At 38.9% G+C, this 144,179-nt stretch overlaps 4 protein-coding genes across 22 annotated transcripts; 2 read left to right on the forward strand and 2 right to left on the reverse strand.

The window, feature by feature from the left end:
• Positions 1–4,094: 4,094 nt before the first annotated feature.
• Positions 4,095–84,741, forward strand: LOC143851909 (uncharacterized). 18 transcript variants are annotated; one of them, XM_077361420.1, is made up of 14 exons: positions 4,095–4,825; positions 14,308–14,843; positions 17,960–18,052; positions 18,652–18,694; positions 18,792–19,553; positions 25,138–25,322; positions 25,721–25,787; positions 25,886–25,963; positions 42,878–42,918; positions 43,649–43,782; positions 66,551–67,034; positions 80,216–80,850; positions 81,013–81,194; positions 84,324–84,741. In XM_077361420.1, exons 1-4 carry the CDS (start codon positions 4,765–4,767, stop codon positions 18,664–18,666), a joined length of 705 nt encoding a protein of 234 aa, XP_077217535.1. In that variant the 5' UTR covers positions 4,095–4,764; the 3' UTR covers positions 18,667–18,694; positions 18,792–19,553; positions 25,138–25,322; positions 25,721–25,787; positions 25,886–25,963; positions 42,878–42,918; positions 43,649–43,782; positions 66,551–67,034; positions 80,216–80,850; positions 81,013–81,194; positions 84,324–84,741. The 18 variants fall into 18 exon arrangements, with proteins under 18 accessions (XP_077217535.1, XP_077217532.1, XP_077217533.1 ...); XM_077361415.1 differs by lacking the exons at positions 4,095–4,825; positions 66,551–67,034; positions 80,216–80,850; positions 81,013–81,194; positions 84,324–84,741 and adding exons at positions 6,780–13,717; positions 24,137–24,206; positions 47,523–50,416 and having other exon boundaries at positions 18,792–18,992; positions 19,494–19,553; XM_077361413.1 differs by lacking the exons at positions 4,095–4,825; positions 66,551–67,034; positions 80,216–80,850; positions 81,013–81,194; positions 84,324–84,741 and adding exons at positions 6,780–13,717; positions 47,523–50,416 and having other exon boundaries at positions 18,792–18,992; positions 19,494–19,559.
• Positions 29,513–30,648, reverse strand: LOC143849400 (uncharacterized). The gene is made up of 3 exons (XM_077358407.1): positions 30,012–30,648; positions 29,717–29,921; positions 29,513–29,621 (listed from the first exon to the last, which is right to left on the reverse strand). The coding sequence occupies exons 1-3, from the start codon at positions 30,646–30,648 to the stop codon at positions 29,513–29,515; spliced, it is 951 nt and encodes a 316-aa protein (XP_077214522.1).
• A 13,136-nt stretch (positions 84,742–97,877) lies between the features above and the next one.
• On the forward strand, positions 97,878–110,337 carry LOC143851908 (putative disease resistance protein RGA3). Of its 2 annotated transcripts, none has more exons than XM_077361401.1 (3): positions 97,878–102,338; positions 108,508–108,600; positions 110,307–110,337. In XM_077361401.1, exon 1 carries the CDS (start codon positions 98,515–98,517, stop codon positions 102,319–102,321), a length of 3,807 nt encoding a protein of 1,268 aa, XP_077217516.1. In that variant the 5' UTR covers positions 97,878–98,514; the 3' UTR covers positions 102,322–102,338; positions 108,508–108,600; positions 110,307–110,337. The 2 variants fall into 2 exon arrangements, with proteins under 2 accessions (XP_077217516.1, XP_077217515.1); XM_077361400.1 differs by lacking the exon at positions 110,307–110,337 and adding an exon at positions 102,972–103,014 and having other exon boundaries at positions 97,879–102,338.
• A 25,795-nt stretch (positions 110,338–136,132) lies between these two features.
• LOC143851564 (Tetratricopeptide repeat (TPR)-like superfamily protein) lies at positions 136,133–137,046 on the reverse strand. The gene has a single exon (XM_077361033.1). It carries the CDS (start codon positions 136,991–136,993, stop codon positions 136,361–136,363), a length of 633 nt encoding a protein of 210 aa, XP_077217148.1. The 5' UTR covers positions 136,994–137,046; the 3' UTR covers positions 136,133–136,360.
• Positions 137,047–144,179: the final 7,133 nt, after the last annotated feature.

Genomic DNA, 144,179 nt, shown 5'->3' on the forward strand with positions numbered 1-144,179 from the left:
AATATTTTTAGAATAAAATTACATTCTCGTAATTGGAAAACAATTGAAAGAAATTTGCAAATCAAGTCTTGCCACCATTTTGTGACCGAAATGCCTATGGCAGATTTTTTTTTTTTTTTTTACTCAAGTGCCCATGCTTTGGTGTGTTAGTCCATTCCAACAATAAGTCACAACAGAGAACTCCCAAAAATTTTCTAAAATAATAGAACAATTCTGGATTTTTCTTAACTTCCCAGGAAAGAGATTATAAATCAAAGCAATGGTCAGCAGAGAGCATCAAGGAACAAGAAAACCAAAAAGATCAACAAAACCAAGTGGAAAAACACACAAATTGGAACATTATATGATGAATTCAAGTCATAAACCAACAAACAGTTCAAGTTCCAACCAGGCTACGAATAACACAGAGGAACAAATCTAGAATTTGCTTTGATATCTAGCAATGTTAGACCATTGGAAAAATTAACAATTTACAAGCGTTACACTTTTAGAGAAAAAAATCAACCAATACAATGGAAAAACACAGTAGTAACATTCTCAAACATTTGGTGTGCGAATAATACGGTGGGGAGAAGATGGAAGACAGTCTGGTTGACTTCTTGAAGAAAAAAAATACAGGGAACAAAGAAACCTAGGTCGGATGGTCATCATCTTGAAATAATAAACAGAAAACATGTTAAAGAAAAGATTCACAGCGGAGAAAAATGTTTTAGATGAAGAACAAAAATTTTGGATTGGTCACGGAATCGTTCTAAGTGCTCTCACGGCTCCTCTCCGTTAGTCACTACCACTAGTTTTCTTAGATGAAGCCCTATGAACAATGGTTGATATTTGTTGAGACAGGAGAAGATTGAGAGGAATAGCTGAAGATTCGGTCTCAGCAATGATGGGCGTAGAAACGTGAAGAGAGTTGTGAGAGGAGAGAATGAACGTGCCGAGGAATCACTCCACATCCGTTGAAGCGAGAAAAAGTCGCTCCCAAAAATAATGCCAAAAAATAAGGACGATTTTTTTTTTGAATTGGATATTAAAGTAATTACAGAACGGCATTCTTTCCGATTTTTATTCCCAGGGAGCGAAAAATGCGAGAATTCATTCCCAAGAAACACGCCCTAAAGAATGCACCCTTATTTTCATTGTAGATGATCCTAAACTAACAAACCTCTTTCCTCTTTCATCCTCATCTTTCCTTCATCTCTTTTGTTGCAAGTTGAACGGTCGTCTCTCTCTTTATTTCTCACAAAGAATTAAACAACCATTTCTTCAGAGATTTAGTTCTAATTTCATCGCCATGATCAGTTCATGTGCCTTTTCTTTGCATTGATACTGATTCATCAGTTGACTGGATGATACGAAAAAAGAATATATGGTTTCTATTAAGAGAATAGTGTTCCTGCGCAGCTGCTCAAATAGCTTATCTGAGCAGCTGCTTCAAAAACTCATATAGCCCACATTTTTGGGGTGATCCAAAGCATTCATTTGAAAGGCCCTTCCGTGGATAGGGTGTGTACCAAAAACCAGCCCTATAGGATCATCCTAACCCAATCAAAGGTCGAGGGGGAAATGGACAGACACTATTTCTGACCATTTTTCCCCTCTACAAATAGCAGGGTTAGGATGATCCTAAAGGGCTCATTTTTGGTACACACCCTATCCATGGAAGGGCCTTCCAAATGAATGCTTTGGATCACCCCAAAAATGTGGAGCCACATGAGTTTTTGAAGCAGCTGCTCAGATAAGCTATCTGAGCAACTGCGCAGAAACACTTCTCTCTTCTATTAAAGGCTATTTTTGTCTTTGTAATATATATGCATCATATAAATATGAAATTGTGTGGAAGAAAACTCTAACTCTCTTTCACATCATTCTCCATTTCTTTTTATTTTCTCTAGAACTAACAGTTTCCTGGTAGCAGTTTAGTAATACATTTTTTTTTATCAGTAGTTTAGTAATACATTTGAAGCACTAAGAGGTTTACTTTTCATTATTTTCATCACGAGGAAACCCCCTTCGGGCTGCAGCTCAGTAGATTTTATAAAACTAGTTGTTCTTAATTTTCTATGTTGAATTAGAATCCCCAACATAAGAACCTCTAGAGTGTAAGATCTTCAACATTATTCACGATTTCAAGAACAATATCCAACAAAGAGGCATCATTCAAAAAATATATCCAACAAAGATATTATTAGTGATATCCTAACATCCGTGAGTGAAAGAAAGAGAAGAGAGAAGAGAGAAGAGAGAAGAGAGAAGAGAGAAGAGATGGGGAGGAAAGAGATGAGAGAGTTCAATGTCTTTCGCTCTCAAAACATGTATTATATATGTGTAACTAGGGTTCATGAACAGTGACTAAAACTGTTAAGTCTATGTCACTAACAATGTCTTGGGGCACTCTCCCTAACGGAAGAATAGTCTCGACCATAACCAAGAACTTTTAAGGTCTACAAGGGATCGGGAAACCATATCTCCTTGCTCCTTAGGATCTATGAATCCTTGAGCATGGTATTCCTACATTGCTACCTAGGGATGAATATGTGTCAAATAATACACACATCACACATATTCAATTAGATAATAGCTAATATATGTCATGGAATGAAACCTTTATAAATACTTAAATGACAATGTACTGGCTTTTTAAGGCACTAACTCTAACAACCGTGTACATTTATAGTAAGATTTCTGGGATACGATAGAGCTTTTGTTTGTTAGGATATGGTGGAGTCCCTCAGGTGGTGACAATATTGAGATTTGTCTCTTGCGAAATCTCCTATGAACTGGTGGAGTACATATTTTCTTGCCACCTTCGAATATTTCTCGATCTTGTGCCACGTGTAGCGATCTTGGATGATCGAATCCCACCTTCATCAGTCATCTTGATTGACCTGGAGATTATATTCAAGTGAGAATTTATTTCAATTCCACACATGTTTTTAAGGAGAGTTGCCTAAAGAAAAATTGTTGTATGCGAACCTGAGAAGTGAGATTTTTGGGCTACCACTTGAGAATTAAACTGGTTTTACCTTCTCCAACTCTGCTAGCTTAGATAACTGAGAAGATAACACTTCGTCACATAAGATGTAAAGAAGAGAGGGAATCCCCTTGTAAGAGTCATTTGCGTTTGGATAATTTTACCATGAGGGGTTCCTCGGGCGTGTTCGGTAACACTTCCCATTCTCTCTCGAAAAATCAAGGTGGAAATAGATTAATTAGAATCTTCGAAGTGGTTCCGACTCGCTCCAAAAAATTCCATTATTTTGTCAGCAGAAAAAAAGAAGAGAAAAGAAGGAAATCAACTCTGTGGACGGAATGAGATTGACAAGATTTTTTTTTGCCTTGCCAAACACGTCCTCAAGGAGCGTTTGGATGACTGGAATGAGGAATCAAAATTAGCATCATATTTTGATTCCTATCCAAATTCGCCCGAAAATGAAATGAAAAAATAGAATAAAAAATTTAATTAGAAAAAATTAAATACAAATTTCATTCCAATTGGGCCGGGTTGAGAGTATAACCTGTTGGGACAGGAAACAGATTCCAAGCATTCCCCAATTTAATTCCCCCTTAATGTCATTTTTGCCCCTTGGTTTTTTGTTCAGGTTTTTAAATCAAATGCCCGGCAGAATAGGAATGGGGTGCCAATTCCAACCTTGATTCCTGCAATCCAAACAAGGTCCTCATTAGATTCAAAGAAGTTTTTTGGAAGAAGTTTGGAAAGGAAAAATATTTCTAAAATTTCCTACTTTTGTACACGTGTAAAAATGATAAAATAAACCAACCCTATTCAATTTTCAGTTAGAGGGACCTTAATATCCCTCTAAATTAACCATAATCATCTAATTTCCTTCTAAATCATTGAAAGAAAAAATTTCCCATGAAAAAATTTCAGTTAAAAATGTTTTTCTTGGTACGGGACCATATCTAGGGATGATCACCCAATACCCCATAAGATGAACGGTTTGGATCACTTGCCCTTGTGCCTTTTCTCACACGTGCAATTTGAGGCTCCATCGAAACAAACAGGCGGGAGATTTTCACCCCTCTTCGCGCTTCTTAAACCCCCCCTCTCTGTTCCAACATCAAAACCCTAAAAATCCTCAATACTCCATGTTAGGGTTTCATCTCTACAAACCCTAATGGACATCCACAAAGGCTCATGGATTCTCGAATTCCTCCTTTGCCAACCAATCGAAGACTGGGGTACTCAACAGACTCATCTCAATTCTCCCCACTTGCAGACAAGATCTCCGTCTAAAGAAAACAATACTCTTGAGAAGAATCTGTACATCACTTTTGAAATGTTCAATCACAGAGAAAATTCTCGATTCCTTGGAATCAATTGAATGGATCGACCGTGGAATCGGAATTAGGGTTTCGGAATCGATGAAGGCTGCATACTGTGCGTTGGCAGTGGAATGCGCAGCCAAGTTTTTTCGGGAGAATTGTGTTAAATCTGTTGAGAGAATTTGGAAAATTAGGGTTTCTGAGATGGAGGGTTTTGATTTGGGTTCGGAATGGTTGAGGGAATCGAGGGATGAGATAATAGAGGCGATTGGGAATGAGAGTGTTCGTGATAATTTTTTGATGAAGGATACGCGAAAGGATGCTTTGGAATGTGTTTGGGTTTTTTTGGAGGAGGCTGTGGAAGAATTGGGTCCTTCTTTTTTGGAATTTGCAGCGGAAATGGTTTGTACTAAGGAGGAAAATGCTTGGATTTTGGATGGAAATGTTAGTTGAATTGAGTTAGGGGATGGTGTCTATGGCATGGAATTGGATCCCCCTATTGAGATGGAGAAGGAAACTGTGCTTGAACCAGCACAGATAGGTTGGTTGTCTGATGTTTAATTTTAGTTTTCTGAACTGGAATTGCTTTTTCTCAAGGATACTGATACTGGCAATATCATGTTTCAATAATTGCACAAAATCAGCTTGTCTTTTCTTCTTTAATTGGCTTCCAAAAGCTTTTTGGGAACTATAATAACCTTTTAAATCTGTTTAAACAATAAAATTCAATATGAATTAGTTCAATTATAAAAACAATTACTGTTTTCTAACTTGAAATTGCTTTTGCTAAATCATCTTGTTTAATTGTCATTCTGTGCTGGTTGGATATTCTTACTGTTACGTGCTTAATTGGTCGTAAGGCCGTAACACAAATAAGCAAAGGAAAAGACAAAAAAAGAGAGGGGGAGAGAGGTTGATTCGAGGCAACCGGACCTCCTAATGGTTCAATTCGAGAGGAACCATAACTCTCCTGAAAATAAGCTTCTGCTTTGGTTGCAAATTCTCTACATTTTCATTGAAATATAAGAACTTAAAATACTAGCACGAAAAGAATGCCAAATCATCAACTCATTTTCCCACTACCATGACACATAATAAAAACTAACACCCACAACCTTGACGTAAATAACTATCTAATAACTACTTTGTAACTAAAGCATATACACCATAACATTAATCGGTTACGAACTTGAATCAGTTCGCAACATAATTGATCTTCTTAGTGGGAAGATCAGGCTTCTGGACCCACTTCGAGTGAAGGTTGTTAACTTACCAACTTCTTCAAAAGCTAAAGCTGTTGGAGAAAGGCGTTATTTATCTTTTATACTTTAACACTCCCTCGCACGTGTGGCCCACTTGGCAAACTCACATGTGGTCCCACTTTGGGCCGACCATCGCATGTGGATTTTTACTCTCCGGGAGGTTTGAACTCGAGACCTTTGGCTCTGATACCATGTTAAATTTAGAGAAATTTCTATTATTCTTGGATTTCTTAGTTGCTTTACAAAGAGCCCTAATGTGTGTTTATATAAAACACCCGTAGGGATAAATATAGAAAGAGATCATGATAAGAAGGGAAAGAGATAAACCTAATCTAATTCACTTTCCTAATCTAACACAACTACTCAATATAGCCCAATCAGATCAAATATGAGGAGATTTGATCTTAATCTGATTTTATTCTCTAATATGCCTCCTCAAACGTTTATGGATTGAAAATCAATATATGTTTGATTACAATAGATATCCCCAAAACGAAATGTAAATTTTTTTGATGCACACTGCTATGATTGATGTCCGCCTGTTGTTGATATTGTTGAACATAGAATTGCTGCCTGTTGTTGAAGAACGTGTCGCATGAAAGATGAGCCACACAGAGCCTCAAAGAACGAAATTGGACTCAAGCCAGAATGGGAGAGTGTTTAGGCCGGTTTTGAATACCAATCCTTCTGGAAATTTGTCACAATGGACCAAAGGCTTGATGGGCAAGACATCATGGGTCGAATACCGATCCCCATGGAATTTGAAACTACCCTCGCAGGCATGAACCTCAAGGAATCGAGGCCCCTCAATTGAGTAGAGCGATCAAGATCAATTTCAAGCACGGACCTTGAAGAGGTACCTCGACTGAAATAAGAAATGGAGATTTGAAAATTAAAGATTTGGAAGAAAGGAGAAATGAGATGAGGAACAACAAACGACTAATGTATTGACGGCAACAACAAGACGAAACTTTGAAAAAGGCAAGAAAAAAATGTGCACATATCAAATATGAGGAGTGTTATCGAATTTGGGATGGGGTGCAAATATCAAATTTGGGGTTGTAAGATGAGATGGGCATAAGAAAACAATGGGCTTAAAAAAAGGAAAGGGAAGACACTTTGGGAAAAAATAGAAGCAAAGGGTGGTAATATCAAAACCTTTTTTTTTATGGGCAAGCTGGGGTTAGGCGGACCCCGTTTAGAATTCATTAAACAGAAGGAAAAAAGAATACAATTGGAGAAGGAGCCAACATCGGCCAACAAAAAAGAAAACACAATACAAGCAGGTTCCACCCAAGTTTAGTCCTTAAGCCTAACATATTTTTGACCATCTCTATCAGAGTTTATCTGATCTAAACGTTTTTGAGATAGCAGCAGTGGGGGAATGTATGCCCCCTTGCAAGGGCAAAGCCTCTTTGAGAGAGAGTCTGCAGGCGCATTTCCTTCTCACCATATATGCGAGATTCTCCATACCGAAAATCGAAGCAGACAGGATCTGATCTAATGTACAATTTGGCAGGATCTGATCTAATGTATAATTTGGGTTGCCTTCCATGGCGTACAGGCCTTTCTCTCTATGATTTGAACCGTCGGCAAAGAGTCCACTTCAATCCAAATTCGCTTAATTCCTATAGCCACTGCCGTCCTGAGGCCATGAAGAATAGATTGAAGCTCGAGCATGTTGATATCAACGCTTTCGAAGCTCGAGCATGTTGATATCAACGCTTTCATCGCATTCCACGATTTCTGAGTATACCATCATGACCATTCCTCTGTCATTTCGAAGTAATCCGCCAATGCTGGCTCCTTCCTCCTCCAGAGATGCATCACTGTCTAATTTGACCTCTTCTTTCTCAGGTTTCTCCCATGTGCAGTACCTTTCAGTATCTAATGATGGGAGGAATTTATGTTCAAAGTGTGTAGCAGCTTGGAAATTTGTTTCAGTCGGGTTATCTTGAAGAGGGAGGCCTTTAATGCGAACACGGATGTCGCTGATGATTTCCTTGAGGATCAGAGCTTTATGGCTGGACTTATTTTCGAAGATTCGCTGGTTTCTCTCTCTCAAACAGTATATGGTAGATTGGAAACCCAATTTTAGAGCCGTGGCCCTCTGCCCTCTTCCTTTAACGGATTCTCTAATCCAATTTTCTTCCTCCAGAATTGAATTTTTTGGTTTTCTTCTTGATCCTATTCGCCATAGAATCGACCTTCATATCCAGGCCGAGTACCCACATTTGAAAAACAAGTGATCGGTGCTTTCAGCAGCTGCTCCACATAGATTACAGGTTGTGTCGATACGGATGCCCAGATGAGCGAGCCTTTCTTTCGTATTCAGCCTTCCCTGGATAGCCTTCCAAGTAACAATGGCTTGACTGTGGCTGAACCCTTTGCACCAAATTGTTTTGCACCATTCAGGCTTCCCATGATGCTTTCTGATTTCTTCCCAAGCTGATTTGACTGTAAATTTTCCGCTTGGTTCCAGTTTCCATATTGGCAGGTTCTCTTGGCTTCCACTCCTCAGAATTTGACCCAGAATTATTTTTTCTTCCTTCAGGGACTCCTTAAACAAAACAGGGTTCCATACTCCTTGGCTTGTGACATTGTCCCTCATTTTCATTGTAGCAAGGGAGGAGTAGGTACTTCTTTTAGAAATGAGTGTAGTCAGCACCCCCTTCGGGTGCCACGACTGATTCCATAATTCGATGCTGCTTTCGTCCCCCACAAGATAACAAACATGCTGTTTTGCTATATCTCTGGATTTGAGGATGCTTCTCACTCCCCACGATGGCTTTGCTGGAACCGGGATGGTCCAAATGTTTTTGTGCTTTACATATTTTGCGTGGAACCAGGCCGTCCAAAGAGAATTCTTTATGCTAATGAGGTGCCAAAGGTTCTTAATCTGCATGCTCTTCTTTACCTCTGCCAGCCTTCCTAGACCAAGGCCTCCCTCTCATTTAGGCTTGCAAATGTCGCTCCATGCTATTGTGTGAATTTTTTTCTTCTCTTCTGTCCCCCCAGATGAAGTCTCCGAAAATCTTCTCAATGCTTTCCAAGATTCCAGAAGGCACATTGAAAGCAGCAGACTAGTATAACTGGTAAGTGCTTAAAACCGATTTCACCAGCTCCACTCTACCTGCCTGAGATAGGGATTTGCTAGCCCAGGATTGAATTCTCTTTCTGATTTTTCCAATCAGCAGCTGACAATCATCCTTCTTCATTCTCGAAGTGAAAAGAGGTAACCCCAGGTACTTAATTGGCAGCGTGCCTTCTTGCATACCCAAGGTCCTACTGATTTGCTCCTTTTTTCGACTGCTTGTTCCTGCAAAGAACACTTCACATTTAGATTTGTTAGCTTCAAGACCAGTTATATCAGTAAAATCTGTCAGACATTCCAACAGCCCCTTTGCTGCTGTCCTGGTTGCATTCGAGAAGATCATCAGATCGTCCACGAACATCAAGTGAGATACTGTGAGTTCGCCCTGAACGAAAGGAGTAGAAAAGGTGTGATTTTGTCTAGCTTTCTCCAGGAGCAGAGTTAGGATCTCCATGACTAAGGTGAATAGCAACGGAGAGAGCGGGTCCCCTTGCCTTACTCCATTGGAGGAGGTGAAGTAACCACGCAGAGAGCCATTAATCATGATGGCAAAAGAGGGCTTTGAGATGCACTCCGTGATCCAATTTACCCAGGTCTGGTTAAAACCTTGCCTAAGCATGAAACCTGCAATGGTTTGTCGGTTGACATTGTCAAATGCTTTCGCCAGATCAACTTTTAAACACATTACAGGTTTATGGTTGGGCCTATGAAAATTGTGTAATAAATCATGGGTCAGCAAGATATTTTCCTGAATTTGTCTCCCTCTAATGGAAGCTGATTGCGGAGCACTCACCAGCTTACCAATCACCCGTTTTTAACCTCGAAGCTAATATTTTTGTAATGGTTTTATAAATTACATTGCATAATGAAATATGCTTGAATTTGGAGGGGGAGGTGGAGTCTGGGCCTTTTGGGATCAAAGTGAAGAAGGTCAAATTCACCTCAGCCAGCAATTTTCCACTTTTGAAAATTTTTTGATTGCTGCAACAAAGTCATGTTTAGTAAGGTACCAGAAATGCTTGAAAAAACTTGCATTGAAGCCATCTGGCCGAGGGGTCTTTTCACCATCTGCTTTTAGAATTGCTTCCTCTATTTCCTCTGTGGATACAGGACGAGTTAGATGATCAGCTTCATCTGCGGTCAACTTGTGAAGAGGTTCTGGGGGATCCTTTACGCTCCTCTTGTTTGCATTCAGCAGGCCCCGAAAATAATCAATAAGGATGTTTTCAATTTCCTATGGCTCTGTAGTGAGAGCTCCTTCCTCCATTTTCATCGCGATGATCTGATTGGAACTTAATCTGGATTTTATTGCCGAGTGGAAATTTTTTGTGTTGGAGTCTCCCAACTGCAACCAGCTGACTGTTGATTTCTGCCTCGCTATATTTTCTTCCAGGATCCTTACTTTTAAGAATTCATTTATGAGGTTTGTCTCTTTGTCTTTCAGGCTGTTACAATTTGGATTAGCAACTATCTTCGTCTGGATTTCCTCAAGCTCTTTTTTGATAATAGGAGAAGTGATGTCGATTCGACCAAACATTTCCCTATTCCATATGGTTATATGCTTCTTTACTTCCTTCATCTTTTGAGTTAACCTGAACATGGGGTTGCCGTTTACCTCAATTCTCCATGCTTTCTCCACAACTGGGAACAGAGATAGGTCTTGCAACAAGGTATTTAGGAACTTGAAGGGCTTGGGCCCTAAACTTTTGAAGTCTCGCAGCTTGACAATAATTGGGCTATGATAAGAAATTCCTGGGTTTAAATATTCCGCATAGGATAATGAGTATTGGGTCAGCCATGCACCATTTATCAGAGCCCGATCTAGCTTAGCAAACATTTTTTTTCTGGTTAGAGCTCGATTATTCCAGGAATAAGGATTTCCAATCGATCGAAGATCATTTAGATTGCAGTTTTGGATGCATTCGTTGAATTCATCCATATCTTCGATTTTCGGCATTGCTCCTCCCTTTCTTTCGCTATGGTACCTTATTGCATTAAAGTCTCCTATGAGAATCCAAAGTTGGCTAATTGTACTTACAATTTGCTCCAGGTCTCTCCACAGAATTCTTCAATCAATGTTGTAGTTGTGGCCGTACACAGCCGTTTGAGTAAAGCTCTTATTCAACTGTATCATGTGAACTTCAGCATGTAAGAACTGGCTAGTTTCCATCTTCATTTGTAATTTACTCTACCCGGATCCCAAAGAATCCAAACTCTACCCTTGATAACGTTCTGATAATTTTCCCAATAGTTCCAGTCCTCTTGAATGTCATTGACAAATTCTCTAAGCTTATGGGCTCTAGCTTTCGTTTCCATGATGCAGCAACTGGGCAATTTATGCTTTCTGATCAAATCTCTGATTTCATCCCTCTTTGTTTTGGAGCACAATCCTCTGATGTTCCAAGACCCTATAATATTCATTGATTTGTGAGATTCAAGGTGATTTGGGCTCCTGAAGAGTCTGCACAACTGGTACTTGAGCTCGCCCCTTTAAACTTCGGATCAGTTATTGTTTCAACTGGCGCACAATTCCCAGGAGATTGATCTGAGCCATTTCCTGCGATGATCCTGATAATTTCCTTCGGCTTCCAATGATCCGTGCTTAATTTCTGTTCAACCGAGGTATGGCCTTTCGTTTGGATCTCAGTTCTACTTTCCTGGACATTTCTGATGGATAGGGCTAAGCCAGGGGACCAATCTTTTCTCAGATTAGCAAATGCTGAGGGGGGTTCATGGTCTGAGAGTGCTTCACTTTCTTCTTCCGACGGCCTTTGCTCCTCTTCTTCTTTCTGATCTTTTGCCTCTTCATCTTCATTCAGAGTTTGTAACACATTGAAGTGGTTGTGAGTTATAATACTGGGATGCTGAACTGATTTTGAGGGTCTTTCCACTTCAGTGGATTTTCTTTTTCTTACTTGAAAGTTTTCCCCTGTGTCTGTAATTTTTTGAACTTGGTTTTCCAAATTTCTGCCTTTCTTTGTCTGTTTGGGCCTCCACTCCTGCTTTGAGGTAACAATTGGGATAGTTCTTTCAGTACCGAGGGGGCATACCTTTGCCGAATGACTAAAAGTATTGCATTTGTGGCATGAATTGGGTTTCCAATCATATTTGACAGGTTCAAAAGTAATTTCAGAGGAAATTCCAATTTGGATGGTGTTTGGGAGGTTTGTGCCAGCTTCAATTTTCCACACAAATACGAGCAAAGCTCAATCGCGAAGATTCAGCTGTTTGGCTGTCCATGTAGAGGGGTTTTCCGAATCCGTTAGCAATTTTGCTAAGGATTCTGTTCGTCCAGAATTTTAGATGAAGATTTGGCAATTTAATCCAGATTGGGATATGCTTCAGGTTTGCCTTTTCCACCAAAACATCTTTGGACCATTTTCTTAGAATAAGAGGTCTACCACCATAGTTGTGGGCCAGGGTTTCCAGCACTTGAGAGCAGTCTTCTGAGTTTGTAAATTTGAATAGGAAGAACCCATTACTCATGGCGATGAGCTGTACATCCCCTTTCCACTTCCATTTTCTGGCTAGATGATCTCTCAGAGCCAGAAAATAAGGTCTTCGCCTAGAGGAGTCACTCCTGATTGATGCTGTCCCAATAACTCTTCCCAACGCAGGGAGGTGGGGGAAATCCGATTCAGCCACTGCCTTTTGTGAAGCGTTCAGAATTTCTCTGGTCTCGTTTGGGCCCTCCACAGTGCTTTCCAAGCCTTGACTTTCAAAATTTGAAATTAGCGGTTCTGTTTGGGCGTGGGGTTCAAGAGATGGTTAGCATTATCCATCGGATCTAGGCCTAGGCTCTAGGCTTTCCTTTAATGGACTGTGCCGGAGGATTTGGGGAATATTTCCACAAATAGCAAATTTTCCTTCTCCTTCCTCTTCCTTCGTTTCCCGCCCATGGTTGGCCTCTTCAGGAAATATATACTGGTTCAGCTTGGGGGCTGAGGGTGGGGCGAAATCGGCATGGTAGTCCACTTCTTCAAGCAGCTTTGTTCTCTGATTTTTAGGATTTTTCTCCTTCTTCTTCTCTTTGCCATGGCTTTGATTACCTATGTTTCTAGGCGATGCACCTCTGGTTTATCAAAAATTTTATGGACCCTTGTGCCTCTTTTGAAATGTGTGGTGGGGTCGAAACCTTGTGTAACTTCTTCTTCCTCGTATCTTCCTTCTCTGAGAGCTGCTATGTTTTTATAGATATCCTTTTCTCTATCTGATATCCAGAGGGGGGCTTGAAGGGCTTGGGCCCTTGAGCTTTTTGGGGGACCTGAAGGGCTTGGGCCCTCAGATTTTTTTCGAGATCATTATCTAGAAATGAAAGATCCTCATCTGGCCAGTATCCATGGCCTGCTTGGATAGCATCTCCAAATCCCAGAGGGGAGTCCTTACCTGGGTCTGAATGTTCAGAAAAACTTTTTTCAGGAGAGTTATGAGCAAAAAGAAGGTCGTCGAAACCATATTCTGCTTCAAGTTCTTTCACAGCTTGGGGGATGCCTGGATCAGGGGGTTTCTCCATGAGCAACCCGAGCAGAGGACCAGCTATAAGAGGGTTATTGCAAAAGAACTTCTTAGCATAGAAACATTAACCTAGGGGTGAGTAGTTTGCAAAGGACAAAAGGAAAGAGTGTTGGAATGAAATGGGATATGGGAACCAAAGAATCCATGGCCCATAACATCACTGAAGTTGGGAATACAAATATCTGGGCAGTTGAAACCATAGGCCGTGCTTTTGATTACATTGCAATCATCATGACTCATGACATGCATAGCTTGACTTTCATGCCTTTCTTTTTTTTAATGAAATAAAAGGAAGAGTAAGAACCCATCTTTTATTTCTTCTTCAAACTAGAGGCAGCAAATCGGGGAGGAGATTGCTGTGATACTTGGGCGGGTGACAACGGCGAGATTGAACAGATAAGAGATGGTGAAATATGTTTGTGTTTATAAGTCTAGAGAGAGAGGAGAAACCAGAGGCTGTGCAGATGTTGGGAAAAAAGGGCAGTAGAAGCACCGGGAGAGTTGGTGGCTGGGCGGACGGCAAAATCGCTGTCCGCCAGAGAGCGGAAGTGCTTGTTTTGTGGTTAGTGACATATCAATGGCTCTGATACCATGATAACTTACCAACTTCTCCAAAAGCTTAAGTTGTTGGAGAGAGGTGTTATTTATCTTTTATACTTTAACAAAGGTTCTATGCACAGAAACACAGTTTTGAGTTTGGAATTATTCATTAATTCGAAAAAGACTGCTTGGATGTTATTTATAAATAGAGAACCTAATTGACCACTTCCTCTAGGACTTCTTTCCAAGAAAATATAGATAACTCTTATCTCTAAGACTCCTATCCATACCAAACAACTAGGCAAAGAATTCCACAAGCTATTTAAAGTATAAATTAATTTATTCTACCCTAAGTGGGACCGTCTAGGGATACAACAGTTCTCTGTTTTTGTTATGTTTTTGTCCTGACAAGTTTTCTTATCAGTCTTCATTTTGAAATAAAAAGTTAAGCAATTGCATGATTGTAACTTATGCGTGTGACTACGGTAATTTTATATTCTTCATGTTTTGTTTCATTGTTTTGGTGCTAATATACTATCCTTGTTTGTTATTTTATCTTTCTGAATTCCACAATCAATCTGAGAAAGTTTTCTTTTGACATACATTGCCCAGATAAATGTAAAGGGACTTCACAGCCTAGAGAGAAAGATGTACCCATTAAAGAAATAACTTCTGCAGAGGAAAGAGAGAAGCCTAGAGAGAAAGATGTACCCATTCAAGACATAAATTCTACTGAGGAAAGAGAGATTGCAATGCCAAAAGAAGTACGCACTTCTCACGTTGTGAATCTGGGTAGCTGTGTAATAGGGAATAAATATGATGGCCTGTCTACACCCAATGTAAATAAAGTACGAGAGGACCTTAAATCCAGCTGTATAAATCTGCAAACAGTTGTGAAAGATCCTCCCCCAGATTCTCTGAAAATGGCTGAAAGAATATTAGTAAATATGCCAATTGAACAAATAAATCAGGAAGGTCCTGAAGACAATCATAATCTGGTAGATGTAGATTTGTGTAATTCTTCTATTGATAAGGGTGTTGAAGCTACTCATGTCGGGGAAACTAATACGGCAAACCAGAATGACAGACAGGATGGAGCATCGTGGCCTGGATTTATGGTTCGGAATAGGACTGCCCATACTTATGAGGTAATGATTGAATTGTCCTTTGTTGTGTTATTCTTCATTTCTTTTATGTTTACATTGTTTATAAGCATATCGAGTAGATAATGCTGTTTTGTAAATGTCATTTAAATATACAAGGGACTTGAAATTTATATTCCTGCTGATCATAAATTTTTTTGTTGGAATATGGCCTTCTTCTCCGGCCTTCATCTATAATGGACAGTATACATAAGGGGAAAACATGGATTTCCATGCCCATCTCCCCATGCCATTTAGAAACTTTGAAGCCATTTATCTATCTATATCCATCTCTATACCAATTATAAGTAGAACGTTGGGGTTGCCATGAACAATTCCTATTTTTAATACCAAATGTAAATAAAATAAATGAAAATCTAGGCTGTTTTGTAAATCTCTCTATCCAGCCCCTAGGATATTTAAAACCCTAGAAATGTAAATCTCTCTCTATTAATCATCTATGCTGTTTAAAATTCTAAAAATGTAAGTCTATCTCCGTTAGGTCCTTACCCATTCAAAAGATTCAAAACCATATAAATGTAAATCTCTCTCTATTAAGCTTGTCAAAGCATAACTGCCCTTCTCCAACAGCTTAAGCTTTTGGAGAATTCGGTAAGTTTCTAACATGGTATCAGAGCCAAAAGTCTCGAGTTCAAACCTCCCCGAGGTCAAAAGAAAAAAAATCCACATGCAATGGTCGGCCCAAGGTGGGACCACATGTGCCACGTGTTTGCCAAGTGGACCACACTTGAGGGGGAGTGTTAAAGTATAAAAGATTAAATACTGCCCTTCTCCAACAGCGTAAGCTTTTGGAGAAGTCGGTAAGTTTCTAACAAAGCCTTTAGGCTATTTTAATCTTTGCGTATTAGATATATAATATGTTATTTAAGCCTTATAACTGTAAATTTATATATTAATAATAAATACCTTGCACTTATAAACAATACTATGATGTGATTTAAATACATGCACATAAAAAGAAAAAGAAAGAAAGGTGGCTCTAGTCCCCATTCATGTCACATGTATGCCATCTGATTTGTTGATATGATGGGTAACTTTGATCCAACCCATTGAAGTTCGTCCCACGTGATTGAATGATCCTAGAATCTTGATCAATAAGGTGTCTTTAGGAACTTTCCATGAAAAGCTACGTCATTGATATTTTGTATGGAGTTATCTTACAAATGGGATATTCCTGAGGCATTGGGCTATGACCATGTACACTAACTCAAGGGGACCACACATGTGTCATGTGAGACCCAAGACAGGAGTATTTACACCCACGACCCCCAACCCAAAAAAAAAACATTAATCATTAGCGCATATATTTTGCATGAATATTTAATGGACTTTGTGTGGCTCCTAAGGTTATTTAAAACCTTATAAATGTAAAATTTCCTTTAAATATTAAATATATACTTATATATAAAGCTGAATGTGGTACGCTGTGGTTGTGCCACGTGGCACCCCTCTGCAAACCACATCTTTTCCTTTTTTTTAACCCTCTTTTTTTTTTTAACGCAAAAAACCCAAACCATTGTGGCTATTCGACAACGTCACATTTTTTTTAAATTTTTCAAAAAGGGTGTGGCTTTTCAGAAACGTTTTATAACTTAAAACGCTAATCCTATTCTAACGGTTCTCCAACTCTCCCTCCGACTTGCTTTCCGTTTAAGGTACGAGAGCCCCCTCCTCCTTTTTATTTGGTAAAAAAACATTTAAGTAGCATTTTTCAAAAGAATGAAGAAATTTATCCTGAAAATTGGGTTTTTTGTGTTGAGAACAGATTTGGGTTTGTAACAAAAACCTAAATTTTTTACACGAAAAAAATTAAATAATCACTAACCCCTTTGTGGTTGAATCCCTCTTTGTTAGAGTGTTCGAGTGCTTGAAAATATCTCTTTATCGCCTCATTTAATTTGGAGAAATTCTAATAATCTTTGATATCCAAGCGCCGCTGCACTACGGGTCTCTGATATCGTTTTCTGCAAGTGAAGAAGACGAGAGAGTAAAAGCAAATTAAATTAAAATAACAATATCTTGGAAAATGACAAGGAAAGAAATTCGTTCTTATCCCCTCATATCATGTTCTTTTTCCCAATATAAGGCACATCAATCTAAACCTGGCAAAAAGTACAAAAGTTTTTTTTGGTTTTTTTTTTCCGTAATTGTCATATTTTTTTAATTTTCTTTGTATGTTTTTTGGTAATTGTCATATTTTAATACATTCTATTGGTATTTTTTTTTGGTAATTTTTCTACTTTGCTTCCTTTTGTCATTAATTTTTCATTTAAAACTTAGTACCCGCATGATTATTATAAATTGCTTTTATCTATTGCTAGCCACCTTTGCCCAAATCGTACTTCTGCAGCAAAGGATGGGCGACAAGCCGAAAAGTACATTCGGCGAAAGTGGCTAGCGAATCCCTATTTAAAAAAAAAATCTTAAAAAAAGTATTATAATATTATTTAAACCCAAGTTTTAAAATTTTATATATAAACTTTAAAATTTATAAAATTAAAAAGGGATCCTTTTGATTTAATAGTTTTAAATATATTTATAAAAGGAATTTATAAATTAAGGATTTTACATATTTATAAATTAAGGAAATAAATATTTATAAATTAAGGATTTTACATATTCATTTGGAAGGTTGCTATGAGAGTAAAACGGGGAGACGTGGGATATTTATGGTTTCACTGGATGCAATGAAATCATTAATGCTCTGTTTGGTTGCTGGGTTTTTTTTGTTCCCAGGATTTATGTGGGTAAAGTTTTAGTGGTCACATCAGCTTTTTCTTGCTGACATCAGCAAAATCTTGTCTTGAAAAGGGTGTTCTCTCTTTCTCTCTCTACCCTCTCTCTCCACTCATCATAATATCTTTCTCTAATTAATGCTTCTCCCCTCTTTTTTCTCCTACCTTTACCCACATAAATCCCAGGAAAAAAAAAAACCCGGCATCCAAACAGAGCATAAGGAAACTGAGAGTAAATAAGGAGACGTAGGATATTTTAGGGATCATGGAAATGGTTGACGAAATTGGAATTCTTTTCACTGATGCAATGAAATTGAAATTGGAATTCTATTTGACCAATTCTGTATTCTAATGGTGGAATTACAGTGCGTTTATTCTGGACTTGCGAATTGGAAATTTGCTTGGGCAATGGAACCAGTGTATATGATTGCATATGAGATTAGGGTTATTGCAAAAAAGGTATGAATCTCAATCTTGGTCTTTATATCTACACATCTGCATTTGGTTTAATCCCTCTCTTCATTTGGATCTTTTCTCTTTTTTGTCTTTTTCTTATTCCTTTAGGGGTTTTATTTCCATAATTCCATTTCATTGGTTAAATAAGCCCCTTTAAGTTGTTCTTTATTTCCTTCTATATAAAGTCCTTGCTATCTGAATGAAAACCAATTTTGTATGCAAAGTGATTACCATACAGTCAAGATTGTTCACTATATATCAGTCATGCTAATCTTTATTACCATGAAATTATTTTTTATTGTAGAAGAGATTTTATTTCCTTTAAGTTTGTGATCTTCTTCATATTTCCTCTAGCTGTAATATTTACACACATATATGTTGATATTTCTTTACCTGACATTTGTATGTAGCAATGTTTCGATTGCTTGATTTATTAATTTTAATAGTAGCGATTACCGTGAATTACAGATATGTTGATTATTTGATTCAGTTTTTGTTGGCTGCCTGGTGGGAAAAACACATGTTTCATTTTGTTTGGGGTTCTTCTCTTTCTTTTTAAGTGGGACAGAACTAATACTATTTTCGTCGATTCCCATTGAAAGGTGATGCTGAAATGATTAGACACATGAGCAAGACCATATTCAAGTAAGTAGTTATGACTTGGGAGTGATTTTCGGATTGGCCTTATTATAATTTGTGATTAGCAGCACATCAATTTTGTTTAACTGTTGATGTTTTATAGGTCACACCAAAGATCTTACCCATTAATGTTTGCTGAGATCGATCAATGCAGCGTATAGTGCATGAAGCGTGGTACCTGAAAAATTTATGCAAGAGAGACAAAAAATGTAAGCCGGGAGTTGCAACTAGATGGGTCAATTGAGTGGATGGATGATGAAGATATCAACCAAATACCTACCCTGCACATCGGAACTTCTCATAAGTTGAGTCTCCTTGGTATTCCTTTTCACATGTAAATTTTTTTCCATGTTCATTGAATGTCTAAATGAACAATCCATCTATGGCTTTAATTTTTTTGCGTGTGAAAAACCACATAGATATGTGGCTAAATCAATACCATATTCAAGTTACTTTCAGTTATGCCATGGGTGAGAAGGTACAGATAACACACAATACTACAGTTGATTGTTTGAGAATGAAATTGTGTTGTTAGCATTGGAAACTTATGGACTAAATGTTCCATTTACATTTCTGGGTTATTTTGTCATGTTAAACATCACATTTTCTCCATTGTTTCAATTTGAGACGACAAACCTGATTTGCAAATCACCAAATCCTTAAGTATATTTTGCTATTTATTTCTGAGGTTTAAATTTGCCTGTCCTTCATCTCCATACATCTCTGGATTTAAGCTTCTTATTCCATTTCTATATCTGTATTTTTTTCATGTTAAATGAAATTTATTGAATTCCTTATTTGGCAGGGAGGTAAGAGGTGGTTGAGGTGGCTAGCAAAATGGGAATAAATGAGACTAAGGCTTCAAGTGAGGGTGTAGTTCATTTCTCTTTAGTTTGTGAATTTAAAAACAGGGCAAATACAGACTTTCATTTCATATGTAGTTTCTATTGCTAATCACATCACCATAGACAAAAAAAAAATACCACAGATGCAATATTTACTTATGTATAAACTGTGAAAGTTAATGATTATTTCCTACTATGTCAGCCACTTTGTTTGTTTAAGAGCAGTACTGCTAAAATATATAACTCAACACAACTGAATAGTAGAACGAGGATAACCTGGGTAAATAATTCACTGGGTAAATAATTCACTGATTGTTGTAGGAGATCAAATTAGTAAGCTTATGTAGTTGGTAAGCTGTCAACATAACATGTCCATGATACCATTCCAAAAAATAAATAAAAAATAAAATAAAAAAACATGTCCATGGGTGGAAGAGATTTGTTTGAATGCCGATATTATCAATATCATTGTGTAGGGTATGCTCAGGAATCCCTCTTAGTTAAGTCGGCCCGTCATGGTCAAATCCCAATCTTTGGGAAGAGGCCTTTGTGAGAAATAAATTTGTAATCATCAATCTTTTTTAACCAGTTCTTGTAGAAAATCAGCATGATAATAGATCAAGCTGCATCAATATTATTTCCAGCCTTTGGGATTGGAGTTATACTCATTATAGGGACAAATAAATCTCATAGAACCTACTCAAATGTAAGAACTGTATTCACTATTTTCTCACATTTCCAAATTGCATATTTTGTTATGATTGTATTTTTTTTAAGAAGGTTTTAAATCACACTTTTTTTGCTGTCCCATGGATCGCACGGGTTGGCCCACTAGTATATTATAAAATAAAATATCTTTATAGCTACTAAATATCTTATACATGCAAATTCCTATAAAGCTATTAAGTGCCGTATATCTGTAAATTCCTTTATCTATTAAATTACTAATTTTTTGAAGCTCCAACTCTGTTTTACATGATAAAAAACTACTCGGTCGCGCCAATTGAGTACTTGACCGGGTTGTGCCGAGTCGACTAGGATTTTCTTCAACCGTGTTCTGACCACATCCGTGTTTTGAAACACTGCCTAAAACGGCCAAAGTTGGGACCCATGCCATTCATCTTGCGATCAAACATGGTTTGGGAATCCAGAGTGTGATAAATAAGGAAACAACAAGTGGAGAAGGAAACGGTGAACTCAAGTTGAACCCAAAGCAAAGTTCAAATCCGAGACCTGGAGTGAAATGGATTAGTTCATAGTTGAACGAAACCTGAAATAAGCAAAAGGTAAATAAAAAATCGATGCAACTTAGTATGCGAGGACATTGATATTGACACACCATCGTGGGTGCTAGAGCCGTCGACTGCACCAGCTAGGAAGGGTCTGCCAAAAGGGAAATGGGTCAGCCAAATGGCATAGTTCGAGAGGTGGAAGGCAAACAATGGAGAATCAATTTGACCCGGTGAACATCAGGGTTGCCACACCGGTATTCTAGGGTCGATTGAGGCTCATTCCAGAACTGGGCTGAGTCAACGAGTCAGTTTCCAGCAAGATATCACATTCTTTCGCTTTTAATGTCCATTTGTCTGTAGAATGGTCAAAGCCTAGATTTTTATCACCCACAGCAAGATGATGGCGATCATCATTGCTTCTGACCAAAGGAGAGAGGCGTGGATCTACAAAGCACCAATAACCTTTTACTTGATTTGGCACCTCTCTCCAAACCCTAATAACATTACATGGTTTTGACCTTCCGGCTGTATGATTGATCACAGATCTACGGTGTAGATCATCTTGAGAGTAGAACGCATAGGAAACCCTATTTGCTTTGTTCGCATTAGACTTTCCAGTTGTTGGATGTATGAGTGTTCTACAGTGGAGACCACTTGGTGAATAAAAAAACCCAACAATGTGCTGAACATTTTGCAACCGGCGGATTACCTATCTTGAGCGATGGAAACCCAACAACCGCCACGACAACGTCTTCCTCCTCTAGTGTAATATTCCTCTTTAAGGAACCCCTATACTTTCCAGCCTCCAACACCGTTGGATGTATCGGTGTTTACGGTGGAGGGGGAACCAAAAAACCCAACAAGGTCCTATCTTGAGCGATGGATTCATTCTCCACTGTATTCAAAATTTGAATAAGCCTAAGCCGCCACGACGTCATCTTCCTCCTCTAGTATAATGTTCTTTAAGGAATCCTTAGACCTTCCAGCTGTTGGATGTATCGGTGTTCTATGTTGGAGACTACTTCGTGAACCAAAAAACCCAACAAGGTGCTGGACATTTTGCAACCGACGGATTACCTATCTTGAGCGATGTGTTCATATTCTCCATAGATTCAAAATTTGAATAAACATAGGCTGCCACGACCTCATCTTCCTCCTCTACAGTAATGTTCCTCTGTAAGGAATCCCCGGCCTTCCCCATCAGTCTGGGCTCTTGGGTATAGTGGTTAAGATATTTACAATTGGTGTAAGAGCAAAACCACGTCGACGGTACATGTGATTGTGGTAGTGAACCCGATGCAGTGAATCTGTGGCAGCATGCCCTTCACAGAGAGTCATGTGGTAGTGACCCGCTTGGCAGTGTGCCCACCGAGTACTTTGGACTCTGGGCGTGGGGGTATTGTGTAATGCTCCTCTTTAAGGAATCCCTGGTCTTCCCCATTAGTCCAAGCTTTTGGGCGTAATGGTTGAGATCTGCTATGGATTGCTCAAACCGCATCATCGTCATCGCAAGAGATACCCTCGATCATTCCTGCCTGCAGCAGTGACCATGCAAACAGATTTTTTATCGGGGTAGACTTGGCTACGCTGGCCCTTAGTCTTCATTTCTCACCGTCACTGGAAACCATTGCTCACCGACCCTCATTTTCACCTCATAGTGCAAGGATTGCCATTCTCGCATTTGGATCAACACTCTCGGGCTATCCAATCTACAACCCTCAATGGAGTCCTTGTCGATCTCTCTCACTTGACCGAATGGATCCAATGGCAGTAAAGGTCTCAACTACCCAAGCGTGTAATGGAATGACTTAGTACTAGCTAAGCTTGCTGGGTGCCAAGGGTAGAGGCTGTCCAGTACACCTCCCATGGGTCCACCAATTCGAGAGGTGTGTGTTTCAGATTTTTCTTTGGCTACCTCAAATAGGTAGGTGCCTGGTCCTACGAGTTTAGTTTTCAGGCCAAATGCGATTCCTCATTTTCTTCTAGCCCATTCCTTCAAAATTTCCATCTCCATTTATATCCATGTAATTCTTTATTCAAGTAGTGCTTCAGAAGTCTTCATTTCATCTCTACCATTTTTATCATTATTATCTTCGGTTCCTCATTTTTCATTGACATGGTGACAATGCTGCCTCTATTCTTTTTGATCTGCTACCTGGCTGCTCTAAACTGATAGGTAACATGAGAGAAACGAACACAAAATTGTGAAGTTGCAGGAGTGGTATTCGAACCATAGTTTCAAAACTCCCCCACGTCATCATGGACTCCCCTGAGTCAACTCCCTTCTCCCCTGTCCGCGTTCCACAATTTTCATTACAAAGTCAATAAAAACTCCTTTGACTCTCCCTGGTCATGACTATGTTGTTCCGAGTTGACTGAGATTTTCTTCGGATGTGTTTTGACCCACATCCGCATTTTGAAACACTGATTCGAACCACAGTAATGAGTAGGGGTAAGCATTAAAGGAAGAGAGAAGCTTTCAAAAGATATGGCTTACAACCCGTGTATGACAGATTTCAAAAAAGTTGGAAGGCCTGCCTCTTTTACTAAGATAGGGGTTCCATATTGATCAATTCCTTATCTGTAGCTACTCACTAATCTTCACGTTCTCTTTGATTTTGCCTTGCGAATCTGATGTCCTAATTTGTACTATCATTTCTCTGTCCTTTCTATACTCGATTTTTTAGCAGATTTTTACATTTGCTTCTTGAGAAGTAGTTTGGGAATATGCATCTTGAATAGAACCAGCCCCTGCTCCATTCTCCTTAATCCTAGTTTTTAATTGTTCTCATTTGATATTTTGTCTTTACCTTGTTCCTGATTTCTTTCTCTTTTTCAGTCATCTTTCTAGCCCCGAACTTCAAGCACTCTCTCAAAAACCTCAATATTGGACCAAATCACGTCTCTGCAGCTGATTCAATCCATAAAAAAACCTTAGGTGTACTCCATAAGATCAGTTAAGCTTGGAACTTATGCTTAACAACACTCCAAGGTAGTGGCCACTTCCTCAACAGATCACTACCATGGACTTACCTTTCCTTTTCACCCATCGTCCTTTGATCCAGTCTTGGTGTAGATTTTGCATTGCATCAATCCCTCTCTATTAGAGAGAATTCGACTTCGAGCTCGGAGAGATGTACTGAAGAAATTCTTCCGTAAAGTTAAATAGTCAAAGGGAATGATGTGCAGATTCCCTTGTTAATTATGTCGGTTTCGTAGCCGAGGCCCATGTGAGTTTCCTTTGGCCTTCTTGGTGTTGCTATTTTTGTTTTGCTTTATTAATATATTTCACTTGTTCAAAAAAAAAAAAAAGTAGATGCGGTCTTGATTTTTATGACTTTTATATCTAAGATGAATACTTTTTTGCTTAGGAGTTTCCTCAAACAGTGGTACTGCCTTTTCAGCTGGATCAAGATTCATGTGAGCATTAGCAATATCACAGTAATAACCAAGCCTCTGTTTTGCATTTTATCAAACAATTGATGTACACATGTGCTGCCATATAGCCTTTGTTTTATGATTACTATTTAGTTACGACGGTGTTCCTCCTTTTTCTTGTAGCTTATAAAGAAACCTAGATCCTCCCCATCATTCTTGTAGACATCAAATCCTTGTAGAATTTTGGTTGGTGCATCTCCTCATTTGGATATTCATCATAATCAGACTCATAAAAAATATCTGACAAGGCTGTCATTTTCAGAAATGTCGATTTCTTCTTTTTCGCAATCCTCCTTTCTCCCCCTTTATCTCTACTATATTTTGTTTCTAAGGAATATGTTGTTTTGATGCCTTGCTCCCTCTGTTTGCACTCTCCTTACCATAAAAAGTCGGTTGTAAACTTTTCATTCTTGATGATACCACTCCATGTATCTTGAATGACATAAAAATATATAGTAAATTTGTGGATTAGCCGAGCTTTGCTCAATGTTATTCTCCCATTGGAAGAGAACTTTTTTCCCATGATGCTAGTGTTCCCCACACACAAACACTAAGATGACAAATTGGAAGTGGGAGAGTGAGGGGAAAACAATGGGGTGCCAGTGTATTTTTTATTTTTATTTTTCTATGACGTGGCTTAGAGTCACACCTTAGTAAATAGGTTGAGAAGAACCATGTGAGAAAGATTACATAATACTTGTTGAAAACTTGAAATTGATGTGTCAATGAGATATCATTATATGAAAAGCCATAATATAATGTTCTTGAATTCTCTTCTTTTATTTTTCGTAATTCCTATTCATCATCGGGATAAAATAACATTGGTTGATGTTTAACACATTTGTTCTATTCCAACTTTTGCACATTTGAAATCTCAAGTTTCTTATGTCACACATTTTTTGTTAATCGAGTTGGTAGTTTTTTCTCCATGCAGTGGGATGAAGATTCGATTGAGTCCTCGTCAAAAAATTCACCAAATCGTTCGAGGGAAATTTGTTTGCCTAGCCCAAAGAACAACGCAATATCTCCTTTGAATAAGCGAGGTGGGACGAGATATAGGAGAAAAAATAAGAGGTGGAGTTTACAGGAAGAAGAGGCTTTATGAGATGCTGTGCAAAAGTAGGTAGTTGTTTGGGCTAGGAAAATAGTATCCGAAAATTCCTGTTTATTTTCTATTATTCTTTAATAATTATTGTTAATTGTAGTTTTTGTGTCCATTATAAAGTCATGTTGTAAGTTTACTATCCCTACCTTGACATGATTGTGTCTATTATTAGAATCTAATATATAAAAAGAGGGGTTGGGCCTCTAGCTCACTAGGTAAGGCTTTGTTCTTTGACTTTGAGGTCGGTGGTTCAATCCCAGCTTACCTACCAAAAAAAAGAAAAAAATTTGATTGTGTCTATATGTTCAATTATCTCAAGTTCTCTATCTATTTCTTTGTCTTCTCATTTTCCTGAATAGATTGATGGGGGTTAACCTTTGTACGCACTCATGTTATCTTTTTTCCTGTGAAGGCATGGCACGGGAAGATGGGCATTCATTTTGAATCGCTATACTGAAAACTTCGAGGGGAGAACACCGGTAATTATGATGTCATTGCTCATTTAAAATGAAATCTCTTATGCTGTTTTGTATTCTCGATGGAGGTGGGTTTGATAATGAAAGCTCACATTGCACAGATTGATTTGAAGGACAAGTGGCGAAATATGGTGCATTAGCTTATTTGATATGCATTGTGTGGTCCTTCAACTTATCAGGTACATTGTCTATTTGTCGTATTTATTTGTGCATTTTCGCTTTTCGTATGCTGGCTGTCTGCTAAAGTCCTATTATTGTTGAAAACGATATTATAAGTATTTTTGGAATTGGCCAAACTTCTTATTATCTTTTGAAATCTTTTGCTCTATAAATGCTCAGTTCCTTATATTTGATTGGTTAACATGCAATCCCTTAAATGCGTCTGTAATTAAGGAAGTTACCAAGACATCACTTTCTTAGTTTTACGCAAATCTCTGAGGTTAATCTATTAATCTTGCTTTGGTTCTCTAACCTGTGGTTGCGTCTTTGTGTGTTGATGCAATTGTTAGCCCCTTAAAGAAGAAGCATTGACATCTCTTTCTTTTCCTTTTTATTTGCGAGGTTAATCTATTACTCTTGCTTTGGTTCTCTAACCTTTGGTTGCGTCTTTGTGTGTTGATGGAATTGTTAGCCCCTTGAAGAAGAAGCATTGACATCTCTCTCTTTTCCTTTTTGTTCTTAAGGGGGTGGTGGTGGGGGTGGAGGTGTTTCTTTTAGTTCTGTGGGTTTTGGATTTTTCATCATGTTTCTGACTTTTCGATTGTAATGACTTAAGATTGTAGGGACCACCCACTTAAGTCAACACCTTATAACTTAAGTGATCTTTTAAGTTATATGTGATGGCGACCATCATTTTAAATAGTTTACATTATGTTAGTCACTTAAGAAGGATCGTAGGGTTCCCATTCGAAAAAAAAGGAAAGATTGTAGGGTAGGTTCAAGGGTTACTTGAGTATTAGAAGGGGTTTTGTGTTGTAAACTGAACAATTTTTACAGTATTGAAATTTGTGAATGAGCTTTTTCTGCAGTCTGCACTAAGATGGCACACAAACAGTAGCAACACCACTCTTGGTGATTTCAATCTCTCTCTCTCTCTCTCTCTCTCTCTCTCTCTCTCTCTCTCTCTCTCTCTCTATTGCCTTCCAAAGCTTGAACTTCCCCCTAAAGGGAAAGAGCTCCCGATTCGCTCAGACAAACCTACTCGAAAGAGTAGTTCTGACTTAGCTTTGCTCAAGAGACACTTTTCTTCGAGCCATAAATATTCATTTTTTCCTTCTAGTTGGATCGTCCTTTATGCCTGCCCGGATCCAAAAGTTTGTGATCTAAAAGGATGGGGTGAATTTGAGGATTGGGAGGTGAATTAGAGGATTGGTTAGTGAGAGGACTTGATCTAAAGGCCGGAGGAATTACGATGAGTTTACTGATTTTTCGGGAAGATTCATGCCAAAGCCTTACCGTGATTAGGAATCAATCACAGAGAGTTATTTTTAATGGAAATCAATGACAGAAGAAAGAAATGTCCTCTTTGTGAAACTGAAATTGAAAGAGCTGTGCTTCAGTTTTGGAAGAGGGTTGAAGAGCAATGTATCAGACAAGTGAGGCCTAAGATTCGCACGTGGGAACATATGAAGGCCCAAGATGAGGAAGCAATTTCTCCTTGCTGATTTCTGATTACATATTATGATGTATCAACATTTTCATAGTTTAATTCAACGTGAAATGAGCATAGAAGTATAGACATCGGAGTTCAACAACCTGTCCATAAGGGTAGGTCATCAAGAAAGTGACAAACAACTCGATGCAAGTTATTTATCCCCACTCAAGCTGTTGACTCGGGATGAGATGATAGTTAAGTGGCTGACTAACCTTGAAGATGCACATCAATATGCTCTTTGGGTAGAAGAAAGAGTGATCCATCATGGCCCTAGGTTTAATACGATCGGACAAAAGCCTACACCTGCAAACACAATGAGTTATAGTGTTGTTGGGGTGTCAAGGATTGACTAAACAGCTACTAGAAGCGATCATGCATCTCCTTTATCAAATTGAATGAGTCCCAGGACTGTTGAAGGGGTTGACCGGACTGTTACATTAAAGGAACGAGCGCTCATTGGGTCGATGATTCGATGTTTCTCTTGTGGGGAATTAGGACATGCATCCTATTCTTACCCATAAGAGTGTTGACTTACTAACGGTGACAGCGAAGAAGAGGATCAAATATGGCCTATTTATGACTGGTATCAAGACAAAGATGAGGAAATCAACATCATGGCTGTTCGGAACTAGAATTTGTTGGTTCTTGAGGAAGTCCTTGCAATTGTACCACACTATCACAAACGCTCAATCCAAGAACATCCTCGCTAATGAACTAGGTACCGCTAGCAAAATCCTCGACAGGTCTCCTTACTTTGAACGTCTATGGAATGTTATGAAGCGATGTGTGAATTGTTGAAGTATAAAAGATTAAATAACGCCATCTACAACAGCTTAAGCTTTTGGAGTAATTGGTTGTTTCACATGGTATCAAAGCAATTGCTCTGGGTTCAAAACTTCTTGACATTAAGAAATCTACATGTAATGGCCAACCCAAAATAGGGGCCACATGCGCCATGTGTAAGCCAACCCTTGAAAAGACGGGGCCACACGGAGGGGGAGTGTTAAAGTATAAAAGATTAAATAACGCCATCTACAACAGCTTAAGCTTTTGAGTAATTGGTTGTTTCACATGAATGATGATATGCTCCAATCACAAACCGATACACTTCGAAGGAACACCATCTCTAGATCCTCCATGCTATAGTAGTGATCTCTATGATGGTGACCAATGGAAACCTCTTTCCTCTCAACACTCGGTCACAAACTCTCTAACATCTCTCGATTTACCTCTTTGATGTAGTGGGCGAAGGCGTCAGCCTTAGTGATGCACTTCCCAGTATAGAGCACATGTGTACGATCTAGGAGGTGTGGAAGGAGATGGACACGAATGGTCTCAAAAGAATGAACCAAATTATGTAAACTCGTTCTATTGGTGATGGTCCTCTCTAGCTAAGCATTTCAGCAAATGCTCCAAGCCATAATTGATCACTTATATCTGTCCATATGCTCGAGAGTAGTATGTACGGCTGAAATAAAGTATAATCCTATTTTACTCCATAAAATATGCGCTCTGTGGACAATCAGATGATCTATGACCCCATTCATTACAGTTGGAACCATAGTTGTAAATTCCGTTTCGGTCGCCATTTCGTTTTGGCCACTGACATGAAATTTCGGTGGGATTTCGGTCATTTCGGTGCATTTCGGTCGAAACTTTTCGTTTACACAAAAAATATATTAAAAAATATGAGAAAAATCCAAAAAAATAAAAAATCAATAGAAAAAGATGAAAAACTAATAAATAGTCCAAAATATGTGTCCCAAAAGGCATATTCATTACTTAAACACATAAAGTCTTGCACAAGTCCAACTGATAGTCTGATACATAGAAAAACATTAAAAAAAAAGATACATGAAAGTGAAACATAGACAATAGCTAGTAGCAACAACTCTCAGTCATCATAACCCGGATGATCATACTCAATGTCTTCTTCGTCGTCGTCGTCGCCGCCGTCATCACCACCTAGACCACCAGTAGGGACATCTTCTTCAAGAGGCATGAGAAAGTCGTCGTCGTCGTCCCCGGCTCAAACCACAGCAGTAGGTGCTTCAAAATTTTCCCACCCAATGTCTTATGGCGTGAATATGACATCTTCTTCTTCTGCAACCCAATCCATCATGATATCCAGATGGTCTATGCTCAAAGGGTCACTAGTGGTAGATGATTTCCTCAACAAGTCCCTGAAAAGGAAAACATTAAGTTTAATGTCAAAGGTTAAACTTAAAAGCTTAAAGTGATGAGGTGAGAGTTGAAAATATTATATTACGTTGTATACCTTTCTCGAAACTTAAGATTGTAATGGACAAACACCAAGTCATCTAATCTCTGGTGCTCCAACCTATTTCTCTTTGCAGAGTGAATGTGTTCGAAGGTGCTCCAATTCCTTTCACACCCAGTCGCACTGCAGGTCTGACTGAGGATTCTGATTGCAAAGGTCTGTAATTCTTCCACATCACCTCCGAATTGATTCCACCATGCAACTGTAAAGTAACAAATAGTAAAGCATTATTTGTTGAGAAACTGAAAGTTAAAATGAATTATACTTAATTAAACAAACAACTCAAATATACCTGGTCCCAACTTCGTTCGGTTGCGGATTGCAAGCTTCATTCCAAACATACCCTTAGCCTCTCGATAATCCTCAATCTGATTGGTGATGAGGTCTTGTGTAGCTTCATCAGGTACCAGTCGAGTGATGCATGCCAACAAGCCTCTGGTTACTTCACTGTGCCTAGAGAAGGTAGGAGTGAAAAAGAGAGCAGGGTTAAGAAAATATCCTGCTGCATGGAGGGGACTGTGGAGTTGCCTATCCCATCTTTGGTCAATGATCCTCCAGATGGGCATGTAATCTGATTTTCTCTTCAACCTCTCCTTGATGTTCTCTTTGGCCTTATCCATGGCCTCATATAGATAACCCATCGCCGGTTTGTCCTGCCGATCTACCAAACGCAGCACTCTCACTAAAGGCTCGCTGATGTTTAGAATGAACTTGCATTGGTCCCAAAAAGATTTATCCAACACAGTACTAACCACCCCTTCACTCAGTGGGTGTTGGACAAACCTACTAGTACTATACTCATCAGACACAAACATCTGCTGAAGTGCTTTCCGATTCAACACCAGACTTTGTATGCTAATGAAATTTGTAGCAAATCTGGTTGCAGCAGGGCGGCACAATTCCTTCCCACATGTGAACTTCTTCCTCATCAAATTCAAGAGGCTTCCATGGTTGTAGATGAACTTTGTAATCGTCCGAGCCCTCTCAATTGTGGCTACTATGTGAGGAAATACAGTCGGTTTGCACAGATGCTCCAAGATGAGATCTAAGCAATGAGCTGCACACAGAGTCCAGAAGAATGTACCAAACGCAGCTTCTAGTCTTTTCCCAGCAGCTTTGTAACTTGGCTCACTGTCAGTTACAAATTGCACCACATATTCCGGATTCACCTCTCCGGCAATCTTTTCAAAGATATTGTATAATTCATCGGCATTCTTCACTATGCCAGATGCATCAACAGATTTGAGGAATATGACTCTTTTAGGGCAGTACACCAAAAAGTTGATTAGGGAACGTTGTTTGATGTCTGTCCATCCATCTGCCATAATGCTACAGCCAGTGTATCTCCATGACATCTTAATCTCCTCCAAGTAGTTGTTTACCTCATCCACTGTATTCTTCAAAATGGAACCCCTTAAAGCATGATAAGTAGGTGCCTTATAACCCGAACCCACGGCATTCACAGCATCAAACATAGGTTGCCAGAAAGGTGAATTGGCAATGTTGAAAGGGAGATTGGCATCGTAGCAAAGCATGCCAACCGCCATGTCTGCTCTATCCATTGTTTCTTTGGTAGCCAAAGCACTTTTAATGCTTGGCTGGGCTCCAGGGGTTGTTCGTGGTGCAAAGAAATTCCTGATCCCTCCTGTGATTCCCTTCTTCTTCCTTTTTGTCCCACTCGGTTCTACAAGAACTTCCTTACCTCTTCGTTGAGGCAATTGTGTGCCAATGTCTTCTTCATCCTGCTCTTCTTCTTCGTTTGGTGTGCCATAAAAACCTCCAACCTCTGCTCTGGATAGGCTCATCCTACCCCTTTCTTTTCTCTTTGCATCTAAAACTTGCTTCATTCGATATTTTACATCTTCAGTCACTTTTTTGCATGATGTTACTTCACCAGGAACAGCCACTAAATGTTCTTTCAAGCGGGTTATACCTCCACCCGATATGACTTTGCCACAGAATATGCAAGTTACTTTATTTTTTTGACCCGGAACCAATGTACCGTAAGCCCATGCCGGGTCATCCGATCTAGCGGGTGCCGAACCAATAGAGGATGCTCCTGCAGAAGGTCCCGAGCCCGACCCACTCATTCTGAAATGAAGTAGAAGAAGGGGAAAAATGAATTAGAAGAAAGAAAATTGAAACAAATTACAAAAAAATGAAGTAGAAGGGGACAAATGAAGTAAGAAATAAAAGAAAGGAAATTGAAAGAAATAAAGAGAACCTTGAGGTTGAACTTGATTTGAAGAGAACAAGATAATATTAGCCTTCCCTCACTTGAAATTTGTAGTGTAACTTGTACGCTTTCACTTGAAATTTGTAGTGTAACTTGTAATTTGCAAGCCTTAGGAAATAGTTCTTGTAGTTGTAAGTTGAAGGTAGGCCTTCCCTTTGCTCCAAAATAGACTTGGATTGAGTTGAAGAAGAGTGTAGACTTGTAGAAAATTTATTAGAATAGATAGTGTAAGTGAAAGTAGAAAAGAGAAGGAGAATCACTTATGTGAAGGTGGAGGAGAAGAAGGAAGGGGAAATGCTATTTATAGAGTTTTTTATTGTTTGTGCAAGTAAAAATGACTAGAATACCCTTCCCAACAGCTATAAACGGTCACATTTGGAGGCTAAACTGGTCAAAAACCCAAAAGAGCCGTTACAGGGGCATTGATGTAATTTCTGCAAAAAACAGTCAAACTAGCCGTTATAGCCAATTTCGGATGAAATTCAAAATTTCGTCCATTTCGGACGAAATCTGAAATTTCGGTCAATTTCAAACGAAATGACCGAAATTTCGGACGAAACGAAAGTTTGAAGATTTCGTTTCGTTTTCGGAACGAAAACGAAATGTTTCGTCCATTTCGGACGAAACGAAACGAAATTTATAAGTATGGTTGGAACATTTGAAGGTAGTAGTACTATGTAGTTTGGGTCGTAGACGGCCATGACCCATGTTCTTCTCACCCACATGTGGGCTCTTAGCAATGTTATTAGGAGGAAAAGTGGAGTTCAAATGACTAGCCACACAATCCCTAATAACTGATGTAACACCCGAAACCTTGATAATTTTTTTTAATAAAAACTTTGTTAGTGGCAACCCGAAAGTTATGAAAATTGTATGTCTATACTAACCCTAGTTGATATATTATTCAAAGAGAGACTTAAGGGGTATTTTTGGCACATGGTAAAAGTTAGCGGAGAATGAAACTTTCTTTTTTTAAGACCTATAATTTTGGCTGTATCCCCCAAACTCCAAAAAAATTGCCATATCCCATTTCCCAAAAAAATTGCCGCCCACTCCAAGTTTTGAGTGGGTATGGCAATTGCTTTCTCCTCCCATTCTCGTCCCATAAAGTGGGCCCATTTGAGCGGGGGCTAATATTTAGGATTCTTAGAAAGAAAAGAAATATACTAACCCATTTGGGTAGGGAGTAATATTTAGGATTCTTAGAAAGAAAAGAAATATACTAACCCAAAGGATTTTGTAGAATCACTAGTAAATAAGAATACACACGTAAAAACATGGGAAGTTAGAATTTAAAGCAATAAAATAATAATTAAGGAGGGAGATAAGTAAAGCTACAAAAAATTAGGGAAATTCTAATTTTTCAATCGTGCGCAACTCCCAAAAAGGGAGGCGTGCGCACGACTTACCTCCTTTCCCCCCTTCTTTTGGGCGTCATCTAGTGGGCCCCATTGGATGAAATAAATCTTTATTTTACTTCTATATATATTAAAAAAGGGAAGATTGCTTAGAGGCCAAGCAAAAGTAAAGAAGCAAGTGAGAGAAAAGATCAGCCCACAACATAGGATGATCCAAACCGCCCCTTTCATGGGCCACAATGTAAATAGCTGTGCCCCAAAAATCATTTCCATAGGATGATTCTGACCCTCTGATCTAAAGAGGGAATCACATTATGGAAACTTCTATAGATCGGTTAGTTGGGATCATCCGATGGAAATGATTTTTGGGGCATAGCCTGTTTATGTTGCGGCCAATCAAATGGGCGATCCATCAAATGGGCGGTTCGGATCATCCTATGGCGTGGGCTTTACAGTCCATTTTGAAAAATATGGAGTGAATTCATCCTAGAAGGGGGTGAATTTATGACTGCCCATTTAATATTACGGTTAATATCAACGGCTCAACATTCCTTGGGTTTTTAGTTATTTCAATGAAGTTCTGGGGTAATTTTTGGAGAAGATAATATTAATATAGTGGGCTGACAATTGTGGACCCCTCCAGAAAATCGTGTTCACCTATCAAAGTTAGCGGCTCAAACGCCGTGAATTGCGGACTGCAAGAAGTTAGTTTGAAGATGGCATTTTGCAGTTACTTTGTACACACTGTTCGAACACCATGGATCTTGTGATCAACGGTGGTCAAAGTAGGGGTGCAATTCGGGTCGGGTTCAACCCGAAAAAAAAAAAAAAAAAGTTGGGTCGGGTTGAGTTTGGGCCAGGGTGGGGGTCGGGTTGAGTTTTCCCAACCCGGGTTGAGCTCGGATCGGGTTTAGGTTGAGGTTTTCGGCAACCCGAGCTGAGTTCAGCCGACATTTTTTATGAATTTTTTTTCTAAGCTTAAATATTCGGATTCGGTTGAACTCGGGGTGGGTCGGGTCGGGTCGGGTCGGGTCGGGTTCGGGTTGGAAAAAAGGGTTCCTCGGGTTGGGTTGAACCTTGTCGGGTAGGAAATCAGGTCGGGTCGGGTTCAGGTTGGAAAAAAGGATTCTTGGGGTCGGGTCGGGTCGGGTTGGCCTCAGCCAGACGCAACCCGACCTGTGTTGCACCCTTAGATCAGAGAAACAGAATTTTCTTGTGTTCTTTTCGACAGGAACCTTATAGTTTGGAGGAGTTTATGAGAACTACGTGAAATTCTGAAATTTTTCTTCATGCATTCCCATTGGTGGATGTGGTGGGACCCATCTCTTGGGTTTAGATGTACTCTTATGAGTACATGAAGATTGAGGAAAAACCTTACCCATCGTGGGCAGTGGTGTTTTGTATTTAATAATATAGTAAACCCGATAGGGTGATTACAAATGGAATTTACAGATTAATTACAACAGATAATTAAATATAACATACTATCCTTTCCAACTATTGTTGGTTGAGGATGGGTGATGTGTATACGGATAACCCTCACAGGAGTGGTGAATCCGGAGAATCCTCACAAGAGTGGTATCTTATCATCTCTTATCATCCCCCGCGAGGTTATCGGGACCTCTAGAAGCGGGCACGAGAAGCTTGGAACGTAGCCAATGAAAACGTTGATTTGGCAGTCCCTTAGTGAATATGTCAGCCAGTTGGTGCTCTGTAGGAGTATAACGAACAATGAGAGAGCCATCAGTAACACTATCCCGTACGAAATGATAGTCAATGTCGATGTGCTTTGTCCGAGTGTGAAGCATTGGATTGATAGTGAGATGCGTGGCACTGTATTATCACAAAGAAGTAAGGAAAGTGACGAAGGTGGCACTCCAAGATCACGTAGGAGATATTTCAACCAAGTTATTTCAGTCGAACAAACTGCAAGAGCAGGGTATTCAGCCTCTGTACTTGAGCGAAAAACTGTTGGTTGTTTCTTGGAGCACCAAGATACCAAATGCGGAACAAGAAATATACAACAACCAGTCGTGGATCGGCGATCATCTCGATTACCTGCCCAATCGGCATCAGAGTATGCTCGTATACGAAGATCGGAAGAACGAGGAAGGCATATCCCATAGCCAAGTGTTCCTTTTAAGTAACGAAGAATTCGCTTAACTGCTATCAAGTGAGTAGTGGTAGGTGCATGCATAAATTGACAGGCTTGATTTACAGCATAGGTAATATCAGGCCTTGTAAGAGTTAGATATTGTAGTGCCCCAACAATACTACGATAAAGTGTAACTTCAGAAATAGAAGTACCATCATGAGCTGAAAGCTTGGAACCAGAAGAGACAGGCGTGGAGATAGGTTTTGAACCAAGCATGGATGCACGATTAAGCAGATCAAGTGTGTACTTGGTCTGAGTCATGATTAGTTGAGATGGAGAGCGTTGAACCTCAACTCCAAGGAAGAAATGCAAAGGACCGAGATCCTTCATATCAAAGTGATGATGAAGGCATCTGAGAAAGTTTGATACCCAGAGGACGAGCCGGTGACGATGATGTCATCCACATAGAGGAGAAGGATAATAATTCCATGAGATGAGTGATGCACAAACATAGAGCAATCAGCTTTACTTTGGGTAAATCCTTGTCAAAACAGTGCTATGGTAATGGTAAAGCGGTGAAATCAGGCTCGTGGAGCCTGTTTGAGGCCATATAAGGCTCGTTGAAGTCGACAGACATGATTAGGTCGAGATGGGTCGGTGAATCCAGGTGGTTGTTTCATATATACAACTTCATTAAGATATCCATGCAGGAACTCATTTTGATGTCCAATTGACGAATAGACCAACCGTGATTAACAGCCAATGCAAGGACGGTGCGGATAGTAGTGGGCTTGACGACGGGACTAAAAGTTTCACCATAGTCGACCCCAGCTTGCTGATTGAACCCTTTTGCAACAAGCCTGGCTTTATGGTGTTCAATGGACCTATCAGACCTACGCTTGAGACGAAAAACCCATTTGCATCCGACCACAAGATGGATGATTCAGTACAAGTGCCCATGTATTGTTCTTGCAGAGTGCATTGTGTTCATCTATCATTGCAGCACGCCATTGGGTTAGTTTGACAGCTTGAGTATAACAAGTTGGTTCTAAGGTAGCAGCGAGAGCCATGTAACATGAAGGAATGGGATGACGAGTTGCCATTAAGACCTTAGGACGCCTGGTTCCATCTTGAAGCCTAGTCACCATATGGTGCCGTCTTAGTGGAGTCGAAGGGGGTAGGGGAGTGGAGGGTACTGGGTCTAATGTGGTCGAGATAGTGGGCTCCATGGGAGTGTCAGGTTGTTGTGGATCTGGTTCAGAACTAATTTCAGGTTGAGTAACCATAGGTAGAGAATCTGATTCTTGAGTAGCTACTTCTGGAGAAGTGTTTGAATTGTTTAGTTGAGAAGAATTAGGGACATGAATTGATATGGAAGGTGATGATGAAGGTACATGATGTTCAAGATATATCCATTGTTGGATATCAGTAGATGAGGTCGGCATCACAGGGCCAGATTGCATTCCTGCAAAGGGAAATAAAGTCTCATCAAAAACTACGTGACGAGAAACATATGTTCCACCAGTGGATGGATCCAAGCATTTGTAGCCCTTGTGGTGTTCAGCATAGCCAATGAATACACATGGCTTAGTTCTAGTCTCAAGTTTATTGTCATTGAATGGCCGTAAATGTGGAAAGCATCTACTACCAAAAGCCTTCAAAAGTGAATAGTTAAGAGGCTTTCCATACATGATTTCATATGGGGATTTCTTTCCCAAGATAGGAGAAGGTAGGCGATTTATCAAATACACACTTGTTTGAAAGGCATCCAACCAAAGGATTTCTTTATCCCAGCCTGATCCAACAGGGCTATGCTATTTCAGTGATATGTCTATGTTTGCGTTCTGCAACACCATTTTGTTCTGGTGTTGCAGGGAATGAAAAACGTTGATAAATACCACAATGATCTAAGTAAGCAGAGAAGGACCCAGTAAATTCAACACCATGGTCTGCTTGAAATGCTTTAATAGTTCTTCCAAAATAGTTTTCAACCAAACGTTTAAAAGAGACAAAAGCATCCAAAGCATCATTTTTCTTAGTAAGAGGCATGATCCAACTAAACCTTGAATAATCATCAACAATTAAGAAATAATAACGATGTCCAAGACGTGATAAAGTAGGGGATGGACCCCACAAATCAGAATGCAACAAATCTAATGGTCCATTAGAAAAGGATTCAGAAGCACTAAATGAAAGCCGTCTACTCTTCCCAGTTTGACAACTAGGGCAAATATTTATTTGCTTCCTAAAACCAGAAATATAAATGCTACCATTTTTAATGAGAGATCCCATGACACCATTATTCGGATGACCAAGTCTCAGGTGCCAAACCTCACGTGATGCTGTTGGTGTAGTTACTCCCGTAGCCAATCCTGAAATCTGTGCTCGATCTTCGTGCAGTGGTACGATCAGATATAGCCCATTTTTACTTGTTCCTTCGAGCAAGATTCTCCCAGTCTTCCGGTCCTTCACATAGAATCCATTTCCATAAAAGATGAAGAAGCAATCATTATCTTGAGTATATTGTCCAACTGATAATAAATTTTTGCAAAGTTGAGGGACATGTAGAACATTTTTAAGATGAAGATGACCAGACTTAGTGTTGAGAGAGAGATTACCAGTTTCATTGATTGGGAGATTCATACCCTTACCAACAAATACTTGATCATTCCCATTAAACTTCATGCGATTGGTGAGGCCAGAGTTCTCCATTGTCATGTGATTTGAAGCTCTTGTATCAGGATACCAAATTTCATCAAGAGGCGAGTTCATGTGGAGACCAGCAAATGAGTGTGCCATATCACCTGGTTGGTAACGTTTCCAACAGGTTGTTGCTTCATGCCCTTGTAGGCCACAGATTTGGCAAGGGATATTGGTTGAGAGTTTTGTATCCATAGAAGGAGATCCACGATATATGTTACGATTTCGGTCATTCCTGTTGTCACTTCCAAATCTATTGTTAAAGTGGAATTTTTGTCAGTTATCACCATTAGTATTGGAACAACCAAAATTTTGGTTGCCTCTTTTTGGATTAAATTTGCCAAGACCCTTGCAGAGAGAAAGGCAGTGCGCTCAATATGTTGGTTGGCATGATATTCTTCAAGACGACATTCTTGAGCATATAGCATTTCAATTAATTTCAAAAAAGAGGGTAAACCATCTGACCTGGTGAATAGAGAAGTGGAAAATGATTCATAGTCGCCCGGAAGACCGTGAAGAGTGCAAGATACAAGTTCTTTTTGAGGCATTGGACTTTGTACTGCAGCTAGTTGATCAGAGATTCCTTTGATTTGGTTTACGTATTCCGCAATGGAGCTACTCCCCTTTTTGATATTTTGGAGCTTTGTTCGCAGTTGATCAATTCGAGCTTCGGATTGAGACGCATACATCTGTGCGAGAGAATTCCAAACTTCTTGTGAAGTGGTGAGATCACCCACTTGAGCCAGCATTGGCTCTGTCATTGTTGCAAAAAGCCAACTTATAAGAAGCTGATCTGTGAGTACCCAATCATCATAATCTGGATTATCGACCGTGGTAACGGTGGATGTTTTCTCATCCGTAACTTCTAGAAATGGCGGAGGTGCCGGATAAGAACCATCTTACTTATTTGTAGAGCTTCTGTGATTTGAGTATGGGTATCATTTGATGGTGCCATAATAGGTAATTTTCTGAAGTGAGTTTGATGGAAACAAGGTGGGAAAGAAGTTGGAAATTAGGAAGAGAGTAGCTGGATTTAGAACTGGAGGAGGTGGTGTCAATCGATTTGACATGGTGAAGAAGAAAGAGGACTTTGGAGAGAGATTTGGCAAATGAACTAGAGGAGGTTTGACCAAAAGGAGGAAGGATTGAGTCTACTGGAGCAGAAAGGAGGAAGGATTGAGGCTATCGGGGCAAATCCCATAGGCTTTGATACCATGAAGATTGAGAAAAAACCTTACCCATCGTGGGCAGTGGTGTTTTGTATTTAATAATAGAGTAAACCCAATAGGGTGATTACAAATGGAATTTACAGATTAATTACAACAGATAATTAAATATAACATATTTATCCTTTCCAACTATTGTTCGTTAAGGATGGGTGATGTGTATACGGATAACCCTCACAGGAGTGGTGAATCTGGAGAATCCTCACAAGAGTGGTATATATCTTATCATTTCTTATCAGTACTAAACCTTTTATTCATAATTAGGGATTTGCTAGGCCATTTCATGACTGACTTTTGCATGAGAGAACAGCTACCTCAGCTGAATTAAATGAATAAGACAAAATCTCCTGAAAAGAGAGCCCCTGTGGCTATTCTCTCATGCAAAAGTCAGCCGCGAAATGGCTTTTCCGCCGAATTGCCTAGCAAATACCTCATAATTATTTAAGGTTAATGATATATGCACCCTTTTTATGATAATATTTTTCACTTTTTTAATTACTTTTCTGAATGGGTGTTATTTGCTTTTTGACCATTGTGAGAGCATTTAGCTGCTTATTAAAAAAAGTTAAAAATTTAAAGAAGAATGCTATTTGGCGCATGCATCATTTCCTCATTTAAAACGAAAACCCAAAAGGTAATCTATCTATATCTAATAGAATAAAGAGAAAGGGAGGTTTACTGTTGACCGCATACGTGGCAGCCCTCCCCTTCCTCCACAATCCGACTTGGCAGCCACCTGAGCATTCCACAGACCAATAAAGAGGAAGGGAGGTTTACTGTTCACTGCATATGTGGCAGCCCTCCCCGTCCTCCACAATCCGAGTTGGCAGCCACCTCCGCATTCCACAGACCCTGATTTTTTTGCAATTATTTCTATCCGACCTGATTTTCCTCCATATCCTTAAAAAAGGGAACGCTCTCTCTTCTAAAATCTCTTCAATATTTATTCAATCCCATCCGTTTAAAAGAAAGCGATTAATTCTATCCTACCTGATTTTCCTCCATATCCTTGAAAAAGGGAACGGTTACGATCTCTTCTTAAATCTCTTCAGATGATGAACTTCTAACCGTTTTGCTGATGTGGACAGACCCACCTTCCGCCAACGTGGCAATCAATCCTACGTGTCACCGTAATACTAAAGATCTCTCGATATGCTAGGTTGGATGGAGAGTTAGTATACGAAAGGCATCGCGGAAAACTCTGCAAACAGTTGCAACCCTTTGCTTCCCGCACTAACAAGGCGTCTCTTCCCACGCGCAGGAAAATGGCCATTTGCCATCCATAAAAAGCCCAATTTCCCAATCGATTCATTTTCAATTATGTCTTTTTATTAAAGGAAACGTTACTCATGTCATTACTCAATATGAAACTCCTCTGTCCTTTCCGTTTATCACATCTTCAACAATGCTTAGTCTAGAATGTCATTTTCCCTTTTTCTCATCGCGTCCTGTGACGTTTTCACCCCCTAACCGTCTTGATATTCATACCCAAACCCCTTTGACCGCCATGGAGATCAACATTTAACCCCGCTCTCTCTCTCTCTCTCTCTGAACAGAGCAGAAGAGAACGAGAATATATGAGTCATTACGCATCTTTCCTGTAGCTCCGTCCATACTGTGCCCAGCGTAGTTTCACGTATGGCAGCTCTATTCATGGAGGGCGTATCTAGAGGTTGGTTCTGTATCTCTGACGCCTCGGATAGAGTCATGATCACCCTATTCTGGTTATTTTTTTATTTGGGTACTGGTCAATTCTATTTTGAATTTTTGGAATTTGGACCGATAGACACAGCCTTCATGTTCTCATTTTCTTTTATGAGGAACAATCAATGGAATTTATGCTGGTAACTATTAACATGTTCCGAGTTGTGTTTTTTGTGATTTTCTGTTCCGAGTTACATGTATTACTCTGAACATGTTGCAGAGAAACAGAGTCTTCCTCAAAAGGCAGAGAGTTGCAAAACAAAAAATTCCAAATTACAGGACAAGATTTCGATTATAATCAATTAGAATTAGAATACCTTGCTTAGAAAGGTTAATTGAATATTTTAATCCTAATCAACAAGAATACCATGCTTTGAAAGGTTAATTTTTATGGGTACCACTTTGCTTCGTGGGAGGAAAATCACAGGTTTGAGTTTCTCTCATTTGTTTGGGTGCACTACATGCCCCTTATTTTATTTTATTTGTTTTTCTGCATTGATTTGAATCTATCATCATGTCATGATTTTTGTTGCATATGGGTGCATAATTTGGCATTTATCCATGCAAGTAAACACAGCTATCTATGTTTCCTGTTGGCCATGAGTTCTTTCTTCATGTTGTGTGGGTGGTGGTCGGTATGAGTTTTGAGGGAGGAGGATTTGAGCTTTGGCTCTTTCCATGTTATTGAGAGAAATAGAGTTTTTATTTGCTCTTAGATGTCTTCATCACCGAATGTTGTTAATACTTAGAAGTAGTACATCAAGATGGCACTGAAGGTTGATGCCCATAAAATTTTTAATGTGGTGGAACTGACTATGCTAATGTTTTCTGGCCCATGTTGTTGAGTATAATCTGACCATTCACATTCTCTGTCCCAACTGCATTAAATTCCTTCATGTATCTTTTGAATAGTTCATCATTTTTGCATCCACTTCAGTACCTGTGTTTTGTATGCAACCTGATAATGTGCAATAGCTATTGTTCAGTACCTATGTTGGATGCCACCTTTGATAGGGTTTCAAGGTGGTGCCCGATACATTACCTTCTTCAGAGTTAAGATGGTACATTTTAAAGCATATTTTCTTTGTCGCTCTGTGCATCGCACAGGGTGTCCCACTAGTATATAATAAAGAGGAAGGGAGGTTTACTGTTCACCGCTGAGGTGGCAGCCCTCCCCTTCCTCCCTCACGCCTTCGTGGAGATTTATTTCCTACGTGTCATAGAGAATTAAATATTCTAAAAACAAACAAATTCCAATATGCATAAAACTCTTTCCTGTTATTTGCAAGTCTTTTCGTTATCTACATGTTGCCACATTCCGATTAATTGCTAAAATATATACGCATTGAAAACGACAGACTCCTAAACGGTTAGGTTTCCCATCCTATAAAAAAGCCTAATACCCCTCCTCTATATTCGCTTTTTATTTTTATCCAACCCAATCATCTCTCTCTCACCTCTTCCTTAAACGATTTGGTTTCCAATCCAAATAAAAGTCCTAATATCCCTCCTCTACGTTAATTTGCTATAAATAATATTTTAAAAAACGATAGAAATTGCAAGAATCACTTTGGTATGTTGAAAAGTCGGAATTCCAAAAGTGGAAACCAACGATGATGGTGAGTGCATACATTCTAGCATGATATATATGCTATGCAATCTCTGAAATCCACAGCCTTTGATTTAATATCTTTCTTTAGATTTTTCTTCTGGTAACCCTCTTGGGTTTTGATTTTTCTTTACTATTTAGTGTTTCATTTTCCCCCTTTCCAAACACCACTATAGTTTTATTCCCCAAATCTCTTTCTTAAAGATACCCTTTCTTTGTTTCTTTTGCAGGATTTGTTGCTGCACGTCATGAGTTAGATAAAAGGAAAAAGGTAAGATTTTTATTATTTATTCAAACTTTCAGCCAAAAAGTTATCTCCATTTAATTTTTTTAATCGCTGAGCTTTGTTAGTTTCTTTGATGCATGAACAACCCAACTTCCAATTTTGTGAGAAATTTTATTTTTTAATTTAAGTTTTTGCAAAAAATCCAACACCAACTTTTTATGGATTTTGGGGTTTTGTTGTCCTTTAAGTAATTATAAATTGAAGGTCCTGTTTGGATTGCAAGGTGAACATTTTTTATGGATTTTTTTATGATTCTTTTCCTTTCCATGATTTAGAGGATTAACTTAAAGTGATGGTATTATAAATTGAAGGTCCCTTATGAATAGGATTGTTTGAATTTGTGTCTTTTTATATGAAAAAACGTACCAAATTTTACTAATATTTTCCTCTCCAAACTTTTGCAGAAATTGCCCCCATTCAAACATAGCCTTGATAGAGTTATTCATGCCTTCTTAGGTATCGACACCAAAACCAAGATGAATGCGGGCTAACCATCAATGGCTTTGTTTTGGGATTAGTACTTACCTGTTATTTTGTAGTCTGTGTATTTGCCTAGCACTGTAGTGCCACCACGAGTGATGAACAAATGGAAAATGGCCATTATGGTGAAATTGGGTCTTCTATTTTGGAATGATACCACATTGCCATTTATTTATTGGATAAAATGAAATGCTATAATTCTTTTTTTTAAGAAAAAATTATAATTCTATGGCAGATGAGCACATAATTTCTTTTGCAAGTTTATTTCCTTCCGATTGTGGATATCAGCTGGATTATGAAGATGATTTCGGCCAATGGGGAGGGATTTCAAAGCAAATAGTCTTTTTTAGTTATTCATTTTGCCATGGGGTAAGTATTTTAGTTTCTATCATGTTGAATAGATTTATATATTATTTTTGTCTCCTATATTTTGAACTTTTTTTGGCCATTTTCTTATATTATTATTTTCTTCTACTCTATGTTTTGTATTTGGGTATGGTTATGTGTTTCTTATAAATTTGATTTAGTTGTTGTGTTCAGAATGATGAGATTGTGTAAAGGAAAATCAAATATCATAGGCCATGAAAGCGTCCTAAAATCATGCCATTTAAGGAGATATTGTACTCTGCTTAGATTTGACTTTACTTTTGATGAACTTACTATTTTCTTTAGATGTACATACTTTATCAAATCCTTAAAAAGCACGATCTTAGCTAAGATCTAGGATTGTGGAATTGAAGTGGGATTAAAACCTAGGATTGTTATGCCATTGTTTATCCTAGCTTGGCACTTTACAATATTATATGGATCAATCCCATCGAGTTTTATCGCATTGAACCAAGTAAAATGCAGAGTTATTGTTAATGTATCTCTCAAGATGCATTATTATATGGATCTTACTATACAAGCAGTTTAGTGTAGAATGCGAGTGACTTTGCTTACGTGTCAACCCCCTATTTCGTCTCACCCTGAGAGAAAAAACCTCCGCCCGGTATTTTATAGATTTTCTATCAATATTTTCTATCTCTCTTTCTCTCTCTATATTTCCATCTTACCTAGAGAGAGATAACCTCCGCCCAATATTTTCGAGATTTTCTCTCTATATTTTATTTCTCTTTCTCTCTTGATCCAGCGTTGCAAATCGTTTTTCTCCCCAAAAAAAGTTTATAATAGAAACAAATCTTCTTTACCTATATTTATTGCTATTAAATCTCTTTGTACATTGAACGTTTCCATGTTTCACTCTTCTTGTTAATTAACCTCTCTCTTGAGAAATTTTGGTATTCCCACACCCCATTTAAATAATTTTACAGGTCAGATTTTGATATCCCCACACCCCATTTTTAGAGTTTTTATACGGTGTGTAAGCTTCCATTGTATTCTCCAAAAAGTACTCTACATCACACCATAGGATGATCCAAACCTTCCATTTCATGGGCTACGATGTAAAAAGGTTGTGCTCTAAAATCATTTCCACAAGACGATCCTAGCCTTATGATATATCTAGGAACTGCATGTTATAGAAAATTGGAAACGTCTATAGATCGGAAGGTTAGGCCCTGTTTGTTTTGGTTTTTCGGAACCGATTGTATTTCCAACACTGATTATTGGATTCCAAATTACGTTCAATTTTGACCCCATTAATCAGTTTTGGTCTCTCAATCGTTCTCAAATCAAAACAAAGGGGCCTAATTGTAATTCGAGTAAAATAATCACTTTTGGGCTCAAATTCTATCCTCAAAAGCTAAATCAAACAACTGTGTCTAAAATACCATGGAAATTTCAGGACTGCTTCTCTCTCTAAATCATGCGCCTAAAATTTATTCAATTGTGGACCCAGTGCTTCTATACACTATGCCCGAGTATGTGCGGATATCAACACAATAGTTATCCAAATATATGATTTTAGTTATCTGATCTCCTTTGCAAGTAAATATTATATTGCTTTTGCAATTTTTTAAGAAGTATAGTGGGACAACATGGTGGCCCAACAGAGGAACGGTTTGGATCATCCTTGTGGGCTCCACTCATTTCTATATAGGGAAAATGACCAAATAGAAGGGGTTTCTTCTGACTATGACATTTCAAGAGGGCTGTTTTCTAAATCACCAATGAAGAGTGCATATGACTAAAATGCCCTTGACTCTCTCTCTCTCTCTCTCTCTCTCTCTCTCTCTCTCTCTCTCTCTCTTTCCCCCTATCAAATCACCTATTTGAAATTATTACATTTAGGGGAAAACAAATCCCAAAACCCACCTTTTTCCCTCTTCTTCTTCTTCCTTCCACCTACCAACAAAACATACGTATGAAAAACCCAAAAACCTCCATTTTTGAAACCCAAAAACCTCCATTGTTAGATGCCAAAAGCTCCATTCTATTGCTAAAAACCTCATTTTTAGATGTGAAAGCCTTCCTAACCCTTCATTGCATTGCACAACGGCTCCATTTTCAACAAATATTGGAAAAAAACGTTATTGGATTTGGAAATCTTAAAAATCTTCACTAGAAACCACCATGCCATTGCAGAAAGCTTCCATTGAATGGAAAGGTGTGTATTTTTACCCCTCTCCCTTCTCTTTCCATTATAAGGCATGTTTATAAACTTGAATGAAAGTTTTTCATGTTAAACTACTGTCTTCCATTGCAGAAAGCCTTCAATCACTATTTAATCTTATTTAAATTACTTTAAACACTTTATAATCATTGTTATTTTACTGTAATCCACTAATTTCTTAAGTTAAACCAGTATTTCACTACCATAAACCAGTACTCAAGTGGGTGTTTATAAGTGGTTTATATAGGTTCTTTGGGTAAGATTCCTCCGTAGTGGTTTATAATCGTAAGTAGTGGTTTATTAAGGGTTACCAGTGGTTTAGAGTGTTTATAATTGTGTTTATAAATGATTTATACAGGGTAAGAAGTAGTTTATAGTGTTTATAAGTGCTTTATATAGGCTTATCAGTGGTTTAGAGTGTTTACAAGTGGTTTATATAGGGTAAACAGTGGTTTATATAAGCCTATCAGTGGTTTAGACTGTTTATAAGTGGTTTATGTAGGCTTATCAGTGGTTTAGAGTGTTTATACATGGTTTATACAGGGTAAGAAGTAGTTTATACTGTTTATAAGTGGTTTATATAGGTTTATCAGTGGTTTAGAGTTTTTACAACTGGTTTATATAAGGTAAACAGTGGTTTATATAGGCCTATCAGTGGTTTAGACTGTTTATAAGTAGTTTATGTAGGCTTATCAGTGGTTTAGAGTGTTTATACATGGTTTATACAGGGTAAGAAGTAGTTTATAGTGTTTATAAGTGGTTTATATAGGTTTATCAGTGGTTTAGAGTTTTTACAACTGGTTTATATAAGGTAAACAGTGGTTTATATAAGCCTATCAGTGGTTTAGACTGTTTATAAATGGTTTATGTAGGCATATCAGTGGTTTAGAGTGTTTATACATGGTTTATACAGGGTAAGAAGTAGTTTATACTGTTTATAAGTGGTTTATATAGGTTTATCAGTGGTTTAGAGTTTTTACAACTGGTTTATATAGGGTAAACAGTGGTTTATATAAGCCTATCAGTGGTTTAGACTGTTTATAAGTGGTTTATGTAGGCTTATCAGTGGTTTAGATTGTTTATACATGGTTTATTCAGGGTAAGAAGTGGTTTATATAGACTTACCAGTTGTTTTAGAGTGGCTTATCAGTGGTTTATAGTGTTTATAAGTGGTTTATATAACCCTATCAGTGGTTTAGAGTGTTTATAAGTAGTTTATATAGAGTTAGCAGTGGTTTTAGAGTGTTTATAAGTTGTTTATTTAGGATAACCATTGGTTTAGAGTGTTTATAAGTGGTTTATATTGGCTTAACAGTGGTTTATATTGGCTTAACAGTGGTTTATAGTATTTCTAAGTGCTTTATATGGGGTAAGCAGTGGTTCATATTTCCTTGTCATGACTTAGTAGGTCTTAGTAGTGGTTTATGTTGTTTTATGGAGACTTAGCAATGGTTGAAGTTGTGCATAATTCAAAAATGGGTGCTTTACTTGTTAATTGGAATGGTTTTTTTTTTTAATTGGTTATTTTGACAATGGTTTAATTTTGTGTAAACAGGAGAACAGTAGAACGAAGAGCTTCTTTTATCTTACATGTCGACGGCTTTGTAAAGGATGCGGTATCATTTGAATACGTCGGAGGGAAGAAGTTGCCATTAATTGTGGGTTAGAAAATAAAATTTAGAGAATTTGACACTCTAATTCACAGGAAAATTGGGACTAATCGAAGTAATGTTTCTTTATCCATCAAGTGTCGATATATTTTAGACCCATATCAGATCATCTTACATGATATTCGAGATGATAACGACCTTGATCTGGTGATGATGCTTTTTGATAGTACGATTATTAATTCTCTGAGCTTGTATGTAACTAAAGAGTACAATTTTGGAGGAAACAATTCTCCTCACCCTACGGATGTCGGTCTGCTGTCTCGGTGTGGAGATCCTCCTGATGAAGGAAGATGTGGTGATGGATATACGAGTGATAGGTAAAATAGTTGATTGTTTACAATCCATTTGTGAAATTGCCTTCCCTTTATTGTTACTCACCTTTGCGCAGATGTCACGCCAACTTAAGTGAAGTTTATGAAGATCATATTTCTTACCAGAATGTTGGTGTCGCAACGATCCCTACCTCATTTGCAGACGCTTCGAGGCGAAAATTAATTCTGTCCCTGCATCACCGAGTCCATCGGTCGTTGCTCGAGAAGGAAAAAAAAGAAGAAATAGCAGTAGTCATAACATACATCGGTAAATTATAGTAGAGAGCAATTGTTGAGTGCTATTCATATTCCTTCCTTTCATTTATGAATCAATTATTTTATCTCTAATTGCTACCCGATGTGCAGCTACGAAGTGGACTTGAATCAGGATTTTGATGATCCCAATTTTAATGAGACCGACACCACTGAGACCGAGTTTGAGACAACCCATCCAAGCCAATACGATGAGGAGTTGTCTAGGAATTTTGGAGGTGATGTTCATGCTAATGAATTGATTAGACCGAACGATGGCAGTAATAACGATGATGATGACTTTGGTGATGATGAAGAGGACTTCAGTGACGGTGAGGACATGGGTGATGAGCAGGATGAACCTACTAATTATCTAGGCAATGCTTTGGGAAATACGTATGAAGGCAGCCGATGGAAGCAGATGAAATGGTTGTAGGGGCTGATGAAGTAAATGAGATTGTGCGACTTCAGGAGTTCACGGTTGGGGCAATGTTCCCAAATCTTAAAGTCTTTGAAAAGAAAGTCAGAGACTATGCAATCTAGCATCATTTTGTGTTTGTCCCACAGGAGAAAAATCCCACAAAGTATGGCGTTAGATGCAAGGAGCGTCGTTGCCCGTGGCGTATCACAGGGACCACTTACACAGATTATGTTAAGGTAAAAACATTTATCCCCCAGCACACATGCTCAGGCACAGTGAAAGGGAACGATCATCCCATGGCCACTGCAAAATGGGCTGCTGAAAATTGTGTAGCGTTATTCCCCCGACCAGAAGACGTGAAGGCTACTTTGATAAGAGAGTACATCAAGGTCCAGTGGGGTATAACATTGTCCTATCGAAAAGCCCACATGACGAAGGAGCTTATACACGAAATTAAGTGCGGAAATGCCGAGGCGTCTTACCGCATCCTGCCTGCGTATACTGAGGAGTTGGTAAGAAGAAATCCTGGCACAATAATACGGTTGTGCCGATCCCGAGAGTTACGGCCAAGAGGGGATGATACTTTCGCCCGTTTATTTTGGTCATTTAGCCCTAGCATACGTGCATTCAACCGAACAGTTAGGCCCCTCGCCCTAATTGATGGGACCCATTTGCGGGGGAAGTACAGGGGGACTCTACTAGCCGCAACTGGGATAGACGGCAACGGTGGGTTATTCCTGCTAGCATTTGCAGTAGTCGAGGCTGAGACGTATGAAAGCTGGGTATGGTTTCTGCATTTGTTCCGTCATAATTTCATTTCAGCGGGCCGAGATGTCATCACGATTGGGTCGGACCGGATGAAGGGGTTGCCTAGAGCCGTAGCTGAAGCTTTGCCCAGGTCACACCATAGCTATTACATCCATCACCTCAATGCCAACTTCCATTCAACCTTTAAAAATGAAAAGCTCTGGAAACTCTTTATGACAGCTGCATATTCCCTAAGGGAGGGTGCTTTTAAGGATGCGATGGAGAGTATTAAAAGTCAGAGTAAAAGAGCACACCAATGGATATCGGACATTCCTAAAGAAAATTGGGCGAGCGCGTATTTTGAAGGATGCAGATATAACGTGTTGACAACTAACGCAGCTGAGTGCTTCAATGCCGTTTTAAAGGGAGCAAGGGAGTTGCCAATTGCAGCACTTTTAGAAAACACAAGATGAAAAGTTTGTGACTTCTTTCAGTTCCGTCAGAAGACATGTAGCAAATGGACGACTCGTTTGACACCCAAAGCGGAATCCTGGTTGGCGGAAGCATGTAAAGAAGCAAGTGCCTATACGCCGTGGCAGTGTAGTTGGACCGAATTTCAAGTAACGTCCAGGTACCACGTTGACCAGGTGGACTTAGCTAAGCAAACATGTACGTGTCGTATGTTCCAAACGATGGGAATTTCGTGCGGGCATGCGATAGCAGCCATGGGACTAAACCACCAAGATCCATACAGTTACTGCCAGGATTGGTATCTGGCCGATGCATATCGGAAGACTTATGACGGAGTAGTTTATCCCACGTTAGATCGATCGCAATGGCCAGATCCTTCCCATACTTTGCCGTTGGTATTGCCGCCAAAAGTAAGACGACAGCCAGGGCGACCGAAAAAAGTCAGAGTGGAGAGAGGACTAGAAAGAGGAGTGCACATAAGTGCGGTACCTGCGGGCAACTTAGACATAATAAGAGATCGTGCAAGAATCCTCCCATCGTAAATCGTCAGGAAAACGAGGCTCCAATCGGGCCTTCCGCACCAATGGAGAACAGGTATGATCAATCTAACATGTTTTTTTTACTAGTCCTCGATACAACCCGTGCTGGCGTTAATCGATTCGTGCAAATTTTATTGCAGTCCTGGTCTATCCTGCCTGCCTCCGTTTTTTCTATAAGTATGAATTGCAGGCCCGGCATTTTTTGGAATACATAAACATTTTTTGGAATAATTGTTTTGGAATAATTGTATGTTTTTTTGGAGTACATGTATGTTTTCTGTAATGGGGTGCTATAATTAATGAGAAATTTTTTTTTTACAAAGCAAAGGAGTACGTAGAATTGTCAAAACCTGAAAGCGACTGATCATAGAATCTACCTATCAGGTGCTTGGCCAACATACGAACTACATTATCCAAATTATCATCCAAGAAGATAAGCTTAATACATCATATGTCAGTATATATAAAGCGTCTGAGCAAAAAAGTATCCATCATCATCAGAGAACTAAAGCCATCTACTGCTCTGGAGGTGGTGGTGGAGGATATGAGGAACTGGCAGGCTGCTGATCCCACTGACCACCGGAGAGGTACTGGTAATAGGTGGTCCACTGTTCATCAATCTGTGTAGTAAGTGTCTGAAAGCGACTAGCCATCTCCGTGTCAACGTGAGTAGTGAGCGCGTGGAAGCGACTGGCCATCTCCGTGTCAACGTGAGTAGTGAGCGTTTCGAAGCGACTGGTCATCTCCCTATCAACGAGAGTAGTGAGCTTCTCAAACTGAGAAGCCATGGATAGCTGAAGGGCCTCCTGCATAGCGGTGAAATCCTGAGATGCCCGTGGTGCCACAGGTGCCTCAGTATCCTGATCCGCCTCTTCTTCTTCATCTTCTTCTTCTTCTTCTTCCTCTCCTTCTTCTTCTCCTTCTTCGTCTTCTTCTCCAGCTGCAACTTCAACTACTTCTTTGTTTAGAGCCATGCGCCGGAAAGACTTATCATCAAATGGAGCGGTAGGAATGATGGTCGCCTCACTATCCAGAGCAATGCCAAAGTTGCGGAAGATACACGTAAGGAGCATGCCATATGGCAAGGAGGCTCTGGACCGCTTAAGTGTTTGGAACATAAAACGGAAGATGATATAGGGTAGGCAAACCTTGCGACGCTCAAGAATACAATAGATGAGGTAGGCCTCTAAGGGCCTTAGAGCATCGGTCATGCCCCCGCGAGGGGTGAAGTTGCTGAACATGAAGTTGTGAAGCATCTTAGCTTCAGGAATGAGATGGGAGGCTTTCACTATCATGTTGGATCTATAACTCCGGGTAATCCGACCATACACAGTGTCGTGATCAAGATCATTAAGTGAATGGATCCCATTTCCAGGCCAAAAGTAATGCTCAAAACCATCGGGACTAATCTCAAGCATCTCAGCAAGTTCATGATAATTGAGTCGAATCGTTGTTTTCTTGACGCGAGACTCAATTTCGAAGTACGAAGGACTGATTGTGAGATTGGCATAGAAAAGACGTACCAATCTAGGATAGATAAGCTCATCAAGATGAAGAAATTGTGTCCATCCAAGAGCGTCAAACCGAGCTTGAAGGTCGAAGTGTTTGAGGACGTCGGGCTCTATGAAGCGTCCGGTGCGGACACCACGATTAGCCATTTTCGGCCATACCTTCTTCGCTTGTGCAGAGGAGAAGTAGGAATTTGGAATAAGCTCCAGTTCGGGAGCCGGAGCCGTAGCTTTCTTAGACCGCTTCCTCGATGGTCCTTCATCGTCCTGGCGTTGGGTAGAACCTCTGATTTGGACATTTTTGGTTCGAGGCATCTTGAGAACAGTTAGGGAATAAGAGAAGTTGTAATGGAGGGTAAAACGGAAGATGGGAAACCTTAGATTTCTGAAAATGGAGAAAATGAAAGAAAATGGAAGAGAAATTGATTATAATGGAAGAGATGACGAAGAAAATGAGGAATGTGGAAGAAAAATAAGAGAAAATGGAAGGAGAAGGAGTGTGAATGGAAGAAAATTGACAAAAGGAGGAGGAAATGGAGGAATAGGAAGAGAAATTGGGGGTTTTAGTAGGGATGACGCATTTTATGGGTTTTTGGGTAAAAAACAGGGTTGTGGAGGATGAAGATGATGAATTAGGGTTAGATTTGAAGGGATTGTAAGGGAGAATGGTTAATGGAGTTAGGGTTTGGAAACGGTTTTCAGAGAGAACAGAAAACGAAGGAAAATTAGAAGAGGGAAATGAAAAAAAATGCACGTTCGAGGGTTTAAAAGCGGTTACATAAGTGTCGGAATTCTGAGACTGTCTCGGAATTCCGAATTTTTTTTTAAAAACCATCAGAGTCGCTGCGGAATTCCGAGACATAATTCTCGGAGTTCCGACCACATAGGTTTTACATTTTCAAAAAATTCGAAGTTTACTGCGGAATTCCGAGAATTTTTTCTCGGAATTCCGACCAGAATTGTGAAAAAACAAAACATTTTGATATAGTATCTGCGGAATTCCGAAAATAATTCTCGGAATTCCGACAAAATTTTTTTTTTCCTGCGGAATTCCGACTAAATCTCGGAGTTCCGACCAGTACTAAATTTTTTTTTTCCTAAGATAAATATCATATGTACCCTAATGTGCTATATTGGATTTGATTGACCGCCTCCATTATGTCCATTATTTTGGAGCCTTTTCCATCCATCCTATCCCCATGAAAACAAATAAATTGAATTTGTTTCGAATAGTGTATCTCACTGCAAGCAGCAGATGTGAACTCATGACCATGCGCAACAATCAAATCCTAATCCAACCAATTATTAGATGCCAAGGTCTTGAAAGTTACATTCGATTTGAACCTGCATTGGAGTTGGAAAATGGAAGAGAATGTCTGATCCTTACACAATGGTCAAATTTACACATTAGAATTTGGAACTGAAGAAATGGAATAAGTGGTCTGACAATCACCATAATACATTACAATTTACAGACATTACAATTTCGAAATGATATGTCTCGAGAGCGTCGACCCACCATAAGCACTCGGCCTCACAATCAGCATAACAATCACTGCCTTCTAAAAGTGGAACATAAGGTGCCTGACCCTTCAATGGTTCCCTCCGTAACAATCACCTGCAACACCACCACCACAGCCCCTACAAGTTGACAATCATGCCACACCGGCCATCTAAAAAATCCTCCAGTAGTTGTCTTCTCATGACCATGATCTCTGCCTGACTGAACTTTGGCGGCACATCACGTGTCAGGCAATCCATCTCCTTCAGCACAAACAACCCACAATCATTGCTGCAAAAGAAGAAGACATCATTGACCAAGCTCGTGGAGCGCAAATAAGAGGCACAATGAATTTAAGTTTTCTAACCCCTGATTCTAATGAAATTTAGTACATGTTTCTCTGTATGGGCCTCTTGTCAAGTTCTTCCAGTAGAAACTTACTTACGTCCACCTTCCACTTTTCTAAGTATAGCCCCTCCAGGTATCGAACCTATGAAACAATCACTACAGGGTAACAGTTTTATATACTTACAAATTTAACGAAGGAAGGTGAGACTCGAACTCACCAATGGTCGAACCTCTGTCCAGTACTTAACATCTTTCAAGGAGTTGTAGATGTAGAACTTTTCGTCCACCATATCAAGGACCAGAAGAATCCAATGCTGAGGGACATGCACCGGGAAGAGGACTCTTTTTAGGCTATCCGGCAAGCATTGATTCAAGCGGCAAACGTACTTCTCAACGGAGTCGTGGCCGGCGTAGCCCTTGTCAGTTATACAATCCTACAGAAGCAATACGAGCAAAGTGATTCGTGACCAAAACACATTCAAAGCTTCCTAAAAAATTATAAAATGAAAGTTTGGGAATGAAAAATGATTTATTCTTATGTAGAGGTAGGTGCTGATGGAAACACAGGCTCTTTCTCCAGGTTTTCTATTCCGTTCATCCCGGACGTTCAGATACTCGGCGTATACGTTCATAAGCTACGTAAGATAACATATAGATATTAGAGACGAATATCACTACTGAAAGAAGTCAGTATTAGAAAAAATAACCAAAACACTTACCGGAGAAGTTAACCACGCTACGGGGTCGTTAAGAATAACTAAGTCTTCGGCACACATGTACTCGTTGTTGATCTGTATGACTCGGTGGCTGCAAAACTCCGGATTGTTTAGCATTTACAAAGGGTAGATAACTATATTACAGAAGAGCTTCAATCCAATTTACCTTTTGGGAAGTGCAAGAAGCGGTCCGAGCAACCGATGGTTTTGCAGCTCTGTCACCGTCTGTTTATTGTTCGTCTTCTTACGCCCAATACCTCTATACGGCGAACTAGTGTATTGAGAGGCTTTCTTCCTTCTTAAACCCAGCTTCACTACTCTCTCAATACTCCAAACTTTCGGACCCATAGGTTTTACTGGAGTGTCGTGGATGGAAATTACTACCGGCTCTATTCCCTCCCGTCGGTCTTGGCTTCCAAACACGACCGACTGCTGGTCGTCCCCTCCATCCGGACCTTCACCTTCAACCACCTCCGGTGTATCCTGGCTGGGAATGATGACCAACTGTCGGTCATCCCCTCCTTTCATCACCTCCCCCCCTCCTTCATCTCCATCCTGGCCTTCGGCCTCCTGGTCCCCTTCAGCCTCCTGCTCCCCTTCAGCCTCCTGGTCCCCTTCAGCCAGCTTCCTCTCCAACTCAGCTACTTCATCTTCCAACTCAGCTACTTGATCTTCAAGTTGTCTTAACCTCCCCACTATGAAATTTAATTCAGCCCTGCTTATAGGCTTCTCTTCTCCATCCACTTTATTCTTTTCCTTATCAGTTTCTTTTTTTGTCCATCTTCTTCTCTTAACAGCTACGTTGCTCTGAAAAATGTAAATGTGAAGTTAATAACATATGAAATATATAGTTATTGAAAATGAACTATAAAGACCGTACCAGTAGACTCAGAGACGCTATCGTTTCTTCCTCTGAAATGTGAATGTCTTGGAGACGATCCTTGTCTCCAACACCTTTTCTCTTATAAACCTACGAAGATTAAAGGAAATTTAGATAACTTGAATACAATGACCCTATGTAAGCAAGAGAGTGATGTTCCTTACCACTGATATCGGAGTAGAACGTTTTGCGATCAAAACATTGTCGACATCTAAGACATCATCTTCTACGATGGACTGCCGCTGTCCCTCTTCTCGAGGAAGAAGAGGATCGTCGAGATTGTCTACATCATCTGCTACGATGGATAAGAGACTCTCTTCTTCAGGAATAGGTAGTAGGCACTTCAGAACCTGAAATCGAATAGTTCATTTCGGTTAGAATAAGTGAGACCTAGAGGAGTACAGAAGCTTTACGTCTCACCTCCTTCTTCTTTAGCTTCCTATCACGGATCAGGGTAATGAGGGTTGTCTGCTCCTTCATCCGTGTATCGATCCTCGCGGTCCACTTCAATAGGCGTGGACGCGCATCTGGAACTGAAGGTTCCCACAGGGTAGTATGCTCGAATAGCCACACCTGGAATGAAGACGTACGATGATTAGAGAACAAAAATTTAACTTACATATCGCTTATATGGTACATACTATATGAACTCTTTACCTGTAGCAGAATAGCACAACCGTTGATATATCCCATCCCCTTCTTCGAATATGAATCCAATGACTCTATGAGGAAGTCATAGACAGGGTATTCCCAACCAATTCTTCTGATGGTCTCTGCTTCTAAGTAGGGGAAAATGCAGGATTTCGTCTTGTGATCCGTGGAGTCGGCATGTGCAAAAAGCACAGAGCAGCAGAGGAGTAGCAAGACATGTCTGACTGTCGCCTGGATCGATAAAATCTCGTCCGACATGGACTCTGCCCTAATAACCTTCGCAATCTCAGCGAATCTTGCTGTTGGACTGCCAAACCTCCAACCTTCGACCTCTTCTGTCGAATGCCAGTCTATCCTTATTCTCTCCCCTATAAGGCTTAGACCTAATGCTAATGCTACATCCTTAACCTCAAAGGGGACTACGATGCCGCCTACTCTAAATGCCCTGGACTTGGGTATCTAGGATCGCACGAGGGTGGTCAAAATTGCCTTGTGCAATTTTACACCTTCTAGGTTAAGCAAGCCTCCAAATGGGCTTCTACTTAGGATATCAGTATGTACATTCCTCAGCTGCAGGGACTGGAAGAAGTTGTAAAACTTGGAGGGGCAGCATCTTGACGTAACATAAGACGGCCGGAAAATAAAGCATTATTAGATATATAGCACATTAGCAGAAATACAACACTTAAAAGAATAACAGGAGGCATTACCATGATTTCACGAGATGATTACTATATGCAAAAGATGAATATGAATCCAAATAATCAGATGTGGACCTGTTCAAACACAATGTGAGGAAACAAATTAACAAATATCCATTTAATTTCTTAGAAGCCTATTAGGGTGTTGAGCAAATCTCTAAGGAGAATTAAACCCCTAATTTATCTTAAACCACTATTAACATGAAAAATTAGGGGTTTAAACACCTAATTGCTCGCAAACTCAAACCCAATATAGCAGTGAAATGTCTATTCTATTTTTAATAGCCTAGTAGGGTGCTGACCAAATCACTACGGAGAATAAACCCCTAATTTATCAATTAAATCACTGTTAACATAAAAAAGTAAGGGTTTAAACAACTGATTTGTAACAAATTCAGCCCCTATAGAGCAATGACATGTCCATTCATTTTATTACAAGCCTATTAGGGTGTTGAGCAAATCACTATGGAGAATAAACGCGTAATTTCTCAATTAAACCACTAATTTCTCCTAAATTAGGTTTTTAAACCATCAATAGTTAGTTAAAACACCTTATTTATCAATTAAACGACTGATTTCTCACAAATTAGGTGTTTTAACAAATAATTTCTCAGAAATTAGGAGTATAAACCACCGATTTCTCAGAAATTAGGTGTTTAAACCACTGCTTTCTAACAAATTAGGGGATTATAACCATCAATAGTTACTTCAAATCCCTCATTTATCAATTAAATCACTGAGATTGGTTTAAACCACTGATTTTTCATAACCCTAACTGAGAAAACGACTAAATCACTGACTTATCAAAACCCTAAATGACAAAACCACATATAGACTGAGAGGGAGAGAGTGACAGTGAGAGAGATGGGTTACCAACCTGTGAGATTTGCCGCTCAGATTTACCTAGAGAGAGATAGAGAGAGGCCGAGAGATAGAGAGAGAGATAGAGAGAGCGAGAGAGAGAGAGAGAGAGACTTGCCGGAATTTTTCCGTCCGCCGGCGACGGTATTTGCAGCGACAGAGAGAGAGAGAGAGAGAGAGAGAGAGAGAGAGAGAGAGTAAACAGTGGTTTAAAGTAAAAAAAAATAAACAGAGTAAAAACAGAGAGAGAGAAAGAGAGTAAAACCATTTTTTTTTTTTACTAAGGGTATTTTTGTCACATACGCATCCAAACCAGTCAACATCACTTCTGTTTTGTGATTTAGAAAACACCCCTCTTGAAATGTCATACTCAGTATAAACCCCTTCGATTTGGTCATTTTCCCTTCTATATACTACGATCAAGGACACTGGTAATGTTTGTTAGGGGTGAATGGAAGATAAATTTTGCACAATGAATTACTGTAAGTGCTTGAGGTATTGCCTTCTCACTGTTCAATTTGCCGGTTCTTTTTTGTAAGAGTTTTTTTTAGCGAATCAAGATCCCCTATAAATAGGGTTTATCATTATAGCTTTCTTCTCTCATAGATATTCCTAGGGTTTCTCCGTTTTCCAAAGATTTCTTTCTAGGGTTTGCAGAGGACTCTTAAAATCTCAAAAAATGGCGGAATCGGATCCAAGTCAACCATCCGAAATGGTAATTCTCTTTTTATTTCATTTACATCATCGATTAATTATTGCTCTTCTCTTCGTTTTTCTTGTAAGAAGCTACAGTGTTATTATTATATTTCATGGAAATTTCTGAAATATTCCATGAAATTCTCTTTCATAGTACCAGATCAAGCGAGGTATAATCACCATCTTCCTTCTCCTTATTGATATATTGATGGAAAAAAATTGAGAGAAAAAAAAGCTTCTATTTTTATGAACTGGGTTTAGTTGTATATCCTTTAAATTTCTTTTCTGGACAGTCTTTAATGAGAGGAACAGAATTGGAAAAGGGATTTTCTAGGAAGGAGGGAAGACACAAAGCAAAGGAGAGGGTTTTTTCAAAGTGTTTTCATGGCTGCTGATTTGCTACATTTCTTTATTCGGGTAACCGCGCCGGTCAAATTGCCTCAGTCATTTGGGCTGCTCTGTCTGCATTTCTCTCCATTTTCAGGTTGCCCGTCTATTTATAAAAGGAAGTGAAACCCAGAACCACCCATTCACTCATGATTTTTATTTTTTTTCATTTTCTTTTAACACGCACCTCCGGGATGTACTTTTTGTTTAACATGCTTCTAAGAGAACCCCACGGCTAGATTAGTTTTTCTTTATTTTCTATTCATTTATTTTTTTCCCACCAATTTCCAGATAAGAAATGCCCCTACTTCAAATATAATTTTGAAGAACCCCTTTTTTCAGACAGTGGTTTAAGAAACCAGTTGGAGTTTTCTTGGATCATGGATGGCCTCAAAATGGGATTGCAGATACGTGGATTTGCAAATGCGATATTGCATTCACCATGGGACAATACATTCCTAGCTTGTTACATATATCATTCAATTTTGACTTATTTAAGGATTTTGTAAACATATCAGCTAATTGGTCCCCTGACCAAGTAAACACAGTGCAAATCTCTCTTTTCTGGATTCTTTGACGGATAAAATGACAATCCACTTCAATATGCTTGGTGCGCTCATGGAAGACTGGATTGTTGGCAATATATATTGCAGCTTTGTTGTCGCAATAAAGCTGCGAAGGAGAAGATGAAATGAAGCCAATTTCCGAAAGAAGTGAACGTAGCCAAATAAGTTCTGTGCTTGTCTGTGCCATTGCCCTGTATTCAGCCTCTACATTGGACTTAGCTATAACATCCTGCTTCTCACTCTTCCATGAAACAAGATTGCCACCTACAAATGTACAATACCCAGTGGTGGACCGTCTATCTGCTGGGGATCCAGCCCAATCTGAATCAGAGAAGCCTTCAACTTTCATATGGCCATGTCTTTTGAACATCAATCCCTTCCCTGGAGCCCCTTTCAAATACTTAAGAATCTGTGTCACCGCAGCCCAGTGAGAAGTACGTGGAGAGCTCATATACTGACTGACAACTCCAACAGCATATGAAATATCTGGCCGAGTAACCGTGAGATATATAAGTTTACCGACAAGCCTGCGATACCTGCCAGGATCCTCCAACAACTCTCCTTCTTCTGGAACGAGTTTCACATTAGGATCCATGGGTGTAGAAGCTGGTTTAACTCCAAGATTGCCTGTTTCTTTTAGCAAGTCCAAGACATACTTTCTCTGTGATAGGAACAAGCCTCTAGAGGAACGAGCAACCTCTATCCCCAAGAAATACCTGAGCTGACCCAAATCCTTAGTAGAGAATTCCTTTTGCAAGAAGGTTTTCAAACGTTGTATACCTTGTAAATTGCTCCCTGTGATGATTATGTCATCCACATAAACTATCAACAAAATACACCCAGCTGAAGAGTGATAACTGAAGACTGAGTCATCCACTGCGCATTGTTTCATGCCAAAGCGCATGACTGCCTCACTGAATCTCTCAAACCACGCACGCGGAGATTGTTTGAGGCCATATAGTGACTTGCGTAGGCGACACACGTAGGAGGAAGTCTCCCCCTGAGCAACAAACCCTGGTGGTTGCTCCATATACACCTCCTCAGTTAGGTCACCATGGAGGAAGGCATTCTTCACATCCAGCTGATGAAGGGGCCAGCTATGATTAACAGCAAGAGACAGGAGCACACGGATAGAGGGAATTTTTGCAACGGGACTGAATGTCTCAGTGTAGTCAACACCAAAAGTCTAAGTGTATCCTTTCGCGACTAACCGTGCTTTTAAGCGCTCGACAGTACCATCAGGGAGGTATTTGATGGAGAAAACCCACCGACAACCAACAGGACGGGCACCAGCGGGTAGGGAAACCAGATCCCATGTATCATTACTATGAAGAGCGCCCATTTCTAGGTTCATAGCATCACGCCAGCCAGGATGGTCAAGAGCCTCAGCCACTGACTGTGGTAAAGAGATAGAAGACAAGGAGGAAACAAAGCTCTGGAAGGTACTGGTGAGCTTATCATAAGAAACAAAATTCGAAATAGGATGTGCAGTGGAACGGGATCTCGTACGAGATGCAATAGTAGAAGCAGAAACAACAGAGGAAGGCGGAAGAGAAGGTACCTGAGAGCGGGAGAGAGGGATCATTGGCTCAGAAGATGTTTGTGCGAGAGGAGGTAGAAGAGACCTATCTGTAACTTGGCGCCGCTGATACTGCTGTGTAATTTTAGGTGGAGCTGGCTTCTCCAACGTGGCAGAAGAAGTAGAAGCTGCAGAAGCTGGCCGCACGGAAATAGGAGATGACGGAAGAGAAGCAGGTAGATCTGGTAAGGGAAGCGAGACCTCGGACTCGAGAGAAGGCGTGAAAGATGCCGCGCCATGTTGGAAGAATGTCTCAGACTCAAAGAACGTAACATCGGCTGAGACAAACCAGCGACGCAGACGAGGGCTATAGCAACGATAGCCTTTCTGCGTACGGGAATACCCCAGAAAGACACAACGCTCAGATCGGGGATCGGGTTTGTCACGGCCAGGTCCAAGTTGATGAACAAAACAAACGCATCCAAATACACGAGGTGTCAGAGGAAACTGTTCCTTACTAGGAGATAAAATCTCGAAAGAAGAGGCACCCTCTAAGACAGAGGAAGGAAGGCGATTTGCTAAGAAACTCGCCGTGAGAAGGGCATCACTCCAGTATGCCTTAAGAACACTCATCTGAAAAAGAAGAGTGCGACCTACTTCAAGCAAATAACGAAGTTTCCTCTCAGCAACACCATTCTGTTGAGAGGTGTACGCACATGAAGACTGATGTAAAATCCCATGTTAGGAGAGATAGGATTGAAAGCCATTAGTATCAGAAAAATATTCTCTAGCATTGTCAGTACGAAGACATTTAATATTGCAATTATATTGATTCTTAATTTTAGAATGAAATGTGCGAAAAGCAAAGAACACGTCGGATCGATTCTTAAGTAAATATAACCAGGTCATGCGTGAGAAGTCATCAATAAACACAATAAAATACCGAAAGCTAGTAGTAGACGCGACCCTAGAGGGTCCCCATACATCAGAATGGACTAATTCAAATGGACTAGACACTCGACTAATGATCCGGGACGGAAACGACACACGACGGTGCTTCCCGAGTTCACAGGACTCGCACTGAAAACTAGAAAAAGGTCCGGGAACCAGAGAAGTCTGCTGTAGCCGCTGAAGTGAAGGATGCCCCAGGCGACAATGCCACTGAAATGTATCCACAGAGCTATGTAAGACAGTAGGCGGCCGGCAGTCAAGACGATAGAGTCCATCTACCTCACGACCCGTTCCAATCGTCTTCCCAGTAGAGAGATCCTGAAATAAACAGTAAGATGGGAAAAATGAGACAGAACAGTGAAGAGATTTAGTAATTTGGCTAACTGAAAGTAAACTAAATGGTGATTTTGGTACACATAAAACAGAAGATAAGGTAAGAGCAGGATGAGGGGAGATATGACCAACACCAGTGATAGGTGTAGTGGACCCATTAGCAAGTGTGATAGACTGAGAGGGAGATGAGAAAGAGAGAAAATAATGAAGCTGAGAAGAGTTACCAGTCAGGTGATTGGATGCCCCAGAGTCCATGATCCATGATCCTGAGCTAGATAGAAGAGTAGTGGGTGAACTACCTGGCTGGGCGAAACCTGCAGTGGGAGGACGAGAACTGAGCCGCAGACGCTGGAACTCCTCATAATCGGCACGGGATAATGTATAGGTGGAATCAGCTGGTGCAGGAACAGAAGCAGAGGGAGCGCAATCTGAAACCGAAGCAGTAGTAGCACCCATGTGAGCCGAGCGTGCCTGAAAAAGCTCGGGATGCAGGGTATAGCAATGGTCAATATAATGTCCCTCGCGCTGACAGTGAGTGCAAAAAGAACGACCACGGCCACCACCAGAACGACCACCACCACGGCCACGGCCACGACCAGAGGAGGCTCCACCATGAGGCGGGCGAGTACTGCCATTGTAGGTCGTGAGAGCAGAACCATCAATAGGAACAGATATCAGTGGATCACCAGGAGAGCACTGCTGGACGTGGGAGTAAACCTCAGTAAGGGAAGGAATAGCGCCAGAACCGATAATCTGCTGACGAAGATGCATGTACTCTGGACCCAAACTATCAAGGTACTGCACAACACGGATCTGATCCCTCTGACGGGCAGCCTCTGTGAGATCTGTGGTAAGCGGCATGTAAACATCAAGCTGCTGACAGAGGCCAACGAATTGGCTGTAATGGGTGGCAAGAGGAAGATCACCACGGCGGAAACGCACCCACTCAGAATAGGTAGAGCAGATCCAACTAATGTTTGCCACGCCAGAGTAAAGAAGAGTAACCTGATCCCATATCCGTTTCGCAGTACGCAGAAGCATCAAGGGCCCAGAGACGTGAGGGGCCATACTCTGCCACAGAAGGGTGCAAACAAGAGCATCCTCCTGTTCCCATCGATCAAAGGTGGGATCTGTCGTAGGAGGAGGATCACGACGAATGACGTGGGCTTTCCCACGGGCAATAAGATACTTCTCGACAGCTGCTTTCCAAGTAACATAGTTTGCTCCATCCAACTTAACAGTAGTGATATGTGGGAATGATCCATCCACAGAGAGAGATGATGACGAAGAAGACGCCAAAGAGGTTGTCGGACGAACATCAGGAGCCACTCCTGTGGAAGGATTGTCAAGCACCTCCTCCATAACAACAAGCAAGAAAGAAACAGACAATCCAAACCAAGACGAATAACAGGAGATAACAGAATAGGTGGGGAAACTAGGATAGGCCAAGAGCTAGACGCGGCTCCAAGAATGACGGGCATCGACGAAGCTTGACAAGAGGGAAGCCATGAGACACAGGGGGGAGCCGCAAAAACAGACAAGAATCAAAGTAGGGTAAAAGATGAAGATCTAACACATAATAACAAGGAGAAAAGAGGGGTACGGTTTACCAAGGGATGAAAGGAAGAGGAGGAAAAATGATGTGGGTTGAAAAACTTGGGGTGTGAGGCTAACCAGCAAACCTAGGAATTGGGGGCTGGAAAAAAAAAAATTGGTGCGAGGCGAAACACAGCCCTGGAAACTTATTTCCAGGAAAGTGATTTTGTTGGAGGGGGGGTTTAGAAAATATTTTCTGGAAAATTTTGGGGGGGTGCAAATCCTCGGTCCTCGAAAAAGTTTTCCAAGAGAGAATATTTTCCTGGAAAATTTTGAGGGGGTGCAAATCATTCGGAAAAACTTTTCCAAGCTGGGGAGAAAATATTTTCCTGGGGGGGGGGTAAAATAATTTTTGCCCTGGGTAGAAAATGTGTGTGGGGTTGCTGCACGGGGGTACAGGAGCAACGTGGCGAGGGGGAGGGAGGGAGGGCCAGGTGCCTTCGGCTCGGAGAGAACGACGACGACTCAAGAGGAAAAAGATGGCGTGCCGGTCTGCCTCCGATGAAAGATCAGAAAACCCGAAGGCTCTGATACAATGTTAGACGAAAGTTTAGGCAGAGAAAAATAAATGAGTTAGGGTTATCTCCCCCTGACTCATATCTTTATACTAAAACATAAAGGAATGTACAAAGTCCTAAATGCCCTTAGGCAAGTTACATATTCCAACACATACCATTGAAACCACTGACTAGCTCACCCTCCAAGTGAAATGAAGCCAACAACACTCGTTGATCGTCAGCGATCTGATGATAACGGAAAAATTGTTCTACGCGGTAAATCCAACCAGTGGGGTCATCTCCATTGAATTTTGGAAAATCCAACTGAGTGTATCGTGGCTGGAATGAATTGGAAAAATTATCAGATCTGCCATAGCCTCTCCCTAGATTTCCTCCTTGCCCTGCATCATGATTACTAGTCCGTTGTTCTTCATTTACTATATTTATAGTTGATGCTAAATGATCATATTTAGCATTTACAGCCGCCAATGATTATCGGATCTCTTCCATAGTTTCTTCTATTTGATCAATCCTTTCATCATTTTTCCTCATCATTTTGCAAGATCGTAACTGGTTTGATACCAGATGATAGGATCCAAATAGAGTTAAATAGAAAATAAACAAAAAGAGATGAGTTCGTCCGTTTCGAGGGGGACGATGCCTCCTTACAAAAGCTTTGTTGAGAAAAACCAGTCTGTCTTCTCCTTCCTTCTATTGAAACTTATAAACATGATCCCACAAACTACAACTGCCAAACTTAACAACAAATTACAATACGACAACACATACGACACCTAACCTGCTAATAATTGTAAAAGAACAGAACACACATTTTACATAACTGAAAATACATGTGACCCTATCATTTATGCTCTTGTTTTGATAGATTTGAGGTTTTTATAGGGGGTTTTGGTTTTTTCTTTCTTCCCGAGGAAAAATCTACATTGGTTATTTGTTTTTTTTTCTTGGATGTGGAAAATTTTGGCTCGTGATCGAGCGGTTGCCGATTTATTAGTAATCTCTGTTATTGATGCTATTGGTCTACGAATAAGTGTTTTTATGAGCTTAAGTTTCGATATGTATGATTTTCTAGGGTTTCACGTCTACAGTTTCGATGGATTTTGGCTTTATTTGTTCCCTCTTTCTTTCATCAGAAGATTTGGGTTTTTTTTTTTTTTTTTGGGCATTTTTGGATTTTTAGATTATGAAATTGTTGGATTTTTATATATAATGCATGTGATGTTAGTATAGATTTTGTGAACTCATTGATATTCGTCTTGGAAATATAATGGTAACTGACTTTTCTATGCTTAGGCCAAAACTCTCATTGACTGCACTGCTACTTTTATTACATTATCTTAGGCCCTGCTTGTATTGCAAGAAAAACATTTCTGATGGAAAACATATTTTTGGGAAATTTGTTTCGATCCACAATCTAGAGGGAAATGATATGATTATGGTTAATGTGGATGGATATTACCATAAACTATTTGTCACTCTAATGAAAATTTGAATAGAGCTGGTTTCAATTATCTTTTCGTGTGTAAGAAAAGTGGTAAATTTCAGAAATATTTTTCCTTCCCAAACTTGTCCACAAAATTATTGCCATCCAAACAGGGCCTTAGCTTACTTATCATATGCTTTATTACATTCATCTAGATTTCCTTGCATCAATAAGTTCTAGGCTACAAAGCATTTTCGGACTAGTGGAATTTGATCTTGTTTCATCTGGATCTCTATGCAATGGTTGTGATGTTAGTAGAAATTATAATTATAGTATTTTCAGACCTTTGTAAACCTATTGGTGTAGTTAGTAAAGGTCATGAATTCACTGATCTTCATCTTGGGAAATGTTCTGATAGCTTAGTTTCTAGACTATGTTCTTGATTTTTTTTTTCATTCTTTAGTTCAAAAGTTGATTGATTTTATGTAATGTTTTGTTGAGTTCAATTAGATATTCATTGTAATAATAAGTATCATATTCAAGAGTCTTTGCATTCATGTAATGACGAGAAGCGTGGAAAAATAGTAATTTCTTAGAAATATTGCAATTCCTTAACATTCATTTTATTTGTACTGGATTTTTCATATTGAGATGATAATTTACATTGCCTGGTGTGTACATTCTATTATTAGCTTGTTAGATCTGGACCACATTTTTTACCTTCTTGCAGTATGGTTTCCTTTTGGAGAATTTACACAAAGGTCATATTATTTGAACTTTCTGAAAGATGCCTCTGTCTTTGAAACTTTTAGGTCATATTTATATAAGCCTTTCACGTTTTTCTTAATCACTGTCTTGGTCTTTCTGTTCCATTGATTTTCTGGAACTAATGTGTTCTGCTTTTAGTCAAAACATTCGTTAATACTCTTACTTTTGGTAGACATCCATATTTTCTTTAGTTATGTATTTTGTTGTTGTTTGGTAACACATATCGTTTTTTGTTAAATATGTTATCAGCTAACTGATGCTTCTCACTAATATTAAGAAGAGGAGGAGGAGGTGGAGGAGGAGAGGTTAGTCACCAATTGCTAAATTTTGAGGAAGGTGAGGTGAGGTTATTCAACATCCCCTTTGGAGGTGGCTAATCTGTAAGCGTACTGGGTAGTAGCTTTCCTTGAAAGGGACTTGAGTCCTTTCCAGGAAAGCTACTGCCACCACGCTTACAGGCCTCTATATCATAGGGTGTGATAATCTGAAATCCTTTCCCAAGGGGATGTTGAAGAACCTTACCCCCTCAACAGGTTGGCCATTGGTGACTGTCCTTAACTACTTTCCTTGCCGGAGGATGGGCTACCCACAATGCTTCAACGATTAAGTATTTGTGGATGTGTGGAAGTAGAGAAACAATGCAGAAAGGAAGGAGGCCAATATTGGCCTAGTATCTCACGCATCCCGAAATATGGGTAACTCACTCGAGGTTTTGTAGACTACACTAGTGAAGGTACACGGATATCTCTCATCTTGGCTTTTATTAATTATATGAATGATTTTCGCTCCATTATTTATCTTAAAGAAGACAAAGTGAAATTATGCTTTGGTTGCATCATATGAGATTTTTTTTTTAGCCTTATGGGGCCTTGTCCCTAGCTGGAATGTTTATTGTATTTCTGTCTATTCTCCTTTTTCAATAAGTTTCAACTAATCCTAAAAAAAAGGAATAAATATCTTTGCGTACATTACTGAGAATTTGATCAATGTATGGATGTAGGATCTATCCACAATTAACTTTAACAAAGTCAAACCAGCTCTCATGGATTTTTATCGGCCTTAATACTCATTGGTTGTTCCTTGTCATGATTTCTTGGTATCTTTCATATTTAATTGATCTTGTGGATGAAATTTTAGACATTCAACTAGTCAAATGTTCTTCCTTTTTATTTAGTACCGGCTTGCTTTAAATATTATTTGATTGATGATTTCATTTGCATTTAATTACATTCCCTATACTTATAATAAGATGAAGTTATGTCTAAAGGTTTCCCTTTTACATTTACATAAACTTATGTTAGAACTTAGCATCAAAACTCCGTTAATTTTCCATCTTGCATGCACCCATATCTCTCTCACGTACATATTGAGCTTTTGTTTTGCTAAATAAGCAAGAATTAAACGAACACACAAACACACACACACACACACACACACACACACACACACACACACACAGACTCCTTTTCTTTCTAGATAAGTAAGAACTAAACGCCAACACATGTTGACTTAAAATACTTATTTTATTCTTTCTTAGTTGCAACTTTTTACTGCCCTCAGATTTCTCCATTTTATTTCGAAGTCCCATCTACTCTTTTGGTTTAGGCCTACCAAATAAACAATGATCCCTACCTTTTACATACGCTTACACTTTGCCATCCTTTTTGGAGACCTTTATCCATTCATTGAGGTTATTCAAAAATTTAGGTACTTAGGACCAAATGTGATTGCATTATGCAAAACTGTTTCCAGAAGAAGTTAACCTTTTATCTCTTCTTAGAAAGCATTTCCTGTTGGGATCCTATTTAAGAAATTATATTATGTTAGAAATTATATTTCACGTTTGGGCTACCTCAACGGTTGAAGCCCTAGGAAACCTTTTTCGCCGTGTCTTGGAGGTAAAAATGGAAGGAAGCCATAAACAATGTATGAGCTTTGTATCCGCTAAAATCCTCACTCCATGGGGGAAACTGCCCCCTTCCCTTGCTCCAATCCGGATCTTGGGCTAGTACTTCACAGTCAGAATCGAAGTTCAGAAATCACAGCCGGGTTCTGATGCTGCTCCTTTGGAGCCAGACCGTTGTTTGGAACCTTCCCCTTTACCGGTTAAGGATAATCTAATTTTGGATAGCCAGCCCTCGGCGACGATGCCAGGGCTTCCTTTCCGCCTCTGGACCTTCAGGGAAGGAGAGCTGTTCTCCTGGGGTCTGCTTCTCTGAATTCAAATTTCAAATTTCACTGCTCAACAGCAGTGTTTGGCAATATTCAGGAAGATCTCCCCCCGGTTCAATCCCTCTTGCGACTGATGGATGTTCCTTGGGATCATCAAATTTTCATCCTATTCAAGCCAGCCATATACCCACTGTTCTGGACCCCAGTGAGGAAGGGCTCAGACTGAAGGATCCTTATCAACCATCTGGGCATGTTAGGAGTGCTAGTTTGGCATGCTATCTGACCCGGAAGGAGAGTCTTGCGAAATTAAGGAAAGGCTTGGGTTAAGCTTAGGATTCCTGGGCCTCTTCTCTTCTGGGGTATCCTTTTCGTTAAAACCCAGACCTCGAAAATGGAAACCTAGCTTTGCATGGAGGCAAATATCTAAGGGGATGGATTCGGCCATCATAAGGGGAACCACCGAGGAAAGCCTACTTTGAAATCCATGGATGCACTCACTAAACCTCCTTCCGTAGGGCTGAAGAATAAAAAGACAAATGTGGCTGCGACCCTTGTGAATCCTGAAAGGTTTTCTCAAATCCCAAATGTAAGTGTTGCGTGCGGATAAAGTCTATTTGGGACCCCCCAAAATCTCGATGGTTGGTTTTGGGAGGGATCCGGAGAAGGTATATCTGCGCTGGTTTTGTACCCATCCATTGGCAGTATCGATGAGCTTTTAAGGCAGATGTCACTAAGGAATAATCATCTTTAATTTGAGGAAGGATAGGGGTATCCGTCTTTTGGGAGAAGCATTTAAAGAAGTTCAAAAATATTTCAGTAAGTAATGATCTCGCGAAAGTTTTCCTCATCATGGGAAGTCGAAAAGGTTTCCTCGATTTGGGCCGGACGCCAATGAGTAATTTGACGCCATTAATGTGCATTTATGGCAGGAAGAGTTTTCTGAATGCAAAGAGGAGCACGAATATGGACACCTGTCCCTTGGTCAGAGGTCCCTTAGTGGCGGTGATCTACATTTAAGGAATTATCGTCTTTTCGATTGAAAACATAGTGATAGGAAAACATTTGAGATAATCAATAAAAAAAATTGAACGATACTTTTTCACCCCAGTCCTCTTCCATGGCGGGACGGAAGAGGAAGCACCCTATGGAGTTACCAGAAATAGAGGAAACGTTAAAAAGGATTTAGGCAATGGTTTATTCTGAAGAAGTGGCTTCTAAAGTAGTGCCAACACTGAGAGAAATCATCAAAGACTTCTTGAAAAGGCAATGGAAGCTTTTCAAAGAAGCCGCTAATAGGAGTCCTGATTTATTCTTTACTGTGTCTGGGTCACGTAGCGTTAAGGAAACCCACTCTTCGATGCATAAGCATCCCTTCTTCATCAAGGTTTTGGAGGAGGAAAAATCGTCAAGGCAGTCAAGATGGGAAGAAGACAAGGAATCAGGAATCAAGAAACTGGAGGCGACGATCAATAAAAAAAGAGCCCCTGAGGCATTAGACCGAGTACTAAAGAGGCACCGGCTTCTAACCTTAATGAGGAGGTTTTTAGTGCTGCGATAGAAGGACTTTTGTCTGATCTAAAGAGATGCTCATCATAGGGAGAGCATTAAGAAATTTGGTAGTAGGTCCTGGCCTATGAGAAGAGGGATCATTTTGAGAATTTGAAAATGACCCAATAGTTTTCAAGATCTTTGGTGAAGATCGCAATGGTTTTAGTAGTATTTTTTGAAACTGCTTGGATATGGGAAGTTCTCTTCGTTGAAATTTTTGGGGAGTGATGAATTCAAATCTACTTTTGGTGGACATGGGAGACGGTTGGGGGGGGGGGGGGGGGGCAATCATTGGTTTTATAATTATCTTTTTGGTTTTTTTCGACCAGGATTAATCTAGGTTTTCATACATTGTAATACTTGGGGGACTACTGGTCCCCCATGCTTGTATTCTTCGTATGATCTTAATATACTTCTATCATCTTTCAAAAAAAAACATATTGTTTCTTTTCATATAAACTCGGTTGGTGTAGATGCTTGATAGTTGATTGTATGTGATTAATCTATTATTTTTTTAAATTCTTTCGTTCAATTTTTTCTTCCCATTTTGTGAAAAGACACTCCGCCTAAACTTCACACAGTAACATTGCTTCTCATCCTTTTTGGAAATATTAGTTCCAACTCATCCTCTTTCGAAATATTAATTCCATTTCATTCTCTAACTTTCCTATGTAGCTCTTTCCTGAAACTTCGAACAATTAATAAGAACCCACCTATCTAGTTGTCAAGATTTATTTATAATTAATGCAAACCAAAAGCAAGCACAACACAAACTGCATGATCGAACTAGAGGAAAATTCAACTTCTTGAAAGGATTTCAAAATATTAGTAATAGATGCAAGAATTGAAAATAGAAAATTCTAAAGTCATGAACTGCTTTTTTTAGCAATAAGAAAACAGTTTCTTTAAAGTGAGTACATATGAACTTTCCATTAAACCCTATCTATGAGATATGTAGAGTTCTTGCACTTGAAGCTTCTTCCAGAGTGTAAACCATATCTTTCTAATTCTAGACTAATAGTACTTTCTAAATCAACTCAAAAGCAACTCCTTTGTGCTCTAAATTGCTAAAACTTAAGTAACTAAAAGTAGTTTTTGCATAGAAAACTCAAAAGATAAAAAAAGCTATCATAAAACTACTAAATTTAGACTTCCTACTTCCAAAAAATAAATGGAGACTATTTCTCCTAATACAAGTTACTAATCTCATCCTAAGTACAATACTTTCCAATTGAGTAAATGTTCCAGTTTAGAAAGCAAACAGATTGTGTACATTTTAGTTCTGGTTCATACACTATCGACAACTTGAGGGATTTACGGAATTGGTTTATAAACTATTAGTAGTCTCTTTAACTCAAAAGGAGACCTTCTAACATGAAGCCCTACTCAAATGAACTCCCATTCCCCTTTTCGGAACCTTTTAAAGTGGAAAAGCTCAAAATTGTCAGTCTATAAACTTACTGATTTGAGCTTTAAAAAGTATAATCAAAATTAGTTGTAAAATGTCTTAAAAATTCAGCATACATCGAAGTAGATAGGAATGGTCTGAAATGGAAGTTTTGGTTCTTTGTTGTACTTGGGAGTCATTTCTGACATCAATAAGAGACTCTTTGGACCCCCATTTCCTACCGTACCTTTCTTCATCCTTGTATGCATGTTTAAATAATTCTTTGGGACTTTTGGGTTTTATGATTTGCATCACTAATTTTACATCCTGGCATACAGATATTTTCTTTTTTCTGCAACTTTTCTAATCTGGGGATGTTAAATATGCATTTGAGTATATTTGATTAAATATTTGTGCAATGTGCTAAGTTTCTGCAAACCTTTTTCATAGATTAATATACCTCACTAAAGTTCTTTTATTGTGACTAGATGACTCTCTTTACCTAGTCTTTCAATTTTTAAACTATGAAACTCATGTGTTAATTAACTACTTGCTTGAATATGCTCATAGATAATTCTTGCAGCATGTTATTGAAAAGTTTACTATCATATCCTCTGTTGGATATCGTAGTATATGTGCGCACCCTCTTTATGGGGGGTATTTATGTCTTCGCATGTATATGAGCTACATATATATAAATAAATATGTGCGTGAGGTAGAACTCTCTCATTCACGATTTCTCCCCAAAACCTTCTTCTCTTCTCTCTTTTACATGTTCGATGTAGCCGTAACATGGTATCAGAGCCAAAGGTCTCGAGTTCAAACCTCCCGGATAGCAAAAATCCACATGCAATGGTTGGCCCAAAGTGGGACCACATGTGCCACGTGTTTGCCAAGTGGGCCAAACACGTGCGGGGGAGTGTTAAAGTATAAAAGATAAATAACGCATTTCTCCAACAGCTTAAGCTATTGGAGAAGTTGGTAAGTTAACATCCTCTATTAGCACAACTGGATGAAAGGACTAGCACTTCTGTCACAAGAACTTTGTATTTGTAAAGATTTCTTAGAGAGAACAACTGGTTGGGTCTCTCTTGCCCATTTCTCTCCTCTTTCTCCAAAAAATGTCTCTGAAAGAAATTATTCCCCTCCTTTATTTTTAATCTCCTTTGTTAGTATTTCCTCAGATATAAAAAGAAAAGAAAATCTGAAATCCTTAACTATTAGACTTGAGGGTTCTCTTATCTTTCCAATATTCATCTTCTCTCTTCTTTATCATGAAAACATCCTCCTCTTTGTTCCCTTCTTCCCTCGCTGTCTTCCTTTTCTTTGATCCCTCGCCTAGTCATTATCAAATTCTCAAAAGAGATCCCTCACTTAGTCAGTATCAAATTCTCAAAAGAGATCCCTCGCCTAGTTAGTATCAAATTCTCATAATAACTTCCTAGCTTTGGAGAGATACATCCTCCCAAGACTCAGAGCTCACGGAGAGCTCATGGCATCCCTGGCCATCTTGTTGATCTTGCTTTACCTACTGCCGAATATAGTAAAAGGATCGAAAAGATAGTGGAGGATGGAGATTGTATTGAAGAAAAAGCTCCCTGTTTGGGAAAAAATCACAAATTTTGATTCTTGACATGCCAATGATCTACTCATTATTGCGTGGATTAATTCCAAACTCACAGCTTATTTCCTAGATCAACTATTATACATTTTATAATTCTAAGGATCTCTTGAATTTGCTTCATTATTCATATTCTTGAGAATTTGAATCTTGCATTATGCAGCTGAAAGTAGAATTAGATGATTTCAACAAAAGGGATCTCATTGATTCGAGAGTACTTGATGTGGATCAGCGATGAGAGCATGGAAATTACCAGATCAAGGGAGGTTGATTTCGAAAGTATTAGTAATTTGGTAGAAGCTTGCTAGGACTTGGATGAAATTTTGCTAGTATTTTCCGAGACTTTAACAAAAAGAAATCTACGCACTAATACTAGATATACGAAAGAAATTCAAATGGAAAACAGAAATAACAAGATAGTGAAGGGAAATAGTTTCTACCATTGAACTCAATGTAGAAGGACAAGTAGGAGAGTAGAGCCCTTACACTTTTCGGGACCCCTCCCTTCTTCTCATGACTATTTCCCCTCTATTTTCGTAGAAAAATGCAATGAGAAACCTAGAATTCCCGGTTACACTCTCAAAAATCCATCACTAAAAGTGCCTTGCATGTTGCCTCCCCCCTCCCCTATATATAGGAAGAGGAAGGGGCCTAGAAGCTTCTTGACCCTCCCTTCTTCTCATGACTATTTCCCCTCTATTTTCCTAGAAAAATGCAATGAGAAACCTAGAATTCCCAGCTACACTCTCAAAAATCCATCACTAAAAGTGCCTTGCATGTTGCCTCCCCCCTCCCCTATATATAGGAAGAGGAAGGGGCCTAGAAGCTTCTTGCAAGTGGTCCACTGATACTTGTCATTCGATGAAGCATGGAGTCATGACGTGGCTACAAGTGTTCTCTTGGTCTGGTCCCCACGAGACACTTGTCGAATGATCAGAGAATAAAGCCTTAGCCCATGACAAGTGTCCGGTCCCCAATTACCACCTGTCGCTTAGCTTGAATATTGTGCTAGTGACAAGGGTCATGCTCCCTACTTAGCTTCCACATGATTGATTGCCATGTATCCCTGGTCCCCACCTTTTCAATTACAACGACCTCTTCCATCCCCTTAGTTACAAATAAGCCTTCACTGCATACCCTTTCTACACCCTCAATTTACAACCATGCCAATACACATTATTTACATTTTTACCTCTAGCAGCCTTCATGCATTGTTACTTTAGCTTTCCGACCTTCGCAGTGTCGTGGGATTCTGAAAACTAATAATTTTATCCTCTCTTTTATGCCTCATCCAGGATGGGGTCTACATCTTTAGAGGGGGTTGAAGTCCACATCAAACTCCCCCCCTTAGAAAAGAGCTTGTCCTCAAGCTCGATCCTTCTTCTATAGAATGAAGCAAAAATGCAAACACCTTCTTGTTGCTAGAATGATTGCATTGAAATCAGAATTTTGGTTGGCTAGTGATACATTCTACTTTAGTTTGATTCCTTATTTCATTCCTTCACATATTGAAATTCTTCTGCTCTCTGTTGAAACTCTTTTCTTTGTCGAACCCAATGGAATAATAGCACTCTAATTTGAATAGTAGCAACCTTCAAGAACTCTGATCTGATCTTGGCGTGTATATCTTCTAGGAGGAGGCAAAGAAGCCACAAACAGTATTCAAGTCCATCATCTTTTCTTTTCCAATCCAGTGCAGGGAGCATTCTTGGTACATCCAACCAACTGGTCTATAATTAGAGATCAGGCTGCACATCTGCTTATATGCCAAATACTTATGCCCTCGCTTGTACTTGGCCACGCCTGCATGCTACTAGCTTAAGCAAAGGTTTTCTTGAACCCCACAATTGAACTTCTGCTCCAATGAAATAACTGGACAACGTGGACCCCGTAGGTTCAACAGATTTAATATGCTACTGAGAATGAACCATCCGGAGCTCATCATGCGTATTTTCTCTAGCAGATAGGTATAGGGATTAGGGAGGCATTTTCCAGGAAATATACCAACAGTAGCAAGGCTGTAAGCAATTGCTCGAAGCTGATCCAAACCTTTTGGATATAGACATGACTTCATTTCAACATCTGAGTGAAGCAGCATTGTCTCATCAAAAGCAATTGATGACAAATTGTCTAGGGTAGTAATGTCTTTATCATATACCTATAGAGTATAGACTCACAACATGATACCCTTGTATGCAACTCGCAAAATAAAACAGCTTCATTTCAACCTCAAATCCTCTTCTCTGAAGATATCAATTACAAGTACATATAGCCTTGTGGGGATCTCAAAATTGAACCAAGACAGTGTTGTTTCTGATCTGTTGGAGCACAGTTACTTTAAACATTGGGAAGCCTTACTAAAGTGTGATGATGTGTTGTGAGTTTGAGATACTGGCTTGCATGTTGGATCTCAGGATTTCAACATTGTGATGGCTCTTCAACTTGATTCAATGACAGAATTCTACAAATGTTCCATGTTCTATGGAAAAGTTGAGAACTGGTAGATGAATTGGCCATTACTGAAGCACAACCTTTTGTCTAAAGAAAACAACATTTGCAGTGGCAGAGGATGTGAATTGATGCTTTTAGTCAGAGGCTTTGCTTTGTTAACAACAACCTTATCTGATGGCGTAAGCAAGAACTTTGCCTTCGAAACTTCTTTCAAGCCATGTAACCAGAACGTCCAAGATGAACGGTACAGAGACCAAGCAGATAGTACTTAAACACGGTCAAAGATCCATTTGTGTTCTTGCTCGATTTGCCGGAAAATTTCATGTAGCTTGTTAACACAAGAAGATCACGGCAGGATTAGATTCAAGAACCATCAGATCTGTTCTGCCAAGCTCAAAATCTGCAATGGAGCTTCTCCTCTTGAATTCAGAATTAGAACAAAAAGAAAATTTGTTCTGCTGCACAGCAGATGCCCACAGCCACTTGAATAGCTACTGGATCTGGCTAATGTTGTGTTCTTCACAAGAGATCAAATGATTCATTGAAACAAACTGGAGCCAAAACATTTATGATTGTGGGGGCCCTCCTAGGTATGGGACTGGGTGGGACACAGCCTGTTATGGGACAGGCTTAAAGGGCCTTGCCTAACGTGTTCCATCAGCTCTATAGTTTTTGGCGTATTGTTAAGGTACCAAACATTTGGTATCAGAGAAACCATCACGTCCTGTGTTCGAGTCACGGAAGGGTCGACATGTGGAGAGGGCTACCTAGAAAAAAAGCCAGAGTGAAAGCTGTCACAGAGTGGGCCGCCGAGGACGCCGGATGTAGAAGCGTGGTGGTATGTAATGGTCCGGAGTGGGGGTTCGCCTGGGCATGGGACTGCGTGGGACCCAGACTAGTATGGGATAGGTTTAAAGGGCCTTACCTAACATGTTCCATTAGCTCTGGAGCGTTTGGCATATTGGTACGGTTCCTAACATAGTGTTATTTGGTTCTGAGACAGCATACACACGAAGGAAGAACCCGAATTTACTCTAAATGTAATTCATATGGATTTAAGCCTTGGCTCAGGACAGATCCAAAGTCAGAGAAAACATAAAACCGGACTGATGGACTTTATCAACTAACTAGTGTTGCTTAATTCTTTGTTTCGGCAATCATCTGCAACCGTATCACTTCTTGAGTAGCAAGTGAGTCGGCTGGTACTTCTCCCAAACTGAATCCGATTTCTCAGATATAGATGAATATTGGAAATTGACTTCGTTGCAGAAGCAATCTCTACAATAAAACTGAGATAAAACTGAGATCTGAGATCTGAGTAACTTCTTGATTTTTTTAGGTGCTGCTTAGGGGTCGATTAAGATGCAGAAAACTCTGATCTTTATAAAGCACAACAAGCACGAATCAAGAATTTCCAACTACAATTACGCAAAGAAACATTATAGGATCACGGAGAACAAATCACATCCTCAATCATGTTGTATAGAAATCTCAAGAGCGTAGGAAGAACAAGATCTATGGGAGGTTAATTTCCAAAGTATTAGCAGTTCGGGAGAAGTTTGCGAGGACATGAATGGAATTTTGCTAGTATTTTCTGAGAATTTAACAAAAAGAAAATGCAGAAGTACAACTGGGAGAGAAGAGCCCTTAAACTAAAAGAACTTCAAATGAAAAACTGAAAGAAATTCAAATGGAAAACTGAAATAACTAGAGAGGGAAGGGAAATAGTTTCTACCATTGAACTCAATGTACAAGAACAAGTAGGAGAGTAGAGCCCTTAAACTTTTCAAGAGCTCTCCCTTCTTCTCACGAATACTTCCCCTCTATTTTCCTAAGAAAATGCAAGGACAATCGTCCTCAGAGTAGGTAAGGCCAATCTATCACATATTCATGCTCTTCTCGCTACTCTGGGAAGATCCCCCCATTTGCAGTACTTGCCTGTTATCTTTGAGTAAAACACCCCTCATTGTCCAAGGCGTCAGCCGTTCCGTTCGCCTCCTCAGATTAGTTCACTACCAACTTTTTTAGGAATTCAAGACTCTGAATTAACAGACGCTTGGACTGGCAACGAAACAGATTAAAAGTCTTAAAGTTCTGCTTCTTTATGGGCCCAATCGGCAGCAAATACTCAGAACAGTTATAGCCAGATCTGGTCTATAAACGTTGAACTAGTTCAGGATCACTTGAACGGAGCACAATGCTGCTGCTCTGTTCAGTTTAGAACTACAATGAACAGTATCTCTGTAGTTGTGCTGAACTGAAACACAACTAATCAGCATTATTCTGTTCAGTACATGAACAGACCTAGTTCAGAACAATGTTGAACAATGCCGGAGTTTCAGAACTAGTAAAATCAAGAGCCAGTGCTCATGTTTCAGATCTGATTTGTGATTCAGGAGACAATGTTATAAACTGCAGAAATTTGCAGTTATTTTAATAGGAGCTAAAGGTCTGCAGCTATTTAAGAAATGGACTGTCTTCTGGCAGAAATTTCAGATCAGCATTTGGATTCCAATTCAACAAGCTAACAAACAATAAATATGTAATCAAATGTCTTTGACTTGCAACTGAACATTACAGTTACAGATTTGGAAATGACACTTAAATGTACAGTCATCTATAGAGTTGTGCTTTTTAAACACAACTGCTGAAGCAAATCATATTTTCTGATTCAGCTAGGATCGGAACTATAGAAGTTAAGCTAACATAATAGGACTAACTAAACTCCTTTCAAGAAGTAAGTTTCGATTCCAACACACCATGAATAGAACTGAATTGTTACAGTTCAAAATTGTTCTGATTCTGGTGACAGTGAAACTCAGATTGAGAGAGAATCAGAAATCGTCCCTACTAGCTTCCGCATGGTTGATTGCCATCTGTTCTTGGTCCCCACCTGTATAATTACAATGACCTCTTTCATCCCCTTATTTACAAATAAGCCTGCACTGCATACCCTTTTTACCCACTCAATTTACAACCATGACAATACACATAATTTACTCTTTAATCCCTAGTGGCATTCATGCATTGTTCCTTAAGCTTTTCCGACCTTTGCAGTGTCATGGGATGCTGAAAACTAATATTTGTTTTTTAACAATAGCAGATTTCATTCAATAAAAAGGGCGACTGAAAAAGTACGACCCAAAGGAACAAACAAGAACAAAAGATAGAATACAGGAAAAACAAAGCAACAAAGATACAGCTCACTTATGGAGGATGGAAATCAAAAATCTCTAAACTTTGTTTCTCTACTTCCTCCCTAGCTAATTTATCTGCAATCCCATTGGCCAATCTTCTTACGTGCATAAAAGATAAAGAGGCGTCATTTGATCTATCACAGATCTCATCAAAGAATTGAGCAAACCTCCACGGGGAACATATGAACCTCTAAGCCCTCTAATTACATTAAGGGAATAACCTTTGACAATCACATGATCCATAATCTCCCTTTGGAGATGAATAATCCCCTGATGAGCAGCTCGAACCTCCGCTTCAGTCGCATATGTTACCCCAACATGCCCAGAAAAAGCCCAAATAACTTCACCCCTGGAATCTCTTAGAGTTCCTCCTATGCTTGCCTACCCCAGGTTACCCATACTAGAGCCATCAAAATTGAGTTTCATCATCCCATGAGGAGCTTGCCGTTGTTGTACTATAGCAGACCTATTCTCTACACTGGAACAAATCTCCCATAAGGAAAAAGCCGGTGTAAAGAGGAATAAAGGAAGGGATTTTGCCCAAGCTATGGTTAAGGCAATTACTTTAACGAACAGGAAGTGAGATGATTTGGAAATTAAAACTAATAATTTTCTTCTCTCTTTTCTGCCTTTTCCAAGATGGGGTCTACAACATTAGATGCGTTGATGTCCACATCAATACTTGAACAAGCGTAAGTATTTCTATAATCAATTTGCTTCCATCCAATACCCTCTTTGAAGGATAAGTTCATTTTTCTCTCAACAGTCTTGGCAATGACTCCATGATCTTTAGCTCTTTTGTCCTCACCTAGGCTTCACCTCCTACATTCTCTAAACATCGAGGTCTCTTAATCCAATATAGTGGGGTTGTGACCTCTCAAGCTAAGTCCAAGCTTACCACTACACAACTGTCCTTAGGGAAATCCTTGTGATATTCTTTATGCTTTTGGTCCTCTACTCAAGGGCATTGATGTGGTAGCTGTCATGGTCATCATCTAAAACCATCAACAACATTGGTTCCCTCACCCAGACATTGACCAGTGGCCAATGTCCCTTGTCCTGAATAAGCTTAATAGTAGAGAGGATTTTTTTTCCCAACCCACCTCACCTAGATTTTGCTTTCTCCTCTTATCCTTGTGCTACTAGGATCCCTGCTCCTCATTCATCATGGTGGCTGATGCAGCTTGACATGTAGATTGCACTAGCCTAGGGTTAGTGTTTTGTCTTTAGTAATAGTCATTAGTTGTAATTTCCCTTGTAAGTGATGTCTTTTTTGTCATTTTAAATAGATTAATTATGTTGGTTTTGTGGTTGTTAGTTCGGATGCCCATGATAAAGCCAATACTTACATCATTTTCATATGTTTTTGTTGATTCAGAATTTGTAGACATTCTTCTTTTGTGTGAGATTTGAGAGAGAGCTTGGCTCTTCTCATTTCTTCTCCATGTTTTTCCCTTGAGTTTTTGGATATTGGAAATTAGAGTTATAATATTTTGTTCATGTCTTTCATCCTATCTTTCTGTCCTGTTGAATGCAAGAATCCACAATGACTCTCCGTGCTTGATCTGTTCTTTCGCGTCCCATTGCTTGAAGTGTCACGAACAATCAGTCTGAGGACGAGGTCCATGTGACACTTGTTTTGTCTTGTTACAAAGCAAGTAAGCCTGTTAAGGTTGGGAGGCTTAAACCTACGAAGCAGAGTACAGAAGGGAGCTAAGTTCACTAGCACGCAAGAAGCATTGGGGCACAAAATTGGGGCACAAATAGGCAAACATTAATCTTTATTGATGAATCATGAGTGAAGTACAATAGAATGTTGTAACAGTCTATACAAATCCTAAGGGGCTCAGGCACCCGTTGACTAGAATTAAATCCTTGCTAGGATATGCACTAGCAAGCACCACTCGATGGCCAAGCAAGCTTCCAGGGTAAAGGGGTGGAGCAACCTACCCCTTTGGCTAAGACTGATTTTCACAAGTCTTGGAATTACACTCTTTAAGATGCAACGAGACACTTTTGGGGCCCTTGGCCTTACATGCTTATGTGCACACAATACAAGTAACGGGCTAGGCCATGCAAACAACGCTGGACGAAATGGCCCCGTGACAGAAGGCACGATCAAGATTTAAATTTTCTGCAAAAAGATCGAAAAAGAAGAAGAAAAATGAGATCGGTAAGTTTTCTTTGTACATATATTTCTTTTCATGTTTCATGTTTCATGTCAAAATCTACTAGAATTTCAACTTTTATGAATGGAAAAGCAAGAAAAAATCAGATCTGTTACATATCTGATCTGAATCTAAGAAAACCAGTCCAATTTGGTTTGATTTCCTAGGCTTCTAAAAACGAGCTTCGAAGATCAAACACACTTGCACCAGCCACTCGCATCAGTGGCCTTCGTCGGGGCACTATTACTTGTTAGATTGTTAGAAGTGCAATCATTCTGCTGCAGTTGCATCATCGCTTCAATGCCTACCAGCAACAAAAACATCTAGCAGATCTCGGTCAAACAATTAGGTAATCTTTAGCTTTTCTTAGTATCTGAAGCTTCTTCACTTATTAATATCATTGTCACACATTTACTTGATGACTTACGTATTTTCTCTTCAATTGTTCCGTATTTTGGTTCCGCAGAAGATTCATGGTTGATGGGTATTCTCATCCCATACTCATTTTAGTCTTGCCTTTATTTTTTCTTCCATTAGATCTCTTCATATTTCTTATTTTATGTTGTTCATAGTATCCAAAAAGTTACTGTCTGTACCTTAGTTTAACTCACAAATTCGCTATAATTTGACTTTTCTCCTTGAGTTCTTGTGCTGTATTTGTGTATGGGGAAGCTTATTGTCAAAGTAGTGCCTACATAAGCTAGCTTTCAATTCCAGTGGAAGAAAACGGTCACCCGAAGAACAATCCTTTTGTGCACTTGACAAGAGAAAGAGAAAGAGAAGAGGAAGAGTGTGGGTACACGTGAAACCCTAGAAATAAATCAGTTTTGTTTACTTCAACTCTTAAAAGATAACATCGATATGCAAAAACTGATAAAAAATAAGTCCCCAAATCATCCAAAAAGAAAAGGTGTACCCAATTACTTCTACGCAAAGTTAATTGCACGGAAATGTACCCCCGAATCAATAAGGAAGCATTTAAGGAAAATATGAAAAATAAAAATAAAATTTGCTAAATATTGTGTTGTTGCTACTATTCCCCATTGTCCATCGATCGATAGCTAGATTTTTCGATCAAGGACCAATTCTTTCGATTGATGATTTGGCCATTTGATCGATGTTTTGTCCAGTCGATCGAGCTATTGTCTATATCACATAAACAATGTCATATTATGATTCAATTCCTTTGATCTTAGGTGCTTTTGCATGGCCAAGATGGTTTAGAAAGTCCTCTTCAATTTGTTCTATTTTACTCAACCCTCCTTCGAAAGAACCCGGCCTGGAGTTCAAAGTACATTCTCTCCATAGTAAGGAGATGAATGCATAACATGAGTGTCACTAATGTTCATCCTAGGCTTTACACATACATTGTAAGCTATGTGGCATGGATTCTTTGTCCCCTATGTCGAATCCATGTTGACACGTTTCGACACTTGAATCGAACATGGATTCGCGTGGGATACATCTGGATTCTTGTTGTAGATGTGTCCCGTCTGAATCCTATTTTTTTCAGGAGAAACTAACACATCGTTGTCCCTTTTAAAATGTGAATCCCATATATTTTCATTTTAAGTGTGTGTTCTTCTCAATTTTTTTTTACAAATGGAAAACCCATCATCTCTTAATAAAAACCCTAGCGCCTCGACCATCCACCCTCGAACATCGACCCCGTTCCCCTTCCTTCCTCGACTCTCTTAATAAAACCCTCCACCCCAAAATTTTCATGAATGTGGTGTGTGTGTGTGTGTGTGTGTGTGTGTGTGTGTCTAATATATATGGGAGCGATGTATCTGAGGTATCCCTCAGATAGCTTATTTGAGCTAGCGACTAGAAATAGGGCATCAACCCATCTTGTTTGAGTCATCCAACCCATTCATTCCATAGGACCTAACGTTGATAGGGTGTTCCTAAAAAATAGATAGGATCATCCTAACCATTCGCTTTGTAGAGGCACAAAATGGACCCATTTTATATCTGTCTCGTTTAAACCTCCACAAATCTAGGGTTAGCGTCATCCTATGGACATGATTTTTTAGGATCACCCTATCTATGTAGGTCCTATGGAATCAATGCCTAGCATCACCCAAACGACATAGGCACCTACCCTATTTCCGAGCGTAGCTCAAATAAGCTATCTGAGGGATACATCAGATAATTTTAACTAATATATATATATATATATATATATATATATATATATATATATATATGAGAGAACATTTCCTACACACTTGTGTAGGTAAGTTACCTACACACTACCTTAAAATACAGCGGGGGCCCACATTGTTTGGGTGATCCAAACAATTCATTTGAATGGTCCTCACATAGATAGGGTGTCCACAAAAAATCAGATCCATAGGATCATCCTAACCATTCAAACTATGGAGGCAAAAAATGGACTAATTTGTGAAGGTTTCTACACGTCCATTTTACCTCCACAAATCGTAGGGTTAGGATGATCCTATGGATCTGATTTTTTGTGGACACCCTATCTATGTGAGGACCATTCAAATGAATTGTTTGGATCACCCAAACAATGTGGGCCCCCACTGTATTTTAAGGTAGTGTGTAGGTAACTTACCTACACAAGTGTGTAGGAAATGTTCTCTCTCTCTCTCTCTCTCTCTCTCTCTCTCTCTCTCTCTCTCTCTATATATATATATATATATATATATATATATATCAGGAATATTTTATTTTATTTAATAAAAATTACTGAATCCACGGATCTTATTTTTTGGGGTTTACCGAATCTGACCCCTCGTATCCGTGTCGGATCCCAACATGCGAATCCGAATCCATGCAACATATATTGTAAATATTGTAAGCATCATCAATCAACTTTTCTAGCACTTCGCAAGGAAAATGGTACTTTATGGTGATCTTGTTGATGACTCAGCTTTCAAAGCACACCCTTCATGTACTGTGACTACCGTCCTTCTTGGGTACCAACAAAGCAGGCACAACACACACACACACACACAAATTGATGCTTTCACCAATATACTCCTTGTCAATCAAATCTTCTACTTGCCTCCACCATTCTTCATCTTCTTTAGGCGACATCCGGTATTATTGCTTGTCTGGAAACAAGACATCGAGAATGAGATCCATTTTATGCTATATATCTCATCGTAGGTAAACCCAATTGCAAACCATTTGGAAATACACCTGAAAACTCTTCCACGATAGGCTTAGCATACTTGCCTCCACCACTTTTTGAGTGCATTTAGACACTAGAGAAAATACAACATCATTGCCTTCCGGGGATTGTTTGAACTCAAGGCGAGACAAAGCACCATACTTAAGGCACTTTCTAGTCACCTTTAAATGGCACTTATATGAACTTGTTTTGATATATTAGAATAAAGGATTCAATGACGATTTCTTAATTTGGAATAGCATTATAATTTGTTTGAAAGTCTTTCATTGCCAAGATATTCCATCAATTTTCTTAGTATCTGAAATACCTTTTTAGATTGTCGCAGGTGGTTCTTCCGGGCAATTCCACTAGTTGATAAGCCCCTCTTGTTTGGGTTGCTCCTGTTACTTCGAGATGTCAATATAATCGATTGAACCTGACTGACTCACTGGGTCTACTACTTCCGGAACTGGAGCTGTTTGTGCTAGAGATTGTCAGCATTTTTTGTGATTTCATTGTACTCTCTTTTTCAAAATATGGTGTATAGTTGAGAGATCAATCACTGTTCACTCATTGGCAGTTCCGATGAGGAGGTGAATTTAGTGTGTGGCACTTCCTTGGAGGTTTTCTGCTAAATGATCAGGGGAAAATAAAGACATGAATATTGCACTGAAGTGGGCATTTCTGAAACTTAAACTGTTGTGAAAAACATGTTTTTAAATGAAAAAAATCAAGTGACATGGAATTTATGGTCTATTTTTATCTAATTTTGATGTGCAAAGTTGGTGGATGTTAGAGGACACTTCTAGCATTGTTTCCTTTCAAAATTTCAGCAAGAGCTATTTTGAGAAGCTTGATATCTTGCTATGGAAGAACAAAGAAACTTATAAGATTATACCCATTTCTGATCTAGTTTTACACTTTTGCTGGATATAGCCTATACTCTGTAGCAAATTTCATCAGCGTCCATTTCAGAAGTTTTTTGAGAAACAGAGGAATTCATAAAATTAATAGCATTTTCGTTTTAGTTCAATTAATTGAAGAAGAAAATATTTTTCTTGAAAATGCAAGAAGTGTTTGAAGGTTTCATATGCTACTTGAATTGAAAAAAAAATGATAATACACACACAAACATGCTGTATCTTAAACTGTGATTCTGATTTTGAAATCTAAATATCTTGGTAAGAAACGGATGAATTTATGCCAATCTTCTACTGTTTTATCTGTCAAAGAATTCCAAATCTGAGCCTTCTGAATAGGCCACCCTTCCATAGTCATCATATACTTAAACTTCTACCATGATTTAGCCAATGCACTTTGCTCACATGGAAGAACACAGCTACTACATTACGACATTTGCATTTAATAGAAATAGTTTCAGGCTGATAAACAGAGATGTTCTATCATGGATGTAAAATATAAAAGTTGTTCTCCCATTGCTGGAAGAGAAAATCCACAAAATTCAAATACTAAAACTCTCCTTTTAAAGAGGGTGAAAGTGTGTACCATTTGGATCATAGTTTTAAATCTCCACGGTCATCTTCGACTGCCAAGTCGACTCTCTTTTTCTATGGCCGTGTTCTTGTTCGAGTCGATCTTTTGCCCTACAAATTCAATAAAAACTTCTTTCACTCTCTTGAGTTATGACCAGGTCAATTGGTGCGTCAACCGGGTACTCGACTGCTTGACTAAGATCTACTTTGGCAATGTTTTAACCCTCATGTGCATTTTAAAACACTGGTTTGAATTGTTCTTAGCAAAGATATAGTTTCCCTTTATCGATTTCCTTGTATAACTGATGTGGACTATGTCCCCGATCAAAGTGATTGGGTATTGGTAGCATAGGTAGTGATAGTACTTTTTGTTATAGAGGGGGCATTCTTGTAATTTTGTTAATAATAGTGTAGCAATTAGGCGCTACTAAGGTAATTAGAGAGAATAATGGAGGGGAAATTGTAGTGACATTTTATTGTAATATTGAATAGGAAAGAAGTGAATTGTTCAAAGAAGAGGACCACAAAGGAAGGCCCATGATCTTCAAGCATGACACATGCCCACTTGGGGACCACTTGTGTAACTAACCACCCGTGTGATTGGGTGATAAGTGTCCTTGGGACCACTTACAAGTGGGAACCAAGGAGGATATAATCTCTCTCATTATGCCATGTGTCCTAGGGAACACAAGAAGAAGAGGACAAGTTTGAACACTTATTTAGCTACTAGTCCAACCCTCTCCCCATAAGGGTTTACTTTCCCACTCTTGTTCTACTTTGAATCCAATAGCAGAAGCAGCTTCTTCTCCTTACCTTGTCTATCTTTGTTCTGGCTTCACTTCTATATTACTAGTAGGTCGAAGTAGTTAGTTGATCTTTCTTTGAATTCTCCTAGTGAAGCTTAGGAAATCAACTAACAAATATCGAATAGGTTATTCTCAGAAATGCTAAGCTGAAAATTCTGGTGTGGATACCTCGTAGATTATAGATCCAACTAGATCTTAGATCTAGCTAGATCTGCAGTCAATATAAGTTTTCCGCTACTGTTGCATTCAAGAGTGACTCCACTCAATAAGTTCCCCACTGGGAAACTGGTTAGCTTCTAGAATTACAGCAAAACCTATTGATCATTTCGCTTCAACAGTTCCTCTCTGTAAACTGGTTAAAGCCTAAGATCTCAGCCACCGAAGTACCTTAATTCATAGATCCAGAGACTGAAGATAGATGATCTGTTTTCTTTAACCAGTTACAGTAACTTCCATCAACTTCATCATTGAGTGTTGTTCAAAATCTGATGAAACTCGTCTACAGCTTATCTCCTTTTTGTTAGTTTGATTTTCGTGTGCCTCTCAATTATTAGCTTACCAGGATCAGTGTCAAGAAGAATTGAATCTTTTGAAACCCGCAATCAACCTTGCTATTTGAACTTCAAATAGTTTGTGAATCCTTAATCTGATCTAGTTGAGATCTGTTGGAAACTTGCGTTGATCCAGGCGTCATCGGTTGATCTTGAATTTTCACCAATAACTTCTCAATTATCCTTCCCTAAGTTGCTTTCTTGTTCCTTTCCTATCTGAACCACATCAGCCAAGACCTTGTGTCAGTTACAAAAGCAACAAGTCTGGGTCAAGCATCTTCTATTCCTACTTTTGAGGTTGATATCACATATGTAGAGACTGATGGTGAGGAGAGGCCATGTAAGGATGCATAGACAGGCATATAGAGGATCCAGTTTATGTTATGGTTCGAAGAGAGGTTGAGGCATCTACTACAAACGGGGATTCATTTGAGGCACCGGTAGAGGAGCCTATTGATTCAATGGTTCTTTGGATATTCATGATGAGCAGGAAGGGTCCATTAATTAGGATGAGCTTGAGACAGAGATCGCAGTGGATGATTATGGTGAGGCAGTGGACAAATTTTCACCGACAGAAGGTACCTTGGACTTCGCCTTGGTAGAGTTGGACTGATTTATTGAGCTGAGCTTATGGCAGATGGGCAAAATACACATCGATGGAGACAGATAGGAACTATCGCCAAGATGGGCAAAATACACATCTACGGAGACAGATAGGAGCCATGGCCATTTAGATTGAGATGGTGGTGGATCCTTGCACAGAGATATCTCCACATAGAGAGAAATGGGCCCTGGGTGAAGGGTTACATCTTTGACCCCGGCATCGTAGTTATGTTGCCTTTGGCCGGTTAGTGAGAGACAATATCCTTGCCTATGCATGACTTGAGCATACACCTCCAATAGCGGAGTTAAGCTTCAGGACAAGCTCTTTTTTAAAGAGGGAGGGGAAGTTTGATATAAACCAAGTCCCTGGTCAGAGCTTATGGGGCATCTTTGATAGAGTATGGGTAATTAGTTCGCAGTTTGCTTGTTTTGATTGGGGGTATTTTGTAATAATTGTGAGATGAGGGAAGTATTTGTAGTGAAGACAAGATTATAATTAGCGACAGAAGTGTGGGAGATTCTGTAGTGATGCCATATTTGTAAATTAGAAGAATAGAAGAGGTAAAGGATGTGGGGGATGAGGTGTGTACTAGAAGCACAAAGCGGGTGCGGGAACGGGGGCTGGGAAGCGTAGGGGTCAAGAAGAGTCTAAGGTTGGGAGCACCGTGGGAGCGTTTATGTAATATTTTCGTTATATATTTTTCAAAATTCAAGTGCATAAAAAAATTGTAATTTCTAACTTTCTTAACATATATCTTTCAAATTTTAAGTACATCTAAAATTAATAATCTCTAACCATCTTCATGTTGTGCCCTCTTTCCTCATGCCTTATGAAGATGCCTTTGGGCTTGCTCCAATGAAGTACTTTGAAGAGTTGGAGGAGTTTGATACAAGGAAGTTGGTGATAGTGAGACTGTGAGACTAATGGTGTAATAGGAGTAGGTTGGGAGCACCATGGGAGCGGTTCCGGTCTCTTTGGGAGTGCCATGGGAGCGGTTCCCATCCAAAGGACCTCCAAATCACGGTTTTATCATGGGACAGGCGGCACCCATGAGGAAGGTTCCTGCTTTTAAGGGAGGGGACCACACCTTCGTCACTTGGAGAGCTCCCATGCTTGCACAAGAGGGAGACCACTCAAGGTAATTTCCTAGGCTGCCACTTGTCAGGTAATCCACTAATTTAGGACGGGACCTGCAATAAACAAGTCATTTGAAGACTCATGGCAGCCAATGCGACATGTGGCCTCTATGATTGCCAATTGTCCTCGGGACCACAGGACCATGGGACACATACCACATCTATATTCATCTTGTTTCCTTGCTTGACAAGTGTCACTTGTCAAGTTCTCAGCCCATCAAGGACCTCAACCCTCTACTATAATTTGGGGTGAAGTCCTTGCAATTCAAAAAAAAAAGTCCTCATTTCAGTAGTTTTGAAGATGAAAATTTGAAATAGTTTTCAAATTTTGGAGGCAGGCTTGGACGAGTTCCACCCCTTTTTTCTTGTAGTTTGTTTGTTTTCCTTTGGACTTACTCTTGAATTTGGCAACAAGGAGTCCTCTCAGCTTGTAAGAGTCCTTTCTCATCCCTCTACTTGTGCTTCAAAGGATTATAACGGTGAGTGTTGGGGGTAAAATCTGACCTTCAGCAGTAGCCAGCTGACCTGAGCTAGCCAGAGTGCCCTCTTTTAGTGATTTTAGAGATGAAAAAGTTTTGGCTTTAATAGTGTTATCAATGACTTTCATTGTGAATGGTATTGATGTCCTCTTTTATTTAATTGGGATTTTAGCTTGGTAATTTGTACTTAATTGGCCCTGAGATGATAGCTAAGATTTCAATATAGGATAGCAATGGGAATCTTCTATAGTAGAGATGATATTAAGACGGAGTAAGCTCATTCTGTAGGAGCATATTTTTTTCAATGATATTGAAAGATTTGATTTAATAAGCGCAAACACATCTTCTCATATCTGAGAAAGATGATACATCGAGTTTATATTGTATTGAAGGGAAAGTATACCCTGATGGAAAGTGACCAAAATAACCTTAATTCTGATACATATGAGCATAAATAAATCCAAGAGCTCATAGATGCATAGTTTGCTTTCTATTCAATGTGCGATCGATGGGTTGAACTCTGTTTTAAGTTACCCATTCATATATGCCGGCTATGTTTCCTCCTAGAAGAACTGTGCCATCATAAACACTTACATGAATTATCCATTCAATTTAGAGGTACTGTTCCCCAGGATGGCTTCACAGGTTTCTTTTGTGGGACTGGTGCAACACTTCGCCGTGAAGTTTCTTTCTATGTTGCTGGAATGAGACTATGCAGAAGCCAAAAGTATGAAGATTATCTTGCATGTAAGTGTTGTACATTAGCTTGTTTTGTGTGCAAGATGGCTTGTCTTGTTTAATCATTGAATCTAATTTACCAGATTTTCCATTCCATTTGTTGAAGTGTGGCTAGTTTTGTGTTGAAATTATGAACAATCTTGGGTTCCGAGTCAATCAACCAACTAACACTTAGATTTCATTGCCCCAAATATTTGTTGGCTAAAAAGATTACAAGAATTTATTTGTTTAAACTTTTCACATGTGGTTGCCGTGTTTCTCAGGTTTCTTGCAACTTTCTGTTGCATTTTAGCTGAAAATGAGAAGCATGCCTTCTTGGACAGATCCCAAGTCACAATAGTACACCTTCAATTGTTATATTTGCTGGTTAGTTAAGACATTACAAGGCATACAAAGTACCTCCCAGATGGCCTAAAACAGGAACAAAATGCTTCTAAAGCCTCATAATCATGGAGGAGTGTTTCATCATTGTGTAGAAATAACAAAAACCCTCTTCACTCTCCTAAAACATAGAAATCTTCTCACTGGATTAGATCTATGGAGCCCTCCTAAAACAAAAAACCTCCTCAATCTCCCCTAACATTGTTGGATTTCTTTTGTGAGAATACTCAGTAAATGAGAAAGATCTCATCTTTCTTCAATTATAATTTCTCGAGTAGCTGCATCTGGGTAGCTCAAATTTCATGTTTTGCTCATCTTATTTGCCATGCCGAGTGTTTGAATGTTTATTTGTTCTTGTATGCTGATGCCTCAAGACATGTGATTCTGGTAAACTACACACTTTATCACCAATACACTAAACTATTCTCTCAGAGTATGCAACTAGATGCTTCAATTATAAGGTCAAATCTTACCTTTAACATGCCATTGAGTTATGCTTAATAGTAGCGATTGTGTTCATGTTCTAATGATTTTTGTATGTTCTATTGAATTTGATATACGTGCTACACCAACCTCACGATCGGAGCAGGTTAATTCTCGCATCAACCTATAGCTCAATTGGATGGAGGTGAATGCCTCTCCTTTGAGGTCAAAAAAGGAAAAAATTCCTCCATTTGCCAAATGAGTTGAAAGTTTTGTAGGACGTATGCCACTTCATTTCTAGGACTTCAAATAACCATGTGAACAAATGACTAGATGTCATTAGTGAATATTTGTTTTGGGAACAATGTTTCCTAGAGGCCACAAAATAGGAAGGTCAAGTCTCAATTCTGGAAACCATTATACTGAAATTAATTTGGGGAGTAGGCAAGTATCTATGGTTGGGCTAGAATCTCTACCTCATCTTCTTGCTATATCGCCACATAAGTTTTCTGCACTATGCCTGTGTAGCATCATTGTTTTACAATCTCAATTTTGTGTGCTCTCTATCCTATGCAATTTCATTTACCTAGGTATAGCATCATGATTTTTCATCCCCAATTTTGAGTGCGTTCTTTGTGTGCTATTTCAGTTATATATCACAAATTAAGTGAGATGATATGGCAGTTCATTTCTTGAAGCTAACATAGTCCATGCTGTTCTGCATCTCATTTCTTCAAGTGTGAGAATCACAAGATTTTATGTTATTGATAGTGAATGCACCATCATTTCTGTAAAATATACTTAATGGTCCACAACCAATGGATTTGCTGTTTGTGGATAACTCCACTCGTTTCTGTAAGGAATACTTCATCGCTTGACCCAGATAGTAATTGTTGTTATTATTGGTTGCACAACCAATGGATTTGCTGTTTGTGGATTGCTTACAGGTAATTCATTGTATCCCAATTTTGTATTTACCTATCTTCTAATTGTATTTTTTTTCCAAAAACTGAATTGCCAGACCGCCCCTAATTTATTTTTATTTTTTTTTTATAATTTTCATTTACTTTGGCCGCCATTCAAGACCCTTGGCAGTGTAAAATATAGGCGGCATGACCGTCGTTTGCGTTCAGGAACGTTGAACGCCGCCTAATTGTTTTTTTTCCTTTTTTTTTTTTTTTTGTTGTGCGCTGGTAATCCTCAGGGAAAACATTAGCCGACAGTTCTAATGATGCCGGTGTTGATGAGTACCGGACAAAAGCTAAGTTGGTGGTGTTGTTCGGTCGACCTCCCAAACGTTAAGGACCAAAAAATGAGGGTAAAACAACTATAAATAAATACATAATTCACAAATTACAACATGTGAAGAAGGGGAAACAATTAGAGGATTATCAAGAATTTAAAAGTTTCTACCGCTGATATACTAGAAAGATATTTGGAAATAGATAAGTTAAAAGAGGGGGGAAAACCAAATCATGGAGCAAATGTTCTTTGAAAGTACCACGACCAAGTAATATGTGCTTATAGTCCCAAAGTTAAATTGCCCATTGTAACTTACAGATATGGGTGCCTGTGATGTACAAGAGCAACCAAAAATTAGTGTCAGTTTCTCCTTTGCAGAATGGATGATATGGGCTTGGGTCAGGTCGGTTGAGCTTTTGCTAAAATATGAATTGGAATCAACCTGAACCTTACCCGATTTTAAGGTAAAAGCTTGACTCGAATTTCAAAAAATCGACCCGAGTTGCACCCCTAAATTGGATGAGCTCCACAACCCAAAAGTGGGGCATATGTTAACCTGCAGAACAAAAACATATGATGTGATCCAAGTAGCACACAGGTTCTTTAAATTCGAGGATGACAAAGGAATATGAAGCAAAAGGGGAGAACTCTCAATAATCAAACTCAGTGTAAGAACAAGTTATCATTCATGTATGTGTACCGATGAACTTGAAACAGTTGTAAGAACATAAGAATGAAAATCATAAAAAAGAGAAGTCTCTCACAGTTAAGAGCCATACATTTCAGAATGATAGAATTAAAGAGAAAGGAAACTGTGACAAATAAACGATGCAACAGCCAGAATACATTGGGAAATATACAAAGGCTTTATAAGGTTTAGGACTAGGAAATCTTATTCAAGCTCATTATAAACTAATTCAGTCTCAGTTCAATCTGTATAATCGGCAATTTGTTATATTTCTGATGGATTCAATAGAAAAAAAGCCTAAATTAGCCACCCAACTTCATCGGTTTGGAACAATTTTTGTAAACTCCAACTTAGACCAAGTATGGTAAAAGATACGGTTGAACCAATGATTGATGCAACGAGTTTCTTATAAACATGTAAGAGAAGTTTTCTATTGACTTAATATGGCCAAAACCAAGTCGACTCAGTGAGTCAATAGCTGACTTAAAATTTTCTAAACAGTGGTGCAGAATTCGGTGTGGGTTGAATGGGTGAAGATTTGTAGTGCATTTAATAGTGGAAGTGAGATGAGACCCCCATAATTTGGTAGGTGGTCTCATCACTTCCACCAATAAGGAAGTGCTTGTTATTGAAGGGAATATTAGGCCTAGCCTTTAGAACTGCAACTTTGACAAAGATCGGTAGCAAAGGCCATACCTTAAGGATGTGAGTAGACACGGGAAAATATGCTTGAACATTTTCAAAAATACAATACAAGTTTCATCAAATAATGCATAGTAGAATTTCAGCCAAAAAATGCACCAAGATACAAAAAGGAAACAAATAGAGAAACATTTATATGCTGTAGTGCTCATTGCCGCTCACCCGCACACAGCCCCACCATTGTGTGCATTTACCTGCATAGCACAAAATATCCACAATAATCTAATAGAAATATAAATTAAACCATAATTATTCCAAATGAATAAGTCTCCACGATTCACGAACAACAACTGTCTGCCATAAACAATAACTGTATCAGTAAAACAAAAAGGGCGAGAGGATTTCAACATACACTGGGATTGAATCTCAAGATTGGTTCTTAGTATCTTCATCCTTCAATCCGTGCAACTCAAGGAGCCACTACTACAACTTCTAAAGAGTTTGTGTTTCAGAAACACCAAACACCAGGCAATGAGTGGATCAAGTAGTGCTTATCTTTTCGATAATCTTGGGGTAAAGTTCTCTTAAACTTCTGAATTTCAATTCATCGCCGTCAGAATCTAGTAACTACGATCTTGGCTTAAGGTCGTTGGGAAGAAAAAAAATTGTTTTATGTGATTGAAAGATTCTGCCGCGTAATTCTTCCCATGACACCTTCTACCCTCTGCATTGTAGTGAAGAGAAAGCATACATTTATCAGAATGTAATACAATTCCAAATGATAAATGAAGTTCAATGAGAATTGTTGTACTGATAGATTTCTTAGCATAGATAGCTTTGAAAGTTTTAATGGCAACTATCCTATCAATGCATTCGAGGAAAGATGATTGCGAAGAAGTATATCAAACTATAAGATAGATATAGAGAAGAGAAGAAAAGAAATAAAAGTAAAAAAGGAAGGTCAGTTGCATCTTACTGTCTTAGAGGAGGACTTTTATAAATGCAAAATTTCACGTCTAGATTCATTTCTCTTGTTGGCACCAAGTTTCTCTAAAAAGGAAGCTCAGCTACATCTTACTTCTTACTGGTTTTGAGGAGGGTTTTTACAAATACAAAATTTCACCTCTGGGTTCATTTCTCTTGTTGGCACCAAGTTTTTCTTCATTGCACTTGTTGGCGCAAATTCCTTAAGCATAAGTACTTCCAAAATAGCTATATGATTGTAAACCAAAACTGAAAACTAAAATCCACACTAATAAAGAATCAATATTCCTTAAAACACATGAAGAATTCACAATTTAAATATATTAAAACACCAAAAAATCATCTTATTCATATTTTAACAAAAAAAAAGTTAAACACAAACACCAAAACAATAGACAGTCAAACCAAATCAAACACCACACTCAAAACCAAAATCAAAATTCAAAAAATAAAAAAGTACGACTCAACTACTTGGATTACATTGAACCTACGAACAAAATAAACCAAAAAATATATATATTGATAAAGAATTATTCATGTCAATAAAGGCTCATCATGCATCAATAAGTAAATGAACATTACTTACAAATGCAGAAACCCAAGCGACATTTGCTCCAACGACATCTCTTATGGTTTTGAACCTTCCATACGGTCTTACAAAAGGTTCATCATGAACCAAGGGTACTTTAATACAGACTACACAGAATCCGTGTCCGAATGGTGTGCCCCCAACTTCTGCCATTGGATCTTCTGTCTAAAGAAAATATTGTGTGCCACTTCCACATCATGTCGTGTGAGGCCCATCACAACAACCTGAGCAATTGAGGGTATATGATGATAGTTATTTAAGATAACTAATCATACCTGTCAAGTGCTGACATTATTCTTGGTGAAAATATCAACATATATACCTCGATGGGGGAGGGAACTGCATGACTTGTAGAGGAGGGTGGTGCATCTAACCATCGAGTAGCAGCGTTCGGAACTTAACATATAATAAGATGGGATTTCCTAAGGACAATCGCATATGGCATTTCATGGACAGGGTGTTGCATGAGAGAGCGACCTCGTAAGATGAATTAAATGAATAAGAAGAAAAGAGAGCCTATGTGGTGGCTCTCTCATGCAACAGCCAGTCCGCAAAATGCCTTTTGTGATGGCCCGTAGCAAATCCCTAATAAGATAGATGCATTAATTAATATGTAAAATAACAAATTTTAAACTTAATCACACTAAACATAATTAAAATATTAACTGATTGTTACCCCAAAAATTCAATAGAATATTTGCCCATTGTTCTTGCATCTGTGCGCTGCTATTCTAGTTCATTTGTCTTTTGAGCTTCTGCAGTCTTTCTCTAGCACTCTCTACGGCTCCATACTCGGCCATGTCTCTCCTCTCCCATAACCTGAGAGAATACATCATCTCTTGTAGCTACTCGTCGAATAGGTAGGATGATGAGTCTGGTGGTCCATGAACGAAGACTGAAAATGATGAAACCTGATGTCAAATTTGTCTATATAAACAAATTAGTGTATGAAACTTAAAATTTATGTAGTTTTACTTGCAGGCTCACATGATAGTATAATAGGGCTTTACTTGTGAGCCGATATGATTGTATTAGTGGAGCCTACTTGTGATGGTCAAATGAGATAGTGAATTAGCGTTACTTGTAAAGGCTACATGGCAGTAAAGTGGGGCCAATATTGTAAGTAGAAGTGCATCTCAAATATCTAATACACTTTTTTATCGTTTTGTAAATCTCAAATACATAAGTTGAAACGTCTCATATAAATGCAATATATTAGATTGACAATGATATGTGTAACGACATAATTTTTAACACCTTCATCAATATATCCATATCAAAGGTATGTCGTTGCATATATATATATATATATATATGTCAATGTATCAATTGATACACCCCGATTTATAAACTGTGAGGGGCCTACTCTGGATGGGATCTGGCCCTTGTTATGGCTAGGCCATGCAACAAAATCAACTCTTATTGCGCGATTCTAACCTTCCCATGTGAGAACATAATTCGTTGCTTCTTTGTTTTTTCACTGCCCACTAACAACCCCATTGGAGTATGAGAATTTTTCGGCCTAAGTAGAATTTGATGCATGCTCCATCGCAACTAGGCCTAACAAATAAATTATTTGGATCATTGAACGGGTTCCACTTCATTGGCTCATAATTTTTCTTTAAATGGTTTGTCTATGCATCATATAGAAACTCTCAAATGTGCGGTTTGCAAGTTGTGTCAAGAGAAAAAAATGCAAAGAAACCTTAAAATGTGATATTTTACGCGTAGATTTTTTTCAAGGAAAAACACCGGTGGAAAAGGTATATTAAAAGTGGGTGGTCCAACCATTCGGTGATCAAAACAATCTATCTATTGGTCCTGGTTGATGCTGAAATCTGGACTTCAGCCTAGGTTGGGCATTGTAGATGACTTTGGCTGTTTAGGATGACTTGCGAACACTGAGAATTCGTTAAAGGGCCCGGTGTTTGGACATGGGGGCACACTCCAATGCTCAAGTCAGAATGGAGTACCAAACAATATAAATTAAACGCTAAAGGCAGGGAGAGCTTGAAGAGAAACAAATGGTGCGGTAGTGTGATGCATACTTTGGAGTTTGGTCCCCCTTTGGTAGACTAGTCCCTGTTAGTTTGGAAAACTTAGCTTTAATGGAGTCCTTGTGATTGGCCTACTTGACTAAGAAGTCGGTTTCCTTACTTATCCTCGCCGCCAGCTAGGCTTCCTATTAGGGCACGGGTTCTATGATTTTCTTCTGGAAGAGGTACGAAATGACTCTTGTGCCCTCGGTTGCCACTATGTGAACCTGAACGATATGTCTAGTTGGCATACGCGGTCCTAGCCTCGTGCTGAACGAACATCCCAATCAACAACTTTTTAGTAGGTCAGATCAATGGATCCTATCATATGAACGTTGCACATTAAAAAAGAGCCTAAGAGACACCGTCTAGCAATTTCTTTCTCTTAACTCTAGGTTTGCAAACTACACATCTTGTCCATAAGATTAAGGCCTATGAAATCAATAGTTTAGGCACCTTTTGTTTTGGATTTTGAGAATTGACTGAGTCCAAAATTGCTTATCGAACTAAAATCTTAACTCCATTCTGAGTCCAATAATAAGTTTTCGGACTCAATTAATTCTCAAAATCCCCTGTTTGTATTGGATTATGCCCTGTTTGTATTGGATTAGCACCCAAAATTGATTATGCCCTGTTTGTATTGGATTTTGAGTACTGATTGTGGGTCCAAAACTGATTAATGGACTAAAAATTAAACATGAATTTGAGTCCAATAATCAGTTTTGGACTCACAATCGGTTCTCAAAATACAAAATTGAGCCTTAGAGTTCTAATCTTGTTTTGGAGCTTCTCAATCGATCAATACTTTTTTCTAATGTGTGGTGCCTCGGTGGCTAGAACACGTAAATCATGAAGAATAATTATCGCTTCTTTGTCTTTTATGTAATGTGGGCACAATCAAGCTTGCTTTTCATTAAGTCGGTTACTATAGTGTGATGCTCCTTGTCAGCCATGACCGTAAGTACACACCACTTTTCAAGTCTAAAAGAAGGGCTCTGTTTGGTTGCTGGCAATTACCTAGTAGATTAGTGGTGTAAGTAGTCAATAAGGAGGAGGAGAGCCTTGGATTTACCTGGAACTTACCTCATAGAATATTGGTAGGTAGTTTTTGCTTGTCAACCAAGTGGAGTACGGGTAAGATGTGTCATTACCAATATATAGATAGAGAAAAAAGTAAGAGAGAGAGAGAGAGCATCATTCCCAATCAAACTTTGATTCTTGAGCACGTGAGTGTGGTAGACGAATTATTTTATCTTTGACTCTTAAAGTGGCCCAATCAAACTTTACTTTTCTTAAAGTGGGTTGCTATCGTTTGATTCTCCTTGTCGGCCACACGGAACAATAACATTAACTAGTGCTTAAATGGGCCCCATTTGATAGTAAAAATCTCCCCATCAAATGAATGACAATATGGGTCCCATCATTAACTAATCAGAGCCATCCATTTCATACCAGTCCACGTGATGTTAAGAATCGACGATTTGCAATAATTTTGGGGCATGGAGATCCAAAGCAAGGCCCAACGGTTCAGATCAATCTATATCCGATTGTTGGTCAGTATTTCTTAGATTTCTTAGATTACTTGTTTTTCCCCACTGCAAGAGGCTCTCTGTGCTAAAAAAAACAGAGGCGTTTTGAGTTCATAGTGCTCTAAACTTGCTTTTTCTTTTTGAATCACGATTTGTTAGTTCGTTGCTTCTTTCTCTGGTTCTTCTCTCCAATACAGGAAGAAGGTATGGCCAATCTATTACTGTCTCCTCTTGTTGATACAATCGTTGGCAAATTGATGGATTCAGTCATACAAGAGATTACATTACTATGGGGTGTTGATGAAGAGGTCGAAAACCTATCCAGCACATTATCTGCAATTCAAGCTGTGCTTCAAGACGCTGAAGAACAGCAAGTAAGCAGTAATGCAGTGAAAGTTTGGCTTCGGAAGCTCAAGGATGTTGCTTACGATGCAGATGATGTAGTGGACGAGTTTACAACTGAAGTGCTCCGATCAAAATTGGAAGGAAATATCCAAACCAGTAACAGGAAGCAGGTACGCAGCTTATGCTTCTCTTGTTTTACTTCCAACCCAGTTAAGTTTCGACATGAGATAGGACATAAGATCAAAGAAATTCGGGAGAGATTGGATAAGATTGGACAGGATAGGCATCACTTTCATCTGAAACAAGGAGATGCAGGGAGGCGGCGTGAAATAAAAAGGCAATCGGTGACTAGCTCCTTATTAAACGAATCAAATGTATTCGGTCGGGATAACGATAAAGAGAAGATAGTAAAATTGCTACTGGATGAATCTGCATCATCGTCATCGTCCAAGGATATATCTGTTATTCCGATTGTCGGCATTGGGGGCCTTGGAAAGACAACTCTTGCCCAGTTTCTTTACAATGATAAACGGGTGGGGGATCATTTTCCAGTTCGAGGATGGGTCTGCGTCTCTGAAGAGTTTGATATGTGTAGAATAACAAAAGCAATTATGGAATCAGTGACAAAGAAACGTTGTGATCTTAACGAATTCGACCCACTTCAAGTTAGCCTCAAGGAAGAATTGAGTGGCAAGAGATTTTTACTCGTCCTAGATGATGTATGGCATGACAATCCTAATGACTGGCAGAGGCTACAGTCCCCATTCAGTTTTGGGGCAAAAGGGAGCAGAATTATAGTTACTACACGGAGTTCAACCGTTGCTAGAATCATGGCCACAATTCCCGACTATAATTTGGGTTGTTTAGACGAGGATGACAGCTGGTCCTTGTTTAGAGGACGGGCATTCATAGTGGAAAGCTCAGATGTATCTCCAAACTTAGTAGCAATTGGAAAAGAGATCGTGAAAAAGTGCAATGGGTTGCCTTTGGCAATAGAAGCTCTTGGAGGTCTCTTACGTTCAAATACCGATGAGAACAAGTGGAAGAATATCCTTGAAAGTGAAATGTGGGAAATATCAAAGATGAGTAATGATATTATTCCAATATTAAAATTTAGCTACGATCGTTTACCTGCATGTCTGAAACAATGCTTTGTGTATTGCTCCCTGTTTGCAAAGGATTATGAATTTGACAAGGACACTCTAATCCAACTTTGGATTGCAGAAGGATTTATCCAATCTGAGAAGCGATTGGAAGACATAGGCTCTGACTATTTTGATGACTTGACATGGAGGTCGTTCTTTAAATATTCTAGAGGGCTCTACGGATCATGCTACAAGATGCATGACTTAAATCATGACCTTGCGCAATCCGTTTCTGGTGATGAATACTTCAGAATAAAAAATATCATCGACTCTTCGGATATCGCTGCAAAGGTTCGTCGTGCATCAATATGGCAATGCAATGAACACTCACGAATTTTCGAGTCCTTTCATGAATCTGAGAGGCTGCGCACATTTCTGCTACCGCCAAGGTACGAAACACTCACTAAGCAAGTTGCTCATGATTTCTTCCTAAAATTGAGATGCTTACGAGTGTTAGATTTGAGTCATAGCTGTGTAAGAGATTTGCCGGATTCTATTGGAGAATTAAAATATTTGAGGTACCTTGATCTCTCTTTTATGACTATTGCAATCTTGCCTGAATCAATAGGTAGCCTCTATAATCTGCAAACACTGAAACTTTGCTATTGCAACCAACTTTCTGAGCTACCAAAGTCCATCAGCAACCTAATTAAGTTACGGCATCTCGCTTTTAAGGGTTGTAAGATTTGTACGCCGCCGGAACTTGGGAAATTAACAAGTCTTCAAACACTGACTATATTTGTTGTGGGCAAAGAAAATGGATGTGGAATAAGGGAGTTAAAGAACTTGACAGAGTTGAGGGGAAGTATTCACATTTCAAATTTGGAGAATGTGATAGATGAGAAGGAAGGCAAAGAAGCCAATTTGAGGAAGAAAGAGTACCTTGATAAGTTGACGCTGGAATGGAGCAACAATAATCCACGAGTTGTTGCAGTTGATGAGGAGGTACTTGAAGGCCTCCAACCTCACACCAACCTCAAAACCCTAATGATTTTATCATATGGTGGTGTTAGTTTCCCCAGGTGGATGATGAGCGGTAATCTGACGAATCTGACCACTCTTAGTCTGGTTCGATGTTTGAATTGCCAAGAGCTTCCACCCCTTGGCCAGCTAGCTTTCCTCAAGAAGCTCAATATTAATGGAATGGATGGATTGAAACATATTGAAGGTGAGGTTATTGGTGGGTCCAATAAGGTTATTAAGGGTTTTCCATCATTGGAGGAGTTAGAGCTGGCAAACATGCTGAATTTGGAGGAATGGTGTGGTGCAAGGGAAGGGGACATGCCATGCCTTGGTACACTACAAATATCAAATTGTCCTAAGCTGCAGAGATTTCCCCACCTCCCATCCATTAATAATTTGGTATTACGAGACTGTAATGAGATGGTATTGGCCTCGGTTCCTTGCCTCACTACTCTAAAGTCATTACAAATTCGCTCTATTAAAGGCCTGATATCCTTACCCCCTGGATTTCTTCAACCCTTAACCGTACTTGAGAAATTGGAGGTCATTCGATGTAATGAGTTGGTGTCTTGGCCAAAGGAGGTCGGGTTGCATGACCTTCCTTCTCTCCAATATTTACAAATTGAGTGGTGTCCTAAACTCGAGTCATTGGGAGACGACGAGGAGGGCCTTCCCATCACGCTTAGATCTCTCAAGATATCCAACGATTGTGATAGCCTCAAGTGTATGCCTACAAGGGGGCTAGGGAAACTGAGTTCCCTCCAACGTCTGGAGTTGGTTACTCAATGCCCATTCTTGCCAGAGGAGGAGCTGCCCGTCACTCTTCAATCCCTTACGATATTCTCATGTTCTAATCTGAAATCCATGTCCAAGGGGATTTTCAACAACCTTACATCCCTCAAAGAATTGAGAATTGAAAATTGTCCGCAATTGGAGTCATTGGCAGGCGAGGAGGAGCTACCCACCACACTTACAAATCTCTGGATCTTCGACTGTCCTAATCTCAAGTCCCTATCCAAGGGGATGCGTAATAACCTCACCTCCCTCGAAGAATTATTTATTTATAACTGTCCACAACTAGAGTCATTGCCAAACATCATCGGCCTCCGTACAATGACAATTAGAAAGTGCCCTCTAATGCAGCAGTTTCCAGAGGGAATGCTCGACATGCTTCCATATCTCTCAGTTGATAATGTTGAGATCTTTTCTAAAAACCTTGCATCCCTCCAATTCTTGGCTATTTCTCATTGTTCACAACTCGAATTCTCTCCAAGCATGCTACTGCCCCCCACGCTTAAAACCCTCCGTATCGAGTTTTGTGATAATCTGAAATCCCTGCCCAAGGGGATGTTGAAGAACCTCACCTCCCTCCAAACATTGAACATTTGGTATTGTCCTCAACTCGTTTCCTTGCCGGAGGAAGGGCTGCCCACCACGCTTCAGGAATTACATTTTTTGGGCTGTCCGGAACTAGAGAAACAGTGTCAAAAGGAAAGAGGCCAATATTGGCCCAATATCTCACACATCCCCAAAATACGGATAAATAAGTCATGGGTTTGAAGACTACTCTGGAGAAGGTACACAACTGTCTCTCCTCTTGGCTTCTGTTTTATTTATTTTTGGTATGTATGATGGGATTGAACCTCCGACCTCCAGGTTGATGAAAAAGCCTTAACCATTGAGCTAGAGGTTCAATTTCAAATTAGGGCTCGTGGATTCTATTAATCATATGAATAGATTTCAATCCATTATTTATTTTAAAGAATAGTAAACCTCAATTTCTCTCTATCTCTTTTCATTTCCTCATTTTCTCTCTTTCAAAACAAAACAAAGGAAACAGTTAATTTTACTGGAATTCCAGGCTCATAAAGAGATTTTTTTTCAGGTCCTTTAATTTTTCATTATATCTCAAAATTTCTTGTCTTAGTCTTGCCATAGAGTAGATTATGACTTGTTTAAGACAAAAGGAACCCTAACTAGGATGAATTTACCTTACATGCTTCATTGAATTTATGCTCTGTTTTGAACTCTATGGTTCAATCCTAAATTAGGGCTCTTGGATTTTATTAATCATACGAATAGATTTCAATCCATTATTTATTTTAAAGAATAGTAAACCTCAATTTCTCTCTATCTCTTTTCATTTCCTCATTTTCTCTCTTTCACTTTCTTACAAAAAAAGGAAATAATTAATTTTACTGGAATTTCAGGTTCATAAAGAAGGACACTCATACACGAAAATTTAAAAAAAAGGCAAGTGAAAATTGCACCACTTTCTTCTCCCCAATCCAATCATTTCTTTAATTTTTTCATTATATCTCAATTTTTTTTGTCTTAGTCTTTGCCTAATATACAGTAGATTATGACTTGTTTGAGACAAAAGGAACCCTAACTGGGATTAATTTTTCTTTTATGCTTCATTGAATTTATGCTCTGTTTTGGACCCTTTGATTTATGTTCCTTGGGTGGAGTGTTTGTTGTACTTTTCTTTGTTTTCCTTTTTCAACAAGTTTCAACTAATCCTTGAAAAAAGAAAAAAAGTATCTTTGTATATGTATACATTACTTGAGAATTTGATCAATGTATGAATGTGAGATCTGTGCATAATTAAAATTAACAAAGTCAAACCAGCCACCATGGATTTTTATTTTCCTTGCTACTCATTGGTTGTTCCTTGTCATTATTTCTTGGTATCATTCTATTAATTGATCTCGTGGCTGAAATTTTAGGCATTCAACTCTTCAACTCTTCTTCCTTTTTATTAAGGGTTGGTTTGCTTTAAATGTTATTTGATTCGTGATTTCATTTGCAATTGATTACATTCCCTATACTCATAAGAAGATGAAATTGTGTCTACACTCTAAAGGTTTCCCTCTTCAATTTATTATTCCAACTTTTGTTAGAACTGAGCATCAAAACTCTGTTAATTTTTAGGTTGAGAGGTACATGCAAGATGTGATGCTAGTAGAATGCTTTCTTTGTTAGTATGTCTAGGTTGAGATATTTTAATCTAAAATCAAATTCCAAATTAGTTGATGTGATGCTAGTAGAATGCTCTTTGTTCTAGCTCTATAGATTAGAATGGAACAACATGATGCTGGAAAAAACATCTACTCAAAGAAATTCTAGATGCCCATACAAAATTCTGTCTTACATGGTTCAAAGTAGGTTAAATGTTTTTCTTTGTTGTATGTCTAGGTTGATTTTTTATTCTCCAAAATCTAATCTGACATTAGTTGATATGATGCTATTAGAGTGGTTCTTACAATTTTCTTCATTTATTTTCGAATTTACTTACCTAGTAGTCTAGAATAAATTGTTACCTTTTTTGTAACAAAAAGAATCCAACTGGGATGAATTTACTGAGTACCCATCGCTGAATTTAAGCACTGTTCAGGCTGCTTTGGTTCTTATGTGTTTTCCTTTTCTTTTTCCTTTATTGGCTTTTTCCCTTGGTGTAGTATATGTTTTATTTTTCTTTGTTCTCCTTTTACAATTAGTTTCAGTTTCTCCAGAAGAAAAAAACTGTCTTTATTAAGAATTTTATCAATATGTGTAACTAAGATCTATGCATAGTTAACTTTATTAATGTCAAACAAGCCACCATTGATTTTTATTGAGCTTTCTATTCATTGGTCGTTCCTTGTTATTATTTCTTTGTATCTTTTTTATTGGTGATTTGATTTGCAAACAGTTACATTCCATATGCTTATAAGAAGATGGAGTGGTGTCTAAAGGTTTATCTTTCGCATTTATTACAACAACTTCTATTAGAACTTAGCATCAACATTGAATTAATTTTCCAACTTGCCTATACCTCTGTCTCTATCTCTCCCTCTTTCTCACACGCGTGCACACACATTGAATTTTTTTGCTAAATAAGAAAAATTAAAAACACACACGCAAACACACTGGCATATTGACTTCCTTTTTGTTAAATAAGAAAGAGTTAAACACACACACAAACACACACACACACACACACACACACACACACACACACACACACACACACACACACACACACACACACATGTTAACTTAAAATGCTTCATTGGACGTTTTCTTAGTTGCAACTTTTTATTGCCCTAAACTTTCTCCAATTTCTTTCAAATTCTCATCTACTCTTTTAGTTTAGGCCTACCAAATAAAGAATGATAAAGAAGTTGGAGGTTATATCCTAGCTCACCTACCCAAAAAAAAAAAATGAATCATCCCTGCCTGTTTCCATATGTTTCCCCTTCTCTGTCATTTTTTGGATGCCTTTATCCATTCACCGAGGTTAGTCAAAAGTCTCAGTTGGGGCTAAATGTGATTCTAAAGACTGTATCCATGATTTCTTGTACAAGAAAAGATAAATGGGGAACTGTGGTTTCTGGATTCAGAATTAATGCAATATAGTGGACAACAAAAAGTTGACCTTTTACTTCTTCTTTGTAAAGAATTTCCTTTTGGGGGCCTATTTATGAAATATATTATGTTAGAATAAGCTTATTATTTCCTTTCATATAAACTCAATCCTATATTAGATAGTTTCTATAGACTGAACATGTTCTCAAGCCAATGTGGTTGGGAAGAGTTCATTTCATTGTCGTCCATATTAAGTTTCTATATATGGATTTCAGTCCAATGACCAATTTGCTTTTGTAAAATTACATGCAAGGTTGTTTTGGATTTTTCTTTATCCTAAACTATCAACCACCCTACTCAATAATGTCAACTCATCTTGCTACATCTGGAGAAAATTGTCTTTCTTCCATCATAGTACTTCCATATCCAGTCTAGATTAAATTTCCTTGAAGCAGAGACCAAAAATTTTTCATAAAGAAGGAAATATTCCTTTATTCAAACCTCCAAATGCCAATACTATCTTCTCCTTTTTGGTTCACGGGGATGACTCTCTGACTTACCCAACAGGAATATCCTTGTTGCATTTTGTTATTTCTTCTACTATTAGAAGCAGAACCTTAGGTTCTAACTATAATTTACCTTTTGGAAGGAGGATTATAGCATGATCCATTCATATTCATAAATAGAGTTCATCTTACATGACAAAATATAAAAATTAAGCTTCATTGGAAGGGACTGATCGTTCCTTTTTCCATATTTGTCTATTGATCTCAGCCTTAATTTATAAAAATTAATCCCAGTTGATTCATGCCAAGCCTCCAGAGCCCAATATGAAACATGATTGCTGAAACTTCAAACAGTTATTAGGAACATGCATATCTAGTAGTCATGATTAATGTATAACTGATGTAAATCAAAAGTAAACACAAAATGAATTGGAAGATTTTTTTAATGTATGAAGAGAAACCAATGCTGCAGCCATCTATTTGTCAAAAAGGTGCTGCCCAAGGGGGTGAACATCCCTCTCCTCAACATCCCCTCCAACTTGATTGATCAGGAGAGCATTATATACGATTATAATACTTTCTTTCATAAATTCCCTAGCAGGGGTCCCCCAAACCCCAGCTTAACCACCCAAAAAACTTTAATTGGAACAATGAAGTAGAGAGAGAAATTTTTAAAAATTCCTATAGAAATTTCCCAATAAATAAAAAAATTCCAAAATCATGAACTGTTTTTTCATAGAAGCAGTAAAAAAAGATCCATTAAAATTAGCAATCATGAATTGTTAGTGAATAAAAAATTCCATTGAAAGGAATAATCATAAACTGTTCCATTGAAAGGTTACCATGAATTATGTGGAGAGTCCTTGTACAAAAAAGCTTCTTCTAATGTCTACACCATAACTTTCTAGTCCTAAACTGATAGTACTTTCTAAATGAACCCAAAAACAATGTCTCCTTGGTACTCTATAACTATTGAAACTTAAGTAACTAATAATATTCTTTGCCTAGAAAACTCAGAAAAAGCAACTTTTAAATTATAAAAACTATCGATTTACCTACTTCCGAGAAACAAACGATGACTATTTCTCCTATTACATGTTTGACAAAAATTCAAAGCTATCCATATACAAATAGCTAGAACATGGGTACAAAGCACAAAGAAGGATGTGGAGGAGATAAAGATAATATCAATCCCAACGATAAAATAACATTTAACACTACCCGGAAGTTGAAGGGAAGAAAGGCTGCTCATCAATTCTTGATTCCTCATAATTACCAGCTTTCATTCTTATAAGTATAAATGTCATATCAATCAAAAGTTCCATACATGAACCATGAACCAACTCCCTTATCTGATATAGGCTATAATTGAAGATTTCGAACAACTTACAAAGAATTGCAAACTATGAAAGGTAAAGTTATTCAACCTACAATGCATGGAAAATTCAAATACTAACTGCATTCATCCTAGAAACAATCTTCAATGCATATAGGTCAACGATTGGCAACTCATAACTACCATTTGGACCTGCAATATGTGGTCACAGTAGATTGACCATCATTCTTTTTATGTTTTATTTTTTTGAAAAGGTAACAGATTTTTTTATTGCTGTAAGAGTAAATACAACAGAGGGGACGAGACATCCCACAAGTGTAAAAAACCATACAGCATGGAGCCTGAAACTTCCAGTCCACCCATAAGCATACCAACTGATAGCAGACTCACCAATATGCCTCCTTTTTATGTTAACTTCCTTTTCTACTCTTTCTTTTATTCTTTTTAGTTTCGTCCACTTTTGTCATGGTAAATGGCAAAGATGGCCTCCTCCTTGTGAACCATGTGACTTATATTCTTTGGAAGACATCATTCTCCCTCGCTTGGAAAGAAAGTCGCCATTGGGTTTTCATTCAACTCACCATTTTGGATCTCCACACAAGTGAACATCTTGCCAAAAAACAAAAGTAGCTTGCATCAGAAGCCATCCAATGAGACTATTTTTTGCCTTGAATGTGGTCTTCCCATTCATTACCCGAGTTGATTCGGATTTGATCTAGCCACTTCTTAGTTTGACTTTGTTGAACATTCTGTACTAGCGAGCATTTCAAACATGTCATCTATCTACATCTATCCGTGCATGTTGATTTCTGTTTATTATGGTATTTTAGTGTTTTGGTAATTTCTTTTATGCAAAATACATTGTCAAGCTCATTAATAGAACAAAGAAAAACATATTATTTTCCCCTATGAAGGATCTCTCTCTCTCTCTCTCTCTCTCTCTCTCTCTCTCTCTCTCTCTCTCTCTCTCTCTCTCTCTCTCTCTCTCTCTCTCTCTCACACACACACACACACACACATGATTATAGAAGATATTACACCATTCCATACAATAGGGATCAAGTTCCCTTAACAAGGGATTGAGTTTAACCTCCTATTAGATACACACTTTTCCTTCTTACACCCTTCGAAGCCATAGATCCTTTTTCCTCTTCTATATAGTTCTCAATTCTATCTTCTTTTCAAAACCCTAATTCATCTCTCTCCAAAAATGGAAATCCCACACAGATCATACTCTCCTCTTTCAAAAATTTTACCAAAATGTTTATTATTGTCTCACTGTAGACTCTTCCAACAAATTATTTCTATGAGTACAAGGTCATTCAATTCTTTACGTTTGAATTATCTACTTGTTTAGATGTTGCTTTAGTTGAACATGCAGCGAAAAGAATTTTCATCGTGTAGTTTTTCTACGACTTTACATTCCATGACTTTATTTATCTCAAAATTGTTATGTTTTTGTATTCCATCTAAGCAATAAATCAAAGACGTACCAAATTGACGCGAAGTTCAAGTAATATATATGTCAACTTACATGCTAATCTTTTTATTCAGGTTAAGCGAATTCAGCGGGCACCATTCTCTTATGGAACAATACAGATGGCATATTATCTAAATATGCAATCTGGAACGGATCTTGAACATCATGTAAGTATAGAATTTAATAACCAATAGGTACCTCCGTACAAAAAAAGTTATGCTTGGTTACTATGCAATTCATGATTTCCTTCTTACCAACCACAAAGATAAATCTGCATACACTTTTATACTGACAAACTATTTTCTCTAGCTATTTAATAAGTGAAGAGCACAGCATCTTCCATTAGCATGTTTTCCTTTCCTTTTGTATTGTTATATTGGTCTGATACTTCAGGACTTCCTAAAGGAGCCTCATGAATTGTCTTTTGACCCAATATGTGGTTCGTTTTTTAGAATAGAAACAAAAAAGGAAGAAGAAACAAGTTCAGAGAGTTGAATTGCAATATTCTTAATAGCTACCACAAATTCAAATAGGCAATAATGAAATCTCCATTACCAATTCTTTGTAAAATGCCTCTAGATGCACAGCCAAAATTGTTTCTTGAAGCTCTGTCTTTGTTAACAATTTTTCTTTGCTTTGCTGGTGTGTATTGTGTGTAACTTTCTACTAAAGCATAAGTGGGCAGGGATTGCAATGCAAAGCCACTAGCTCAATCCCTAAGTCTTGTACAATCATTGAAAAACAGATGGTTCATATGCAACCGAGCAACTATAGTATGCTTTTCAACACCAAACCCATGTTTTGTCCGGCCCTAGAAATCTTACTAGTTGAGCCCTTTTGGATTCTTCATTTGTTGATCCTACCACAGATGAATTTAATGTTTGCATCATTTGATTGGAAGCTTTGCCCCCCCCCCCCCCCCCCCCCCCCCCCCCCCCCCCCACCACCCCAAATGAATAGGAGTTGTAGTCGTAGAAATTTTTTTTTTTAAGACATAGGGTATCCCCACCCCAATTTTTAGGGTGGGACTATTCCCTACAGATACGCGCAATCACCCTAGGTGAATAGGAGTTGTAGAAATCTGACAGGCCTAATTCAATCTCACGTACAAAAGGAAACAAAAAACTAATATAATGATAACACAAGTGTTTTATGCGGTTTGAAAATGGTGCCTACATCCATGGGAGAGATGACAATCTTGTATTATATGAGAAACAGATAAACAAAGATTACAATAGATTAATAAAGTAGAACTCTTGGCAGCTCTTTGTATCTTCAAGGAAGAACTATTCCGAAATCTTATAGTCAAAGGTGATCCACGCCAATTGATGTAGTAGAAGAATGTCCTATGGACCTTGGAGATTAGCAAAATCGCTGTTAGAATTCTATCTATACAAATGTAGTCCAGCCTTCTTCAACTACATTTCGACATCTGCTAAAGACATAGAAGGCCATATATTGTTTTAATCTTCACTAAATAATAGTGGGGACAAATAATTTTCTTATCAGCTGCCTAACTGCCTTTGCAAGTGTTCTAGTGTAAAACTTATTTTGAATAGAGATTGGTGGTGATTAAATTCATTTTAATGTTATTTCTCTATTGGGTACTTTCTTAAATATTCAGTTAGCTTTCCATTCAATACTCATTACTGTTTGAATTTGTCACTTGTTTAGATTTTGCTTCAGTTGAACATGACTATGTAAAGAACTTGTCGTACTGTAGTTTTTTCTCCACCTTTAGATTCCATGGACTTATTTCTCTGGATATTCTATGTTTATGTAATATAGCTATGCAGCAAATCAGGGATGTATCAATTTCAGCTAAAATTCAAGTAATATAAATTCAACTTACATGTTAATCTTTCCATTTCAGGTTAGCAAATCTTTCCATTTCAGGTTAGCGAATTTAGTCGGCACCCTTCTCTCGTTGGAAAAAGTACAAAATGTGAGATTATGTGTATCTGCAGCCCTCTGTCCAGGAGATAATAATGTATGGTTATGTTTTCTCCCTACAAACTTAGCTATGATTGGTTTGTATGCAATTCATGATTGCAATATAAATATGTATGTTGTTATTCTTTTTGTACTGTCATATTGGTTTTATACCTAAATGGGACTCATAGACTAGCCTGTGATTGAATTTATGAAATGAAAGAGCATGTTGTTCTTGTTTTTTAGCATAGGAAAAAGTCTAGACTGTTGCATTACAGTATTCTTAATAGCAACAAAAAAAATCCAAAGGGCCAACAATGAAATTTCCATTAGCAATTCTATTTTGAATGCCTTTGGATGCACAACCCAATTTTTTTTTGAAGCTCCATCTATATGAATTGTTTTTCTTTCCTTACTAGTGGGCAGCGTTGATATCTTTGAACAAAAGCTAGAACCCTGTTTGATCTTTTAGTCTTTTTCTTTCTTCGAGGTATATAGGCATGGATTGAACCCAAACCTTGTGGTTGCAACCCAAAGCCACAGTCTCAAGCCCTAAGTCCTACAATCATTGAAAGATTAAGCCTTGTGAAAATCAATCTTTAAATTTCTATTGGGGAAATCCAAAAGGAGGCCTAATAAGCCAATGGGCTAAGATCATCCGATCAAGGTGGTCTGAACAGCAATAGGGTGGATATGTATTCACGGGTCGGATGAATGTATCTTTTCACATCAACGAGGCACATGTAGGGCTCAAAATGTGGTTGTTGGAAATAGAAGAGTCCAATAGACAGTTTTTTATAATTAAAAAAAAAGAGTAAGAGTCCAATAGACAGTTTTTAATAAAAAAAAGAGTCCAACAGACAGTTTTTTTTTTTTTTTTGAACGATAGTCCGAGAAACAGTTATCTTAGAACTTTTCTATCCTGTCATCATAGTTCTATATCACTGTGTCCAATCTATTTGAGAATATTTCAAAATTTCCTGATGGTCGATACATTGGGACCTTCAAATCTTTGTTACAATATAGTGGGGATCAAACCTTTGTTACAATATAGTCGGCCTACCTCCACGTGATGGACATTCTCTCACCTCATTGGATTACTTGAAATGAATGATCGGATGTATCTCCCTTTCGGAAGAAGCTGTTCGAATTGCTCATTCTGTGATAGCTATGCCTATTTAGAGATTTTTTATTTTCTTCCCCATGACTTGGTTGTGCTTAATATTTTTTTATCTTTATTTTGGGGTTTACTCTGATATTCTCAGTATGTAGGTTTATCCTTTCCCTAATTTTTTTGTGACAAACCTAATTTTATAGATTGAAAACATAAACTTCATAATTATGAAAGGAAAATGTTATCAGCACTACTATAATGATCAGAGGGTTTGGATCATCCTATGGTGTGGACCCAAATATTTAGGGAATAATTACAATTGTAGTTATCAAAACAACATGTGGCAATTTATGAGTTTATAAATTAAAAAGTGGGTGTTATCAAAACAACATAATGCTAAGGCCCCGTTCCTTTCAACATAATGCTTGAAAACACTTATGTCTCCCTCCCATGTCATCAAAGTCCGGACCCAAAGGCTAATCGGACTCAAAATTTACCGGATAAATGATATATTCACCCTGTTTCTTACTAGGGAAATAAAAAAGGGTAAATATATCACTTCCCAATTTTTCTCTCAAATTTCTTTTGCATTGGAAACAATTATTAGAATAAAATGGGTTTCTACCTAAGGTCATGTTCCTTTTAGATTCTGAAAACCGATTGTGTGCCTCAAACCAATTATTGGACTTAATTTTGAATCCAATAATCGATTTGGAGCCCACAATCGGTTGTCACAATCTCAAACAAACCGGGGGTTTTTATTCAAATATTAATTAATTTCCTTTTTTCATTCCTATTCCATTGAGGAATTATAAACTGAAGGGTGCCCTTGCAAAAAATCATCTACAAGGGCACTTCCATTGGTCTCATTGTATCTTGAAGGCAAATTCGTGGTACCCCTCCACTATAGATTCCCCAACACATATTACAAATATTCTTCTGAATGGACGAAGTATCTGTGTTCAATTCCAATATTACATGATTCTTTCCAATACTTCTAGATTTTTTTATCTTTTTTTTTTTCTAAGTACTACTGCCAAAAAAACAGTGAAAATATTGGAATACTTATAATCACAGTTTCTACATTTTTTTTATTTTCACAGTTTCTACATTTTTTTTGAGGTTTACCGAATCCGACACTTGATATTCGTCTTGAATACTTATAATCATATCGTATTGATGCAATATAGTATGGTTTTCCTCTCTATACTTTACAATTTTCTACTGACCTATTAAAAAGGTGTTAGAATTTCCAAAAAACTATAACTGCCAATCAGAAAGGTATATGATGAAGTAAGAGTGTTATTATCAAAAGGATTGCCGATATTGATTTTCCATTTCTTTGGGCAGTGATAGTGTCAGATGCAACTGATACTAGAGTTGCCATGAGATGTTGTGATCGGAACCATCCATTTGATATCATCAAAGATTTGAACCATTCATATGGTGGGCCCCACCATGGAACAACCATTGAAATTCAGTGTGCAAGTCCAATTGAATTTTCAGGATTATTTGATCAGAGTGAGTCTTGGGATATGAAGTGAGCCCACTAGAGCAATGGTTCAGAATGTGCTGAAATAATGTGTGTGGGTCCAATCTGCATCTCATGGGAGCTCTCACATAAGTGCATCTCATACTATCATTTCCCTGTCTTTACAAATTCTTTGTTTACTTTTCCAAATGTAAATGTTCTTTGGAATATCATTTTCTCCTTTCACCTTGCAGATTTCTGATTTTGGATTAGCAAAATGGCTCCCTGAGAAATGGACCCACCACATAGTTTTCCCCATTGAAGGAACATTTGGGTAAGAGACAACTTCACTATGTCATTTGGTGGATCCCACCCTTCGCTGTGGAGCGATCGTAGATTGACGGTGATGATTATTCTTCTGTATACTTAGTTAGGAAAAACATTATGCATATAGATTTATATATTTTTCGTTTCAGATATTTAGCTCCAGAATATTTCATGCACGGTATAGTCGACGAAAAAACCGACATGTTTGCGTTTGGAGTTTTGCTACTGGAGCTTATAACAGGGCGCCGGGCTGTTGATTCTTGCCGCCAGAACCTCGTGATGTGGGTATGATTTTTATTTATCTATATATATAATTTTGACACCATTTTTTATGATAATTTTTTTTTGAAATGGCATTTTTTATGATAAATTAATGAATTTTTTTCTAGCAAATGCTATTTACTGGTGACCCCGAAAAACTCGACACATTAGCATGTCTATATAAGTATTTGTTAAATTGTATTATATGTTTTAAAGTGTAGAATATAAAATATATTAACTTATATGCAATTGAAAAGGCTCTAAAACCATGAGATAAATCCTGGGTTGAAAAGAAAAAACCATGCAATTAAATGTAAATAATACTAAAAAGCATTAAAAAAAAAGAGAAATTAATGCACCCTTTCCGATACAACGTAAGTACCTAACACAATCTTCAGAATTATTCAAATAATTTAGATATAATGTGTTAATATTTGGTGATTTTTGGGGGTGGCCCTGTAGCTCAATGGTTGAGGCTTTGTTCCTCGACCTGATGATTTTAATTGGTTTTGGATATTATTAAAAGTACAAAGCTTTTGCCCGAATTTTCAGTGATAAAACATAAGGCATTGTTTGGATTGCGGGAAGTTTATTAAAAAGTTTCGAAAATAAAATCTTTTCCAAATTTTCCTACTTTTTCCAATTTTTTATTACAAAAGAAAAAAGTAACACCAGTTCATTTTTATTTATAGAACCTTCAATTTATAATTCTATCGCTCTAAATAAGACATAACCATATCTTTTAAATCTAAATCGCAGAAATGGAAAATTAATAAGAAAAAAAAAATTCTAGCAATCCAAGCATGGTGATTAAAAATATGCTTTGCTAGTTTAAATTTTCTCTAAAAAACTTTGGGGCATCTTTTGGATACCTACTAAAAATTACATGCATTTTATTTTAATTGCATATAGTCTTATATGATGCACATAATGGTTTTAATAATTTTATCTTTATCTTAATACAGTGGCTTCCAAAGTGACACTAATGTTCAATTTGTAAATAAAATTAACTTAAATTTCTAATTTGTACAGAATTTGTAAAAATAAAGAGCTCAATTATAATTTTTACATGGGATTTGCTAGCTTCCATAGCAAAAGGCATTTCGCGGATGGCCTATTGCATGTGAGACCAGCCACATCATGAGTGAAGACAAAATCTTCTGAAAAGTGAGCCGGTGTTGCTGGTCTCCCATGCAACAAGCCATCAGCGATACGCCTTCTGTGATGGATGCTAGCAAATCCCTTTTTATATGACTTCCTTATAAGAACCCTTTTATGATTGGCAATAAGCTTAAGTTGAACCCTCGACCTTAAGGTTGCAACCCTTATGTCCTCGACTCTTTACCAATTGGGAAAGAGGCCTCTCTCTCTCTCTCTCTCTCTCTCTCTCTCTCTCTCTCTCTGACCTACCTAGTTCATGGATGCAGGTTGTGCAACTTCTCAAGGGTGAAGATGGGACAGTGGAGGTGATGGGAAGAGAACATAAGCCTGTTGCTGTTAAGGCACTTCTTTTAGATGCTTTTGACTTGGAAGACTACACTTGTTCTAGGTATCTCAGTGATCTTAATCGTTACAGGAAACTTGCTTTAGAATAGTGACCCCCATACTTATTTGAGCCTGTATTTTTACTAGGGGTTTTTTTTCTCTTTCTCAAATGTGAGGTTTTTCCATATGCCCCTAAAAGAGTATTAAGCATAATGGATGGGGCCCATGTTCAACATTTACCATCAAAAATTAGTCTTCAAAAATAGAAGATTAGTGTTGCATTTGCCATTCTCTATCTTATTGCTTTTATGGTTAAGCATGTTTGATCTGTGTAGACCGCACACTAAAATTCAGTTTATCAACTATATCTTCTGTTCACTTGGCACTTCCCTGGGCGGCGGAGCTACATGTAGCATAAGGGGGACAGCTGCCCCCCTTTAGTTGGTCTTTTCCAAAAAATCCTTAACGCCTCAGGGTTTTGGATAGGATCCCCCCTTGTTTTTTTGCCAATAATTAGGCGCAACGGAGAAGGGTTTGTGCGGCAAAGTTAGGGTAAAGACAACTTTCCTTTAACTTTTTTGTAATTAATAAATTGCCATTATTTTGTAACAGTTACTACAAAATTACCCTCCAAAGTCAACTTTTTAATTTTTATGATCAACAGTAGAAGAAAAAAAGAATTTTGGGGTTTAAACAGGGAAAACATGTATATGAAATCAAGACCATTGATCTTGTAAAAACATCATCCGGTGGCCCACATGGTCTTGGTTCTATCCTAAATGGATACCCAACAAATTTTGAAATTTGATTTGAATCTTAACTGATTACTGGCCTCTGTTTCTTGAATTTTTCCAATTGTGAATATTTTTCCACCTTATGCATAGCTTGGATGGGGCCCATCATTTCATACCATGTTTTAATGGCGTGTGGCCGACCAACTCCACGCAAACCCATGTATGTAGTGGGCCCACTATTTAGTTACAATTTATTAAGGAAAATAAGTACATTGTACTAACAATATATACGTGTTAAATGGAGAAATACGCGCAATTTTCTTAACTCTTCAAACAAATTCATAAATATGTCCTAGAAGCATTCGTCTCACCTAATAATTCGCAAATCCAATCTTCATAACTATAATACATTAAAATATGAAAAATCGCATAATAAAATTGAGCAAATTTTCTGTAGGAAAAAAAATATAAATGTTTTTCAAACTGGAAGTAATTTGAATTGAAATTTGTGTGAATTTGATTTCTTTTTAATTTATAATAATTTTTTGATTATTTTATAATAACTATTTTTTGCCCCCCCCCTCCCCCTCTGGAGAAAAATCCTGCTCCGCCCCTGTGGCAATGCCTATGGGTGGGTGGCATTCGATCGGTAGGCCATAGCATAGATATAAGGCCGATAAAATGGTTCCAGACGTTCAGTTGTAGACTTTTTTGGGTATGGTTAAACATGCGGCTTAATGTGAAGGACACGTTTGGCAACCTTAAAAAAAAAAAAAAAGAGTCACCGAGTCTTCTCTATCTAGTCATGAGCATAGCTAGAAAAACTTGATTTGGCAAAAAAAAAAAATGTAGTAAAAAAATGGAAGCACAATAAAATACGCTTAAATTTTTAAAATTTACAAAATGCAGTGGGGTAAAGTTGGATAGTAAGCGAAAAAACAACACGTTTAATACGTCTAAAATGCATTTTAAACATGTTTAAAATGCTTTCCTGAGTTTTTCTTTTCTTTTTTTTTTGCTGTAAAAGTTTTAAACAGGGTACTAAACGGAAAACATAAAACACGATTTTTCAAAAAAAAAAAAAAAACGCCTTGCCGAATATTGTCGTGAGATATGAACAGGAAGACTAGGAGATAGAGGGATTTGAGAGGGAGTGATCAATGCACGGGAGGACAATGTATTCGAGAATGTAAAACACTATCTACTTCCTGGGCTCGATCCCTTCTCAAGTTTAGATTTGTATCCGCTTATGACCTTTGGAATGGATGGAGGGAGGTCTGCTCTAGCGTTGAGAGTGTTAAGAAGGGTTGCCCTCAATGGTGTCCCCCACCACCAGGCTTCCTAAAAATCAACTTTGATGGATCTAGCCTCGGAAATCCCAGTCCTTCAGGGATTAGTGGTCTTCTTCGAGATGAGATGGGAGCCGTGATTTGGGCTTTCTATGGCCCGGTGGGCATAGCGGATTCTAATGATGCAGATATCAGAGCGGCTTTGTGGGGAATAAGATTAACTGAGTCTCTTGGCATGGCTAAGGTGATAGTGGATGGGGATTCACAAAATGTCATAGCTTGGATGAAGGATAGAAAATCTTTCCCTTGGAGATTTGCCAATTGGATCGACGAGATTAGAGATCGAATTGGTGGAGTGGAAGTTGTATTCCAGCATGTCAAAAGGTTGGCGAATTATGATGCGTACGGTCTCGCCAGAGGAGGAGTGGGGAGGCCGCCCTGGAGAGAGATCATGCCCCCCCCGCGCACCCCCCCCCCCTACTGAGAGGTTTTGTCAACTCTCTCGGTCGGCTTTTTCTTTTGATGTGTTTTTTTATTTCAATATATCTTACCATTCAAAAAAAAAAAACGAGTTTTTTTCTAGGGTACTGTAATACCAAAAGATTCATAAGGCCTCATTAGATCTTTGCTTCTTATTAAGATACAAATGAAGAAACTGAAGTTAATCATGAGAGAACGAAACAACAAAATTAGCAGACAAATTGGAATTCCATGGAGACTCATAGAGTCTTAATCTCGCTTAGATTTGAGAGAAGAACTAGGAAAGAAAATACTTTGCTTTTGGCAAAAAAAAAAAAAGTTAAAAAAGTACAAGAACAAGAAAGATGACAGAAGAAGAAACTCCTTTTAAATTCTCCCAAAAAACTTTTAGAAACCATCTTCCAACGGACCCACCTATTGACTGCAACCACAGTACACAGTCAAATGAAAGGGCCATGCACCCGTATTTATGTGGAGGATGGGTGAATAAAGAGCTGCCACTTGTCCACTTGAGGTGGTCCCAAGTTCGCTTGTCACCCTCTCAAGCGGGTGGTTAGCTACCCTGATGGTCCCAATAGCCAAGTGTCACTCTTGGCTTGGCCCAATCTTGTGGTCCCCCTTGCCTTCACATTTTGTCAAGTGTCACTTTTGGTTTAGCCCAAATCTTGTGGTCCCCCCTTGCCTTCACAGTTTTTTTTTTTTTTTCTTTTGAAAAATGACATATTTCACTGATATTATAACACTGGGGACCAGAAGTCCCCAGCTTGTATTACAAAATATCAAGTAGAGGATGGACCAGGTATACCCAGGACCAAGTAGAGGAAAACATTAAGGCATAACAAGATACAAAAGTATATCTTTTTTTCTCCCCTCCTTGAATCCACAGAGATCACCTAGTTACCGTAGAATCCCAGAGCCGCTCCAACACGGAATTGCACATCTAGGAAGCGCATCTCTCCAGCTCCTCCACAGTGTCTCAGAGATGGAGGACTGGCAAACCCATAAGGGCGGCATCCGGATTTCTCTCCAAAAACCCACTGCTTTTTCGGATAAAGATCTTTCCTTCTATATGTCTAATAGTCACCTCCCTGGTGAGCTCCCTAATGCGTTTCCTCAAAGTTTTTTCCTCACTCATGATTAACTCGAATAAAGGGTGCTTATACAAGGGCGAGTGGGTCTCTTCCACTGGGGTAAAGCCACAAACTGTAGAAAGTGAAAGGGCAATCTTTTGCGTCTTGCTTAAAAAAAATTCAGAATTTCCTAAGCACGTGCCTAGAGGTCTCTAAACAGGTTGGATCATTGGTGGACGCCCTCTCTTTGTTGTAAACCATCGTTCTCATCCTGTGGAGGATTCTTTCCAAAACCAGAATCTCCTTGAATCTCGATGAATAGCTTCCTGCTTGGACCCCCCGGGCATGAGTGAGATTCCTTCTGGGGGGAATTTTGGTTGTTCATTTCTGCCTACACAAAATTGAAATTGAATCGCCCAAGAGACCAAGGGATACCAAACGTTTCACCTGAAATCTGTAAACCTTTTTCGCTATCAAGAAAGAAGGCTCCTTTGTAAAGAGAAGCCTCACTTTCTCGATATGAGAGCTCTAATTGCGCCAAGCACAAAGCAGGATGAGAAAGACTACCATAAATATTACATAGCATACCCCACCATCCAAAAGCCGAAAATATCAAATGTTATATAAAAACAGAAGCTCTTTAGACCCAATCCTAAGCAGAAATTGGGGCAAAGCCCCACCCACAAAGAGTTAGGTGGTTCCAATAGGAACTTATCCGAGGGCACAAACTGTCCTGAACGGGGGAAAGGGTTTATCCAACCGTCTAATTTTTTGCAATTTCAATATTTTGCAATTTCCGCTTAAGGGCAAGAAGGTCATACTTCCTAAGGTAAAGCCAGCAGATGTTAGATATTCCTGACCAAAAGCCTTTTTCCCCAAACCCCTCCCACCTACCGACAGACCAATCTTGGGCAGCACACCATTATTTGATTGGACAGAACCGGGATTTGAATTTGGCAAGGGGCCCAACGGTTCGCCGGGGATCTTATACTGCTGCACCGGAATGCCAGCAGTTAACGGCAACGTCGACTTCCCCAAATCAGCAATTGGGGGAGAATTTAGGTCAACCGGCCACCCCTTGCCTTCACAGTTTTCACCCCTACATTGCACCCCTTATTACATGTCTACACCTTGCACTTATCTACAACATTCCCCTCACTACAAAAGACAGTCAAATTCGCTCAAAACTACAGTGATACCCCTACTAAAAGGTAGGAATGTTATTGGTACACTACTAGCACTCTACTAACATAAGCCAAAGGGCTTCGACCGGGACCCGGTCCACATCACCGCCCCTACAAATATTTAATGGAATGGTTTTTCACTGTTGCCAAACCTGCCTTTTGAGGTGGTTTATACTTTATACACCAACTTTTTTTTCCTCGAAAGTTCACGCTTACAGAGAGTCCATCTTCCACTATGAGCAATAAGCACAAGAGATTACAAAGGATTTAAGCTAGATATCTTGGACACTATGATTCACAAAGGATTTAAGCTAGATATCTTGGACACTATGATTTGGGCGTAGACCTGTGTCTAGACACCGATGTAAACACTGCTAACACGAGTTTAGATATGTTTCAAGCTTTCCCAATTCCTTTCTTTCCTCCTTTAAAGGAAAGAGTAAGTTTCTTCAAGATTTTGGACAGGCTTAGGGCTATCAGTTGTCAGCTTTCAGTCTTTTTTTTTATGACATAGGGTATCCCCACCCCATTTAGGGCAGGAAGCTTTCAGTCTTTTACTCTGTTTAGGACCTAAGAAGGGCCGGTTCTCTAATCAACCAGTGAACATATGAAGCAAGTTTTTTGTCCATCTCTCTTCTATGTTGTCAATGCAGGATTTAATACCTTTATCTTCCCTCACCTGATGATATAAGCTGTCAGGGAATGATTCAATATTTTTATATATTGTTACTGTTGATGCCCCATTTTGCCCACCGTAGACTAAAGATAAGTTTGACATAATGACTTCGAAGACGACATATAAAATTGATGGGAATGTACGAAATCTAATGCGATCCTTTAGTACTCATTTTGACAATAAAGATACTTCCATGTATCCTCATGAATCAGATAATAAAATGCTATTGCCTCTACTTGTGTTGGTCCTATTTACTTTGTTCGTTGGATTCGTAGGAATTCCTTTCGATCAAGGAGTAATGGCCAGAAACCGAGTGAATAGCGAGTCATTCATATTATTGTATCATTGCAATACAGGTATGACCAATCAATTCTAAATAGAAAATAGAAAACTTTTCATTAAAGAAAGATCTTCCCTCGAGGATTGACATAATGACTCCGATGATGAGTGACTCTTGACTGCATGGACTGGCTTTTGTAATCTCCAAACCCTATGATTTTAGGTGAAACTTTGCAACACAAAACCTTCCCATTCAAAACCCACTTTGGAACACCTCAAAAAATCCAAAAATATCATGTTCGTAGTAAATTCTAGGCCCTGCGCCATTTACTATCGCAAACCCCAGCAAGCAAGAAAGTAGGATTTATTTGCGATACCAAACTCCCTTTGTGACCACAAACTACCTGATACAGAGATAAACCTCAGAGCTGTCATTCTCTCTGTTTTGGGTGATCTCACATCGCCAAGAACGCCCTAGAAACTAGGATTATGAGCCCTCTGAAAGGCCTTAAGCCCTAAGCATTCAAAGAGAAAAACTTCTACCAGTTTTTGGGCCAGAAGTTTTGAATAAAAGACCATGGAAACCATGAAAGGTTTCCTACTACCCAAAAGGATTGAAAGTCAAAAATAATGATGCGAAGTTGAGTCCGAACAACACCCCGCCAAAATCGATGTCAATGTTTTGTCCAAGGATCAGGTAATCTCATTCCATTGTTTTGTATCCATGGAGTATCATACTAGGGATAATCAAATTTTCATAGATGGAGGCACGAGGCTTAGGGTTAGATAACGAACCCTAAACCTCAAGGCTGTCCCTGGATCATGTAGTTAAAACAACATGGATAAACTAGGATTATTTAGCTTTATTTTAATAGCACAAGGAACAATTCTTTTACATTCCCAGTTGTAGCTTGATGATCGAAAGAGCCTAAGGAGTTAGGTTATCACCATGACCTATATCAATAGGACCTCCATCGAACAGTGGAATAATATTCCTCAAATTTCATAAAATAAACTAAGAATTCACTTCTTTTTTTTGTTAATGTCCTATAATGTTTAAAGGACACAAGAAGAACGGCAAAAGACTATAAATTGTCTGCAAGAAGAACGACATAAGCAACCTATATGTTTCAATCCATAGCATTGCAAATTCTAGCATTTGTGTGACACAACCAAGTCACCAGATCACGTCCCTGCTCCGCGCCTAGGGGAAATGTTTGCCGCCATGATGGCCCAGGTAGCCCGTCTCACCAATGGAAAAGAACTCATACATAACAATGGGTAAAAAAGTTTGGTACACCACTCTCTCAAAACGAGTCAACTTAACGCAGCGGATCAAACGAAGAACCGTAGCCGAAGCATATGATCTAAAAGTATGCCTTAGAATCCACTAGGGAAGAGGAAGAATAGAATAGAGATAGAGAGAGAGGTGAGAGTGAGAGAACTGGTTTTTTTTTCCCCAATTTCCAATATGAGCCCCTTTCCACTTTAACATTGCATATTCGAGAGAGAGAGAGAGAGAGAGAGAGAGAGGGGGGGCGGACGGCCTAATGCCGGCTTTAACTAGGAAACCGCTCCTACTGATATTAGTAACCAACAAAAAAAAAGGAAACTAGAACTACTAACTCCGGAAAGAGGAAAAAATGGAGTCTTTGTCTAATGAAATGAGTTGAGAAAGGGCAGGGGCAGAGAAACAACCAAAAAAAAAAAAAGACTAATATAAGAAACAACCCCAAAAATCCCCTTTCCTGAAAGTTAGACTAACTCGAGAAACAACCCCAAAAAAGAAAGACTTCCTATTTAGAGTACCGACACGCTACGTCACAACTAATACAACCTCGGAAGTTAGACCCCTACGCAAGCGTCCCCTCCCTTGGAAGTTGTGACATGAGATGATGAATAGTATATCGAAGAAAACTGCCTCCTTATCCCCCCTAGTGCTAACTTCCTACTGATACCGACTTTAAAAGTATTAGGAAACAACAACAAAAAAGGAAACTAATACTACTAAGTACTAACTCCGGAAAGAGGAAAAAACGGAGTCTTTGTCTAAAGAAATGCGTTGAAAAAAGAAAAAGAAAGAAAGACTAGTATAAGAAACGACCCCAAAAATCCCTCACCTGGAAGTTAGACTAACACGAGAAACAACCCCAAAAAAGAAAGACTTCCTATTTAGAGTACTGACATGCTACGTCACAACTAATACAACCTAGGAAGTTAGACCCCCACCAAAGCGTCCCCTCCCTTGGAAGTTGTGATATGAGATGATGAATAGTATATCGAAGAAAACTGCCTCCTTATCCCCCTAGTGCTAACAAAATTTGGGCAGAGAAGTTTATGCTAGAACAAGATGTCAAGAAACAAAGAGAGTGGTTCCAAGGGACTAGATTTGGATGGCCTATCATTGTACTCGGAAATCAAACTCATAATTTCAATATCTCGGAATTTGAAGAATTTGATGAAACTGGATGTCCCACTATGCACCTCAAACTCTTTGTGGGATTGTTGGGACTCCAGGGACTGAATGCCGAGCAGATGACCAAGCTCTTCCAGATGTTATTATCTGGTGCAGCCAAGAAGTGGTTCCTCACCCTGGACAAATCCCGAACCAAGATTTGGAAAGACGTAACAAAATAACACAAAATAATTTGCCAATCAATTCTCATTGGACACCGGCACCGAATTACCTGTTGAGTCATAGAAACAACCTGCCAGGATGGGAGGGGAGTCTTCTTTGGAGGAAAATGGCTGTCCAAATGATTGACATTCCAACAGAAGAAGAATAAATCCAGATTATTTTGAAGAACCTCACTCCTCAATACCTCTGGCACATGGCTTTTCAAAACCACACCAATTTGAAAACGTCTGATTTGTAATACCCGAGCCACCCACCAACACACACACACACACACACACACACACACATTAATATTTTTATTTTTTATTTTTTTTCGTTTTCTGAAATGAGTGTCATGACCAAAGTTGAGCCAATAACCATTATTTGAAAATTGAATGTGCTTATCAAAATAAGCCTATAATGTTCCCTTGAGAGGGGTGGCTTTATCAATTACATTAGTGGGCATCAATTGGAGTCCAAGGCAAGGGGTGTCTTTCAGGGGCGATGCCACTTGTAAGGAAAGGGGGACAATTGCCCCCCTTATTTTTTGGAAAAAATATATATATACCTTTATTTTTTAATATTTTTTTATACTTACCCCTTTTTAAAAAATATGCCCCCCTTTCCAATCATCCCTAAGATAGAAAACAAGTTTAAAATTTTAATGTTACCATTTTTATCTCCCTTCTTTGTGCAAAATTTACTATAATTTTTGCCCCCTCGTGCAAAATTTTAGATAGAAATTTTTTCTATCTTAATTTTAAGATAGATAAAAAATTACTATAATTTTTGCCCCCCTTGTGCAAAATTTCTGGCATCGCCCCTGGTGTCTTTATCAATTTAACTAGTGCTTAGAAGTTGAGCTCTTGGGCATGGAGTGCCCTTATCAATTGAATCAAGGACTAAAAAGAGTTATCTAACTTTGTTGATGGGCATTTTCTGAAGACATGCGGGTGAGAGAGAGAGAGAGAGTCCACCCACCCATTAAATTCCCATAACTTACCACCCTCCCACCCACTAGCTCCCTCTCCATCTTGTCATTTAATAAAGGGCCTCACCCCAATAACACTCCCCAAACCCTTATCACTCTACCCCTTCCCACAACAGAGCCCACACACCATACGAATTTATTCCCCCACATCTCCATCTCCTCATCCCCCTCCATCCATTTAATCCCCACACCCCATCTATTTATTTGTCACCCCAACCGAACAACCATGGGCATTTTCCCAGGACATGCGGGTGAGAGAGAGAGAGAGGGACTCTACCCCTTCCCACAACAGAGCCCACACACCATACGAATTTATTTCCCCACATCTCCATCTCCTCATCCCCCTCCATCCATTTAATCCCCACACCCCATCTATTTATTTGTCACCCCATCTCTCTCACATGTAGGAGAGAGAGAGAGAGAGAGAGAGAGACTCCACCCATTAAATTCCCATAACTTACCACCCTCCCACCCACTAGCTCATCTCCATATTTTCTAGGAGCACACCCAAAAGAAATAAAAGAGAGAGCCTTAGTTGTGAGGAAGCACAGTTTTAGGAGGATCTCCATCACCTCTAATTAATCAGATCACCTCTAATTAATCAGAGTGGCTTAGTTGCTAACTCATATTTGACAATTAAGTATGATTCTTTTCTTTCCAATTATTACCTAGTATTTGTAGAATTTCTAATAAGGATAACTTTTACTATTTTATTTGGAGAGAGAGAGAGAGAGAGAGAGAGACTCCACCCATTAAATTCCCATAACTTACCACCCTCCCACCCACTAGCTCATCTCCATATTTTCTAAGAGCACACCCAAAAGAAATAAAAGAGAGAGCCTTAGTTGTGAGGAAGCACAGTTTTAGGAGGATCTCCATCACCTCTAATTAATCAGAGTGGCTTAGTTGCTAACTCATATTTGACAATTAAGTATGATTCTTTTCTTTCCAATTATTACCTAGTATTTGTAGAATTTCAAATAAGGATAACTTTTACTATTTTATTTGGAATAAGGTTCATATCCCTTGGGAACATTTTACCAAATTCTCCTTCGGAAGTTCTTCTCTATCACATTTTTAATGTGCCCATGTCCCAACATTGCTATGTTTCTCTCCGATTTTCCTCTCCAGACATCCTCATCAGTTGTAATATTTTTCTATGACGACACTTTCATGATCAAGGGTGGACACTTGACCAATCATTGACGTGTCACAAGGCCTAGTATATTTAGTGTCTAGTCATGCAATGATGAATATTTAATGACTATGTGTGAAACTTTCTCATGGCATTTTGTCAGTGCGCGAGAGTTCTCAGATTCCTAATTTTGAAAATGAGATCATCCATTTTCTTCGTGTCCTAGGTACTACTTAAACTGTACACAGATAATTAAAGCAAGCCCATTGTTAACCCAAAGCTTCGACCACTTACTGCCCAAATTTCAATACAATCCTAATCAAAACTTAACCCCCTTGTTTTATTTCACCAATTCAATGCAAAACTCAATCCCCCTTGTTGTCGTATTTCACTTTCAAACCATTTTTCAACAGGTTGTTCGATGGGTCATTAGCAATTCAAATTTCAATAATAAAACAATTCATTGTAGCCTATTCACACAGTACCTCCTATTGATTAGATCAATTAGTTTTTTTTTTTTTTGAAAGATGACAAATTTCATTAATATCCATAAAGCATTCGGGACCAGTAGTCCCATCCTGCGATACAAAATATTAGTTTGTACTGGGCTGGGCATACCCAGCCCCAGAAAAAAGTGGACAAAAGATACATGAACCAATCATTCCTTTCCTCAATTCTACTATATATGATTCTGGAGTAACCCCTGTGATGCAGATTGTAGGCCCAATAAGTGGCATATTTGCCCAATAAGATATATATTTCCATGTTATTTAGTTTAGGAATTTATTTTTAGGTTATTTTAGTTTCTAGGAATTTTATTTCTATATTTATTTTTTAGAGATTCTTAAATTAGGCAGTTTCCTTCTTTTAAGGACTCCTAATTGCCTATATATAGGCCTTATGTAGTATAGATTTTTAACTTTGATGATTAATTGAATTGAGAGCTTCTCCCCAGATTTCTATTCTTCCCTTTCTTCTCCTCTTCTCCTATTCTTCTTCTGCTTCTCCCTAACTTGGTCTATTCTTCTGCTTATTTTCGTCTCTTCTTCAGGTTATTTCGTCTCTTCTTCCCTTATTCTTCTAATTCTATCCCCTTTCGTCTATTTCTCTCCCCTTTCCTCTATTTTTCTTCACGGTGCTGCATCAATTTGGTATTAGAGCCAAAGATTCAAGAGTCGACGCGATAGTTTGTGTTTTCACCACGATCAATATTCAACGATAAAGAGGGGAGCCTTTGAGAATTTTCATCAAACACCTTAAGGGCATCAATTCCTTCACCAAACAACCCTTCACTAACTCAGCCATCGAATCACAGTAGCCTTTCCGTCTTTACTGCAGCCACAAATTTCCACCCAACAACAGCCCCTTGCAGCCCCTCGAATCTCAGCCGTACCTTTCAAAACCCACTTTCAGTAGCCCCTTAAACCCATAACAAGCAGTCCCAAAACAGCATGATCAGTCCTCTCCCTAAAACTGTCCAAGCCTTTCTAAACATCCCCAAAATATTCCAACCATCGCCAGAGAAGTTCCTCATCTACGCTTTTTCATCACCAACGAAATTGGGCCCATCGTTATCCCTGCTAATTTGCGAGAAGGTCGAAATAGCAACTGTAGTCCATCAATTTGGCCTGCTACTTTGCATGGTGGAGAAGGAACCGGAGAAACCCATGAACAATTTTTTCCTGCCCCTGCCATATGAGTGAAGGCTATCTGTTTCCTTTTTCACAAAGGCCTAATGATGCTATTTCTGCACAAAATTGGCCCTCGACCTCAACACGAAAGTTGTTCGTGACAACTTTTAGAGCACATCCAGCCTATTTTCCGAAACGTACAACAGTTTTCAGCAAAGTTTCAGGAGCCATCTCAGCCGTTGATCGCGCCTCTTCTTCCGATCATCCGCTTTTACTCATCCGATTTGAGATCTGAGATAGGCGTTGTGTTCCTTTCGACATAACAAACAAATCAGACGGCTGATTTCAATTTTCTACGCCGATCCCATTGGCTCCACCATATGTTCCATATTTTGACGGGTACGACGATAGTTATTTGAAAGGCCAAACTCACTATAGCTATTATGATGATGCATGTCTACAGTGGATCGCTGCTTTGGATGCATATTGTGTGTACTACGACTATAATGACAGAGCGTCCATCTCCCGCCTCAGAAAAACTGTGAGAGGACAAGCTAAAGGTTATTTGAAACACTTGGAGGCGAAGCGTCGTCACTTAGCGAACCTCCATTCCGTCGATGGGAGGATGTTCGTGAGGAGTTTCTTTACGCTTATGCGAACGTAGCTCTTTATCAGTATGCGCAGAGGATAGTACGTGAGGAGGCAGCTCACCGTGAACAAAAAGCCCGCCTCCCGCGGTGAGCGAAAAGTCGCCGCCCTTTTTGCACAAGAGGCCGAAATTGAAGCAGAAAACAGATATCAAGAGCGTGACATGCATGCGAAGGATTTTGCTACCACTCTTGCAGAGCCGCATGATGATCCAGCTGGCCTTGTGGATGAAACCATTATAGTTGTTGAGCCCATGATTATGTCAGATACTGAGTCCATGATGGGAGATACTGAGTCCGAGATGTCAGATTTGGAGCCAGATAGTTCAGTGATTGTTGAGACCGACGACGATGAGCATAACGAGTCAAAGATTTCCCGAGCACGGATTGCCGAGCATCTAGAGATAGATCTTGACACTTCCACGGTAGAGGCAGGTATTGTGACCGAGTCGTTCGAGCATCGTCATGAGTCCGAGACGAGTGACCTGACTGTTGAGGCATTGCCAGATCATGCAGCGCACGAGCAGTTCATTGAGGATACCGATCCCATATCGTTACAAGAGCACAATGACATCATTGCTTCTCCAGTAGATGTCCCAATCGAGATGATTGGGTGATTTCTTCTCTCTCACTCTGTCAGCATTTCAGACACTTCTCACGGTTGTTACGAGCATCACACATCAAGAGTGCCGCCGACAGATTACGACTCATACTGTTTACATTAGTAGTCTACATATTTGATCCTGGCGGATTAGAACTCGAGGGCGAGTTCTTTTCAAACGAGGGAGAATGATGCAGATTGTAAGTCCAATAAGTGGCATATTTGCCCAATAGGATTTATATTTCCATGTTATTTAGTTTACGAATTTATTTTTATGTTATTTTAGTTTCTAGGAATTTTATTTCTATATTTAGTTTTTAGGGATTCTTAAATTAAGCAGTTTCCTTCTTTTAAGGACTCCTAATTGCCTATATATAGGCCTTATGTAGTAGAGATTTTTAACTTTGATGATTAATTGAATTGAGAGCTTCTCCCAAGATTTCTATTCTTCCCTTTCTTCTCCTCTTCTCCAATTCTTCTTCTACTTCTCCCTAATTTCGTCTAGTCTTCTGCTTATTTTCGTCTCTTCTTCAGGTTATTTCGTCTCTTCTTCCCCTATTCTTCTAATTCTATCCCCTTTCGTCTATTTCTCTCCCCTTTCCTCTATTTTTCTTCACTGTGCTGCATCACGCTGGCTCTATTTCCATCCACCCCATTCCCTCTTAGTCGGTCTCACTTTTTACTCACAGATCATATTTCTGGCCTTTTTGTTTTGAGAAACAAAGCAAGTCTAAGCCTCTTCAACTTAGTGAAGATTTTTGCCAATAACATCCTGCGCATTTAAAGCCTAAAAATACACTACTTCATTCTTCTCTTGCCACAAGATCCATGAGTAGCTCTATTGCCATGCTCACTGTTCACATAAGAATCATCTCTTGTACGTCTATTGTCTAATAAGATCATTGATCAATGCATGATCCAAGATCTCCTGCAGCCATTTAATTTGACACTAATTAAATTATGGCTACTACAACAAATATCTATGTAGAATTTTTATTATCCAAAACAGCCCTTTTTGCACTTGTTGTCATGTTTCAACACCCTACATTTTATTATAAGTCCATACACATAACTGTAAAGGTAGTAAGGCGATGAACTTTGTTTTTTTTTTTATTTGTAAATCACATACCCAAATTTTGGTGTTTTTTTTTTAAAGGCGACATAAATTCATTAATAAAAAAAGGGGCATTCGGGACCAATAGTCGCAGCCTGCTGGCACAACATAGTACCGGGTTCGGGCATACCCATGACCCAACCACACCTCATCCGGGTACAAAATATTACAAAATCAAAACCAACTCCCCTGATCCGTTCTCCTAATTAGAATTGGAAGTAATCAAAGAAATAATCTACAAAACGTATCCCTATTGACAAGACCCACCTCCCAATCTTCTAAACTTACTAGATCCCCTACCTCTTGTCAGAACTGACCTCAAGAGGAAACCCAAGAAAAGAAATCCAAGAACAAAAAAAAACCCCATACAGCAAACCAAAGCAGAATGTAACCCTAAAATAAAACGGACAATACCTCCAAACCTTGCTATCAAACCAAAAGCCCCAAAGAAGAGGGCCGACATTATCCATAATCCATTCAAAACCAAGCCTCAAAAAAGTATATAAGAAAACCCCAAATCAGTCGGCTTAAGGATCAGACTCGACCGACCCTCGCCAATGGACAACAAATCAAAATAAGGTCAACTATCCAGCACACACTAGGAATAGCTAGGAAATTTGAAATTTGAAATCAGGCGGGGTGTCAGGAAGGCAAACTAGCCCGAACTTGGCTACCTAACCGGAAACGATTCCGAGGCCAAACCAGGCAAAAGATAAGGCTCCGAGGAAGACAACTTGGGTGAGGATCCGCTCTCCGGAAAGTCAAATGATTCAATACTAATTCTATAGATCTGATTCATTAGGTTAATGGTAACACAAGACCCTAAGATGATCCTTCGGGGAGCCAAGATTTTTGCCCAACAAAAAGTTTGGTATTTCCACCCAACAAAAAGTAAAACCCATAAGAAGAAGAGTTTTCCTAGTTGTCGATTACCTCCACCCGTCAATCCTTAACTTCGATTACTAACCCGTTTGCAGTTGTCCCACTTTTGGGTCATTGTACTTGTTGTTGCAAGGGCAGACTTCGGTACTTTCTCGAAAAGACACCACGAACTAGTCTTTTAATTCTCTTTGATTTGGATCAAATTCTACAGGTTCATTGGGATTCAAACTTGGAATTTCACGCAAGAGGTAGGTGATCCTACTCTATGTCAGTGTATTACGATTTTTCTACCATATATCCATATTATATATGCATGCCATCCATGTTTCTCACTTTACAACTTACATATAAGGATTAGTATTCTCTTTAAAATATTAGTAGCCACTTTGGATTTGAAGTATTAAACTTTATTTATGCTTGAATACTTGATGTTAGCAGGATTTGGGAACTCAGTATAATCGCTTTATTTTGGCACCATATTGCAAACTTGATTTTATATTGCAATGAGATTGTACATTTAAATTCCATGGATTTAGCACTGGGGAGTTCCAAATGGTTTGAAATATGGTGAAATATCATTTGCATGAAGAAAAAGAACTGAATTATTTTTACCTACAGTCTTGGTATGGAATGAGTTCCACTAGTAAAGTTGATTTCTAGAGGGGACCTAGTACCCAACCTACCAGTGGGTGGGTACACTGGTCATGATCATGTAGACCAGTCGAGTTCATCTGCCCGTAAGGTTGATCTCGGGCTGCCAGTAGGGAGTCCTCTGGCCATTGATATTACCATATTGCGTGCTTTAGGACCTGGAGTCCTGCGAACGAGTGTTCGTCTTAGGGTACGCTACTTGCCAATAAGGTTGGAAATTGGCCACAGAGAAGACTGATACACTCTTTAATTCAAAGTGAACATTTCAAAACCGAGTGGTTGGAAATATATATTTTTGCCATTAATTGAGACAAACTACAAAAACCGAGTGCTTGAAATTGTTTTATGTAAAGCACTATTCTAGTTATGCACCTTATTTTTAAGACTATTTCCGCAATTATAAGCATTGTTGTATAAACTGAATTTCATGACAATTATATTTCGTAGTAACATGTAAGAATTTTCCGATTAGCTGACTTGGACTTGGAAAACCAACTGGGTTATTAGCTCATTATGTGGTTAACAAAAATTTTCAGGTATCGAGGAGCAGTAGACTGATCTCCGTGGATCCCTGAGATAGAAGATCATTGGAGTAGGTTTCAGTTTCAGTATAGTTTTGTTCTTCAGTTTCTTTTAACTTTGTACTCGAGGTGTTGTAATAAATAACTAGCTATGGTGTAATAAGTAATCAGGAACTCTTTAAGTTATGTGTTCGATCTTAATGTTTCAAATAAATCATGTTTCTGCAAACTTATTTAGAAGCTGTGTATGTAATGAATAGATGGATGAGATTGAGCCTTGCGTGCTCACTACGGAATATAATTATCGTGAAATTCAGTTTATGCAACAATGCTTATAAATGTGGAAATAGTCTTAAAAATAAGGTGCATGAGTAGAATAGTGCTTTTACATAAAATAATTTCAACCACTCGTTTTTGTAGTTCGTCTCAATTAATGGCAAAAATATATATTTCCAACCACTCGGTTTTGAAATGTTCACTTTGAATTAAAGAGTGTATCCGTCTTCTCTATGGCCAATTTCCGACCTTATTGGCAAGTAGCGTACCCCAAGGGGAACACTAGTTCACAGGACTCACAGGTCCTAGAGCGCGCAATATGGTAATATCAATGGCCAGAGGACTCCCTACTGGCAGCCCGAGATCAACCTTACGGGCAGATGAACTCGACCGGTCTACGTGATCACGACCAGTGTACCCACTGGTAGGTTGGGTACTAGGTCACCACTTGAAATCAACCTTAGTAGTGGAACCCATTCCATACCAAGATTGTAAGTAAAAACAATTAAATTATTTTTCTAATATCATGCAAACGATATTTCACCGTGTTTTAAACCATTTGGAACTCCCCAGTACTAAATCCATGGAATTTAAATGTACAATCTCATTGAAATATAAAATCAAGTTTGCAATAAGGTGCCAAAATAAAGCGATTATACTCAGTTCCCTAATCCTGCCAACATCAAGTATTCAAGCATAAATAAAGTTTAATACTTCAAATCCAAAGTGCCTACTAATATTTTAAAGAGAGTACTGATTCTTATATTTAAGTTGTAAAGTGGGAAACATTGATGGCATGCATATAGAATATGGATATATGGCAGAAAAATCGTAGTACACTGACATAGGGTAGGATCACCTACCTCTTGCGTGAAATTCTAAGTTTGAATCCCAATGGACTTATAGAATTTGATCCAAATCAAAAAGAATTAAAAGACTAGTTGGTGGTGTCTTCTCGAAGGCGGAAAGTACCAAAGTCTGCCCTTGCAACAAGTACAATGACCCAAAAGTGGGACAACCGCAAACGGGTTAGTAATCGAAGTTAAGGATGACAGGTGGAGGTAATCAACAACTAAGAAAACTCTTCTTATGGGTTTTACTTTTTGTTGGATGGAAATACCAAAATTTGGGTCTGTGATTTACAAATCACAAAAAAAAAAGGTTCATCGCCTTACTACCTTTACAGTTATGTGTATGGACTTGTAATAAAATGTAGGGTGCTGAAACAGGACAACAAGTGCAAAAAGGGCTGTTTTGGATAATAGAAATTCTACATAGATATTTGTTGTAGTAGCCATAATTTAATCAGTGTCAAACTAAATGGCTGTAGGAGATCTTGGATCATGCATTGATGAATGATCTTGTTAGACGATAGACGTACAAGAGATGATTCTTATGTGAACAGTGAGCATGGCAATAGAGCTACTCATGGTTCTTGTGGCAAAAGAAGAATGAAGTAGTGTATTTGCAAGCCTTAAATGGGCAAGATGTTATTGGCAAAAATCTTCACTCAGTTGCAGAGGCTCAGGCTTGCTTTGTTTCTCAAAATAACAAGGCCAGAAATATGATCTGTAGGTACAAAGTGAGACCCACTAAGAGGGAATGGGGTGGATGGAAATACATAGTTAAAAAGATGACGGATTCTACACAGAGGGAGTGGCAAAACTAATTGATCTAATCAATAGGAGGTACTGTGTGAATAGGCTACAATGAATTGTTTTACTATTGAAATTTGAATGGCAAAGGACCCATCGAACAACCTGTTGAAAAATGGTTTGAGAGAAGGGGGATTGAGTTTTGCATTGAACTGGTGAAATACAACAACAATGGAGTTAAGTTTTGATTAGGATTGTATTGAAATTTGGGCAGTAAGTAGTCGAAGCTTTGGGTTAACAATGGGCTTGCTTTAATTATTTGTGTACAGTATAAGTAGTACCTAGGACACTAAGAAAATAGATGATCTCATTTTCAAAATCAAGAATCTGAGAACTCTAGCTCACTGACAAAATGCCATGAGAAAGTTTCACACATAGTCATTAAACATTCATCATTATATGACTAGACACCAAAGATACTAGGCCTTGTGACACGTCAATGATTGGTCAAGTGTCTACCCTTGATCATGAAAGTGTCTCGTCATAGAAAAATATTACAACTGATGATGATGTCTAGAGAGGAAAATGAGAGAAGAACATTACAAAGTTGGGACAAGGGCACATTCAAAATGTGATAGAGAAGAAATTTCAAAGGAGAATTTGGTAAAATGTTCCCAAGGGATATGAACCTTATTCCAAATAAAATAGTAAAAGTTATCCTTATTAGAAATTCTACAAATACTAGGTAATAATTGGAAAGAAAAGAAACATACTTGATTGTCCAATATGAGACAGCAACTAAGCCACTCTGATTAGCTGGAGGTGATGGAGATCCTCCTAAAACCGTGCTTCCTCACAACGAAGGCTCTCTCTTTTATTTATTTTGGGTGTGCTCTTAGAAAATATGGAGATGAGGAGGTGAGGGGTTGTTTGGTTGGGGTGACAAATAAATAAATGGGGTGTGGGGATTAAATGGATGGAGAGGGATGAGGAGATGGAGATGTAGGGGAATAGATTCGTATGGTGTGTGGGCTCTGTTGTGGGAAGGAATAGAGTGATAAGGGTATGGGGAGTGTTATTGGGATGAGGTCCTTTATTAAATGACAAGATGGAGAAGGAGCTAGTGGGTGGGAGGGTGGAAAGTTATGAGAATTTAATGAGTGGAGTCTCTCTCTCTCTCTCTCTCTCTCTCTCTCTCTCTCTCTCTCTCTCTCTCTCATGTCTTGGGAAAATGCCATCAATAAGGATAAATAACTCTTTTGCAAATCAATTCCATTTGCTAATTACACCCCATTGATAGTCCTTGATTCAATTGATAAAAGCACTCCATGCCCAAGAGCTCAACTTCTAACCACTAGTTAAAATGATAAAGACACTCCCTGCCTTAGACTCCAATCGATGCCTACTAATGTAATTGATAAAGCCACCCCTCTCAAGGGAACATTATAGGCTTATTTTGATAAGCACACTCAATTTCCAAATAATGGTCATTGGCTCAACTTTGGTAATGACACTCATTTCAGAAAATAAAAATATTAATGTGTGTGTGCTCGGGTATTACATGATTCAAGCGAAGAACCATATAGAAGACGCATGGCAGCAAGAGTACTGCTTAAGAATTTCTCTGATCCTAAAAATTCCACCGCACAAAAGGAAGTCAATACCCCCGAAGGGGCCAGCCAAACCAGTCAACTCGATCAGTTCACCCAACCAACTAAAACTGCAACCGGATCCTAAGAGAAGCCCATAAGAGAATTCACCCCATTGCTTGCCTCTCCCACTACCATTCTGAAGTGGCTATAATGTTAGGATTGTTTGCTTCTCTCTCCCCAGACCTCCACCAAACCCACCGGAAAAATACTTCAATGAAAAAGAACACTGTGACTTTCACTAGGGTCAAGCTCACACCACCGACTGTTGGTTGTCCTTGAAACATTTCATTCAAGATCTTTTGGATGAAAGGAAACTGGTCTTAACACCAAAGCCCAATGTCACCCAGAATCTCCTGCTCAATCACATAGCCCTACCACCATCAGCCAATGCCAATGCTATCTCAACCAAAATACTAGACTTCGACCTTGTCACCCTCATTCAAACCATCAATCACTTATCAAGTACCTACTCCACGCATATTTGTGTCCTCGCCATTATTCCAGCCGAACCCTATCACTTCCCATGCCCATACCATATACCTTTCAATAAGAAGAAGAATCCTTTGCCCAAATTACCTACTTGTGTGACCATGACTAGGGCCTTGAGTGCGATGAGGTTTGATATGTTACAAGAGGAGGAAGAATATTTAAACCGGCCGAGCTCAGTGTAGAAAACTTGGCCACCTCGGTAAGAGGAGAAAATGTCGAGAGGCAGAAAACCGTGGATGAGGATGAGGACCCCATCAAACAGTTGAAGAAGACTCAAGTCAAGATATCTATAAGGGGATGGTAAGGGGCAACAAGTACTCTAGGGATGACCATTAATATTCATGAATCCAATCATCACCATACAAGTGTCAATGGATAGGATCTACACAGTACCATGATTGTTCAAAAAGTCCATAAACCTAGGTCTTTAGAAAACCTAGAAAAACTTTCTTCTTTTGTTTCCCACCACAACTACATTAATTATTTAACTTAGTAAAAAAACACAACTTTCCCAACAATTTCCAAGGCAAAAATCCTTCACAATCATGGATTAATGCACTAATTTATGCCCAAAAAAAAAAAAAACAAGTTGGTATACTCAAGAAACCAGAAATGGGCAGAATTTATCCAAAATAAGATCCCGTTACTTAATACATTATAGTACAATCAATCCACTATATAGAAAACAGGAAATGCATAATCAAAATAAACAACATTACGAGAAGCCACTAACCCGTTCATTGGACCAATGAGTAGAATATCATCCACGTATAATACTAAAAAGGTCAAAACACTCACACTAACCTTTTTGTAAACACAAGCCTCATGATAAACGCTCCAGACCCTCTCTCGCCGCGTCCGAAGATCCATCAACCTTCAGCGCCCTCTCATACGCAATTCTCGCCTCATCCCTCATCTCCTTCATCTCATAACAAGAACCCAACAAGCAAAAAGCCCTACAATTCCCAGGACTAAGTTTAACGGCTTCGATTAGATCTGCTAAAGCCAAATCAACCCTCCGCCGTTTATTCACAGCAATCTGAAGCTCAGCCCTCTTAAAAAGAGCATCCCCACGTTCAATTTCAGAGAGAGATTTGAGTGCAGGAGGAGAGAGAGCTGAATCAAGGGATTTAATTGCAGAGGAATTGTGACCTTGGAGGGAGAGAGCTAGGGCTTTGAGGATATGAGAAGCTGCATCTTTTGGGTCAAGGGAGAGGGCTTTTTCTGCTTCTAAGGAGGCTGATTTAGCCAAGGAAAGGGTGGTTTTAGGATTTGGGGAAGAACGGGCTCGAGCCAGGAATTGGGCGCCTTGTACGAAGTGGCGTTTTGATTGGAGGGTGGCTCGGCCTTTTTGGCGGTAATTGGCTAGGGCTCGTTTTGGATAGATGTAGAGGGATAAGAGTACGATGAGGGTGAAGAGGAGGAGGAGACCTTGGACGAACACATCTGTGTTCATCTTCTTCTTTTTTGGTTCCTCTTGATTGTGAGAAGAATGGGGAGAGGAAATATTTGGAACAAGGGAGGTTGGGTTTGACGAAACAAAGATCTGAATTGGACACGTGGTTCAATCATGACTGTACGTGTGTTTGTCTATTTGATCTTTCGACACGTGGTTCAATCACGAATTTACGTTTGGATACGCGGATTTTAGAATCCGGGATTTCTTCAAAATTGTAGATAAGAGATAAGAGAAGAAGCGGACCTGCCGTCATTTTAACTCGTTTTTGACTTCTTGCCCTTTTTTCCATCAGCAAGAGTGGTAGATCCTCCCATATTTCCAGGTTTTAGAAATCTCAGAATGTGGGAGAGATTTTTAAAACTTGAATTTCTGACTTAAAATCCAAGAAACGCTATTAGGATAACACACAACAGCTTGATCATGAACCCTCTTTTACACTTTTTCATACTAAAAACGTGGATTCTAAAATCCACATATCCAAACGGCCCCTAAAATTCAGTCGATGCACTCTTTTACATTTTGCACTCAACTTACGACCGTATGTGTCTTTTGTTGGCGGAAGAATGCCATATTTTTGTGGATAATTGACTGAAAATCCTCCTAAATTTCATTGGGTTTAGGCTTTTGGTTGCAGTCATTGTAGATTTCTAATTCAACACATGGAACGAGCTTTCTCCTGTTTGCCTTATCGCATAACTTTTCGGTCCTTGCACTTTCAGCACTAGTAGGTCCAAATGATTCCAATCTTTGAACCTTTGTTTTAATAATGACTTTCTCCTTAGTTTGAAATAGAAAGGTTTGCTTAATTGTTTTGATAATGTTATGACACCCAAATTTACTCTAATCTTTTACAACTAAATACCTACTTTCCCATTGCACTCCACTCCAATTCTACTTCCTTGGACTCACTTCACTTTCGGTGCTTGGCTTTGAGAAAAGCGATCATGAAGGTCAACCCAAATATCATATGCGGGTGAACCATGGAGAACGCTATCTGAGATGTCACCAGAAATCGCATTTAGAAGTAATCGTGTCATTGGCATGGTCCCAAGAAGGAAAAAGAGAACTCGCAGGATTATAAATATCGTTTTGAAAGATCAATCTAAAATGAAAACTGAACAAGATCATTCCTGGACCTAGCAGACGGGCGGCCGGGTCGGGCCGGGCTTGAATTCAGACAGGACCATATTCTTCTTTGCTTGAGCTGCTGCTCACGCATGTAGACCGGAAGATCTTAGTTTGCAAATACCACTATTTTGAGTTTTGGATCTTCCATCTCGTGTCTGGTACTGCATGGTTCCAGTCTGCAAGAACTCCAGATCATTCTTTGGAGTTTCTTTTTGTATCCTATACGGATGATCCAATCCGCAATGACCATGATCGGACCCATTCAAAAAAATGGGGGATATATCAATATCCCTAATTAACCATTGATGAATGCCAACTTATTTTTAGCATTCATTGCTATTTTCATTGCACGGGACCAGTTATAGTAATTGCCTCCTATCAATGGTTTGGAGACAAGAGTAGCACCAGGGCTAGCTGAATGATGAAGATAATAGGATGAGGTCGAGTAAACATCACCGCCAAGGGAAACGTCATAAACCTTAGGATCATTATGATCCAAAATGGAAGAAGGCGTAGCATCATGAACAGTAGCACGAGTTGGGGAGGCAGTTGGAGAAACCATGGTGGGGTTAAAAAACGATGGAAAAAATGAAGTTAGATAACTGACCAAATGGATGATTAGTATCAACTCAGCAGCATCAACTAAAATCAGAAACTGAATGCAGATGATCAATATGAAAAGAATATAGTCGGGAATAAATCACGGTCTTCTGGTGACAGAGGCGGAGCCAGGCAATTACACGGGGGGGGGGGGGGGGGGGGGGTTGGGGGCATGGCCCCCTCATGCTATATGTGCCTCCTGTTAGAATATGTGAGATCCACCGTTGGATTAGGCGTAAGTTAGAATATGTTAAAAGCCAATAGATCATAGCCTCAAAGGAGCTAGATGATACTCAAGCCTTGATGGGCGAGCAGTAATGGGTCACTATGGACCAATGCCGAAATGGGCAAGAAATGAGTCACAATGGACCAATGCCGGAATGGGCAGGAAGAGGCCTCTCTCAGGCACACACCTCAAGGATTCGAGGTACCTCAACTAAGTAGAGGAATTATTTCAGGCACACACCTTAAGAAAGGCACCTCAACTGAAATAAGAGAGAAAGAATCTGGTAGTAAGAGAGAAAGACGAGTAGGGAAGAGACAACCAAATAGCGGCGAAGATTTTGATGACAAATATCGGCAATAGTGTGCAACATTTAAAATGTTGGACAATGCAGAAAAAGAGTGGATATATCAAATATAGTGAGTCCCGCAAGAAAAGGATTACATTAAAATATGCAAGGGAAAAACAAGGAATCAAGGGAGAGTCCTTATCAATATCTAGGGTAGCATGATTGGTATTTGGGTGTGCTTGGAATGAAAAGAAGTGGAATGGAAATCTAATCAACCAGTCTTGGGTTCTCGTGCAAGAATAAGCAACAAAAAGGTTGATTAGATTTAGACATGAAAGTAACATTGAGTAGGGATTTAGACATGAAAGAACATTTAGAGGGCTTTCTTCAACAAGCTCATCCATGGCAACACAGCACACTTTTCTTGTGAAAGCTTCTTTTTTTTTTTACTAGTTCAATGGCATGGACACAATCCATATCCGATGGGAAGTATCAACGGGATTTGCAAGGGGCTACTGATATCGTGATGAGTAAGGATGGCTGCCTGGCGGGGATGCGCCAAATATTAATGGAAAAAAAAAAACATATATAGAGGAGTGGGCAGAGGCTAGAGTTAAGTAGCAGCAGAGATATCAAGGAGACAGCAGAAGACAAAGAGATTTAGGGAGGGAAAGGATGGTGGCCGGGTAGATGGCTTGCCGTCCGCCGGAGAACGAAGCTTGATGGGTTGTGCTCAGACCAAACTAGGATTGTGAGGCTTTGATACCATGATAAATTTATGATTTTTCACTAAACTTGGATGATTTACAATAGAGTTCAAGGTGTGCTTATATTGAGCACATACATGATAAACATAGAAAGAGATCAAGCAGATTAAGGAAAGAGATAATGATGGAATATTCTAATATAATCTACTTACTAATTAAATCTAGCTGCATATTCTAGCAGGTTGCCTCATTAACCAACTTGCCTAATCTCCCACAAGAAGATCTAACTGTGAGATCTACACCTAATCCAACGGTGGATCTCACATATTCTAACATCTCCGCCCTTGTCTGGTGGGATTTATATCAGAAAGCAAAGTTGTCCAAGTTGAAGGAAGCAAAGCTCTGATATCATGTTAACTTGGAGTCTGCATTGTATCTCCGGTAAAAATTCCTATCTAAAGATATTACAGACGGCTATTAATAGCTTACAAAGGATCAGTCCTAAGGGATTAGATATACACTGGAAGTTTCAAGGAGTATAAACGCATTGATGAGGGACATGAGTTGGTGGAAGACAATCTAGGAGTCTCATCTTATCTAATATCACCACTTAGGCCTCGTCTAGTTGCTTTTCTCTTGGGAAACCCCCAAGAAAACTAATTGAATTCAGCACTTATCCTGTCTTGTTGAGAATTGGGGGCACGGAGAGTAGAATGTTAAATTTTTTTTTAAAAATTGAGTGATGTTTGTTGGTTAAAGTTGTGCCAAAACAACCTGTTTCATTTTCCTCCTCCCTCCGGATAGCTGAAAATGTAAGATTCTAAGGAAAAATCTAAAAAATCTATCATTTCTTGGCATTTATACTTCATTTTGAATCATTTTATTGGTAATCATAGCTCCATTTTCAACCCCTTTTTTACAATGAGAAACTTTTCTACAAAAAAAAATAAAACTCCCTGGTAAAAAGCCTAGGCCTTTGCATTTTTTTGCCCCTGTTTCAACTTCACTCAATATCACTTACTAAAGCAGTCAGGGTCTTACGTAAAGAACCAAATATACAAAAAACAAGTTGTTTAATCATGACGAACATCAAAATGTCTCTTCACCATTTCACAAAAAAGTGTATGGCTGATATCCATCCATTGTTAGACCACCATTTGGATTCATAATGCTCTGTTTGGTTGCCAACGATGGGAAGATTAACAGCGTTTCAAACGCCGATGTTCTTCCCGACATCTACCCAAAGCATGTTTGATTGTCCAAACTCTCTTTGACCACCAGACAACTTCCAGACATCATTATTAGCTTTTTTCCTACGTGGCGCCTACATGGTGACCAGGGGCGGAGCCACATGTAGTGTAAGGGGGCTGCGCCCCTTGAGTTGGGCAAATTTTTTATTATTATTCCTAAAATGTCCTTGCACCCTTTTAATATTTTCTTTTTTTCTGATGAATGATGCAATGGGCTTTTGGGCATTTGGCAAAAATTGTACTTTATATAAAAGGTGTTTTTACTTTTTGTAAAAAGACTAACCTACTATGCAATGTTTGCGAAAAGAGTAGCATAGTTTGCAAATTTGCAAGAAGAGATATGGTATTTGGTCATATTTTGCAACTGGGGATAAAGTTGACGTCTTGTGACAGATTGAAGATGGTCTTAATTTAAAATGACAAAAATACCCATTATCAAAAGAACGTGAGGGGTGGCATTATGATCTTCCCACACCTCTTGTTTTTAGAGATTTTATATGCTATAAGCATGCATAGTTTAGTATTTTTCAAAATACAATAGGATGATCCAAACCGTCCATTTGATGGGACACAATTTAAATAGGTTGTGCCCCAAAAGTCATTTCCATAGGATGATCCTAGCCTTTGAATCTATGGAGGAACTGCATGTTACGGAAACCTTCATAGATTGGAAGGCTATGATTATTCTATGGAAATACTTTTTTGGGCACAACCTATTTACGTTGTGGCCTATCATATGGACGGTTCGGATCATCCTATGGTGTGGGCCTGTAGACACCCCATTTTGACCAAACCCAAGTTCGCGTTGCTCGAGCAAAACCTCGTCAAATCCGTGAATTAGGACCTCAAATTACACCCTAAGGTAGCTTAAGGTCCCCTGTAGGTCTCCGTAAAATTTCTTCGAGATCCGAGCGTGTTCGCTTAGTGAACAAACCAGGGTAGTGTGCGTAGTACGAATCCAAAAGGGGGGTGATTTATCCTGCAGCGGGCCAACCCAAGCAATAATAAGACAAATTGACGGGCACGCCAATCAGATTTTGTGCTCCCATCAGTATGGTAGTGCCTATATCGCAGTTAATTTTAAAGTATAAAAGCCGATGAAGAGAAAATGGGGAGGGGATTGTTCATTCTCGTTGAAAACAGAGAAAAAGAGAGCGAGAGCAAAGAGAGATTTGGGCTTTCCTTTTCATTTTCTTCCCTCACCGATCGTTTTTCTCCGACCGTTTCTCGGAAACCCCACCTCCGATCCGAAATTGTGAGAGATAGAGAGAGGGAGAGAGGTATTTTCATTCTCATAAGAAATTCCAGAGAGAAGGAGAGAAGAGAGAAAACTTAGATTTCAAAAACCTATTTCCCCTTTCCGATCATCTTCTCCGATCACCTCTCTTTTCCGATCATTTCTCCGGCTCAGGCTCCGGCCAGTGTATTCTCCCAATTTTCCTCTTTGATTTCTTTCACTCATCATCACCTTCGTAGAAAATCTTAGATCTAAGATCATTGACCAGGATTCAGCTTCTCCTAGTCTAAATCTGAAACCCTAGATCTAGTCCTCTACACCTTTGTTTCATGTTTTCTTTTCATAGATCTGGTTAATTTTGGCTCGGAATTGATCTTATATGGTGGAGATCTGAGTAATTACTCTAGATCTGAATTCGGAAATCTCAGATTTACTCATTTCAAGCTTGGATCTGTACTTTTCAGCTGTAAATCGGAGCATAAATACCAGAGGTAAGAGCATCTTCGTGTTTGTTTATAAATCTTGTGTTAAAATTCCTTGAGGGGTGAGCAGTAATCAGATCTTTCTTATTTACTAAACTTTTGAGATAGTTTAAACCTTTGATTTTAAGCTAGTAATTTAAAAAAAAATGCATATCTGTTTCGTTGAATTCATTTTTGCTTTGGTTTATAAATTGTGATAAATTTCTGGAACATTTTGGATGATAAAAAGTTCTTCTCATGCCCATTTCCAAAGTGAATATTTTGTTTATGAATTAATAGGCCTATTATAGAATATTTTGTATTTGTTCTCTTCTTCTGTCTTGTGTTGTTCATTGGATAGTGGTAGAATGATGTCTGAGCTGCTCTTCTTGTAATGGTATAGTCTTGGTCCTTGCTAATAGATTGATAACTCATATAATTAACATTTGAGGCTACATTTGATCTAGATGTTACTTTAATCTTGTGCCTAGTGTATCTTGAATGAGTACGGAGGTGTTATTCTAATTTAGGAATTCCTGTGTAGTGTTGGAATATGATTCATGTGCTTTTTCCTTTGATGCTATGCCCTGTGGAATATTTAGCTTATATGAATTCTTTCTACTCTTGAATGTCTAAGAAAAAAGATCTGTCATAACTTGGATGTAACTCATGGCAGAAATACATCTAGGGACATATAGCTGTGATAGTGCTTACAATTTCATCAAATTTCCATGATCTAAATGTTTAATTCTATGTTTGGATTTGTTTTTTGTGGATAATGTTCTTGTCTTTCTCACAATGTGAGCATTTAATTCTCTGTCCGGATTAATTTCTTTTTGTATAACAGGTTGATCTTCATTTCATGAGTTGTATGGATAATCCAAGAATTGATAATAGAGTATTGTTAATTGAATGGTTGTATGATCAGTTAAAATGTAAAGATATAATTCCAGATCTTGTAGGACTCATTAATAATGCTCTTGCTGGATGTAATGTTTCACATTGCTAATTTCGTGTACAGAATGATGAATGTGTTTTTCTAGGAAATAGGGAGCTGATCTGTGATTTATTCCCTATCAAGGTGTGAAAACTTCATCCTAAGTAGCATTTTAAGTAAAATTCATGTTCTCTCTTGATCAAGATTTACCCCTACTTCAGTTTCTTCTCAAAACAATGCTTAGTTCAAACAATATTATCATTAATGATCATTGGATCCTTTATTTGCAGTCTCTTTTATTATAAACCCATTACTAAGGAAAATATGACTGAGTATTTTTAATTGTAAAAA

Source organism: Tasmannia lanceolata, unplaced genomic scaffold (genome assembly GCF_043159265.1).
Source record: "Tasmannia lanceolata isolate RefF3 unplaced genomic scaffold, GAP_Taslan_0.1 ptg000018l, whole genome shotgun sequence".
NCBI lineage: Eukaryota > Viridiplantae > Streptophyta > Magnoliopsida > Canellales > Winteraceae > Tasmannia > Tasmannia lanceolata.

Excerpts from the sequence above, each read along its gene's own strand:
- LOC143851564 (XM_077361033.1), bottom strand. The coding sequence starts at position 136,993 with ATGAACACAGATGTGTTCGTCCAAGGTCTCCTCCTCCTCTTCACCCTC.
- LOC143851908 (XM_077361401.1), top strand. The coding sequence starts at position 98,515 with ATGGCCAATCTATTACTGTCTCCTCTTGTTGATACAATCGTTGGCAAA.
- LOC143851909 (XM_077361416.1), top strand. The coding sequence starts at position 48,918 with ATGGCCACTGCAAAATGGGCTGCTGAAAATTGTGTAGCGTTATTCCCC.
- LOC143849400 (XM_077358407.1), bottom strand. The coding sequence starts at position 30,648 with ATGAGGAAGAAGTTCACATGTGGGAAGGAATTGTGCCGCCCTGCTGCA. Across the intron at positions 29,922-30,011 it reads CCGAACGAAGTTGGGACCAG|TTGCATGGTGGAATCAATTC; the intron begins GTATATTTGAGT and ends GTTACTTTACAG. Across the intron at positions 29,622-29,716 it reads AATCTTAAGTTTCGAGAAAG|GGACTTGTTGAGGAAATCAT; the intron begins GTATACAACGTA and ends TTTCCTTTTCAG.